This window comes from Lepidochelys olivacea (assembly GCF_965140295.1).
Source record: "Lepidochelys olivacea isolate rLepOli2 genome assembly, chromosome: 4".
Taxonomy (NCBI): domain Eukaryota; kingdom Metazoa; phylum Chordata; order Testudines; family Cheloniidae; genus Lepidochelys; species Lepidochelys olivacea.
This window is the reverse complement of record NC_140414.1, coordinates 148,053,638-148,193,467: the sequence shown is the minus strand read 5'-3', so window position 1 is coordinate 148,193,467 and position 139,830 is coordinate 148,053,638. Positions and strand designations below refer to the sequence as shown.

At 61.9% G+C, this 139,830-nt stretch overlaps 1 protein-coding gene and 1 long non-coding RNA gene across 3 annotated transcripts; both read right to left on the bottom strand.

Moving 5' to 3' along the window:
- Positions 1–35,618: 35,618 nt before the first annotated feature.
- EBF4 (EBF family member 4) lies at positions 35,619–127,505 on the bottom strand. Of its 2 annotated transcripts, none has more exons than XM_084627319.1 (18): positions 127,212–127,505; positions 126,478–126,596; positions 109,214–109,370; positions 108,008–108,071; positions 107,052–107,107; positions 106,622–106,695; positions 104,366–104,434; positions 66,267–66,348; positions 61,825–61,942; positions 58,663–58,796; positions 57,876–58,002; positions 54,311–54,399; positions 42,435–42,500; positions 41,075–41,252; positions 40,477–40,662; positions 39,736–39,939; positions 38,518–38,593; positions 35,619–37,796 (listed from the first exon to the last, which is right to left on the bottom strand). In XM_084627319.1, the coding sequence occupies exons 1-17, from the start codon at positions 127,470–127,472 to the stop codon at positions 38,523–38,525; spliced, it is 2,055 nt and encodes a 684-aa protein (XP_084483445.1). In that variant the 5' UTR covers positions 127,473–127,505; the 3' UTR covers positions 35,619–37,796; positions 38,518–38,522. The 2 variants fall into 2 exon arrangements, with proteins under 2 accessions (XP_084483445.1, XP_084483446.1); XM_084627320.1 differs by having other exon boundaries at positions 38,518–38,588.
- LOC311520071 lies at positions 91,834–96,990 on the bottom strand. The gene is made up of 2 exons (XR_014711471.1): positions 96,637–96,990; positions 91,834–93,810 (listed from the first exon to the last, which is right to left on the bottom strand). It is a non-coding gene; the product is annotated as an uncharacterized lncRNA (long non-coding RNA).
- Positions 127,506–139,830: the final 12,325 nt, after the last annotated feature.

Sequence of the window (139,830 nt, the reverse complement as noted above, 5' to 3'; positions counted from 1 at the left end):
GGAACACCCAGTCAGAAAGGGACCCTGGCAGCTCCGGTCAGCACTAAAAGTCTGGTTGCTAAAAGTCTGGTGAGTGGCGCAGTGGGGCGAAGGCAGGCTCCATGCCCAGCTCCGTGTGGCTCGCAGGAAGTGGTTGGCATGTCTTTCCAGCTCCTAAGCAGAGGGGCAGCCAGGGGGCTCCGCACGCTGCCTGCACCTGCAGGTGCCACCATGAGCACTGGCTCCGCAGCTCCCATTGGCCGGGAACTGCAGCCAATGGGAGCTGCGGAGCCAGCGCTCAGGGTGGGGACATCATGTGGAGCCCCTTGGCTGCCCCTCTGCCTACGAGCCAGAGGGACATGCTGGCTGCTTCACGGGAGCCATGTGGACTTCCTCCATCCCCGCGAAATGCTGGGGCCACCTGAGGTCAGCATCACCCATAGCCCACACCCCGAATCCCCTTCCACACCCTAGCCCCCGTCCCAGCTCAGAACCCCTCCTGCACCCAAACTCCCTCCCAGAGCCCGCACCCTCTCCTGCACCCTAACCCCCCGTCCGAGCCCTAAGCCCTCTGCCACACTCTGAACCCTTCAGCCCCAGCCTGGAGCCCCTCATGCACCCCAAACCCCTCATCCCCAGCCCCACCGCAGAGCCCACACCCCCAGCCAGAGCCCTCACCGCCCCCACACACCCCAACACACTGCCCCAGCCCAAAGCCCCCTCCCACACCCTGAACCCCTCATTTCTGCCCCCACCCTGGAGCCCACACCCCCAGCCCAGAACCCGTACCCTCTCCCACACCCTAACCCCCTGCCCCAGCCCAGAGTCCCCTCCCACACTCCAAACCCCTAGGACCCATCATGGAGCTCCCTCCTGCACCTCAAACCCCTTATCCCTGGCCCGACCCCAGAGCCCACACCCCAGTCAGAGCCCTCACCCCCGCTGCACCCCAACCCCCAGCCCGGTGAAAATGTGTGAGTGAGTGAGGGTGGGGAGAGCGAGTCAGAGGGAGGGGGAAGGGAGTGACTTTGGAGAAGGGGCGGGGCTTCGGGGAAGGGGCGTGGCAGGGGGTGGGGCAAGGGTGTTCGGTTTTCTGCCATTCGAAAGTTGGCAACCTGAGGGCAAGCCACAGGGGAGCGGGGTCGTCACAGCCCCGAACGGCAGAGCCGGGCTCTTGAGGGCAAGCTGCAACGACTCCTGCTTCTAGGCCTGGCGCTCCCCAGTCCGACCCACACGCGGCCCATGGCTGGGCCGCTGCCGAGGAGGGAGCGGGGTGGATGGGGGTGGATCTGTTTCATTTGACTCTGTTGCTGCCGTCGGGGGCAGGGCGGAGGCCCCTTCTCACCCCGCAATCGAATACACCAGGGGGAATTTGCCCCAGGGGTCAGGCGAGGCGCTGGGATGAAGAGAGCCTGGCTCGGAGGGAGGCTGCTGGCTGGCCAGACTGCCCAGGGTGACCGTGCATCCCGTTTTGGCTGGGACGGTCCCTTTTTCAAGCCCTGTCCTGGCTGTCCCGACTTTTTTGGCAAACCTGGGCACTTGGTCCCGTTTACTCATCAGCTGGCGAGAGCAGACGGGACAAATGCCCCAGTTTGGCCCAAAAAGTGAGGTGCGACCCCTAGTGGGGCACCGAGGAATGTGCGGGGAGGGGAGAGCAGCAACACCGGCCCTGCACGGGAGGGAGGGCTTGTTAGAGCGGCTCCGGCTGGGCCAGCCCCACAGGGGCAGGTGGCAAGGGCTAGCGGGCTGGCCCCGTGCACGGGTGGCGGGGGAGGGTCTTGGGCCAGCCCTCCACGTCAGGGTTCGGGGGGGGGGGGGAGATGGAGGGCTCAGGCCAGCCCTGGGGGGTGCAGGGGGCGGATTTTGGAAAATACGGTCACCCTACTTCTGCCCTCTGAGACCGGGGGCTGAGGGGGGAGACTGAGCTGAGACGGACTGGCAGGACTGGAGTGTTCTGGCACCCGTAGTGTGGTCACCCTGGCACGGTGCTGGGCAGTATGTGGGGAAGCCAAGAGGCCATGGATCTCCGGGGATGTCAGAGGCTAAGGGCTGGCACGTTCCCCATCTACCCAGCCCAGGGAATCTCTGGCTCTGGAAACCAGTGGGCCAAGATGCCAATGGAAAGTGTGCATGATGACGCCCCCTCCTGCCTCGGCTCCAGTTCACCCCCGCTCCCCCGTGAGATGCTCGGATGAGCCAGGCTGGGGGACTGGTCGAGCCCCTGCACTCCATCTGGGCACCCCACATGCTGGGAGAGGTGCCGGAGCCAGATGTTTCTCTGCTCTCTCCTGCCCTGTGCAGCCCAGCAATGCTCACTCAGGAACCATTCGGTGTCATTGCAGAGGTCAGGACAAGAAGGAGTTTTTCAAGTCTATTAGGAACAAAATGAATCCTGACAATGGGCTTGGGCCGTTACTAGCCAGAAATAGTAAAACTGTCAGTAATAATGGAGAACAGGCAGCCGTGTTCAGTAAACATTTCTGTTCCTTGTCTGGGGAAAAAACAGATTATGCTATTGTAATCACATCGTATGATAACACTCTTGTCTTTCCTTCCACTGGTATCTCAGGAGGATGGTAAGCAGCAGCAGCTAAAGTTAGACATTTTAAAATCAGCAGGGCTGGATAATTTGCACCCAAGAGTTTTAAAAGAGCTGGCTGAGCAGCTCACTGGACCATTAATGTTGATTTTCAATAAGTCACAGAACCTTGGAGAAGTTCCAGAAGACTGGAAGGAAGCTAATGTAGTGCCAATATTTAAAAAAGGTAAACAGGACGATCCAGTTAATTAGAGGCCTGGTCAAGGTAATGGAGTAGTTGATACGGGACTTGATTAATAAAGAATGAAAGGAGGGTGATGTAGTTATTGCCAATCAACCTGGGCTTATTCCTCTGATTCCTCGCTCAGGTGCCCATTGGGTCCCCAGATCCCTGGACTCTTTACATCACGGCAGAGACACGCAGCTGCAAGGTGCAGGCCCATAAGCTTCATCTGTCCCTCAGCACAGCACCACCTGGAGCCCCAGATGCTTCCCCCACCATGCACTGGGCTCTCCATAAAACCTGGCTGGACTCTCCGGAGGGCCGCAATATTGTTCACAGCACAGAAGCCAACTCGGCCTGGTGCTGGAGGTGGCCTTGGAGAACTCTGGTTCCCAGTCACCTGCTCTATTAGACCTCCGGGTTGAAGTCTATGACTCTCTGCCCAATTACTGTCCCATCCACCTACTTCTGCTCCGGGAGCTTCAGCACTTCGGGGGGGGGGAACGGGACAGGATGTGCAGCAGCTGGCAAACGGACCTGGGACGTGCTTAAGAAACGAGCTGTTGCCTAAGGTGGCAATTGCGTGGCAAATGTCACGGGAGCACGTGTGTGCGGGGACCTGTGTGAGCAGCTGCGTGTGCGTGGAATTCACAGCGGCAATTCTGCGCCATGGCTCCTGGCGCTTCAGCCCCCGCCGAGCCCCCGGGGCCTTGCGGCTGGACCCCCTTTGGTCTGGGATGCCTCCGTGTGGGCGAAACTCTCCAGGAAAACCTAGGAAACAAAACCAGACACGGTGGCCTGACTCTTGGGTGGAACCGGCAGCTCTTCCGACCTGTGAAGCGGGCGGGCGCCGCACAATCGGCTCCGAACTTCCCTGCGCCCACCCTGCCTTCCCTGGGGAGCCCTGCGCAGGCTGCAAACACACGGTGAGCTCAGCTCACGCTGCAGGTGCTCGCTGCGGAGCCAACTCTCCCGCACCCTCGGGGGGGCCAGCGGGAGGGGTGGAGCCCCCGGCGCCCCCTGGAGGCCAGCCATCTTCACCTTGCCCCCGGGCCGCAATCCGTCCCCTGGGCAGAGATTTGGCTGGGGGATGGGCAAAGTGACGCGTGGCCCTGGAGCTGTTCTTGGGGGTCTGTGCCGTGCCCAAGCCCTGGGGGGAGCACCGAGGCACTCCTCCAGGGCGACGAATAGCGGTGTTAGCCGAAAGTCTCCACCGCGGGTGACAGCCTTGCTGTCCTTGTGACACAGCGCAACGCTGCAGACCTCAGCCGGCCCCCCGGGGCTCTGCCCCTTGCGGCAAGAGGGGCAGAAGGCAGAGGGAAGGTCAGAGTGCCACTCCTTCTTGGTGTTCAGCGTTTTAGAGACGTGTGTAATACCCACCAGCCGAGAACCTGCAGACGTGTTTTCGTGGCGGAGTCACCAGGTGGAGAGCACTTTCCCAGTTCTTTTCCCTGGCGGGAGATCAGAGTTCGGTCTGTGAAGAAATGATCTATTGCTCTGCTTCGTGATGCTGGTTCTGTTGGGGGAGCTGTTGCCAACAGCCTGAGGGTTGGGGGGAGCTGTTCCTAACAGCCGGAGGGTTGGGGGGAGCTGTTGCCAACAGTCGGAGGGTTGGGGGGAGCTGTTGTCAACAGCCAGAGGGTTGAGGGGAGCTGTTGCCAACAGTCGGAGGGTTGGGGGAAGCTGTTGTCAACAGCCGGAGGGTTGAGGGGAGCTGTTCCTAACAGCCGGAGGGTTGAGCGGAGCTCTTACTAACAGTCAGGGGGTTGGGGGAGCTGTTGCCAACAGGCGGAGGGTTGGAGGGAAGCTGGTACCACAGCCAGAGAGTTGCTCTTTGCATCAATCTCGAGTCATTCGTGGGGCAGTCGCGGCCAGGGATCCAGGCGTTGGCACCTGATAGCAGGGTTTCCTGTGGCTGTTGGTGACCAGGGCACCTGCCCACTCAAAGCTGCGCTCGGACCTGGGTGCAAGACTGGGTGTTTTCTGAGAAAGAAAAACCCAAAGGGCTGAGTGGGGCTCGCGGGGCTTAGTCTGACTGACTGTAAAATACTATCTGTTCCCCGGCTGCCGGTCACTGCAGTGCTGGCTGGGATGGGAAATGGGTGGGGTGAGCTGGCCCTTTAAGGGAGGTGGGCTCAGTCTCACCTGTGCCAGGTATAGCCTGCCTCCCTGCTGATGGGAATGGTGTAGGGGACATGTGACTGACCCCAGCCTGTAGGGAGATCAGAGGACAGCCCGTGGGCCTTCAGGGGGCAGGCTCAGGAGAGAGGGGCCTTGCTCCGAGAGGGCAGCCCGCAGGCCAGGAAGGGGCCACAGAAGGAGAGATGGGGCAGTGTAGGTTATGGGGCAGCCAGCCCTGTTGTTCATGCTCCCAGGAGCCCATAGCAGAGAGTGGGTCTGGGGTCCCCCCATGTGGCCATCTTGGGAAGGGGGGCAGCCACTCCTGCTGGCCAAGGCTGGATGTTTGCACGGCTGGAAGTGGAGCCCAGGAGAAGGGCTGCCGGCTGCTGTGGAGGGAGGGGGCTGGGCCTGGGCCTGGCCAGAGTGTGGGGGGGAAGGTTCATGATTTGTGTCTTGGACTCTGATTCCCTCTGGACTCTTACGCTGCCTGGCTACATCTCCTCAGTGACCTGCCCATGCTGCAAGCTGGAGGAGAAGCATTGGAGAGGAGGGGAAACTGAGGCAGCAGCAGGCCCTGAAGGCAGCTTGTGTCTGCCCTGTGACAGTGAGGTAAGGACCTGGCTGGGCTGGTGCGGGTGGGTGGGCTGTGGGCATATCCCCAGGCACAAGGCAGTTAACTGCGGTGTACAAATGGCCATTGCTGTTGCGGGGGGCACAGCCCAGGCAGCTGCCAGGGAGGAGAACTGGCTGCCCTCCCCTGCTCTCTGGGCGAGGCACAGCGGGGAGGCAGTGGCTTGGTGCCGCTGCAGAGGGGAGAGGGCGCGCCAGCCCTGTGACTGGGCGGGGAGCCCCGGGGGGTGCCCAGGCTGGCATCGGGGGTTCGAGCAGGGCCCTGTGCAGCCTTGGGCCGGGCTGGTCACCCCACACCTTGTCCTGTTAGGAACCAGGAGGCCCCTCATGTGGCAACTGGTCCGTTTCCTGAATCCCTCCGGTCCCAGCACAGCACAGTGCCACTGGGGCAGGGGCCTTTGCTGCGCTGGGGTCTGGGTGAAGACACCAACCAGGCTCTGCCCTAGGGGCTATTGTGGGGCAGGTCTCTGGCCTGGGCTCCCCAGGGGTCTCGCAATGGTCCAGTCCGGCCTTGGAGTCTAGGCCTCCATCTCTGCTGGCTCTGTCTGCTGCCAGGGCGGGTGCTGCTGTCGGGGGGCGGGGGGCCGGGGTACACGCTGGGCGTGCTGCACAGGACGGGGGGTGCACAGCTGTAAGGGGCCTGCAGCTCCACAGGCTGCTGCTGTGGGAGGGGGCCAGCCAGGATTTGACCCCCTCTGAGTCTATCTCCAGACCCTCGGACCCTGCACATGGCAGGGCTGCAGCGCCCGGGCCTGGCAGGTTCCCGCGGCTGCTTCCAGAGGCATGGCAGGGATCTGTTCTCATGGTCGCCCTGTCCGAGGGCTCGCCCAGGGCATCTGCCCATCGTGCGGTATCTTCCTCCCCGGCTTCATGCCCAGGACCCCTGTGGGGGAAGTGACAGGCTGCGTGCGTGGCAGGACCCTTGGGGTGCAGTCAGCGCTCCCTAATCCGGGCCGAGCTGGGAGGTTCCTGCCTGAGTGGGGCTCCCAGCCGGCTCTGCGATGCGTGATACGAGTCCAGCGATCCCGGGCGGGCTGGGGTGCGGCAGGGGTAGGCAGGATTAGGGTTGCCAAGGGGTCACAGAGTCCCTGGGCGATGCTCCAGAACTGCTCCCCATGAAGCCAGTCAGGACTCTGGGGCAGTCTCCTTTCTGGGAGCAGCCTGTCTGCAGGACACACAGCTCACACAGCTTCCACCTTCCTGGGTCTGACCTCGGAGCACTCAGCATCCTCTGCCCCTCCGTGCACTTCCCACAGCGAGTCCGCCCAGGTGGAGTCCTGGGGAAGCCAGAGGGTCCTGCCCCCCAACTTCGCAGTCAGACGTGACTCTCAGCCAGCCAGTAAAACAGAGGTTTATTAGACGACAGGAACATGGTCTAAAACAGAGCTTGTAGGTGCAGAGAACCGGACCCCTCAGCAGGGTCCATTTTGCAGGGCAGTGAGCCAGACAACCCCGTCTGCCCTTCACTCCATGTCCCCAGCCAGCCCCAAACTGAAACTCCCTCCAGCCCCTCCTCCTCTGGGCTTTGTCCCTTTCCCGGGCCAGGAGGTCACCGGATTCCTTTGTTCTCCAACCCTTTAGCTCTCACCTTGCAGGGGGGAAGTGCCCAGGCCATCAGTGGCCAGGAAACAGGGTGTCGGCCATTCTCTGTGTCCAGACCCCTGCACACACCTGCCCTCTAGGGCTCTGCAATGATCCTACACCCTTACCCCACCACCTAGATACTTAAGAACTGCCTAGGGGAAACTGAGGCACCCCCACACTATTCAGAGGAAACATTAAGAACAGTCCCACTTTGTCACATCTCTCCCCGCTTCGAGATCGAACTGAGTGGGTTCACTTTAGCCGGTGACCTGGGGAAGTTCGAAGCCACCAACGTTTCCATGGATGCCCCAGCATCTCTCCCGTTCCTTGGTAGGAGTTACACCAGGCCCTTCCAGTTTCACGCCCTCCCTTAGGTCGGGGGTGGTCGATAGCACTCGCAGGCTGCATGTGGGAAGGTTTATGCGGCCCGTGCCCTTTGGCCACCCCAAAACCCCAGGGGGTCAAACTGGGATTGGGTTTTCTCCCCAACAAGCTGGCCAAACACAGCCACTTGGTTAGAGGACTGTTTAACTTTCTTAACAGCTTTCACTTCATCTGAGACCTTCTCAAAGCTCTCCACACTGGGTCTTTCAACATGACAGTCAGTGGATCCATTCACAGCAGAAAATTTCTAGCTGTTAGGAACTGAAACTTTCTTGATTAAATCACTTTCACACCCTTCAGTTGCAGTAAACTGCTTGCAAAGACTCCATGAGGATTCCTTTCCCTCGGGGCTTTTCTATGCAACAATTCACCCCCACAGAAATTCTGCTCTTACCCTCTTCACCTAGGGCTTGCTCTAGAGTAACACTTTCCTGAGCAACAACAGACTCTTTCTGGGTCTCCTTTACATCCAGAATTACCTCTGGCCCATGCGGCGGATTCCTACACAATCCCCTTTCAGGCAAACTGACAGACTTCCTAGATAAAAGGTTAGAAGCAGTCTCCTTCCCTTTGCCACACACAAGTTCAGGAATCTTTTCCTTCTTGCTGCAGGTTTCCACACCCTCAGTAGGTAACACAATCACATCACCTTCCTGCTCTCCTTGTGCCCTGGCTAGGAACTCACCCTGATTAGACAGAGTTGCTACACCCTTTCCAACAACACACTAGCAACAGGCAAAATACAAGCACCAGAATTGTCTGGGCTCTGGGATTTTGCATAGACACTAACTGGATGCAACCTAGTTACAGGGCCATTCTCCCGAACAGACACAAACTTAGGACCCTTCCCTTCCTGGGCTTTAGCTGAATCCAGAACCAGCTCTGAGACAACTGCACGACCCTCAACCATCACAGGCTGAAAGGCCCCTTCTGTCTGCTCCACAGACAAAGAAGAGCCGGACACACTTTCTCCTTTCCCAGACACACAGCTTGGGATCTCATTCCCCTGGTCCCAGCACACAAGGCTGGTCATGATGATCACTTTAGATAAGCTATTACCAGCAGGACAGTGGGGTGGGAGGAGGTATTGTTTCATATTCTCTGTGTATATATAAAGTCTGCTGCAGTTTCCACGGTATGCATCCGATGCAGTGAGCTGTAGCTCACGAAAGCTCATGCTCAAATAAATTGGTTAGTCTCTAAGGTGCCACAAGTCCTCCTTTTCTTTTTGCGAATACAGACTAACACAGCTGTTACTCTGAAACCTGCATTTTCACTGACCATTTCCCTCTCCGCCGATTGGTTCCCTGGATTCAAATTCAAACCCTTGGCAGTTACAGGAGCAGGGCCTGGATCCTGTCCCAAAGAGACACAGTTGCCCCGCAACAGGGTCCTCCAGCTGGTGTCCTGGAGAACCCCAATGACCAGCCGGCCCCACCCCTCCTGGGTCTGCACAGGGATCTGGGCCATAGGCAGGACGAGGGGCTTCATCCCTGGGACCCTCACCCAGCCCCTCAGCCTCTGAGGCTGCACCACCCAGGGTCTGACACCAGTTCTCTCTGTCCCAGGATCTCGCCACCCCAGGAATGTCTCCCCATTGACCATCCCCTTTCGTTCCCACTGGGGGTCCGAGGGCTTGGCCCCAGGAGACTCCACGCAGACATATAGGTTGGGGTCAGGAGTGGGAGCCTGTCCACCTCCCCACCCATCTGGCTGACGGAGTCTATGGCCTGGGGACCCAGCAAGGGAGCTAGACACCGGGGCTTTTCCGCAGGGTCCCCCTGGTTCAAATCGCCAGCCTGCTCAAAGGCAGTGAGGTGGCATCCACATCCCCCCCCCTCCTTAACCAGGGGCAGCAATTTAGTCTCGAGGTTCCCTGCGGAACTGGCCCCCCGGGATCTATCCCCACTCACCCCGGGGAGGTCCCCTAGGCCTCTCCACCCCACCACCGCCAGTTCATGCTTCTGCAGCTCTTTCTCGGGCTCTCGCTGTCTCTCACAGTCCTCTGGCTCCCTCGGACTCAGCTCCAATCCCGTCCATCTCTGATCCCCGGATGGGGAACCCGATCGTGAAGACCCCCGTCTGGTCGGGGACAGGAGTCTTGGGGATGCCTGGCTACCACTCCAGCTGCTCCCAGATCCTGCTATAGCCCCATTGGGGGTCAGGAATCTGTTCCTTAGAGCGGTCATCCTCCTCCAGCTGCACGATGAACTGTACTCTGGTGAACTTTCCAATGCTCAACCCTCTCTTTCTGCACAGGGCTACAATGTCCTTCTTCAGGAGACGGTGACAGGCCCTCACTCCGCTCCTCCCAAGTTGTGAACTCACAGGCCCATGTGTTCACAGCTCCCCACGGTTTCCAGGGAGAACCCCTAGTGTGCCAGCCCTTCTTGAGGTCACCACCTCTTTGCCAGGGTCGAGCTGCAGACTTCTCCGCCCCTGGGACCGCTCGCTGCAATCCCCAGGGGGACCCTGTTACTGCAAAAGTCTTTCTCTCTGGTCACACAGTCCCAGGGGTTAACACCCCCTGAAACCGTCTCTCTCTGAATTTTCAGCACGCCTGGTCCCCGTCAATCCCCCTTCGTTTTACTGCTCCCCAGTCACTTACTGCAGGAAGCGCCGTCCACGGGGTGCAGTAGATCCCACCGCCACCCCCAGTTGTCACGGAGTCCCTGGGCGATGCTCTGGAACTGCTCCCCATGAAGCCAGTCAGGACTCTGGGGAAGTCTCCTTTCTGTGAGCAGCCTGTCTGCAGGACACACAGCTGGCCCCCCGCTGCCTGGTGCTGATACAGCTGCTGCGTTGCCCCCCAGAGGTGGCTGCTTTGCAGTGGGGAAATGACTCGTGTACCCTACTTGTAAAGTTGGGGATGTGCTTCACCCTGGGGTGCCCGCCCAGCCCAGCTGCATGCCACCTCCCTCCTGCCTCCGAGGGACCCGCTCAGAACCTCGGCGTCTACAGACTCTACTTCTAGGGCCCCTGGCCCCCGGAGGCCCAAGCCCTCAGCCCAGGTCTGTCCTGCCATAGGAGGGTGCAGCTCCCGGGTGTATGAGGGGGGCGCCCCCCAGCTGCAGGGGGAGCTGTTTCTAGCCTGGCACGGGGGACTGAAGGGAACTGAAGGGAACTAGCCACCCCGGCCTCCTAGCTGGCTTCGGCCTCGCATCCCACTCAGTGATTAGGCAGCTCCGCACCCCGTTAACCCCCCCCCCGCCCCCATCCCCCTGTAGCCAAGTGCCCAGCTCAGCGTGTGCGTGGCTCTAGTTAGCACCTGCCCAGCTCCTAAAACTCACTGAAAGGTGCGTGGTGAGGCTGGCCCCTCGGCCGTGGGCTCCCTTCGCCTGAAAGGGCTCAGGACTGCTAGGTCCAGACCCCCAGCTTCTAGACAGTGGGGTGCTCCCTATGGGCAGGGTTAATGGGCTGGGATTTCCCGGAGCTCCTCAAGGTCCAGGCCACGGGGGGCTGCCTGCCGGCCCTGTCCCAAGGAGGGCTGAGTACCCCAGATGGGCACGGGAGGGATGGCTGGCCCCAGCTCGCAGGTGGCCCAGAGAGAGCCAGCGACTCCCCCAAGGTTACGTGGGGGCTATGCTATGCCCGAGGAGGAACTTCAACTAGATCTTCTGGGGGCCAGCCAGTGCCCGCCCCCAGGGCTGCCCGCCCTCTCCCAGCCGGCCCCTCGCGCTAAGGAGCACATCGTGGCACCCGGTTCCTGCTGGGACGAGCTCTTGGCACCGAACGCCCCCAGCCGCCCCCCGGGAGCTGTATCCTTGTCCACCGAGATCCTGGGAAGCCGCCAGCGGACGCTGGATGCTCCAGCCTCCTTCCACCCCCCGGGCTTAAAAGCGCCCGTGAGAAAACGCTGATTCTAGCATTAGCTGCTTGGCTCCTTGTCGGGCTGTTTCGGCCGGGCCAGGGCCCAGGCCACGTCACGGCGCCCCTCTGGCACGGGTGGGCGCTGTGCTGAGAGGGCAGCGATGACCGGCGCCTGCCAGGTGTGGACGACCCCCGCCCTGAACGGCGGCCAGTCGCAGGCCCTGCCCCAGCGTCCTGGAGCCCGGGGGGTGCTGTGCCGGGGCCCAGGGGCCACCCGCTGCAGCCCGAGGCCTGCCCCGGGCGAGCCCAGTGCCCCGGGCACCGAGAGTTGAATGGGTCCTAGGTGAATGGTTCTTAACGCTGTCGATTCTCTTCAGAGCGCTCTGCCGGGCAGCCCCTGCCCCGGGCAGCCCCGGGGAGCTGACGGGCACCCCCAGCCCTGTGCCAGCAGCTCCCTGGCGGAGGGGAAGTCTCTGCACTCAAACCATGGGGCCGTGCTGCCCAGAAGGAGCTCTCCGGCCGTCGGCTCGGTGCATGCGGGCTGCCTGGCTGCGGAGACCCGGGGCAGGGGGGCGAGTTGTGAGCCGAGGTGGGAGTTAAACACCGTGCTGCAATCAGCGAGCTGGGGCCTGGTCACACCCAGCCCCGCCGGCACGTGCAGGGCAAGAATGGGGGGGGGCTTGTTCCACCCAGAGCCTCTCCTCTGCACCGGCTCGCCCTGCTCGCTGCCGGTGGTTGGATTCGCCACGCCTGCTCCCCGCAGGGCCCGGCTGTCGGGCTGATTTATGGAGCCCAGGTGTGGTCTGGGCGAAATGCAGAAGGCGAGCGGGGGAAGAAGCATCTGGAATCGCTCTGGTGTGTGAGCCAGCGGGAGCAGGCGCCTCCAGACCACCCCACACTTTCCATTGTCAGCGAGGTCAGTAGCCCCAGGCCTGGCGGAGACTCCTGCCCTCCCCCGGCCTCCCCGGCCTCAGCCCCAGACGCAGCAGAGCCCCCTCGGCTGCAGTTACATGGCACGTGTGGATTTGTTACCAGCAAACACCCCGGCCCTGCAGGAGCACACGCGTGCGTGGACAGGCCCACGGCTCCGGGACCCCAGGAGCACACGCGTGCGTGGACAGGCCCACGGCTCCGGGACCCCAGAAGCACACGCGTGCGTGGACAGGCCCACGGCTCCGGGCCCGCAGGAGCGCCCGCAGGAGCGCACGCGTGCGTGGACAGGCCCACGGCTCCGGGCCCCCAGGAGCGCACGCGTGCGTGGACAGGCCCACGGCTCCGGGCCCCCAGGAGCGCACGCGTGCGTGGACAGGCCCACGGCTCCGGGCCCCCAGGAGCGCACGCGTGCGTGGACAGGCCCACGGCTCCGGGCCCCCAGGAGCGCACGCGTGCGTGGACAGGCCCACGGCTCCGGGCCCCCAGGAGCGCACGCGTGCGTGGACAGGCCCACGGCTCCGGGCCCGCAGGAGCGCCCGCAGGAGCGCACGCGTGCGTGGACAGGCCCACGGCTCCGGGCCCGCAGGAGCGCACGCGTGCGTGGACAGGCCCACGGCCCCGGGCCCCCAGGAGCGCACGCGTGCGTGGACAGGCCCATGGCCCCGGGCCCCCAGGAGCGCACGCGTGCGTGGACAGGCCCACGGCCCCGGGCCCCCAGGAGCGCACGCGTGCGTGGACAGGCCCACGGCCCCGGGCCCCCAGGAGCGCACGCGTGCGTGGACAGGCCCACGGCCCCGGGCCCCCAGGAGCGCACGCGTGCGTGGACAGGCCCACGGCCCTGCTCAGACCTGCCTGTGCCCATACACGCCCACAGCTCTGGCACAGCCAGCCGTGAGCGTGTCCACAAGCACACACGTGCCTGGGACGTACACGCGGGCACACGCTCATGGCTGCAGCTCAGGCACGTACCCCTGCCCATCCCCTCCCCCTCCCCCTTGGAGTCTGGACTTTGTCTCCGGGCCGGGGGCTCACTCTGGCCCCGCCCGGCAGCCTGGGGGGCTCTGGGAGGTTCGTTCGTTGCACGGGGGATCCAGACGCTCCCCCCGCAGGTGATCAGCTGCTCCTGCAGAGAGCCGGGTCTGACAGAACCCCCCCCCGGGCGCCTGCCTCCCCCCCCCCCCCGTGCCCCTGCCCCAGCCCCGGGGGGTTCCCCTTGGGGTCTAGGGCCAGGGGCGGCCCACGTGCCTTGGGCCTGGGTCTGGCGCGGCCAGCACAGCTGGTGGTTCCTGCCCACGCTGCTGCTTGCACTGAGCTCAGCCCTGTTTGCACGTTGACTGGGCTGAGGCCTCCCTCCCGCATTCCCCTCCTAGCCTGGCGCTTCCAGCCTTTGGCTTGGGGCTGCTCCTTGCTGGGGGAAGCCACAACCCTCTCCGGTTAAAGCCCTGGCCCTCAGCACCACGCAGGACATCGCTGGCAGCGGGGGAGTGGGGGGAGAGATCTGCTCCACGCAGCCCCCCAGCATGAGTGAATTCAGCCTCCCCGTGGCCAGGTGGGCAGTGACCCTGCTTCCCTCTTTACAGATGGGGAAACTGAGGCACAGAGAGGTCAGGGTCATCCAGTGAGTCAGCTGCACAGCGAGAGCTGGGCCCCAGGATGCCCGGGCCCTGGGGCTGGCCAGGAGGCATAGCTGGACTCTGCAGTGAGCCTCTAGGGAGGGGCCATGGGGCCAGTGGGACATGTGGGGGGCTGGAGGGCGGTGCAGAGGTGGGGGGTGGAGGGACAGGTGCAGGGGTGTGGGGATGGAGGGGTGCAGGGTTGGGGGTGGAGGGACATGTGCGGGGGTGTGTGGGGGATGGAGGGAGGTGCAGGGGTGGGGGGTGGAGATGGAGGGGTGCAGGGGAGGGGGGTGGAGGGACATGTGTGGGGGTGGGGGGTGGAGAGACCTGCAGGGGGTGTGGGGATGGAGGGACATGTGTGGGGGGGTGGAGGGACATGTGCAGGGGTGTGGGGATGGAGGGGTGCAGGGATGGTGGAGGGGTGCAGGGGTGTGGGGTGGAGGGACAGGTGCAGGGATGGAGGGGTGCAGGGGTGTGTGGGGGTGGAGGGGTGCAGGGATGGAGGGACAGGTGCAGGGGTGGGGGGATGGAGGGGTGCAGGGACATGTGCAGGGGTGGGAGGTGCAGGGGTGGAGGGGTGGGGGGTGGAGGGACATGTGTGGGGGTGTGTGGGGGTGGAGGGGTGCAGGGACATGTGGGGGGTGCAGGGGTGGAGGGACATGTGTGGGGGGGTGTGGGGGATGGAGGGGTGCAGGGTGGGGGGTGGAGGGACATGTGCGGGGTTGTGTGGGGGATGGAGGGACATGTGCAGGGGTGTGGGGATGGAGGGGTGCAGGGACATGTGCAGGGGTGGGGGGTGCAGGGGTGTGGGGTTGGAGGGGTGCAGGGGTGCAGGGACATGTGCAGGGGTGTGGGGGTGGAGGGACATGTGTGGGGGGATGGAGGGGTGCAGGGGTGGGGGGTGGAGGGACAGGTGCGGGGGTGTGTGGGGGTGGAGGGACATGTGCAGGGGGTGGGGGGTGCAGGGGTGGAGGGACATGTGTGGGGGGGTGTGGGGGATGGAGGGACAGGTGCAGGGGTGTGGGGATGGAGGGGTGCAGGGGAGGGGGGTGGAGGGACAGGTGCAGGGGTGGGGGGTGGAGAGACCTGCAGGGGTGTGTGGGGGGTGCAGGGACATGTGCAGGGGTGGGGGGTGCAGGGGTGGAGGGACGGGTGTGGGGGTGTGGGGGTGGAGGGACAGGTGCAGGGGTGTGTGGGGGTGCAGGGGTGGGGGGTGGAGGGACAGGTGGGGGGTGGAGGGAGGGATGCTCTGATTTTCCTTTAGAGCAGTTGGTCCTCAGACTTCCTGTACTGGCCCCCGTCCCCCGGCAAGGCCCCCGTATAAATTGAAGCCACGTTTCTCATATTTCGCACGCGTTTAAAGGCTGCATGTGGGGTCCTGTTCTTTCCAACGTCCGGACGCACCCTCTCTCCCCGCTCTCACGGGAAGGCGAACGCTCATTTTTATCAAATTACTGGCTCAAGCAGCAGAGCTGTGTTCTAAGGAGGCACGGGCCGGGGCGGGGGGCACCCAAGGGCCCGGGCACCCGGCGGGGCGGGCGGAGAGCAGCGGCTGCAGGCCCCGTGCCCGGCCCCCAAGGCAGCGCAGACCCGCAGAAGTGCGGGGGGGGGGGGCAACGCCCTCCCCTGCCAGCCTCCCTTCTGCATGACGTTTGACCTTTGCTTTGGGGTGGCTGGGGGGGGTGTTGCCTCCCCAAGCCCCCCCCCCCCGGGCACCGCCCCTGCCTGGGTGCTGCCCGCTGAATTAGAAATTACGGGGGGTTGGGGCTCTCCGTGCTCTGGTCGCTCTGCGTTTTATGCAGCCCTTCAGCTGCTGACCCCTCAACCCCCCCGAACGCCGCCTGGGCCCCCCGAGCGCGCGGCCCTGCGATGGCCGGAGCCCCGCTCCTTAGCGGGGTGCGAGGGCAGCTCCACGCTGTGGGCGGGCGCGGGATCGCGGCGTTGCCCGCCCCCGAGACTCCGGGAAGGGGCCCCGCCGCCTTGCGAAGGAACCGGGGGGGGGGGGGGCCCGTTCCCAAAACGCTGGAGTTAAATGATGGATTTTATAGCGGTTGGTCTCTGCTTCGCGCACGTGCTCGCGACCCCCATGTCGCGCCCGTGTGACCCCCGAGGGGTCGTGACCCCCAGGTTGAGGACCCCCGCCCCGTTAGAGGATCCGGTCCCTTTGCCCAGCATCCCCGGGAGGTGCCTGCTCTGGGAACTGCATCCTCTTACGTCAGAGCCGAATTTGGTCCCAGGCGAGCCGTTGGGCCGTTCTCTGGCACGTCCCTGGCCCTGCACAGGTGGTGGCCCCTGGGCTCTGGGTGCGAACGAGCCGTGACCGGACGGAAAAGGAGCCCTGCCCTCCCCTGCAGCCAGGAGCAGATCCAGCACCATGTGTAAACGCGGATCGCAGCTGAAAGGGGATCGGGCCCCTGCCGCCTGCCCCCCGTGCAGTGCACAGCTGGTTTGGAGCTCCCAGTAAATCACAGTGCCGCAGCCAGCGAGCGCGGGACGGCGCGAGGGCGAAAGGCAGCCCCCAGAGCGGGCAGGAGTTAGGAAAGGAAATGGCTCGGGGGCTTGGGTTCTTTCCCCTACTTGCTTTTCTAAGCAAGGGGGTCACGGCTGCCCCAGTGCCTGGGGGAGGAGGGATTACAGCCAGGGCCTGTGTGACGAAGCGGGACTGTTCTTAATGTTTCCTCTGAATAGTGGGGGGGTGCCTCAGTTTCCCCTATGCAGTTCTTAAGTATCTAGGGGGTGGGATAAGGGTGCATGATCATTGCAGAGCCCTAGAGGGCAGGTGTGTGCAGGGGTCTGGACACAGAGAATGGCCGACACCCTGTTTCCTGGCAACTGATGGCCTGGGCCCTTCCCCCCTGCAAGGTGAGAGCTGAAGGGCTGGAGAACAAAGGAATCCGGTGACCTCCTGGCCCAGGAAAGGGACAAAGCCCAGGGCGGGGGGGGGGGGGGGGGGGGGCTGGCTGGGGACATGGAGTGAAGGGCAGACGTGGTTGTATTTCCCCAAACCTGGGCCATGCCCAGGGAGCGCAGTGAGCTGGCCTGCCCTGGGCTAATGGCTTGTGAATTCAGTGCTGGCAAGTGAGCCGCATCGGCAGCCCTGGACTCCATGGTCTCCCCTGGACCACAGGCCACAGCACGTCAAGCCCAAGCCAGGCCCCCTAGGGAAGGTCCCCCTTGGAGCGAGAAATCTCACAGTCCTGCCCCTATCGTACTGATGCCCAGCAGCGAGGCATGGGAGACTGCGTCACCCAGTGGATAGAGCACTGGACGGGCGCTCAGGAGTCCTGGCACTGGCCTGCTGGGGGGCCTTGGGCAAGTCACTGCACCAATCTGTGCCTCAGTTTCCCCTCTTCAAAATGGGGAGAATGCTGCTTCCGTCCTTGGTGAGGTTCTCTGGCTTGTGCTGGGCAAGTCGGACCAGATGGTTGCACCAGCCCCTTCCAGCTTAAGAGCCATCAGTGGCTTGTCCCCTGTCACCCCGGCCTCAGGGCTACGATGGCTTCAGGCTGCCTGTGACCGCCCGTTATGGTGGCAGGGGAACCAGGCTGAGAGCGCCCCGCTTTCCTGTCATTGCCAGCTCCTCCGAGGGACTGTTCCAAGCTGGGCACGAACACCGATCCTGGAGATCCGGGACATGCGGCTCTGCACCCACTCGCTGGTCCTGCCACATGGGCGCCTGGCCTGCAACTCCCCTCCAGAGCCACCTGCCTGGTGCAGGGTGCAGCTGGGCAGACCAGAGAGGGCACATGGCCCTGGCACAGGGCCCTGGTCACCAGCTCATGCTGCTGGTGACTAAACTATTAACCCTTGACAGCCTCAAGCGGGTTACCTCCGAGGCTGCCTCTTCTCTTGAGGCCCATTGCGGCCATTGCAAAGCCATTGTCATAGCTCCTACAGTCATAACCTGCTGTGTGTCACAGCCCCTACATTGCTAATTGTGCCTGAGGATTCTCCCTTGGCTCAGCTGGCCTGTACTTTTAGAGCAGGAGGATGTGACTTCCAGCCCTGCTGCTGCAGGGAAAGTCAGAGTGGGTCTGCTGCAAGACATCCCCTTTGTGGGTAACAGCCCTGGACGAAGGGGTTCCCCAGATTAGCATCACCTGCCAAGGGGGCACCCTGCAGATCAGCAACTGCCCCCAGCCAAGGGGGACCCCTGGAGACCGGCTCCACCAGACCCCCCATGCCTGTTCCAAGCCCATGCTGGGGGGAGTGGGCATGGAGGAGGAGGTATCTGGGAGCCAGGGTGGGCTCACACGCTTCGTTGGCTCTCAGGACCCCGTTTCGCCACACTCTGCACCCAAGAGTTTAGTCTGCAGAGACCAGACAAAGGATGAGGGGAAACAGAGGGGCTCTCGCTCTGGGGCACCCAGAGGTTCAATGGCACAGACAGGCCTCGAACCCAGGTCCAGCCAGACCCCAGGCAGTTCCCTGCCCACAGGGCCACATTTCTGTAGTGGGCTGGAGGCCTGGCTCAGCACCAGCCAGCAATGCCCTGCCCATACATGGGGGGCAAACCCCAAGGCTTTTTACAGCTCGTTCTGCCTGTCACTCCCATAGCACTTCAGCCTCATTCTGCAGATGGGGAAACTGAGGCTGGAGGGGGGCAATGCCCGGCTCGCGCAGCAGTGGAGTGGAGAGTGGAATCTAGTTCTTGCCTTAGCTATTAGGCCGCGCTGCCTCTCCTCATTTATTGCCAGGCTGAGGGCCGATCCGAGCCGGGGGTGGCACCCTCGCTCCACCTCCTCTGCCTTGGGAAATGCTTTCCCCGCTGCTCCCCTCTGGCCTAAGGTCGGGGCTCGGGGCCCCATTGTGCCAGGTGCTGGACACCGTGTAATGAAACCCCCTCTCCTGGCCCTCAGCCCGGCGCTTCCCCCACTTCGACTCCCTCCGTCATCCACTCTGATTCCTGCCCCAGACTCCTCTCCCCTCGGAGCGATGTGGGACAAGGCGCCTTGATGGTGGCCCAGAGGACTCGCGTTTCCAGTGCCAGCGGCCCCGCGTTCTCGGCTGCAGCTGCTGAGCGCGGTGCAGCTGGGACGGTCCCCAAAGGCTCCTACGAGTCTTTGCTCCAGTCCTGAGCAGCCAAAAGAGCTGAGCTGAGTGGCCAGTGTGCCCTGCGCCCGGCTCCCGTCCCTGGAGTGCTCGTGGGCCAGTGCCGGTCAGCGCGCCCCGCGGAGGATGCTTGCCAAGCCCAGCCAGGAAGCAGCTGCCGTGCCATGGGCATGAGACACACCGGGGGGGCGCTGCCGTCCGGAGAAGGGGGCTGGGGTCTCGTGCTCCTCTCGCCGGACACCTTGCGCCAGGAGTCGCCGGTGAAGCAAGGCACCAGGCAGGGCTAGCAAGCTGATACACGGCTCGGATGACGTGTGGCCCGCAGAGCTTGTGAACAGCGAGGTCTTGGTGTGTTCACATTCCCAAAGGAGGGGCAGGATGCTGGCCTGTCCTCGGGGCGCTGAGCCCCTCCTCTGCAGCCCTGAGCACCCTCTGAAGACCCCCAGCAGGGCCAGACCGCGCCTGGGTGGAGTTTGGACAAGGACGGGTTTGATCATTCGTTTCAGCCTTTACTTACCTGCCCGGCCCCAGTTTGTGGCTCTGACTCCTCGCCCTGCGGAGTAGCTGCTATGAACGCATCAGGGGTGGGCACGTCCCAGAGCTGCCAAGCCTGGGGCTGCGTTGAGAGTGACTTATGCAAATTATGGCATGAGCTGTTTGGCATATTTGGGCTGGGACAGGCAGCGTGAGCGGGACGGGGTGGGAAAGCCGGTGCTGGGGGGTGAGGTGGCTGGGATAAGAATCTGTTCACTGGACAAACTCACATGGGCTCAGGAATATCCCTGCCAACCTCATCCAGCAGCTGCTAATGCTACACGCTGGCCCTAGCCAGACTGGGCCAGCCCCGAGGTCCAGCTAGCCCCAGGGCCTCTCGCCGACGGGCAGGGCCAGGGGCTGCAGAGGCAGGTGTCAAAACCTGGCAGTGGCAGATGGGGGATAATTAGGGCTCCTCTGGGCTCTAATAGTCAGAGGTCGCTTTAAACCCTGAAGTGTGAGGGTTAAATCCCTACCAATGTTTTATCGTCATTAGTTCTGGGGAGTCTTTTTATCCACAGGTATGTCTAGTCCCTATTTGAATTGTACCAAGTTCTTGGCCAACAATGAAATCCTGTGGCAGAGAGTTCCACAGGCTAAATCTCGCTGTGTGAAAAAGTGTTTCCTTGTACCAGTTTTGAATTTCCTACCTTTCAATTCCATTGACTGTCCCCTCGTTCTTGTGTTAGGAGATGGGGGAAGGGAAGCCCCTGATTCCGTTCTCCAGCCAAGACGTAATTTTAAAGATTTTTATCATTTCCCCTCTTCATCGTCTCCTTCCTAAGGTAACAAGCCCAGTCTTGTCAATCTCGCTTCGTAGGAGAGTTTTCCAGGCCCTTGATCATTCTCATCACTCTTCTCCGAACCCCCTCTAGCTCTGCGATATCCTTTCGGAGATGGGGAGCCCACTCTGGTTCCCAGATGGAGACCACCACAGAGTCACACAAGGCTGTTTGAATATTCTCTGTATGATTCATCGCCCCGTTCCTTATTCATTGCAGCTGGACCTGAACCGAGTCAGGCCAGAGTAGTGCTTGAATAAGGAGAACCCAGGGCTGTTGGAGGGTGGAGGTGGCTAACTCAGGGGAGCGCGTTCCCCCATCACAGTCCCCTGTGTCTCACTGCGGTGCAAAGAGGTGCTACCTTTCAGCAGGCTGTAAAAGCTCAACACCTCCTTTAGTGATGCCGTGTTCCCTCTGGCCTCCTCCCCACTCTTCTGGCTCAGTGCTGGTCTGTGTAATGAAAGCAGGCCTCTACTCCCGTGCACATTCTCCAAGACCGGGGTGGCTCTCCTGGTTTTATCTCAAGTCTCAGGGGAGCTGGTGTTTTCCAAAAAGGCCCAGCTCCTGGAGACATGTGATTCAGTAGGAACGTGTTGGCTCCAAACCCAGAAGACATGGGGAAAAACACTGATTGATTGGCTTTGTGATGGGGCATCTGCTCACATTTTGCTCCCCAGAGTCCTTTGGACTTCTACCCCAGAATCCTTTGTGCTGCTTCAACCCAGCAGGCCAGAAATACAGCAACACAGAATGATGTTATTTTGTATTAATTCGTTAGCTGGAAATAACGAGTACTGGCTGTTAGCTCGTGGATTTACCTGGGAGGTAATTTCACATTAAGAAATGAACTGAGAACATGTTCAAGAGCCAGGAACTCCTGGGTTCTGATCCCCTCTCTGACACTGATTTCCTCTGTTACATAACTGATCTGTGCCTCAGTTTCTCTATCTATAAAATGGGGACAGTAAATGTTACTGACCTGCCTTGGGAGTGCTCTGTGCATTAAGGGTTTAATTTTGTAAAAGTGTGGAATGTTCTTATCTTACTGAAACTGCACAATCCTTGATGATGAACCCCTGACAATGTAAAATACACAAGGTTTTTTTTTTTAAAAATTCCATGTTGTTCGTATCCATTCGCTGTTCAAAGCTGGGGCAGTTCTGAGTGAAAGGGAAGGTCAAGAGGTGGTTTGATCACAGTCTCTAGGTGTCTACTTGGGGAAGAGAATTTGCGAATTGGCTCTTCAGTCGAGCAGACAAAGGTCTAACAAGATCCAGTGGCTGGAAGTTGAAGCGAGACCGGTTCAGACTGGAAATAAGGGATGCATTTTTAGCTGTGAAGGTAATTAACCAAAGGAACAGCTTACCACCAGGTCTTACCAAGGGTCATGGTGGATTCTCCATCCCTGGAAACTTTCCAATCAAGACTAGCTCTTTTACTACAAGATCTGTTCTGGAGTTTTTCCCGGGAAGCCCTGTGTTTTTCGAAGGTCGGACTAGGCAATCAGCGTCTTCCTCTCTGGCCTCGGCGCCTATGAATGGCTGCGTGGTGAGCGTGGCCATTTCATAAGTACAAGCAGTGAAAAGAAACAATACGACCCATCAACCAGGTGGTCTTTATAAGTGTGGTTTTTAAAACCAGGAGAACACAAGTGGAAAACAGCTAGAACTATGGTCAGGCGTTAAACTAAGTATAAAATTCTGTACTTAAATGTGCAAAAGGATCGGAGACGAGTGTTTCGAAGGGGGCAGGAGGGGAGGGCGGGTTAAGTTTGACCAAAAATTTGTTATTTTTCCAAGACTTACCCAGTGAAACCCCGACGACGGTGTAGACAGAGGTTTTTCTTTGATGCCCACTGTCAACCGCAGGCTTCCTGCGCGCCCTGGGCCGTGTTAGGTTACAGGAAATTCAATAAGCCGGCTCGCTGCAGTTTGGAAAGTTCCCTTTGGAATCCGCCGGGACGGACAGTTTTGTTTCCAGGGCAAGTTTAGGGGCTGCCGAAAGTCTTGTCTAAATCTCCCGCCCCCACCCCGGAGAGTTCCGCGCTTTGGAGTCGCGAGGCTGAGGCTGGTGCTCCCATGTGGGGGGAAGAGTTTGGGGGGGACGTGGCCCCCATGCAGCGGGTGCACTGTGCTAAGCAGCTGAGGGGACACGTGAAGCCACAGCCCCCACCCCGGCTCCGCAAGCCTAATCCCGGCCCGGTGTGGAGGGGAGGCCATGGGGGTGGGCTGGAGAGTGACCCTGCCTCGCTCACCCCGCAGCGGTGGCTTCTGTCCCACGGAGCGGGACCCGGCTCCCCACTCCAGGCGTTGTGACCTGCTGCACGGGGTCACAGAGCTGTCGGCTGCTCCTCTGTCATGTCCCTTTCCAAGCCCTCCTCCAACTTCTCCCCCTCCCCGGGGCTCCTCTCTGCACCGGGCTGGGAGAAGCAGATGTCGGGTTTTGCACTCTTTGGTTCATGATTTCTGTGGGTGGGGTCGGTCTCACGGTCCCTCTGCCGAGCCCACGGTGCTGACTGAGGTTGGCGTTGGTTTTGTGTGCGTGGCTGGAGCAGTGTGACCCCTCCGGGGCTCTGCCCTCTGCTGCGGAGACCCGCGAGGCGAGGCTGGCTGCCGGGAGTGTCCGGCAGTTCCTGGAGTTCACTTTCTTTTCTAGCTTCTCGCTGGGCTCTTGGCGTGTTGCCATTGACTCACTGGAACTTGGGCAAGTTGCTTCCCCCCGCTGTCAAATGTGGGCCCCACCTTTGGAACGTCTGCTGAGACGTAGGGGGGCGACCTCCTGAGAACGGCCAGACCGGGTCAGACAAATGGTCCATCCAGCTCAGCATCCTGTCTGCCAGCACTGGCCAGGTGCCTCAGAGGGAATGAACAGAACAGACAGTTATCGACTGTCAGCTAGTCCCAGCCTCTGGCCGTCAGGGGTTTAGGGACACCCAGAGCATGGTTTTGTGTCCCTGCCCTTCCTGGCTAAGAGCTGTTGATGGACCATCCTCCAGGAACTCATCTAGCAATTTTTTGAACCCCATTATAGTCTTGGCCTTCACAACATCCTCTGGCAAGGAGTTCCACAGGTTGACTGTGCGGTGTGTGAAGAAATACTTCCTTTTGTTTGTGTTAAACCTGCTGCCTATTCATTTCATTGGTGACCTTGTGTTATGAGAAGGAGTAAATAACACTTCCTTATTTACTTTTTCCACCCCAGTCATGAGTTTATAGATCTCAGCCCTATCCCCCCAAAGTCATCTCTTTTCCAAGCTGAAAAGTCCAAGCCTTATTAATCTTCCTACAGAAGCCATTCCAGACCCCTTATCATTTTTGTTGCCCTTTTCTGAACCTTTTCCAGTTCCAATATTGCTTTTTTGAGATGGGGCGACCACATCCACACGCAGTATTCAAGGTGTGGGTGTACCATGGATTTATATAGCGGCAATATGATATTTTCTGTCTTATTCTCTATCCCTTTCCTGATGATTCCCAACATTCTGTTCGCTTTTCTGACGGCCGCTGCACATTGAGTGGATGTTTTCAGAGAACTCCCCACAATGACTCCGAGATCTCTCTCTCTCGAGTGGGAACAGCCAATTTAGACCCCATCATTGTGTATGGATAGACCCTGGTGTCTGTGCTGAGCCTCAGCAATGATCATTGTTCTTATCTGGCCCCATTGCTGCAGTCTGGGCGGCAGGGTGGTTCTGAGAGGAGCTGCGGCACAGGGAGGCTAAGGGACTGGCCCAAGGTCACACAGGCAGTCAGTGGCAGAGCAGGGACTTGCGTAGGGGACACTGGAATGCGTTACCTAGGGAGGTGGTAGAATCTCCTTCCTTAGAAGTTTTTAAGGTCAGGCTTGACAAAGCCCTGGCTGGGATGATTTAACTGGGAATTGGTCCTGCTTTTGAGCAGGGGGTTGGACTAGATGACCTTCTGGGGTCCCTTCCAACCCTGATATTCTATGATTCTATTCTATGATTCTATGACTTGACTCCAGGTCTCGCAGGTTCCCCACTAGTACCCGTGCCACGGGGCCACCCTTCCCTCCACAGCCTAGGCCAGGCCTACACGGGCTGAGAGGCTGTGGCTGGGCCCCCGGCCCCGTGTGCCATCAGGCAGTGCCCGGGCACCACGGTGCAGGCTGGGAGGGGAAGCCCCAGGGGGAATGTGGTGCTGCTATTCCAGTTCTTGAGGCTGGTAGAGCCATGGAGGCCAGCACCAGGGGAGCAGTTGCCTCCCAGACCCCAGCAGGCTGCCTGCTCTTCCCTGGTTGGGCCGCAGACCACCCCGTGTGAGCCGGGAGCACCGGGCCCCACGCTGCGGTGACAGGGCTGGGAACCAGTGGGTCGCAGCTCCCCCAGACATGGCCGGGGCTAGCGGTCTGAGGGCCCAATCCTGCTCCCCTCCTGGGTCTTTTCCCAGGGGCTCCCAAGGGAGCAGCCTCAGGATCTCCGGCACTTCCCAAGGTGGCTGGGCGTTTCCTTCTGCTGGGAGAGGGCTTCCCCAAAGCCCGGTGCTGCTGGGACTGGGCTCAGCCTCTTCCATCCTCGTTCCCCCCGCCGCAGGCTGTGCCCCCCACAGCGTGAGAGCCCCTGTCCTAGAACAACCACAGGGCCTGTCAGGCGCGGGGGGCGAAGCTGAGCTCCCAGGGTGTGACATTATTGACTTGAACTGGGACCGTATAGATCATTGTTGCAACCAAGGTCCGGTAGTGGCACCAAATCTTATATAAAAGGGGTCAGATAAGGTGTCTCAGACGAGGTGATGGTTTGCTGGTTATGATGATGCTGTCTGTATGCATGTATCATTTTTGTATTTAAAGTTATAAGTATTGGCTCTATACTGTCTGTATTTCAATCTTATGCTCTGCTTCTGGGTGACACCCCAGACGAGTGGGTGTCCGCTCTGCCTAGCCTGCTGGGTGGCCCGTTAAGGACCATCAGCGACACAACTGACCCATTGCGAGAAGGGAGACACGCCTGGGGACTCAGCCAGGTGTGCAGGGACCTGCCTAGGGACAGAACTCTGAGGTGTTTCCAGGCCATGGGATGGGCAGCTTGTCTTTGGGACAAAGAAAGAGAGACCACATGGCAAGAGACTATAAAAAGCTGCGGCAGCTCCTCCATCTGGTCTTCAGTCCTGCTTCCTACCTCTGGAGGGACTTTGCTACATGGAAGCTTTGACCCAAGGACTGAAGGACCCCTCCCAGCTGGGGATGTTCTCCAGAGATGGGATTTGAACCTGCTATTTATTCCATCACTGCTGCAAGCCTGAACCAAGAACTTGGCCATGACTGTGTGTCATTGATTCCATATAACCAATTCTCGCTCTCGTCTTTCTCTTTTTTCTTTTATGAATAAATCTTTAGATTTTAGATTCTAAGGGATTGGCAACAGCGTGATTTGTGGGCAAGATCTGATTTGTATATTGACCCGGGTCTGGGGCTTGGTCCTTTTGGGTCGAGGGAACCTTTTTTCTTTTACTGGGGTATTGGTTTTCATAACCATCTGTCCCCATAACAAGGGGCACTGGTGGGGATGCTGGGAAACTGGGGTGTCTGAGGGAATTGCTTGTGTGACTTGTGGTTAGCCAGTGGGGTGAGACCGAAGTCCTCTCTGTCTGGCTGGTTTGGTTTGACTTGGGGTGCACAGAAACCCCAGCCCTGGGCTGTAACTGCCCTGCTCGAAGTAATTTGTCCTGAATTGGCACCTCTCCGTTGGGTCCCGCCAGAACCAGCCTCCTTACACTGGCGCATCTGGGCCCTGCTGGGGGAGTCCCAGAAGGCTCCGATGCCGGACTCAGGGTAAGAGCCAAGGACCCCCAAGTCTTTGGCATTGCAACACGTGTGTTGCTCACTTGAGCTAAAGGAGTTGCTCTGTTAGCTGCTAGCAGTAGGAGGCTCTTATCCAATCTGAGTTCCGGCTACTGATCCAGCTGCAATGATTCGTTTCCGGGCTAGTGATTTTCTGATTGGTGTTACGGTAGCATCTAGTGCATTGGTACCGAGTGCTCATTGCACATGGGCCACCCCGGGGCCCAGCAGGGGGAGAGATTGTCTCTTCTGCAAGGTTTTCACTGTAGCTTGTGCAAAGAGCTGGGGAGAATCTGACCCCAGAGGCTGGCACCAGGCCATGCACCCTGATTTTGGTTCTGCAACCCGCCCTCTACAGACCGGTCAGCCTCACCTCGGTCCCTGGAAAAATTATGGAGCAGGTCCTCAAAGAATCAATTCTGAAGCACTTAGAGGAGAGGAAAGTGATCAGGAACAGTCAGCATGGATTCACCAAGAGCAAGTCATGCCTGACTAATCTAATCGCCTTCTATGACGAGATAACTGGCTCTGTGAATGAGGGGAAAGCAGTGGACGTGTTGTTCCTTGACTTGAGCAGAGCTTTTGACACGGTCTCCCACAGTATTCTTGCCAGCAAGTAAAAGAAGTATGGGCTGGATGAATGGACAATAAGGTGGATAGAAAGCTGGCTAGATCGTTGGGCTCAGTGGGTAGTGATCAATGGCTCCATGCCTAGTTGGCAACCAGTATCAAGTGGAGTACCCCAGGGGTCAGTCCTCAGGCCGGTTTTGTTCAATATCTTCATAAATGATCTGGAGGATGGTGTGGATTGCACCCTCAGCAAGTTTGCAGATGACACTAAACTGGGAGGAGAGGTAGATATGCTGGAGGGCAGGGATAGGATCCAGAGGGCCCCTAGACAAATGAGAGGATTGGGCCAAAAGAAATCTGAGGAGGTTCAACAAGGACAAGTGCAGAGTCCAGCACTAAGGACGGAAGAATCCCATGCACCGCTACAGACTAGGGACCGAATGGCTTGGCAGCAGTTCTGCAGAAAAGGACCAAGGGGTTACAATGGACGAGAAGCTGGATATGAGTCAGCAGTGTGCCCTTGTTGCCAAGAAGGCCAATGGCATTTTGGGGTGTATAAGTAGGGGCATAGCGAGCAGATCGAGGGACGTGATCGTTCCCCTCTATTCAACATTGGTGAGGCCTCACCTGGAGTACTGTGTCCAGTTTTGGGCCCCACACTTCAAGAAGGATGTGGAAAAATTGGAAAGTGTCCAGCGGAGGGCAATAAAAGTGATTAGGGGACTGGAACACATGACTTATGAGGAGAGGCTGAGGGAACTGGGATTGTTTAGTCTGTGGAAGAGAAGAATGAGGGAGGATTTGATAGCTGCTTTCAACTACCTGAAGGGATGAAGCTCGGCTGTTCTCAGTGGTAGCAGATGACACAACAAGGAGTAATGGTCTCAGGTTGGGGGGGAGGTCTAGGTTGGATATTAGGAAAAACTATTTCACTAGGAGGGTGGTGAAGTACTGCAATGCGTTGCCTAGGGAGGTGGTGGAATCTCCATCCTTAGAAGTTTTTAAGGTCAGGCTTGACGAAGCCCTGGCTGGGATGATTTAGTTGGGGTTGGTCCTGCTTTGAGCCGGGGGTGGGACTAGAACCTCCTGAGGTCCCTTCCCACCCTGAGCTTCTCTGATTCTAGGATTCTGGTTGGGGGTGCTGGGACCCAGCCTCCTCCTTCAGCCATGTCGCTACTTAGCACCGTAACAAACCCACGGCTTGTGAAACTCACCGTCTGTCACTGTGCTGGACCCCAAGGTGGCAGGGGGGACACAGAACTCAGCTCCCCCTTCTCCCAGGACACAGTGACTCTCCACGAACTAAAGGAGAATCTCCATGAGCAGTGTAGGGACTCTGACACACAATAGAGCAGTTGTAATTCCATCCAGCAGAGGGCAGTGGTGCCAAGCTCACGCCAGCCCATTCCTTACAGTACGGGTGCCCTGCGGGGCTCAGACATCAGCCCCTGGCTGCAGGTGCTGGAGGGTGAAGCTGAGGACCTGGGGCAGCAGCAAACACGTCAGACGATGGCATCACGGGGGCGGGTTCTGCGTATCATGGCAATGTAAGCACCCGGAGCAAACCCGGCGCAGCTCTCAGGGTGCTGGAGAGCCGGCTCTGCCGCCCAGGCGGGCGCCCCATTGGCCGGCTGGATCCACCGCCGTGTGCTGGAAGGTGCTGGCCCGGCGCCCCTCCCCTGCCCGCTCAGACGTGGGGCGATGGGAGGGGTGGGCCGGGGGGCCAGGGAATGGCTGGAGATTCTGCTCGCCCGCCACATGGGGCTGGGCTCCGACGTTACGCAGCTCCCCGGGGCAGGGGGCCCCCTCCGCCAGACCCTGCGGGTTCTGCTCACCCTAGAGCCAGGCCCTAGAGAACCCGCTGGGTCTGAAACCCGCTCTGCCCCTTCCCATGAGCACCCTCCTGTCCCTTCCCAGGCGTGGGCCCCCTCCCCTCTCTTTCCGTCCCATGTGCACAGCCCCCTCCTCTGCCATAGGCCGGGGTTGTGCCGGGGGCAGGACGCATGCAGCGGCCCACCCGCAGCGTGGCACCGGGGCTCACGCCCTGGTCACGCACACGGGCAGCCCTGGTGTCGCTGGGACGTGGCTCCGGGCCTGACACCCCAGACCCCCCCCTCCGCCCCTGCCTCCCTGCCCGTCGGGTGCACACTCCCCCTCCGCCCCACCGCCTACCCAAGGTGTTTATAGGCCGAGCCGGGGCTGCTGGTTGAGCGGCTCCCTCCTGGGGAGGATTTAGGGGGCCACGGGGCGACAGCCAGGCCACCCAGCCTCTCCTAGCCCCCCGCCGGCCCTCCCTGCTCGGCTGCATCGGGGCTGCTGGGCAACCTTCCCCCAGCCAAAGCCCCTGCTCCCGGCGCAGCCTGCTCCCCCTCTTCCTTCCCCTCCTGTCTGGCAGCCAGCCCCTGCCCCCGAGCCTGCACCACCTCCTTCTCCTGCAGCCCTCGGGGAAGCCCTGGGGCTGGCCCCATACCCGTAGCTGTCCAGTCCCGGGCTCATGGCAAGGGAGCCAGGCGGAGAACAAAGCCCCTGAGCGGGGTCCGGGTGGTGGGACAAGGAAGCCGGGCTGGGAGGAGGAGCTGGGGTTAGGCCAGAGGGGCCGCGGCGGGGGGAGTCCTGCAGGGGTCTGCCTCAGCGCGGGGAGCCCGGCGGTGGGTGGTCTGCAGGGGACCCTCCCGCTGCCGCACAGCAGGTGTGGGATAGGCCAGCACCTCCCATCCAGGAGCAAGAAGGGCAGAGGTGGCAAAGGAGGGGGACGTCAGCAAGCTGCTGGCATCAAAGGGGGGGTTTCATGTGAGGCCCCCCAACCAGTGTGTCCCCAGCCGGTGGCTTCTGAGAGCTCCCTGCAGTGAGCAAGAGGGAGGCCCAGGGTGGTGGCTGAGCTGGGCAGGGGAAGGGACTGGGGAGGAGGAGGAGGGCAGGGAATGGGGAGGGGAGAGGAGGAACAGGGGCAGACAAGGGGGAAGGTGGAGGGAATGGAAGGGATTGGGATCAGCCCTGGGGGGGCAGAGATCAGCATGGGGGGTTGTCCACGGTGATCCGCTGAGAGCCCCTGGGCTGGAGACCCTGTTCCGAATACTGTGCCATGAGTGACTGGCCAGCGGAACTCACCACCACAGGAAGCAGGAACATCAAGTGTGGATTTTATGCAGGATGGGGTGACTTTAAGGCCATGGATGTGAGCGGAGGGGGGGGTCTCAAGGGACCAGTGCTGAACGGGGATTGCCCAGGCCTTCCCAGAAAGCACCTCAAATTCCAGGAGCTAGTTGGAGGGGGAGGGGCAGACAGCACCCACTTAGCGGTGGCGGGAGCCAGTGGAGAGCTAGGTCTGAGCAGGGGACTGGGAGCCTGGACTCCTGGGCTCTATTTTCAGCTCCTCCACTGACTCACTGTGTGCCCTCGGGCAAGTCACTCCCTCACTCTGTGCCTCAGTTTCCCGCTCTATGAAATGAGCCCACGCTAGAGTTCAAACTGATGTCAGTCACTCTGGGGAGGGGCGAGGGGGAAGGGCAGCAGGGTCTGGGGGGCTGTTGAGGATTGAACCTGTCCGGTGCGGTGCTCAGTCACAAGCCCGGATTCCCAGCCCAGGTGCTGAGATCTGCTGGGGGCAGCCTATTGCTCATGGGGCTCCATCCCAGGGCCAGGGGCCGTGCCCCAGTGGGATTTCGGGGCTGTTGCAAGCTGGACCCTGAACCCGGGTGCTCTCCCTCGGCCGTGTCACTGAGCAGGGACATGCCCAATCGCCGTTAGCTGTGAGCAGTGCAGGGGCTATGATACACAGCTGCTCAGCGCTGATCCCATCTGGTGGCGGGAGCTGGTGACACAGACCAGCCAGGACGGTACCTGCCCTGGCTCTGATGTGGCACCTTTCGTCTGGGGGTGTCGGGGAGCCAGGGACGGCCGCCTCTGCGTCACGGGCCATGGCTCTGGGGGTGACCGCAGCACTTGTGCCATGAAACGAAGGTGCGTGTGTCAAGATGCTCCCCCAAGCAGCCGGGGCCTGGGCTCTGCCTCAGACCCAGGTCAGCTCAGCAAGGGCTGCCGAGCTGCGGCGTGGCCCATCCCACCCAGTCGGAAGTGGGGCAGCCCCTCCAGGCCGGGCACTGCCTGCCAGCTCCACTCCCAGGTGCTTGGGCATCAGAGACCCTCCACTGCCGGGGCCCCGGCTGCCAGCCTGTCGGCCATGGCCCAGCTCCCGCCCCTCACCTGCAGGCACCGGGTTCGGGACTGTGTATGTGCGAGCCCCAGGCCCCTGCAAGTCCAATGCCCCCGTTTGCCCCAAGCCAGCTCCTGGGCCGGCAGCAGGTCGGGGGCCGGGGCTGGCTAGTGTCGAAGGGACGGAGCCCTGGGGGAGAAGGAAACGTCCTTCCCATGGCAGCCCCCTGCTCCCCCAACTGGCTCCCCTCCCCGCACCCCCACCCCGCACCCCCGCGGCAGCCCTGCAGCTCGGAGCATGCTGGACAAAGGTGGGCTGCTCTGGAGTTTGCCGGGGAAAGCTGGAGCCGGGGCCGGGCGTGGAGCCGCCTCACCCCTCTCCAGGCCGGGGCGAGTGCAAGGCTGGCTGGGGAGCAGCAGTTGGGCTCTGGTGGTGCGGGTTGCTCCTTGGCACGGCAGGCGGCGCTCGGGCTGCCCAGTCCCCCTGCCCCGGGCCCCCACTCCCACCACCCGTCCACGGGTCCCAGCTGCAGCTCCCCTGGCAGGCAGCACGTTACCCCCCCCCCCCCGGACCCCCCTCATGCAGCACAAGCCAGGAGGCTGGGAGGGATGGATCTGGCTTCGATTAGCCACCTGGCAAAGGGCCCTGCTCTCCGCGCTGGCCGGCGAAGGGCTCCCCAGGGCCCAGCTCATGCAGCTGGGGCGGGGCTCAGCACCGCTCCTATTCCACTGCTTCCTGCTGGCCCATGCTGGAGGCGGCCCCCTGCCCCGCCTCGGGGGCTACAGCCCCACAACGCTTTCCCCGGGCCAAGGCTTGACTCACATGGGCCCCTGTCCCCGTGGGGACTGGGGTGAGACTGAGCCGTGTCTTGGGGCTCTCACCCTGCCCCCACCCAGAGCTGGCAGGGTAGGGGCCAGGCCCAGCCCTGGCACAGTCGCCACAGACAAAGGAAGGCGGGTTAGCCTTCTTCGCCAGATGGGGAAACTGAGGCACAGAGGTGGGCAGTGACTTGCCCAAGGCCACTCAGGCTGTCAGTGGCAGAGCTGGGGATGGAACCCCCCAGGTATCCTGACCCTCTGTGCTCTGTAACGATGCGAGGGAGGCCCAAAGAGGAACACCAGAGCCCAGCGTCTCCCCCACCTGCCTGGGCTGGGCCCAGCCCCCGTGCGGGGTGAATGGTGGGTAGCCTGAGTCCCCCAGCCTGCCCCGGGCTGGTGCATACCTGTACACGTGCGTCCACATGTGTGCAAGGGTGTGCAGGGACATAGGTATGTGTGCGTGGCCATGCGTGTGAGGGTTGCTGTTACAGCAGTGCCTAGGTGCCCCATGCCTGGAGCGGGGCCCCTCCTGTCCTCCCAGCTCATCCCTGGGCTCTCCATGCAGGGTCGGTTAGGCCAGGCCAGCGCCAGGCTGGGCCATCGCACCCAGCTGCTGGGGCCCTATGGGGAGCTGCCTTTTCCTTGCTTGGTGTCTGGGCCCCGTGTGATGTGGGCGAGCGGCCTGGCCGACTTAGAGACCAGCTGGCCTGTAACGCCCAGCGGCAGCCGCCTGGCCTCGCTCACTTTACCCGCCAGCGGCAGGGGCCCGGGGACGCCCGGCTGTGGTCGCTGTTGGGTGCCTTGGCCGGTGTGCAGGGAACTGGGCGCTGGGGGATGGTCCCGGGACTCCAGCCTCTGCTTCTGCCACGGCCCCCTGCTGCGGCTGCCAGCCGGGGGGCAGCCAGTGCCCATTGCCCTGGGGGTCTGCGCCTGGTTCCTATGTGGGAGGCGCTGGTATCTCCCGCCGTGTGGATTGGGTTTAAAGGCAGGACCAGCCCGTCCAAGGGGCCACAATCCCAGGGAACTGAGCCGGAGCGGGGCGCCCGAAGCCCTTGGCGAGCGGCTGCAGGACTGCGCGGTGGGGGCTGAGCTGGCGTGGGGGGCGAGGGGAGGGCTGATCTGGCCCTGCCGCCCTCACTGGAGGCCGTGGGGCTTGCACCTGCTTCCTCTGGGCCGCACTGCGGTTTGTGGAGGCGGAGACAGGATATTTGCCTTGGCTCGCCCCCCCCTCCCGCCCCCCCCGGCTCTGCTGAGCGCAGGGAAAGCAGCACCACCCACAGGGTTCGAGTGCAGAGCCAGGGGCCCGCCAGCATCCGGGGGGGGGGGCTTCGCCCAGGGCCCCCGGTGTGGTTTGACAGCCACTGAGTGGGGCATGGGCACCAGCCCGTTGATCCAGGGGCTCCCCATGCCCAGGACAGCCCGACCAGGGCGCTCCGGGACAGGGCTTGGCTAAAGGAGCCGGGGATGGGGTGTGTGTGTGTGTGGGGGGGGTAGCCTGAATCCTGCAGGGCACCCCGGGCTCGTGCATGTGTGTGCAAGTGTGTACGAGTGTCTGCAGGTGTGCAGATGTGGGTGCACACGCTTGTGTGTGTGTGCACACCCCCTTCCATGCCAGATCTGCCCCCGGGGCCATACTGCCTGTATCCGCCCCCTTCCACGCTGCCTTGGTGGGCCATGTTGTCTAGTGTCCAGCGCGTCCCACGACTGCCCGTGGTCTCACCACCTCTTTCTTCGTGCTGCCTGGCTCCCAGCTGGTGGGCGGTGGGGGCAGGAAAAGGGCACAAGTGGGCAAGGCTGGTGCCAGCTCACTGCATTTCTGGTCCCACGTGCCCCCCCGCCCTCCCCCGAGCCCCACTGCGCTGCAAAGTCACCCTGCCCTGCCTCCCCAGCTCCTCCGCTCTGACAGAGCACCCCCTTCCCTGCCCCCCAGCCCTCCTGTGCTGACTTGTTCCCCTCCCGCCCTGACCCCCCCCCCCAGCTCTGACAGGCCCTCCCCGCCCTACTGCTCAGCCCCGATAGGCACCTGTGCACACAGCAGGGTTAAAAGCCCCCTGCCCCCATGCCGTGGGGTATAACTGGTTGGGGGGGGGCATGCCACCCAGGCCTGCAGTTGGTACAGCACGCTGATGGGGCCCTGGCCCGTTCCTTGCTGCTCAGCCTGGCTGCGAGGGGGGGGGCAGGAAGGGGGCACTGACCCAGCAACCCGCATGTGGGCAGCAGAGCCTGGCTCAGCTGCAGCAGCCCCACGGGCCCATGGGGGTGACTGGGGCACACCGGTGTCAGGGGTGCCTGCCCCACCCTGCCCCTGCATTTCACCGCCAGCCCCGAGCAGCGGCCTCAGTGGGGCTGGGGGGGGGAATCCAAGGTGCTGGACCTGGCTGGGGAGGGGCTGGAGAAGGAGCCGGGGGGTGAGCTGGCCTGGAGGGGTGTGTGTGTCCCTGGCACTGGGAGGGGGTGCTGCTAAGGGTTGCTCCTGGGGAGCCCTGCAGCCAGTGGGTGTCCCCTTCCCAGGGAGGGGGCAGCCGGGCCAGGCTGGGGGTAAAATTGGGGCTTATTGGCGGGGGCTTTGAAAGGGGCCGTGAGCCAGCGAGGCGGACGCGGTGCTGGGGGGGCTGGGCCATGGTCAGCACCCAATCCCTGCAGCCTGCTAAACCCATCTCCCACCCCCCCCAGCTAGCCTGGCCTCATACCCTGCCCCCATCGCGGCCCACCAGCCTGGCCTCCCGCTAGCCCTGTGCGCCCAGCGTCTCCGTAGGCTGGCATCACCCCCCCCATGCCCCACCCTAGCCCAGGCCCCTCACCCCCAAGCTGGGGTCCTGTACGTGGCACAGGCCCAGCCCCCAAGTCCCCTGGCCTCAAACGCCATCAGACCAGGGCAGGGTGGGGAGTCACCTTGTCCCCCAGCATGGGGCTCAGATTCTGGGGGGGCTGGACTCTCCCCCCGCATGGCTCTGCAGCCCCAGTGAGGCGGGCGGGGGGCAGGGAGAGGGTCTTTCTGGCTCTCTGCCTCCCTCCGGCTTGTGCCGAGCAGGGCCAGGCATATCTGGGCATCGCTCCTCCCAGAACCGGGTGTCGGCTGGGCTAAGGCAGCTGTGCCAGGGCTGCGGGTGCCCGGCTGGGCAGCCAAGGGGCTTTCCCCCAACTGCTGCTTGCCAGCCTGAGCCAACCCCCTCATGGGCTGGATGGAGGCTGTGAAACCCCACCGGGACCGGAGACACCCTCGGCCCGTCTCCTCACCACATGGGTAGCTCCCTGCCCCCCTACAGATGCCTTCAGCCTGGGTCCTGTGGGGAGCCGGGGCCCAGTGCTGCCCTGGGGGCTGGTCTCCCCGGTGGGGCACAAGACCGGAGAGTGAGGGGGCGGGCCGCAGGCTGGGAAACGGTGCCCAGCCTGGGCATGGCCGAGTCTCCGAGGGTAGGGCTGGGACTAGACTGGCCGCAGCACTGGAGCATGGACTCGGGGGGCCCAGCCTGCATGGGCCAGGGCGGGGGAACAGCCTGGCTTGTCCCCCAAGGGGCTTTCCCTGGAGCTCGGCTCTCCCACGCTGACCCTCAGCTGCTGCCGTGGGGAGCCGGTGCGAGTGACGCAGGATGGGGCAGCCAGGTGGTGGCAGGGGGCGCTGGCCCTGGGGCGTGCGTGCCCAGGGGTGCGGGGAGTCTCCCGTGCTTGGTGTCCAGGCTCGAGATGGGACGTCTGGCTACAAAATGCCTCGGGCTCCCCGAGCTGTTCTGGGCGGGCCAGGGGGCCCTGGCCAGGGTCTCTGCCCAGGGCTATGCAGGAGGGCAGCCTGGCTGGGTGACCTTTCTGGCCTTGCATCTCTGACCCTAGGACAAGTGTGGCTGCTGGGAGTCCATGGCCAGAACCCCCTCGCCCCATAGCAGCCCTCCGCCCCACAGCCACACAGGGAGCTACATGGGCACAAATCCACCACCATCCATGGCCTTGCTCTGGATTTTCACCAGCGTAAGCAAGCGCCGGCCCAGCCCTGAGGCTTTGGCGCTGAGAAAGCCTGGCCAAAGCTGGGCCTTTTGGGATTCCCCGGCCCTGGCGTGGCTCGGCGCAGGGCAGAGACGACACACGGAGCACCCGGGGAAGGCAGCGTCGGGCAGTATATTCTAGGCCCCAGCGCCTAGCGGGTGGATAAGGAGGCTAATATTCGCTTTACATGTGCTTACATTTACACAGTGCATGACGGTAGCGCCAGGGCTCCTATACAGGCTTCACAGACGACGACAGACGGAGTAAAAAAGTCAACGTGGGGGAGGCACCCACGTGGCAGCCAGAGAAACACGGAGAAGCCGGGGGCCCAGCCGGCACCAGGGCCTTCCCTTTCCCTTATTGACACAATCTGGGCCCTTCCCTGCCACCTGGGGCGAAGGAGCCCCAAACCCCTCCTGCCCCCTTTCCCGGTACTACATCCCAGGAGTGGGGCTGGGGGGATTTATTACATCTCCAAGCCGGCAGCTCCGGCTCGACATCTGGGCTCAGGGGCCGCGGCTCAGGCCTGGCTCTGCAGGGTTAAAACGGAGCCGAAAGGAAAAGGCCAACGCCGGCTTTACACACAGCGTTTCTCCCAGCGCGGCAGGGCCGTGCGCTCCACCAAGGGCGTTGCCTTTTGCCGGAGCCGGCCTGAGCCTCTCACGCTTTGCTAATTCCTGCCCCGGGCCCGGGGAAGGGCAGAAGCCGGACCCCCAGCCCAGGGGGCCCAGGGACTCCAGGGGGCGTTGGAGGCGGCCCTGGGAGAGCAAACCAGCAGCTGGCCTGGGCTCCGGTTCCTCCTCGGCTCGCAGGGCTGGGCCCAGCCAGACCTGGCCAAGCTCCACACCAAACTACCCCGCCTAGGCTAATGAGGCTGCTCCGATGCCGGCTGCCGCGGTCCCAGCAAGCAGCCTGTGGGGGATCTGTGGGTGGGCAGCTCCACAGCTGGCTGGGAACATCTGGGAACATCCCGGTGCTGAGCGACCAGCCCACGAGCCGAGCTGGGAAGGGAGGCGCGAGGGGCTGGGGCCTGCGCGGCCAACCCCGGCAGCTGCGGTTCTAGGGCCGGGCTCTGACAGCTGCGGGCTCTGGGCTGTGCCGGGGCAGGTTCTGGTGCCGTGAGCCCCTCTTGCGTTGCCCTGGCGTCCCGGCTGGCTGCCCGGCTCCTGCCCCCGGCTCAGGTGACCCTTCCAGAGAGGCAGGAGGGAAACAAAGCGGGCGTGCTGGCAGCAAATCTCCCCAGGGTTTGCCCAGCGCACAGGAGACGGGGCATGCCCGGGGGGGGTTGGAAAAGGCACGAATTGCCCTGAGCCTCTGCCCACAAACTCCAGCCTGGCCCCTGAGCTGGGGTTTGGGGGTTTGACGTTAAAATAATGAAGTTTGGTTAATGTGGGAATGGTCAGTTCCCACCCCCAGGTCTCTGGGCTTCCCCGGACTCTGGGCAGTTAGTTCGGATGCTGTGGGGCGCAGGACACGTCGCCAGCGGCCTGCGGTCGCCCCAGTGCCCCCCCCAGAGCGAGTGAGCTGGGCCAGGCTCTGGTCAGCCCGTGGCCTGGCCCATGGTGGTGCCAGCACTCCAAAGACCAGAATCCAGCCCAGTCACTAAGTCACCCTCGGCCCCCTGCCAGCCCCCTTTCCAGATGGGGCCAAAGAGGGGCAGCCGGTCGCCAAGGCTACGGAGGGAGTCGGGCGGAGCCGGGATCAGAACCCAAGAGTCCTGGCCCCAGAGCCTGTGCTCGGGCAGCTGCCCTCTCTGAGCTCCCTTCTCAAGCCCCAGGGCAGAGCCATGGGGGAGAGCTCCCCAGCAGGGGCCCTTCCCCCCACGGCAGTGCCCCACACCTAGCCTAGCGCTGCTCGGGGGGTGTTACCGGGAGCTCACCACCTGGGGCGGCCAGGAGCGGCATTCTTGTGCCAGGCTGGGGCAGCCCGGGGGAGCTCCCTGAAGGAAGGAGCGGGAGGTGCAGTCAGAGTGAGAGACCCCTGCCCCCAGCCAGCCCCCATCCCTTTGCACTATCCCGTGGAGGGACCCAGCCTGTCCGTGCCGCCAGGCCCTGTCAGGAGCTTGGCAGGAAAACTGCCCCTGGTTAGAGGGCACGGCTTCCCCTCTGGCCGCAGCCTGGCTTCCCACCGAATCACCACTGGAGCGGGGGGGCCTGTGGGCACGAGCCCCCCACAGCCCCTGGGGGGCCCCAGAGTCAATGGTGAGGTTCGGTCCCCGTGCATGGTCTGCTCCCTCCGGGGTCCTGGTCCAGTCCCGGGTCACATGGGCAGCACGATGAGACCCGACGTGCCTGCGAGAGAAGGAGAAGGCGTTGGCCAGCATCCCTGGCATGGGGGCTACGGGGGGCGGGGCGGGGGGAGCGCTTGCATGCCACATGCAGCCGGGGAGAGCGGGAAGCACCAGCCCCACCAGCAGGGCGTCGTGTGGGGGAGCAGAACGGAGCTGGGAGGGGCTGGTGGCAAAGCCAGGCACCTGGGAGCCTCCCCACAACAGCGTCCCGCTGCCTGCTCCCTCCCGGGGGGCTTGTAGCTCAGCGCTGCAGATGCCGGTGCATGGAGAGAGGCGGGTAGGCATGCCAGAATCCCCAGCAGCTGTCCTGAGCCTCTCGACCCTTCAGAGCACTGGGCAGGGCCACGAACCAAGGGCTCGCTGGGGCCCGGCCCCGCTGCCCGGGGACGTCCCGCCACCTTCCCATCCCCGCGGCAGGGACGGCCACAGCCGCGGTGTGTCCAGCCCAGGTCAGGGTATGCTGCAGGGTGGGATGCCAGGCGGTGCAGACCGGTGGCCCCGGGGCAGTCACAGGCTCTCAGAGTCTCCCCAGGCCAATGCCCTAGTCACCGGGCCGGGCCCGCTCCCATCGGCGATGCGGGGAGGCCACTGGGCGAGCCTGGGTCCCACCCAGCCCGGCTTGCAACGCGAAGATTCCCGCAATGGGGAGGAGCCCCGCCCAGAGCCCTGGGGGGCGGCCCCCCTCCTCACACGGGGGCAGCAGAGCCCGTGGACAGACCTACCGTGTCTAGGAATAGGCCAGTCCTTGGAGCGACCGAGCAGGGGGGTGAAACTTGTCGGAGTCCTCGAAAGACTGGTCTGGGCAGCCGAGCAAAGCGCAGCGGGGAGGGAAGAAAAGAGGGAAAGTGTCAACACGGGCGGGAGGGGAGAACTGGAGCCAGCATGGCCACTTTACCCCCCAGCCCACTGGCCAATCCGCGCCCGGCCCCCAGGAATTACAGGCCCCCTGCTGCCTGTGTGAGATCCCACCCGGCCACGGCGGGCCCCGCTCTGCCCAGTCTTTGCAGGGGATTCCCACCCGGCCACGGCGGGGTCCGCTCCGCCCGGTCTCTGCAGGGGATCCCCACCCAGCCACGGCAGGCCCCGCTCTGCCCAGTCTCTGCAGGGGATTCCCACCCGGCCACGGCGGGGTCCGCTCCGCCCGGTCTCTGCAGCGGATTCCCACCCGGCCACGGCGGGGTCCGCTCCGCCCGGTCTCTGCAGGGGATCCCCACCCGGCCACGGCGGGGTCCGCTCCGCCCGGTCTCTGCAGGGGATTCCCACCCGGCCACGGCGGGCCCCGCTCTGCCCGGTCTCTGCAGGGGATCCCCACCCGGCCACGGCGGGGTCCGCTCCGCCCGGTCTCTGCAGGGGATTCCCACCTGGCCATGGTGGGCCCTGCTCCGCCCAGTCTCTGCAGGGGATCCCCACCCGGCCATAGCAGGATCCGCTCTGCCCAGTCTCTGGCCAGAGGTAGGCCTCACATCTTGGTCCAGAGAAGATGCCGGGGTTTGCCAGGAGGTGTCCCAAGGCAGGAGCAGTGGGAACGCCATGTGATCCGAAGGGAACGCATGCTAGAGCAGGCTAGAGCAGGCTAGAGCGGTGCACTGTCAACCTGCGGGACTGGCTGCCGCAGGGCGGGAGAGTGGGAAATGACTTTGACGCTTCCAAAAAGAGCAGAGGCAAAAAGCATGGGAGAGAGATGGACGCGGGCCCGGCCAGGCTCCCTGCTTGGATCCTGGGCTGGGAGCAGAGTGGGAGGGAGAGGAGCTCGGCCCCGTGGCTGGCGGGGCGGCACCCGGGTGAATACCTAGCTGTGCCCGTCCAGCACTGGCAGCGCCCATCAAGGGCATTAGTATCGCAGCCCCCTGTGGGAATCCAGGCCAAGGCTGCCCAGGGATCCAGAGGGGGCGCACGGCGACCCACACGGCCGCCCAGCCCCCAGGGTGCAGCCGACTCACCCTGCAGGCTGTTCCCGTTGGTGCTGGTGCAGGTGGGGGTGGGGGAGGTGGGCGGCCGCACCACGGGGGCGAAGGCGCTCTTCTGCTTGACGGCGGAGATCATGTTGACCGGGGAGAAGGAGAAGACGCCGGCGGGGGTGGAGGAGCTGGTGCCGGACGGGAGGGTGATGGAGGACGCGCCCAGCGGGGGGCTGGAGGGCATGACTGCAGCGGGCAGAGGAGACAGTCAGACAGGCTGGCAGGGGCCCGCGGAGCAGTTGGGTCTCAGGTGTGGTCTGGGGGGGCTTGGCAGGGGACTCCGGGGGGCGCCCCCTGGCCCACCCAGCACAGGTCGTATGGTGGCGGCATGCGAGGAAGACCCTGAGAGCATGTGCAGGACGGGAGCCCATGGCACACCGCAGGGGAGGGCTGAGCAGAGGGCCTGGGCGCCGGGCAGGGGGCAGGGCTGGGGGCTCTGTGATGCCGTGGGGCAGGGCTGTATTGGGCAAGGGGCCCTGGAGACATGGGACACCTCCCCCCCAGAAGGGAGCCATTCCAATGGGGTTACAGAGCAACCTGTGGGCAGCAACCTGGGGGTCCAGTGCCCATCTGCGCTCTCTGTGGGTGGAGCCGGGGGGGTAAGGGGCTCCGGTGGAGTCACCTTTGCCCAGAGAGCCCCCCGTGCAGCCCCCTACGGACGCACGACAGGAGGTGCCCCCTGCGTAGGGTGGCAGCACCCGCCCGTGCCCCTCTGCAACTCACTGGCGTAGGGGGAGTTGGCGGTGGAGCCATTGAGGAAGCTGGGGGAGCCGGGCACCCCGAGGCCGGTCATGGCCGCCCCCCCGTAGCCGTTCATGCTGGACGTGATGGTGTTGTAGCCGGTCTGCTGCGGGGTGGAGCTGGGCACGTAGCCCCGCGGCGAGACGCTGCTCGTGTTGCGGGCATAGCCTGCGGGCGACAAGGGGCAGCGTTGGCGGGATGGCTGGGGGGGGGGGGGGCTGCTCCCACCGCCCGCTGATCCCGCTACCTGGTCGCAGGGGAGGAAGGAACGCCCCCCCGGCCAGGTGCATTATGGGAGTGGGCTCCCTGGGCAGGACACGGCGCCAGACCCCCTGGCCCATCGGAAACCACGCCCAGTCCTCTCCCTTCCCTGACCCGGGCTCACCACAGACCAGCCCCCTGCACAGAGCCCCAGCCCTGTGGGCAGCTGGCAGGGCCGGAGCCGGCCGGGGGCTCGGCAGAGTCCCTAGGGCCCTGCCCCGGCCGGGGGACACAGCGCAGGACCCACCTGCTCCCCAGGGACCAGCTGGTGGCACTGAGGGCTGGGCTGGTCTGACCAGGCTCCCGCCCCTGCACGCACCTTGCTCGGTGCCCGGGGCCGAGTCGCTGATATTGATGGCCAGCTGGCTCCCGAAGGAGTTGACGCCCATCATGCCTGCGTGGGCGTGGTTCCCGGCCAGCGAGGACAGCTGGCTGGGGGTGCGCGGGACGCTGTACAGGGCCTCGGCGATGTCTGCTGCTCGCTTCAGGATGATGTCCTGCAGAGACAGGAGCTGCCCCTTACCCCTGGGGACTTGCTCCGGCCAGGGACCAGCTCGGCAGCTGCCAGGCCGGAGCATCTACCTGGCAAGCCTGGCGCGGCCAGGGCAAGGCAGCCAGGCCAGAGGGTCCCAGCCTGAGGGGCCCACCCCCCACAGCTCATTCAGACCCTTCCTGCTGGCAGGGGGCACGGGTGAGCCCCGCTGCCCGGCCGAGAGGGGTGGGGGCGGAGGCCTCCCAAACTTGTGTCATGCAGGCCTGGGACAGGCTTGGCACCAAAGGGGCTTCACAGAGCCCGAGCCCGGGGCACAGGGAGCCGAGGGGGCTGGGCCCGACCCGCGGGGGCTCCTGGGGCTTTGGTCCACCCAGGGGGCAGGCAGCAGAGGCTGCGCTGGTGGCTCCCGGGGGCGGGGGCCGGGGAAGTGGCAGCCCCTGGACGCGGGCGGAGGCAGCTCCGAGCGCTCCTTACTCAACGGCCCTGGAATTCCTGATGTGAAGCAGATGTGGGGCTGGGCCCAGCCAGCTCCACCGCCCCTGCCTTCCCCAACGGGGCCGGGGTGGGGGGGGGCGGGAACAGAGGTGGCAGGGGGATGGGGGTCACACAGTGGAGGGGGATGGACGGGGCAGTGAGGGGGTGGGAGGACATGGATGGGGTGTGGGGGCAGGGAGGGTGCAGGGAGTGGAGGGGATGGACGAGGCAGTGAAGGGGTGGGGGTGGGGCTGTGCATGGGGTGTTATCTGACCCAATCTCTGTCTCACGGTGTCAGACCGTGCCCACCCCCGGTCCTGGGCTCGGGGAGGCGGGCACTGACGCCAGATGGCCCCTCGGGTCCCAGCTCGTGGTCACAGAGCCAGTCACAGAGTGAGGGTCATGGGGGGCCGGGACAGGTCCCGCTGGGCAGGAGACTGCCACTGCTCACAGTCTCCCCAGGCCCCAGGCTCTGGCTGGGAGGTGGCAGGACCAGACCAGGACCAGATCTGTCCCGACTCCTGCCTGGGTGCCAGAGTGGGGCTGTCGCGCCATCAGAGACTTTGGTCACCAAGCCACGTCAGGCAGCTCCGGCTGGGCCAATGCCCAGGAAGGGGGGTCAGACGCCCTGGTGACGGGCAGGCAGACGGGGCATTCTCCCACCCCCCTCGTCCCAGCCAGAGTCTTCAGCTGGGCGCCAGTTCTGTGGTACCTGGTTATTGTGCGGCATCCCGTACAGGGCCTCCACCAGGTCTGCTGCCCTCTTCAGCAAGACTTCCTGGGGGGACAGAGGGGGCTCAGAGGTGGCCGGCGGGGGCTCCGCCTGGCGTCTCCAGGCTGGTAACACTCAGCAGAAGGAGAGTTCTCCTGTCGCCTCTCAATGGTGCTGCACGCCCCAGCACGCCCGGCGCGCTAATCCCTGGCTTCTCCACAGCGCCACCCACAAAGCCAGATGCTCGGCAGGCCCCTCGCCCGCCCAGTCCCACCTCTGCGGGGCTGCACGGTGCCCATCACCATTGGGACGGGGTGGCCCGGCCATGCCCTGCCTCTGCCCAAATCCACGTGCGTGCCCATTCCCACCTCCACAGCGCCACTTGCCTCTGGGCATCACCCCAATGTGATAGATAGCTTATCTATTACCAGCAGGAGAGTGAGTTTGTGTGGGGGTGGGGGGTGGGGGGGTGAGAAAACCTGGATTTGTGCTGGAAATGGCCCACCTTGATTATCATGCACATTGTAGGGAGAGTGGTCACTTTGGATGAGCTATTACCAGCAGGAGAGTGAGTTTGTGTGTGTGGTTTTTGGAGGGGGGTGAGGGGGTGAGAGAACCTGGATTTGTGCAGGAAATGGCCCAACTTGATTATCATACACATTGTGAAGAGAGTGGTCACTTTGGATGGGCTATTACCAGCAGGAGAGTGAGTTTGTGTGTGTGTGTGTGGGGGGGGGGGGGCGGAGGGTGAGAAAACCTGGATTTGTGCTGGAAATGGCCCAACTTGATGATCACTTTAGATAAGCTATTACCAGCAGGACAGTGGGGTGGGAGGAGGTATTGTTTCATATTCTCTGTATGTATATAAAGTCTGCTGCAGTTTCCACGGTATGCATCCGATGCAGTGAGCCGTAGCTCACGAAAGCTCATGCTCAGATAAATGGGTTAGTCTCTACGGTGCCCAAGTCCTCCTTTGCTTTTTGGTGTTCTAGGGACTGTTTTGAGCTGCCCCCCCACGGATCCCATCGATATCCCACATAGTCCCGTGGGAGGTGCTAATTCCCACCATACTGTGAGCTCCTGTGACCGTGTAACTCACCAGACGGGGGAGGGCCAGGAGGGTGGGAAGTGCTGGTCTCCAGCAGAAGGTGTTATGTCCTGCCCGACACGAGTCGGGCAAGTGGATTCCTCCTGCCAGCTGCGTTCGCCGCTCAGAGCACGTGGGGAGAGGGGGATAAAACCCCTAAGGAGAAGGAACTGTGTCTTGACGCGGCTTGGACTCTGGGGGGCAAGGTTTCCAGGCATAAGCAAGAGAGCCCCAGTGCTTAGCCTGGGTTAGCCCTAAAGGTCATACAGAGCTCTCTTATGATCGAAGCTTCTCTTACCTTTTGAAACTTAAGACTGTAACTCATTTGTGTATCTATGTTTACCTGCTTTAGCCTTGTAAATAAGTCTCACTTCCTGTTCCTATTGATACACCTGTAGACAGTTTATTACAAGATGGGCTACAGGGGTTCTCTGTGGTGTGCAATCGACCGGGGGTCAGTGACTGGTCCTTGGGCACTGGCAGTAACCCGTATGTTACTGAGATTCTTTGGGACCATCTGTCACACAGGCAGGCTCAGCTGGGTGGCGAGACAGACCGCTGCGCCCAAGGGGACGTCTGTGACTCCGTGCTCAGACAGTTATGGGGCCTGAGGAGTTTGCACTCGGTAATTGATTGGTGAAATCTGAGCACAGATCTCCCAGCCAATGTGAGGCTTGTGCCCTGGTTCCTGGCAGCCTGCCCTGAGATTGGGGCTCGTGCTCCTGAGTCCCGGCAGGGCAGCCTGATGCGACCCCCAACATCCAGGTGTCACCGACGCTCCTGACCGCACCTCAGGGTTCTCCTATTCTATGCCGTCTTTCCCCTCCTTACGGGCTATTTCCATGCCCCACTCCTGCCGCAATTTGTCCTGAATAGATACTCTCAGTCCTGTCCCACCAAAGGCAGCATCCTTAAACTTGGTCAAGCTGGTTTCCCCGCTCAGGCAATCTCCTTCGCATAGCCATTGTTCAGACAGAGCCCAGTCCTTCGGGTTAATGACTCGTCCTTGTCCCTGCTCTGGTAGCTGCCAGCTCTAGCAATGGGGATTCCACATCCACCCTGGTAGAGCAATTTCTTAATAACAAGGTCCTAGAATCATAGAACTGGAAGGGACCTCGAGAGGTCTCCTAGTCCAGTCCCCGGCACTCTGGCAGGACTAAGTATTATCTAGCCCATCCCTGACAGGTGTGTGTCTAACCTGCTCCTAAACATCTCCAGTGATGGGGATTCCACCACCTCCCTGGGCAATTTATTCCAGTGCTTCACCACCCTGACAGTTAGGAAGTTTTTCCTAATGTCCAGCCTAAACCTCCCTGGCTGCAATTTAAGTCCATTGCGTCTTGTCCCATCCTCAGAGGTTAACGAGAACAATTTTTCTCCCTCCTTGTAACATTTTATGTACTTGAAAACTGTTCTCATGTCCCCTCTCCGTCTTCTCTTCTCCAAACTAAACAATCCCAATTTTTTCAATCTTCCCTCATAGGTCCTGTTTTCTAGACCTTTGATCGTTTTTGTTGCTCTTCTCTGGACTCTCCAATTTGTCCACATCCCTCCTGAAATGTGGTGCCCAGAACTGGACATGCTACTCCAGCTGAGGCCGTATCAGTGTGGAGTAGAGTGGAAGAATTACTTCTCGTGCCCCGCTAATACATCCCAGAATGATGTTTTTCATGATCACCATCAGCCCCTGCCTTCATTATCCATTGTCTCATACAATGACACATTGTGTGCACATATTCAGTATCAGGGGTAGCCGTATTAGCCTCTAGCCACAAAAACAACAAGGAGTCTGGTGGCACCTAACGTTTATTTGGGCATAAGCTTTTGTGGATAAAAAACCACCCAGGAAAGCTTATGCCCAAATAAATGTGTTAGTCTTTAACCGGACATATTCAGTGTGAGTGACCCTGTCAAACACTCCCATGGTTCTCTAGTCACTCAAGAGGGCTCAGGGGTGAGCTCCAATCTTTCCAACACATTTTCTTTACACATCTTGTCCACCTCAGCATCGCCCTCCACCGGATCATTACAAACTTGCCTGGCTTTCTCAGCTGATCTGGTTAAGAGGACAGGCATCTGCTTGTCCTCTGGGACACTGCACACCCCACAGTCTCTCAAAAGCTCAAAGGCAGACAGGAACTCTTCTCTGCAGTCAGGCAGACTTTCTCCCACTCCGTGGTGCTGGGAGGCGGTGTGTGGGGGGACGGACTAGAAACTCCTTTCGCTGCCCCAGTCCTTTGGGATGCACTGCTGGACCTCCCACCTGCCTCTGGTGGGGTCTGCCAGTGTCTGGGCTGCTTCAGTCTTCCTGACCCACAGTTCCCCCATCAGTCTCTCGTGCTCATGTTCTCCCTGGGCTCTCAGGGGTTGCAGTCGGGCCAGTTCCCCTGCGGTGGGCTCCTCTGTGGCATCTGGGGCTGGAGGGTCCTGGGGCTTCACCACTTCTTCTTCCCCGGGCATCCAAGCTCTCAGCGCCTGATCTGGGGTTTTCCTGTTATGGGATATTCCCCTCTGCAAACGGATCTGTTCCAGGTCTTTCCCCCCATGGGTCACTCGTGTCTATTCTGTGACCTGGGCAATTTTCAATATCAAGTTTACACTTCTAACAGTGCTGGGGTCCTGATCGGTAAACATCACTCATCTGGGGGACGTGATGCCTGCCACGGCTACGCGGGCGTCAGGCTGCCCTGCAGGGCTCCAGAGAGTGAGAACCAACCTCAGGGCAGGCTGTCAGGAGCCAGGGCACAGAGCCCGAACGGGCTGTGAGTTCTGTACTTCCATTTCACCAACCAATCATCAAGTGCAAACTCCTCACACACCATAACAGCCTCAACATGGAGTCACAGACAGTCCCCTTGGGTGCTCTGATCTCTCTTGCCCCCCTTGTGAGCCTGCCTTAGTGACAGCTGGTCCCTTACACCAAGAATCACAGCAATATTCAGCTTACTTCCCATCCCAAAGGACCAGTCACTTACCCCAGGTCAGTTGCACCTTAGATCTCACACCAGAGACACAATAAACTATCTAACGATTAACTACAAAAAGGAAATGAGAATTATTTACAAGTTTAAAGCCGTAAACATACACACACACACGAGTTCCAATCTTAAGCTTCGAAAGGTAACCCAACCTTCTATAATAAACAAGCTCTTTATGTCCTTTAGGGTTAACCTAGGCTAAGCACTGGGGATCTTTTGCTTATGCCAAGAAACCTCACCCTCCAGGGTTTTTATTCCTTTCCCACCACGTGCTCTGAGCTGCAAACTCAGCTGACGGGAGGAATCCACTTGCATGACTCGTCTTCACGGAGGGAGGGCAGAACAGCCAATGTCTTTTGTCCTCTTTAATGTCCCACAATAGTCCGTCTGGTGTTGCTGGGCCTTCCCTGTGGGCCAGGATGTAACACCTTCTGTTGGAGACCAGCACTTCACAACAGTTACTGTCTCTCTCCTGTCTGGTGAGTTACAATGTCAGAGAGGCTCCCAATACAACTGCTTAAATAGCACCTTACAGTACGGGACACAGATGCAGTAAGTGAGATTAATGCTGGCAGCAACCCACAAGAGTTCAGTAAAGTCTAAACACCAAAAACATTCTTATAACCCTAACCCTATTTTACAAGCACTAACGGGGCAGGGGGGGCAGGCAGATCCCAGATACATATTTGTCAGTGTTCAGTTCAGCCATAGAGACCTTGGCATGAGCTGGCAGCAGGTCTGCCAGTGTCGCCCCCACTCTATGCACCTCCTGGACCCGCAGCTCAGTGCTCAGAGCATTAGTGTATCCCCCACAAACGGGCCCATCGACAACCTCACCCCAAAACCCTACACTAGCTGCTTGTCCCCCAACTCCTTCTGGCGTGGGGAGCTCTCCATGGATCCAAGACGTTCTGTTTGCCCCGGGTGTTGGCTTGTGGCTAGGGGTCAGGGATGGGGGTGTGGGCTGGCCGTGGAGTGGGGGCTTGTGGCTCCTGGAGGGGACTCTCGCTCCCTGAGGCTGCATTCACCTGGCGGAGTTGAAGAATGGGCTGTTCCCCCAGGGAGGGGGGGATCCGAGTTACAGCTGGGGCCCCCTGCCCCTTGTTCCCTGCCCGTGCCCGAGTCCACTAGGGAGAATGCGCAGGGGCGAGGGGTGCGGGGCTGTTAGAGCCCCCGCGAGCCGTTGGCATACACTGGATTGCAGCTGGCCCTGTCAGTGCACTGGCTGGGTCCCGTCTCCTGGGCTCTGCTCCTCATCTCGCCCTTGGGGGTGGGCGTGGGGCTGAGGTACTGGCCATGCCCAGGAGGCCTGTGTAAGGGGAGGAGTCCCAGGATGGGGGGGCCCAAGGAGGAGCTCGGGTTGGAGCAATACACACCCCAAGAAGGAGGAGAATCAGCTGGCCCCACTGCAGGATTCCCAGGGAACCTGGCAACCACCAGCCAGAGTCATGGGGCTCCCGGTGCCAGGGGGCCCGTTGGGGCATGGCCAGGCGCCCGGCTGCCCATAGACTGGGAGAGCCCTGTGACAGTTCCCTGCTTGGGCAGCGTGAGAGCAAGCGGGCACAGAGGCGCTCCACACCCTGCAGGGGCCTAGCCAGGCGGGTCAGAGGCAGGGCCATGCCCAGGGTGCCCCCTGCAAGGCAGTGTGGGGGGAGAGCACGACAAACCACGAGTGAGCAGGCTTCCCCTGCTACCTCCAGAGGCACTGGGGCAGAGCCAGCCAGGGGAGAGCGCCCCCCACAGAGTCCCTCCCCGCTCCCGGCAGCACAGCGCCCCCTAGCAGCATGCTGGGGACTGGGGAGAGCGCCCCCCACAGAGCCCCTCCCCGCTCCCGGCAGCACAGCGCCCCCTAGCAGCATGCTGGGGACTGGGGAGAGCGCCCCCCACAGAGCCCCTCCCTGCTCCCGGCAGCACAGCGCCCCCTAGCACCTTGCTGGGGACTGGGGAGAGCGCCCCCTACAGAGCCCCTCCCTGCTCCCGGCAGCACAGCGCCCCCTAGCAGCATGCTGGGGACTGGGGAGAGCGCCCCCTACAGAGCCCCTCCCCGCTCCCGGCAGCACAGCGCCCCCTAGCAGCATGCTGGGGACTGGGGAGAGCGCCCCCTACAGAGCCCCTCCCTGCTCCCGGCAGCACAGCGCCCCCTAGCACCTTGCTGGGGACTGGGGAGAGCGCCCCCTACAGAGCCCCTCCCCGCTCCCGGCAGCACAGCGCCCCCTAGCAGCATGCTGGGGACTGGGGAGAGCGCCCCCCACAGAGCCCCTCCCCGCTCCCGGCAGCACAGCGCCCCCTAGCACCTTGCTGGGGACTGGGGAGAGCGCCCCCCACAGAGCCCCTCCCTGCTCCCGGCAGCACAGCGCCCCCTAGCAGCATGCTGGGGACTGGGGAGAGCGCCCCCCACAGAGCCCCTCCCCGCTCCCGGCAGCACAGCGCCCCCTAGCAGCATGCTGGGGACTGGGGAGAGCGCCCCCCACAGAGCCCCTCCCTGCTCCCGGCAGCACAGCGCCCCCTAGCAGCATGCTGGGGACTGGGGAGAGAGCCCCTCCCCGCTCCCGGCAGCACAGCGCCCCCTAGTGCTGTACTGGGGCATCGGGGCCAGCCCTGGTTGATTCGCCATGGCTGGCCTCAGGACCCCTTGCCCACCTTTGGCCGAGCTCAGGTTTCCACAGAGGACGCTGGCAGAACCCCGAAGCGCCTGCAGACACTGAAGTGACGAAATGCCGGCCAAGGCCCCCGCTCCCGGCACCGGCGCGGATGCACGAACGGCTCCTTCCACCGGGCTGCGCACCCTGTCATCAGCCGGCCATCCCGGGCCTCCCCACGCCAATCACAGGGCCGAACGGTGACTGCCCGCGGCGCGGCTTTCCCCAACGCCCCTGCCACGCTCCCTGGGGCTGATCTGGCGGGAGACCCTGGCTGGCTCCAGGGGCTGGGATCAGGCCCTCGGACTGCCAGCTCCTCGGGCAGGGACCAGCGCTTCGTGTCTGGGCCGTGCCTGGCGCAGGGGGGCCTGTGGCCCAGGGATCCATAGATTCATAAATCCCAGGGCCGGAAGGGACCACTGTGCTCACCTCGTCTGACCCCTGGAGAACAGGCCAGAGACCCGCCCCACAGCAATTCCTTTGGCCCTAGGCCTTACCCTGCCAGGGTGTTGAAAGCTCCCAGGAAATACGGCCCAAGAGGGAGCGATCCCGCTTGCCTGGCTACACCCCCGAGTCACACTGGTTTACTTTAAATCAGGTTCCAAGCAGTTCAGTGAGAGCGCTGCGGAGCCAGTGTGGACACGCCGACCGCCGTCGATTCCTCCCCCGTGCCAGGGAAATGGGTCCAGGCCACGCTCCCTCTGGAGTCCGGGCGTCCACATGGCAAGGGGGCCACTGCACCACTTCCAGCCCAGCCCTGCAGCCCTGTCTGCGCTGAGCCGTAACCCGGCGGGCGGGCGGGCGGGCGGGGCTGGAAGTGCAGCAGCCGGTCCTGAGGAGCGCCAGGCGCGGCCACTCCTATTCGATCCCCGGGGACAAGCCCCGTGTCCGGTGCAGCGCAGAGCCGTGGGCCTCGGGCCCAGAGCGGGCAGCCGGACGCACCCGGGCTCCCCAGTCCCGGGGCCGCAAGGGGGCTGCCGGGAGGGGTGACGCGAGGGACGGGCAGGGCGGGGCGCTCTCTGGAGAGGGCGCATCCGGCGAGATTTTATCCCCAGGGGTCAACCATAAAGCCACAGCTGGAGGTACGGGGGCCCCTTTCTCCTCTCTCCAGTCCCGGCCCCCCCGGCCCGCCCCAGCCTCCCGTCACCCCGGCCCCACAGGCCTCTGCCCACACGGACACCGGACAGCAACCGGACGCTGGGGGGCAGGCAGGGCCGTGCTGTAACGGGGGTCTGCCAATAGAGGGTGCACGGGTGCACCCTTCCCTGGATACACCCCCCGCCCCAGTACACAACACACACACACACGGGTACACAACACATGTGCCCCCGATACACAACACAACACACTCACCCCGATACACAACACACCCACTCACATCCTGATACACAACACACATGCCGTGATACACAACACACTCACCCCGATGCACAACACACCCACTCACATCCTGATACACAACACACATGCCCTGATACACAACACAACACACTCACCCCGATGCACAACACACCCACTCACATCCCCTATACACAACACATGTGCCCCCGATACACAACACAACACACTCACCCCGATACACAACACACCCACTCACATCCTGATACACAATACACATGCCCTGATACACAACACACTCACCCCGATACACAACACAACACACTCACCCCAATGCACAATACACATGCCCTGATACACAACACAACACACTCACCCCGATACACAACACACCCACTCACATCCTGATACACAATACACATGCCCTGATACACAACACAACACACTCACCCCGATACACAACACACCCACTCACATCCTGATACACAATACACATGCCCTGATACACAACACACTCACCCCAATACACAACACACTCACATCCTGATACACAACTCACCCGCCCCATACACACATACATCCCGATATACAACAACCCCCAATACGCAGCACCCCCGATACACCCCCCCACCTCGATACACAACACACTCACCCCAATATGCAGCACCCCGATACACACACCCCCACACCCCCAATACGCAACACCCACTGAGATACAACACCAGACACACCGATACACAACACACCCACCCCAATACACACACACATCCCCAATATGTAACACACATTCATCCACAGATACACAACACCCCTCCCCAATAGGCAGCACCCCCAATACACAACACACACTCACCCACACTGGTACACAACACAACACACACAGCACCCCAGCCCAGGCCCCTCCATGGGAAGCTGGTCTGTGGGGCGACGGGCACAGAGAAGGAGTCTGCCAGGCCTCGGCCCCCCGCCCGGTTCCCAGCTGTTTGCCCAGGGCCCCCTGGCGGGCAGCAACGGCGTGTGTGGGGGCGAGGTGGGCAGCACCCCGTCCGTCCAGCCCCCCGCCCCCAGCCACTGAGATCCGCGGTATTGACTTGCTGTCAAGCTAAGCACGGACAATCGCGGCCACGCGCTCGCTGGCCGTCTGTAATCCCTGTCCGATCAATGCCGCCATGGAGAAGCCCGGCTGCGGCCCGCACCCGCTGACCGCTCGCTCAGGCTGATCGCCAGCGTGGGTGGTACTGACCCTGGGATTGCTGGGGCGCGGGCAGGTGGCGGGGGGGCAGCGACTGCCCTTCTCCAGGCACCCCTGGCCCCCGGCCTGGGCCGGCTATGCCGAGCCAGCCAGCTGGTTACGGCTGGGGCTGAATGCAGCCAATACCCCCGCGCCCACCACGTGTCTCAGCTATGGGCACGGGCTGGGGGCACAAAGCCTCCCAGCCATGGGGGGGGCAGGGGGGCCCCTCATCTGGGCCGCAGCACGGACACAGTGCCCTTCCCCTCCCGGGAACCCGATCAGCAGCCCCAGCCAGTGCTGAGCTGGGAACCAGGGTGGGGTGGGTGGCCCCGGTACAACCCTGGACGCCTGGACACCCCATCAGCACCCTCCCCCAAGCCTCACGTGCCCACGCCTGGGACAGCTGGTGGGAGAAAGGGGAGCACTGCAGGCCTGGGGGAGAAGTCCTGGCTCTCACCCACAGACCCCACTCCCCTCCCAGAGCCAGGAATGGAACCCAGGAGTCCTGAGGCCCACCCCCTGCTCTACCCACCGGCCCCCCGGCTATCTGACAGCCATACGCTGGTGGGCGGCACAGAGAATGCCATGCTGTCCCCCCACTCCCGGCGGAGGGGCCGCTGCCCCATAGGGCCGGAGCACAGGATTCGGGTTCTAATCCTGCGTCTGTCTCCGATGGCCTCTGGGCCCTGGGGCAGGTCGTTCCCCCTTGTGGCCCCCATGTGTACTCTGGGACGGGGGTCCCTGCCCCCCTATCCCCACAGGGGCAGCAGCGAGCGCAGCGTGGGCGGCTGGGCCCTGTCACCGCATGATGAATGGCTCCAATTTGTCAGCAGCTTTGGCCTGTCACTTCTCATCAGGCGGCCCTGGCCCTGCCTGGAGCCATTAGTGTCACCGCGCGGGGGGGGGGGAGGTGGTGCGGGGAAGGACAGGCCCATCTAGGCCCTGCTCCCTGCAGCGCCCCACAGCCCGCTGGCCCCCACCCCTCATGCAGCCCAGCACTGGCTGTGCCCCCATCCCAGCTGCCTGGCACCATCTCCAAAGGGCCCCCCATGCCCCATGGGGGTTGTTTGGGGGGCTGTTTCACACTGCGTTTATGTTTGCCCCAGGCAGCGTCCACCCCTCTCCCCGACCAGCACAGCGATAGCAAACCGCTGTCCCCTGCCGGGGCAAGGGGTGCAAAGGGGGGCACAGGGAGGGAGCAGTTGCCAACAGAGGGAGGAGTGTCAGGGACGGCTGAAGTCTCTGAGGCACCCGGCCTCTCAGGGGTGCGGCGTGCCAGGCCTGGAGTCCCCAGCCAGCCCGACATCCCCTCCCCATGGCCGATGGCCACGTTGCTCCCCCTGGGCCGGTTGGTCGGGTTGTGCTCTCTCGGGCAGCACTGGGGTGTCTGTATGTTGGGAAAGTGCCTCGGGAAACAAAAACCAGATTCCCACTGATGATGGTGGCCTCAATCCTGCGAACAGACCCAGCCGGGCGGCCCTGGCAGCAGGGAGGCCCCAGGGACTTCCCTGCCACTTGCGCCTCAGTTTCCCCCTCGGGAGGTGAGGGCAGGGAGGGGTATAAATTCACTAACGCCAGGGCAGGGTCACAGCAGAATAGGAGGATCTTCGGGGAGCCCCAGGCAGCTGCTTGGCCTTGGCACACCATTTCCCCTCCCCTGCCCCCTCAGCCCGGGTGCCAGCATGCTGTCCGGGCATGGGGAGCATGGGGACAGAGCCATGCAGCCATTCGCTAGCAGTGCTGTGGAGCCTGCCACCACTGTGGGCCTGTGACGAAGCGGGACTGTTCTTAATGTTTCCTCTGAATAGTGTGGGGGTGCCTCAGTTTCCCCTAGGCAGTTCTTAAGTCTGTAGGTGGTGGGGTAAGGGTGTATGATCCTTGCAGAGCCCTGGAGGGCAGGTGTGTGCAGGGGTCTGGACACAGAGAATGGCCGACACCCTGTTTCCTGGCAACTGATGGCCTGGGCCCTTCCCCCCTGCAAGGTGAGAGCTAAAGGGCTGGAGAACAAAGGAATCAGGTGCCCTCCTGGCCCGGGAAAGGGACAAAGCCCAGAGGAGGAGGGGCTGAGGGAGTTTCAGTTGGGGGCTGGCTGGGACATGGAGTGAAGGGCAGACGTGGTTGTCTGGTTCACTGCCCCCCAAAATGGACCCAGCTGAGGGGTCCTGTTCTCTGCACCTGCAAGCTCTGTTTTAGGACATGTTCCTGTCATCTAATAAACCTGTTTTACTGGCTGGCTGAGGGTCCTGTCTGCCTGCGGAGTTGGGGGGCAGGACCCTCTGGCTTCCCCAGGACCCCGCCTGAGCAGACTCGCTGTGGGAAGCACACGGAGGGGCAGAGGATGCTGAATGCTCCGAGGTCAGACCCAGGAAGGTGGAGTCGGGGGAGCTGTGTGTCCTGCAGACAGGCTGCTCCCAGAGAGGAGACTGCCCCAGAGTCCTGCCTGGCTTCGTAGGGAGCCGTTCTGTAGCATCGCCCGGGGGCTCTGTGACAGGGCCACCCGCTAGTCACCCTGCGGGGCTAGTGGCATGGGAACCTGACCGCCATGGGGCTGTCCACCCTGACCCGTGCTGCCTCCGTGCCCCACGGGGGAGCAGCCCTACCTTGGGTAAGCGCTCGGGGTCTCCGGGGTGCCGGGGGATCACCTTCTGCAGCCGCTGGAACCCGTAGTCAATGGTTGGCTCGTTCAGTGCTGGGAAGGGAGGGAAACAGAGAGGGTCAGGTGCCATGGACGGGGCTCCCTCTAAACCCCACCTGCCTGAAGGGAAGGGCTGGCGCTGTCCCCGTGGGGAAAACTGAGGCATGGTGCAGGGGGCTGACCTACCCATGGGCACAGAGCCAGGCCACAGAACCCAGGAGTCCTGGGGTGACAAAGTGGGAAAGTTTTGTATTAATACTATGCCCCCGGTGTGTGCCTCAGTTTCCCTCCAGCCTTGCCTGGCTCCCAGGGGGAAGAAAGGACAACATTCGCTCTCAGGGCAGGCCAGCAGACGCAGGCATGCGTGTTGCTGAGCTGTCAGGCTAAAGAGTGGCTGAGTCTGACCCAAAGCCATGGAGAACCCGAGATGACAATGGGCAATCCCTGAGGCCAGAACACTGACCGCGGTGACCCTGCGACTGCCTGGCCTGCAGGCTTGGGCACAGCGGGCTGGGAGGGGACCGGCAGTGATAAGGGGCCGGCTCCTGGCACAGGCTGTCTGCCCTCTCCAGGGGCTGAGGCAGGCCAGAGAGAGCCAGAGCCAGGGATGAACCCGCCACCCCCGACTGGTGCTTTGTGGGGGCAGGATAGACAGACGGTGCTTTCACCTGTACGTCTCGGGGCTGCCCCAGGGCTGCGCCCTGGTGCCCAACAAACCTGGCTTGGTCTGCAAATTCAGCCGGGCGTTACCGCATAACCTGTGGGTGCACTGCTCCATGTAGGGGGGCGAGGCTCTCCGGGGGGCTGGCCCCATGCGACCCGCTGGGCAGAGCTTCAGGCATGAAGCAGGGGGCTGGAGCCCAGAGGCTCCATCTAGGAAGTGGGGCCCACACAAGGAAAAGTGGGACCCAGTGGGGGCCTGGCATACTGAGGGGGGCCTCCCAGGGACTGTTTAAAAGATGGGGCGTCGCCCCGATCCCATGGATCCTTGACCCCTGGGCCCAGCCACCTACTCTGCTCCCGTTAGAGATGGACGTCGCCTCCTTGTGCGAGTGACATGGAGTCTACCCAGGGGCCGGGACGTCCCTGCCTCTCCCCGAACCCCCGCAGCTGCATGGCCAGGGTCCAAGCCCAGGGTTCAGCACCACGGCCTGGGCTGGCACCAGGCCAGAGGGGCAGAGACTGGACGGCCAGACAGGGCACGTGGAGGCTAGGACTGGACGGACAGGGGTGCGCCCGGGCGCTAGGGCTGGACAGACAGACAGACAGAGGGGTGCTGGGTGTGGGGAGAGAAGAGGCTCTGCAGGCTGGCAGCAGGAGCCCCCGGCCGCAACGTGGGTGGGCCGGGCTGGCTCCCGGGGAAGGCCTGGGGACAGGCAGGCTTGCCCCAGCCCTTCGACAATGGCCGACGGGCCGTCTCCCCACCCGTCGCCCCACGCTCCGGGCAGGAGCCACCCGGCGCTGCGTGCTGGGACCCCCGTCAGCGGCTCGACCCCGTGGAGGGGAGCACGGGCATCGGGCCGGGGAGGTGCCCAAACCGCCTGGCAGGGGGAGCTGCCATTCAGCAGCCGGGGCTCACCTGGAGCACGTGCCAGCCGGGGGGGCAGATGGGGATGGAGGGAGAATCACTGTGACACACACACACTGAGTGACATACACACACAGCACCACACACGGGGTCTCAGACACATGGTGTTACACACACAGGGTCTCACACACGCACACACGATATTACACACGCGGTGTCATGTCGGGCGGCCAGACAGCAAGTGTGAAAAACCGGGACAGGGGGTGGGGGGTTATAGAAGCCTATAGAAGACAAAGCCCCAACTATCGGGACTGTCCCCATAAAATGGGGACGTCTGGTCACCCTAGTGTCATGTCCCACACACAGAGTCTTAGACACACACAGGGTGTCACACACAGAGGAAAGCCCCGCCCAGGAACACACACCCTATTGATCCCCCCCACCCCTTAATCTTCCACGGCTGGGCAAAGCCAGAGAAGCTGGAAACTGGGATCTAGCCGGCGGAGCGGGGGCCAAATCAATCACTGCCCCCGGCCCCCTCAGCCGGGTCGATACGCACAGAGCAGCCCTGGTCTGGAAAGGGAGGCTGAGTGCCGGGAACCCCCCCGGGCCCCTTCGGGCCCCCACACAGCAGGGAGAGCAGCAGCAGTGGGAGTGGGGGACCTGGACGAGTGCCCTACGAAAGGCAGCATCGGGTCTCTGCCCTCTGTCCCCCCTGCATGAATCTACCCCCCAGTGACCCACCTCCGGCTGCCCCCCTGCCTCCATCTCCGCCCCTCCCATCCCCCCCACCCATCCTCCATGCATCTACCCCCCAGCAACCCACCTCTGGCCGCCCCCCTGGTTCCATCCCTGCCCCTCCCATCCCCCCCACCTACCTACCCATCCCCCGCATGCATCTACCCCACAGCGACCCACCTCTGGCCATCCCCCTCCCTCCGTCCCCGCCCCTCCCATCTTCCCCACCCACCTATCCATCCCCCGCATGGATCTACCTCTCACTGACCCACCTCAGCCACCCCGTCCCTCCATCCCTGCCCCTCCCATCCCCCCACCTACCCATCCTCCATGCATCTACCACCTACCTACCCATCCATCCATCATGTCCCCCACATCCATCCCCACACCCACCTACCCACCTCCATCCACCTCCCTCCCTCCCACCCCCCCCACTTACTTACCCATCCATCCATCCTATCACCAAACGAACCCTCTATAATCTACCCCATGTACCCCTAACTACCTCCATTTACCCCTCCGCCCCTCCCCCCTACACACACATCTATCACCAAACCAGCCCTATAGAGACATCTGCCCCCTCACTGTCCTCCCGCCCGCCCCCACAGGCCCTCTGTGCCTAGCCTGGGCTGGGGGGTGATTCAGAGCTCACCAGGGCCCAGACGGAGGCCCCGCTCCCACTCCTGCATTTCCACGGGGTCAGGAGAGGCAGGTCCTTGCTGCCCTGCCCCTCCGGCGTGGCTCCACCATGCCCAGGCTGGGGGCGCCCCCAGAGCAGGGAGCCGGTCTCTGCTGGGCCGGTGGCGGGGAGACGTCTGGGCGGCCGTGCAGAGGGGCTGCCTGCTGCTCCCATCACGCCCGCGAGCGGCCATGTGACGGCTCCCTCCCGGAGCCCAGGACACAGCACCCCACCCAGACGCCCCTCGCCCTGGGACAGGAGGAAACGGCATCCCAAGGGCAGACCAAGGAGGCGCTGGCCACCAAGAATGCGTTTTCCTGGCCATCCAATGGGCTGGAGGCCTCGGGGGCGACAGATCACCCACCAGTCCCTGGCCACCCAGACCCCCAGTGACTCCCAGAGTCCCCCGGGGCGGGGCCTGGCAGTTACACCAGAGGGGGCAGGACTCTGGGGTGCCACTCCCACCTCTGCCACCCACTCGCTCTCTGGCCCTAGGCACGTCACTCGTCCCGCCGTGGCCGAGCGGTGTGGAGCAGGGTGGTGAGCCCCGAGGGCAGAGCTGCCCGGCCCGCCCGCGCCCCTCACCTGTGTAGACGAAGCGGCCGGGCGCTCCCTTGCAGAACTGCTTCGACTTGTAGGAGAGGGTCACCTCCACCACGCCGGGGATGTGGCGGGGCGGCGTCTGCACCCGGATGGCGTGAGGGGTGATCAGCTGCAAGGGGCAGGAGAGAGGGGGGCTGAGCCCATGTGCAGTGCGGGGGGGGGATGGAGGAGGGGAGATGATGACCGGAGGGGCAATGGGGCGGGGAGGAGATTAGGGCCCCGATTCAGGTGCAGATTCACTCTCCACCCCCGGGGCTGAGCCCAGCCGGCTCCCCCGGCCTCTCAAGCTCACAGACTAGCCCCAGTCCAAGGACCCTTCGCTGGCCAGCCAGGGGCACGAGGAGCCTCCATCACAGCCCCCCCTCGTGGGAAGCCCCCAGGGTGCCGCTGTGCCTCGGAGCCCGTCCCCCGCGCCCTCTGCCCTTGCCCCGTTCCCCAGGCCAGGCTGGGCCGGGGCTCCCTCGGGGGAAGTGGCCTGGCACCGGGAGGCGGGCGGGGGGGATCTGGCACGGTGCCCACTGAGACAGGATCTGGTGGGGCCGGAGCTCTGAAGGGAGCCTGGGCTCCGCACCTCCGGGGGCTGCACCCCACAGGGCAGGGCCCCTTCGCCTTGACCCAGAGCTCCCCCCGGCCCAGCCCGAAGGGGCCCTGCCCGGCGCGTCGGGACGGGGCTGCGTGGCGCCGGGAGGCCTCAGGATGGACAGAGGCCTGGGGGGCGGGTGTGGGGAGGCGGAGAGGCACTGGGGGAAGGGGGCTCAGGCTCGCCCACCTCGCTCCACACCAGCATGGTGCCGAAGACGACCTGCAGCCCGTCAAAGAAGTTGTCGCCGATGACGATGACGGTGGCCCCGCCCGTCGTCCACCCTTCGCTGGGGCTGATGGCTTTGATGCAGGGGGTGGCTGCTGCAGGCGGGGAGGGAGAGACAGGGCGTGGTCAGGGGGTGAGAGAGAGCGGGGAGCACGGGGAGAGCCGGGACGGGGAGGAGGAGAAAGCAGGCGAGGAGAGGAGAGAGCAGGGCTGGGATGGGAGACAGACAGATAGAGAGGAGGGGTGTGAATGGGGACAGATGGATGGAGGGACAGACAGAGGGGTGTGTAGGGAGAGGGATGGATGCAGAGGCGTGATGGGGGTGGAAGGAAGGGCGGAGGGGTGTGTATGGGGGCAGACGGATGGAGGGGTGTGATGGAGGGCTGAGAATGGGAAGAAATGGATGGAGGGAGAGGTGTGTACAGGGAGGGATGGATGGAGGAATAGAGGGAGGGGTGTGATGGGGTGGAAGGATGGAGGGTGTGTAGGGGGAGGGATGGAAGGATGGATGGAGGGGTGTGTATGGGGAGGGATGGATGGAGGAAGGGGTGTGTAGGGGGATGGAGGGACAGAAGGATGGAAGGAGGGGTGTGAATGGGAAGGGATGGGTGGAGGAAGGGGTGTGTAGGGGGAAGGATGGATGGAGGGATGGAAGGATGGACAGAGGGGTGTGTATGGGGAGGGATGGATGGAAGGAAGGATGGGCGGAAGGGTGTGTAGGGGGAGGGATGGATGGAGGGAGGAGTGTGAATAGGGAGGGATGGAGGGAGGGGTGGATGGAAGGAAGGGTGGAGGGGTGTGTAGGGGAGGGATGGATGGAAGGATGGAGGGAGGGGTGTGAATGGGGAAGGATGGATGGAGGGATGGAAGGATAGGCAGAGGGGTGTGTATGGGGGCGGATGCATGGAGGGGTGTGATGGAGGGGTGAGAATGGGGAGAGATGGATGGAGGGGTGTGTACAGGGATGGATGGATGAATGGAGGGGTGTGTACAGGGAGGGAGGGAGGGATGGAGGGAGGAGTGTGAATAGGGAGGGATGGAGGGAGGGGTGTGAATAGGGAGGGATGGAAGGGCGGATGGACGGAGGGAGGGGGGCAGATGGACTTACTGCAGGGGAGTAGGGCTGGGACACCCGTTCCCCGTGGGAATGGCAAAGCTTCCCTCGGCCGGGGAGGGGGCTGGGGGGAGCTCTAGAGCGGGGCACTGCAGGGCCGCTGGGCACTGCCGGCTCCAGAGAGGGTCTAGCCTGCCAGGCCGGGGGGGTCAGCGCTGGGGGAGACATAGACGCCGAGCCGGGGGTTTGCCAGCGGGGACTGGCAGTTCCACAGAGGCCGTAACATAGCGTGGCTGGGGGCCTGGCCCCTGAATGCCAGAGGGGGTGGGGTGGGGAGCGGAGGGAACAGAGGGTGGACTTGTGCGGTGTTGCAGCAGCTGCAGCGGGGAGAGACCCCAGGGCACGGCGGGCGAGTGGAGGTTCGCGGGGGGCACACACTTCTCCCGGGGACCTGCTGCAAAGGCCCGCGTCGGAGAGCTCCCAGTCCCAGCCCTGGCAGGCCCGGGGGGAAGGCGGGAGGACCCAAACCCCTGTGAGATCCTTGGGAAGCCTCCGGCTGCCATCAGTGGACCTTGAGTCACTGGGGCCAGGGGCTTTGAGGATGGCCAGTGGCAGCCCTGGCAGAACCATGCCAGGAGCCAGACCCCAGGCCAGTGCCAGCCTGGCCGGGTCCGCGTCGGTGTGCCACAGATCCCATCCCGCTGGGTGCAGGTCCCGGGGCCGTGATGTGTGGGTCTGGCTGCACCTGTGCCCTGCCGATGGCATTGCACCACGGCAGGCCCCAGAGCCAAGTGCCAGGCCCTGCCCCTCGCCACCCCCACCCCCCAAGCTGTATTCGACAGCAGGAGGGGCGAAGCAGGAGCTAGTGGAGTTGCTTGCCCGGGGGAGCCCTGATGGTGGAGATCGGGGGTCTGGGGGCTGCTGGGGCAGGGGTGGGGGGTGACCGGCGTCTCAGCCAGGCTTCGCCACGCACATGATGCAGGAACGGGCCAGGAGCGTGGGCGCCGGGCCCTGGCAGCAGCAACCGATCAGAACACACTGGGCCCCTGCGGGGGGGGGGGGCGTCTAGCTTCTGTGCACCCGCCACCTGAGACGGCAGCGCCCCCCGAAGGGCTCAGCCCCCCATTTACTGTGGGGCAGCGAGGGAACGATCATCCACCTGCCGGCTTAGAAAGGGGGCCCGGGGCTGGGGGGTCCCGGGTGTCCCGGGCTTGGGGTGTCCTGGGGGCACTCAGCGTTCCCGGCTGCCCAGAGCACCCACTGCGGGGCGCTGACAGCGAGTGCTATGCAGGGAGCGGTGTGTTTGGGGTGACGTACAGGTCCCCCCATCCCTCCCAGAACAGCCTGTGCTGGGCAACTGCCATCAACAGGGCACATCATCCTGCTCCTACGGAGCCCGCAGTGGGATGTGCTGGCCGCTAGCCAAGAACTTGGGGCTGCCCCGTTTGAAGCATCAAGCCCGTGGGCAGCTGGGCCGCGGCAGGTTTGGGGCGGGGGCCAGCAAGCTCTTAAGGGGCTGACAGGGTCATTCACAGGGCAGCACTGTGGGATTTGGTGCCAGGCCATTTCTAGGGCAGATGGCGTGTGTCGGGATCCTCTGCAATGCCGGGCATCGTGCCAGCAGAGCCGGCTGGCTGCCTCCAGGGGACGGGCCTTGGCCAGGGCCCAGCCACCCACGGGGAGAGCGTGGGGGCCAGGTCTTGGGGAGGGTTCGCGTTGCTTTTATTTTGGGGTGGGGTGCTGGTTTCTGGCTCAGGATTTGAAAGTGGACCTGGGTGGGTGGGGTGGGTCGGGGCCTGGTGCGATCGCACGGGGAAATGGAGATCATGGCGGTGCAATGGTGATCGGTGCTGGGGAGGCCCGTGCGAGGGGAGTGCTCACAGGGCTGCGCTCGGGGCCGCTCTCTGTGGCTGTTTCCCGGCACTCCATGCCTGGAGACCCCCGGCACGCTTAGCTGGGGCCCGCCCCCTGCAATTTCCCAAAGCGGCTGCTCATTCTGAGCCCCCCGCTCCCGCCGACCTGCGTGCAGCAGGGGGCTGGATGCTCCGGCAGAGCCGGGGGGTGCTCACCTTCGGAGGGGTCCAGCCGTCGCGCCCGGCGCCCGTGCTTCGAGTTGTTGTGGACGAACATGTTATCGGACACCGCCAGGACGTGCCCGTCCACGTTCACCGTCGTTGACACCACCACCTGGGGGCCAAGAGCATCTCAGCGTTACGGCAGCCGTGCGGCAGGAGAGCCGGTCCGGCGAGACCCCGGCAGCCGGTGCACTGCGCGGCTCGGGCCCCCGCGGCAGCTCTCAGCGACCCCGCCCCAGTTTGGGACATTGCCTATACCCCGAGAGTGCAGGTCAGGGGTAGAGTCCCCCCCAGACGGGACAGCCCATCCCACCGCAGAGTCCTTAGCACCCCCCCCAAACGGGACAGCCCGTCACACCACAGTCCTTAGCACCACCCCTCAATGGGGCAGCCCATTGCAATGCAGAGTCCTTAGCACCCCTGTCCCCCCCAAACGGGACAGCCCATCACACCATAGAGTCCTTAGCACCACCCCTCAATGGGGCAGCCATTGCAGAGTCCTTAGCACCCCCGCCCCTAAAACAGGACAGCCCATCACACCGCAGAGTCCTTAGAAACCCCCTCCCAAACGGGACAGCCCATCACACCACAGTCCTTAGCACCATCCCTCAGTGGGGCAGCCCATTGCAATGCAGAGTCCTTAGCACCCCCGCCCCCGAAACGGGACAGCCCATCACACCATAGAGTCCTTAGCACCACCCCTCAATGGGGAAGCCCCATTGCAATGCAGAGTCCTTGGAACCCCCCCGAAACAGGACAGCCCATTGCACCATAGTGTCCTTGGAGGCCCCCTCAATGGGGCAGCCCATCGCACGGCAGTGTCTGTTGAACCCTACCCCCAATGGGGCAGCCCAAGGCACTGCAAGGCCCCTGAATGCCAGCCGTGGCCCAGCCCTCTCCGGCGGGGGTGGGGGGTGGGGGATGCCATTACTAGGGGCTAAGTACCAGGGTCTGACGCTGCTTAGGCGATGGCCCACGCCACCCACTGGTGCATTGTGGGAAAGCTGGGAGGGGAGGTTCTGGGGCAGGACAGCTGTTCAGTCCTGAACCCTGAGCCGCGGCAACTCCCTGCTGCCATGTGCCCTGCAGAGCCAGGTGTGACGTTACTGACGTGAACTGGGACCGCTCTGACGTTACTAGTATGAACGGGGACCGCACGGATCAGTGTTGCCACCACTGTTCTGTATTTGCAGCAAATATTGTACAAAGGGGGTCGTGGGAGGTGTCTATGGAAAGGCTATGATTTGCTCGGTATGATTATCCTATCTGTGTGGGTGTGTCATGTTTGTAGTTAAAGTTATGGATACTGGCTACGTACTCGCATCTCAATGTGTTTGGATTCTAGGTAGCCTCAGGGAAGCATTAGGTCAGCTTCTTGAGAAAAGACTATTCTCAGTAAGTGCCCAATCAAGAAACACTTAACTGACAATGGACCTTGGGAGACTCCAGTCCACATATGAAAAGTCTTCCTGGGAACATTCAAGGTAGCATGTGAGCAATGGCTGCTCTGCCTGTAAAGACCTGAGTCATGCATTGACATGTGACTTGCCCAGGTGACTCCAAATTCCACCTTGCTGCTGTGATTTTCCAGAGTAAGAACAAAGGGGTGTCCTTCCACATGGCAGAGGATATAAAAGGCCCTGGAAACGGCTCCATTTTGTCTTCAATCCTGCTTCTTACCTCTGGAGGAACCTTGCTACAAATTGAAGCTCTGAACAAAGGACTGAAGGACCCATCCCAGCTGGGGATGTTCTCCAGAGACGGGATTTGAACCTGCAGTTCATTCCATCGCGGCTGAAAGCCTGAACCAAGAACTTTGCCGTTACTGTATGTCATTGATTCCATTTCACCAATTCTAGCTCTCATCTATATTTCTTTCTTTTTATGAATAAACCTTTAGATTTTAGATTCTAAAGGATTGGCCACAGCGTGATTTGTGGGTAAGAACTGATTTGTATATTGACCTGGGTCTGAGGCTTGGTCCTTTGGGATCGAGAGAACCTTTTTACTTTTACTGGGGTATTTGGTTTTCATAACCATTCGTCCCCATAAGGAGCGGTGCTGGTGGGGATACTGGGAAACTGGGGTGTCTAAGGGAATTGCTTGTGTGACTTGTGGTTAGCCAGTGGGGTAAGACCGAAGTCCTCTCTGTCTGGCTGGTTTGGTTTGCCTTGGGGTGCACAGAAACCCCAGTCTGGGGCTGTGACTGCCCCGCTCGAAGCAGTTTTTCCTGAATTGATACTTTCAGTAGTGTGCTGCCAAAGGCCGTTTTGTTACATGAGGGTCAGCGTTCCAGGGGGCGAGGGGGCCAGGCCAGCCCCAGCCCCCAGCCTGGCTGCCAGGTCTGCTCCCTGCCCCCACCCGCTTGCTGGCTCGTCGGGGTGGCGGGCTTGGCTGCTCTCCCAGGAACTGCGGCGCTATGCAAATTGGATGGGTTGTTAATCATGTAAAAATGTCACAATTATCATATCTTTCCGAGAGGCCCTAATGAAGGCGCCGCACTGGGGGTGAGCTGGGGAGCCGGGCCAGAGCCGCCACCTCCGCCTGCCGAGCTGCACCCGCCAGGCACCACGGGGGAGCTGGGCATGGCAGGCCAGAGGAGGCACACGATGCAGGGGGCGGGCAGGGGCAGGGCTGGCCTACCTGGGAGAGATGCAGGGCTGTACTGCTGCTAATGAGCCCTCGCCCTGTGATACAACGGGGGTCGCTGTGACGAGGGTATGTACCCCTCTGGCTGGGAGAGCCAGCGGGGAACGGTGACCCTACGCACAGTGGGCCCTGGCTCTGCCACTGCACCGCGGGCGACTGTAAGTCACTGAACTGTTCATGCCTCGGTTTCCCCATCTGTGAAATGTGAGAAGTGCAGAAGAATGGAGGACGAGAGATACCAGCGAACACTTTGGGGTTACAGATCCCTGGCTGCCTGACACAGTGCGGGAGGTAGAATGGGAACAGCTGCCCCAGGGTGTCCAATACAATTGCCCGCCCCCGTCCTACAGAATGAACCACAGTACGCCTTGGCCAAAGCCCTGGTCCCTCAAGAACCCAGCTTCCTGGATGCCCCGTTCCTGCAGGCTCGGCCACAGCCACCCGGCACAACGCGGCTCAGTCCGGTGAGCTTGGTAGTGCAGCTGAGGCCTTGGACACAGGGCTCCCAACACCCTGAGGTGGCCCTGGGCTGGCAGGCCCGCCGAGGCCCCCAGGAGCTGGCGATGGTGCCAGGCTGGTTATTCACACAGTCCCCAGTGTCACAATCACTCTGGCACTCCTCAGACGGGACAGGCAGACAGACAGACCCCCCTTCCCCCTGGAGAACGGCCCGCCGGGCACAGCTGCGACTGCCTCTGCCTTCCACGCCACAATGCAGCCCTCCGACCCCACGTAATGCCACGAGCCGCAGAGACAGAGACGTCCCCAAACCACCCCTCCCCCAGACATCTAGGCAGCCCCCAGCTGCTGCACTGAGCCAGCGAGGGGCTAATGGAAGGGGGAAGGTGCCACTTTTCGGCTCCTTCCGTCTGGGCTGGGGTGAGGGGGCAGGTAAGCAGCTCCAAGGAGAGCAACGGTGCCAGAATCCAGCAAGATCAGACCGTGGAGTCACTCTGGGGGGGATTGCTCCTAACTCCCCTAGGCCCCTCAGAAACGCCTACAGCTCTCAGGCGCACAAATGTCAGGGTGCAGGCCCGGGAGCCGTTGCTGTGTGGATCTATTGGTGGGTTTCGTGCTGGCGAGGGGAGCCGACTCCACAGCCCGGAGAGCAGAGGACCCATCTTTCCTAGCCCCACACGTGCCGGCCCTCCAGGGGTCCCCAGAGCAGGCCTGGCTGCAGTCTCTGCAATGAGCGAGGACACAGGCTGCCCGCGCCCCGTGGCCTGGCCACGTCAGACCGCGGGAATCCCCTGGGGGAGTGGGGTTCTCCCCTCGCTGCGGGCAGAGAGGAGGCTGAGATGTGCCCCCCCACACCACCGGTTACTGCCCAGAGACTGGACTGGTCACCCTCAGGGGCCCGGGCTGAGCCAGCCCGTCAGCCGCCCCCCAGGCAACCGGCCGCGGGGAGCAGCCAGGCCACCTGCCCCTGTGAGCCAGGCCTGGCCCAAGTCACGGACCCCCCCCCAGCCCTCCCAGGGGAGCCGTCTCCACACCCCCAGACCTCCGTGTCAGGAACACCCCGGGGTTGTGCCCTTCCCCGCGAGGCCCGTCCCAGGCTGCTCTCGGAGCTACCTGCTGGGGGGCCCATGGGGCCCATCCCCAGCCCGACGCCCCCTTTCTCCCCACCCAGGGGGTGGCGCAGCGGGACAGCACCAGAGCGGGCAGCGGGGGCCTGGCTGGAGGCCATGACCGAGCCCCCGCTGTTCGTCCCCAGCCCCGGCGCTTGGGGGGTGCTGCAGTCCCGACCTGCCGGGTGGGGGCCCCTGTCCCGGGGGGCGGGGGTTCACCTGGAAGCGGCGCATGTCCCGGGGGTTCCCCGCGTTCTTCAGGCAGTTCTGGTTGCACTTGAGGAAGAACTTGAGGAAAAACCTGAGAGAAAAGGGGAGAAATCCGGATATTTAATGCGTGTGTTGGGGGGGTCCTGTCCTACTGGTCCCGCAGCCTATGGCTTCACCTCCCAATCCCACCCCCCATACATCTCCTATCCCACCACACCTGCCCCATCCCACACGCCCCCAGGGAGATCCGTACCCACTGAGCAGGGGCAGAGCCCATGCCCCCCCGCCCCGAGCCTTGGGTGTCTCCCCACCCGGGCTGTGGGGTGGGGATGTCCCGGGGAGAGTCCCCACGCCGCTGTGAAATGACGGGGACCAGGCCAGTGCCCTTGGGGTGACATGGGGAACCAGCCCCATTCCCAGGGCTCTGGCTTCCTGGTGGGGGCCGGGCAGGCCAGGCGGGATGCCATGCCAGGTCTCTCCTCTGCCCCCCGGGGGGGCAGCAAGCTCGGGTGGCTGGTCCGATGGCGGCGGGTGGGGTGGCGAGGGCTGGCAGACCCGTGGCAGGCTGCACGAACCCCCACATGCCCCCCCAACCCCAATGCCAGTCACAGCCATGCCCCCCTGCAGCACCCCCAGCGCCCGGCTAGAGCACCCCCACCCCGACTCCCGCGTGCAGACGCCCCCGCCCACCCGCGGCCCATCGGTCCCCACAGACACACATCCAGCTATCTCTGCCGGCGAGCGCCGGGCTGGCCCTTCCAGCGGCTTCTCCCCGGCCGCTCTGGGTATTGACCACCACCTGAGCCCTCCCTGGCGGCAGGCAGCTAATGGGTTTTATTGCTGCAGAGCCGATCAATCAGAGAGCCCAAGCCGCGGGACCCAGGAGTCCTGGGGGGAGGGGAGAGCGGGGATTGATGCCGAGGGCTGTGGGTAGGACGCCCCCCGGAGGAGCAGCCTGGAGAGCAGGGGGTGAGAGCCCCAGGCATGAGAGGGGCTGGGGAGGGTGCAGAGCAGGCTGGGCCAGAGAAGGGGAGAGGAGTTCAGGAGTGTGGGGCAGCCCAGCCCGGCCCCACAGGGAGAAGCTGAGGCAGCAGCAGGGAAGAGCCCCCTGCGGAGGATGGATGAGGAGGGAGCCCCATCCATTCCCAGCAGCAGCAGGGCCCGAGGAAATATTCAGGACGCTTGTACAGGCCCCGTAATCGCCATCATGCCGTCAATTATTAATGGGCCGCAGCAGCACTCGTGCAGGGCTGGCCTAGGAGGAGAAGACCCCGATCCCCACTCACACGCACAGCCGGGCACCCCGATCCCCGCTCACACGCACAGCCGGGAACCCCGATCCCCGCTCACACGCACAGCCGGGAACCCCGATCCCTGCTCACACGCACAGCCGGGCACCCCGATCCCTGCTCACACACACAGCTGGGCACCCCGGGACCGACCCACACGCACAGCCGGGCACCCCGGGACCAACCCACACGCACAGCCGGGCACCCCGATCCCCACTCACACGCACAGCCGGGCACCCCGATCCCCGCTCACACACACAGCCGGGCACCCCGATCCCCGCTCACACACACAGCCGGGAACCCCGATCCCCACCCACACGTACAGCCGGGCACCCCGATCCCTACCCACACGCACAGCCGGGCACCCCGATCCCCGCTCACACGCACAGCCGGGCACCCCGATCCCCACTCTCACGCACAGCTGGGAACCCCGATCCCTACCCACACGCACAGCCGAGCACCCCGATCCCTACCCACATGCACAGCCGGGCACCCCGATCCCCACTCACAAGCACAGCCGGGCACCCCGATCCCTACCCACACGCACAGCTGGGCACCCCGATCCCCACTCACACGCACAGCTGGGCACCCCGATCCCCACTCACACGCACAGCTGGGAACCCCGATCCCTACCCACACACACAGCCGAGCACCCCGATCCCTACTCACTCGCACAGCCGGGCACCCCGGGACCAACCCACACACACAGCTGGGCACCCCAGGACCGACCCACACGCACAGCCAGGCACCCTGGGACCAACCCACACGCATTGGGGCACCCCGATCCCTACCCACACGCACAGCCAGGCACCCCGGGACCGACCCACACACACAGCCAGGCACCCCGATCCCTACCCACTCGCACAGCCGGGCACCCCGGGACCTACCAACAACCAGACACCCCGGAACCTACTGACACCTGGACACCCCAGGACCTACCAATACCCGGACACACCTGGATCTAGCAACAGACCTATACACGCATGCGCGCCCACCTACCAGCCCACACACATCCCGACACACCCCCCTGGCCACCCCAAGGGGCCTAGCAGCACACACCTATACGCAGAGACACCTAGACACACCTGGCCACACGGGGATCTACAAACCCGCACCTACCTGGACAGACCCAAAGATCCACCAACACATGCCGTGTCCAGTCTAGCCGGGGCCCCCCACCCAGCACCGAGCGCCCCCTGAGTTGTCCCCATCGCGAGACCCCTCATCTCCTGGGTGAACGCACCTGCCCTTGGCCAGATCTCCAGCATACGGCCCATTCCCGGGGAAAGCCAGCAGCTGCTGCCCCTCAGCCCCTACCCATGAAAAGCCCCCCTGCCCCGAACATTATTCAGCCCAAGCTCTCTCCCCCCATCAATAGCCCTTAACACGCCCCTCTCCCCCAGGGGCAGGGCACGGAGATGGGCCTTGCAGAATGCCAGGGCGGTCACCAGACAGGGGTGGGGGGCTCAGTTCCCATCTCTACCACAGGGATAATTCTTCCTCCCGCTTCCCCTCTCACTTACCCCGCGGGGGGCTGGGGACACTGGGGTATTCCTAGTGCCTCGTTAGCAGGTGACCCCTCATTAGTGGCTCCAGGGGGCCAGGTTTGTAAGTGACACGTGGAGGGGATCCTTCATCATCCCTGCTCCCTGCTATCACAGCTGGCACCCTCCGGCCCCCCACCATAGTCCCCCCTCCCCAGGGGCACCCCTGCGCCCCAGGGGAGGGGAAAGCTGGGGGGAACCCGCCTAGCTGGCTGCAGGAACCAGGAAAGAGGTGGAAGGATCCTGCAGGAGTAATATACCCTATGTGGGGGGCCCCTTGCTGCACCCCATGGAACTTCACAGCCATGGGGGGGAAGGGGGCTAGAATTTGAATCCCTTGATCAAACTGCCCAGGCCCCTGCCAGGACCGCTCAAGGAGAATCTCCTCTGCTAGCAGCACAGGGCCTATGAGACGTGGTGGGGCACTTCTGATTCCACCCAGCAGAGGGCAGTGGTGACACATGTACGCTTGCCCATTTACAGGACTCTCACCCCCATTTTGCAGATGGGGACACTGAGGCAGAGAGTGGGGGAGGGACACACGGCCGAACAAGTCAGGCTTAGAATTTAGGACACTCCTGTCAGCCAGTGCCCCCAAAACCAAACGTACAAGTATCCGGCTGGAGCCTTCCACATCCCACTTACGGGGTGTGTGCCAAGGGGCACGTGCCCTAAATCACGCGCTTGCGACCTCCAGCCCAGGCACACTGAGCCACTGCATGGTCTGACCTGCCTGCCCCGCCTCGGCTGCCCCCACGCCCAGAGCTCTGGCCAGACCCGCACTGTTTTTCTCTCCGGTAAAACAGTTCAGTGCAATTTCCAGGGCTTCCCCCAGAGCCAGGATCTTCCGTTGAGGCCTCTCTAGTCCCTACGGCTTGCTCCAGGAGCCCACCCACTCCCTGGATCCACCCCTCCAGGTTCAGGGGCTTCCTGCCAATCTCCCTGCTCCTGGCAGCTCCCCCCTGGCTTTTACACTGGCTTGGTTTGCTGATCAGTCACAGGTGAGTCTGGGCACCTTAAAGAGCCAGCCACCCTGTGACCTAGATCACCCCCTCACAGCCAGCTACACAAACGCACAGTCCCACACAGCCCTGCTCTGTGCCTCGGTTTCCCCTCCCACCCTTTGCCTGCTCTGTTTAGCCTGTGAGCTCTTTGGGGCAGGGTCTGTCTCTCACCATGTGTCTGAGCAGCGCCTGGCCCACCAGGCCCTGATCTCAGTCGAGGCCTCTGAGTGCTTCTGTGGTACAAACCCTGCTCCCCCAATAAATCAATCCACACCCTCCCCTCCACGCCAGGGCACTGCACCCCCACTGCAGACAGCCCCCGGTCACAGCCACTGCTCCGTGGCCACCCCGCTGAGCCAGACACAAGCAGGGAGCAGCCCCTGCACCCGGGGAAGCACGAGGACCCTGGAGCCCCCTGCACACACACGAGGACCAGCCACAGGGCTGGGGCCCAGGACCCCAGCAGCGATTCCTTCCAGACCCTCTCCACTCCCAATGGGTGCGACACTGGGCGCTCGCTCCCGCCTTGGCCCCAGGATACGGGCCTGGGAGGTCTGCTCCGTCTCCAGCCTTTACGGTCGGCTGCAGGGAGTCTGCCCCTACCAGTGCCCGGGGCTGGCGTTAGGAGCCGCTCTGCCGGCACCCGCAGCTGGGAGCGGGAGGGGACGTAAGGCCAGGGCTGGGAGCAGAAGCTTTGCCTGGCTACTCGGGCCGGCTGGAGCGGGGCCAGCTCCCCTCTCGCCTCAGCCGTGACACCATGCAGGTATTAATACAGGGAGTGGACCGAGGGGAGCCCTGTGCGTGTGGGGGGGGGGGCGTGTGCGTGTGTGGGGGGGGGAGGTGTGCGCACATGGGGGTGTGTGCACGAGTTGTGGATCGGGGCTCTGCTCTCGGCCCCCGGGGGTTATCCGTGGCCGGGGCCATGCAAGGCGGGGAGCGCGGCTCCCCCTTTGCAGCGCGGGGGCTGGGAACTCACCGACCAGGACGTGTCTCTGGTGGGCACGTGCACAAGCCTAGCAGCTTCCACGGAGGGAAGGGCCAGGTCTGGGACCCCAGGCCGCTCCCTGCTTCCCCCACTCCACACCAGCAGCCCCAGTGCTTCCGCCTTGGACTCCCCTGCCTCACTGCTGTGCCCCCCATCCCAGCCCGCAGCCCCCGCTAGCCCAGCCCTGGGCTCCACCGAGCCCCGCCGGTGCCCCTCACTCCCGACCCGCAGCCCCCGCTAGCCCGGCCCTGGGCTCCACCGAGCCCTGCCGGTGCCCCTCGCTCCCGACCCACAGCCCCTGCTAGCCCGGCCCTGGGCTCCCCCCCAGCCCTGCCGGTGCTCCTCACTCCCGACCCACAGCCCCTGCTAGCCCGGCCCTGGGCTCCCCGCCAGCCCTGCCGGTGCCCCTCACTCCCGACCCACAGCCCCTGCTAGCCCGGCCCTGGGCTCCCCCCCAGCCCTGCCGGTGCCCCTCGCTCCCGACCCACAGCCCCTGCTAGCCCAGCCCGTCTGCCTGCCCCCCCCCCCGCTCTGCTAATGCACTTCAATCCCACCTTGCACCAACCCCAGCTGTTCCCCCACCCCCATCCCATCCCTCCTCCTGCTCCTGCCCCATTGCCGGGAAGGGGGCAGAGCCAGGGCAGAGTTGGGGCCAGGGGCAGAGCAGACTGGGCAGACTGTGGGGACAGGAGGTGAGGAGAGCAAGGGGGATGCGGCCAGGGGACAGTGAGGGATGGTGCATGAAGGGGGGGCTGGCGGAGGGGCAGATGGGGGAAGGGGGGTTAGGAGAAGGCAGCTGATGGGGGGGTGGAGGGGGAGCTGACTCAGCCGAGAGGAGCCGCAGCGGGAAGGAGCCCACTTAGCAGCAGCCCCATTAGCCGCTGATTGAGCAGCAAGTCTGGAGTGCAGGGGAGGGGCAGAGAGGAGCTGGGGTCACTGCGGCTAGCTGGAGAATCGGGGCGTCTCTGGGCCCGGAGGGAACCAAGCGGCGTCAGAGGGGGCAGCAGAGGCCAGGTCACAGCCGTTCCCTGGCCCGGTGCCAGCCCTGTACCCACCCCCACACCCCCCCAGGTACAGGGACCCCTGGGCCTAGTGAGCACCCCAAGCTGGCTGCAGGCTCACATTTGCAGAGGTTGGGGGAACTGGATGGCTCAGGGGATAGGGCCTCTGACCTGAGGGGAATCCAGTCCAGCCCTGGAGGGGACGAGCGTGGGCGGGTGGTCTCAGTTTGGCTCCCAATGGGATGGGCGGCTGCACCTCAAAAACCACTGGTACCTCGTACCGGGGCCCATTGTCAGGGCACATGGAGGGAGCCGGCCCCACCACTGTCCTGGCAGCCCAGTGCCTTTCCCCAGGGCTGGACACAGGGAGAGGGTCTCAGTAAAGTAACCCCCCCACAGGTAACTGACCCCAGCACGATCCCACTCTTGCTGCGGGCGCCTGCCCCAGGAGCCCTCCCTGGCAGGCTGCTCCCCGGGTGCCCAATCCTCTCTGTCCAGTGTCCGGCCCACCCACCTCGCCGTAGCCATTCCTGCCAGGCCTGGGCTCCATGTCTAGTTGGAGGCTGGTATCTAGCGGAGTGCCCCAAGGGTCGGTCCTGGGGCTGGTTTTGTTCAATATCTTCATTAATGATCTGGAGGATGGTGTGGATTGCGCCCTCAGCAAGTTTGCGGACGACACTAAACTGGGAGGAGTGGTAGATACAGTCGAGGGCAGGGATAGGATACAGAGGGACCTAGACAAATTGGAGGATTGGGCCAAAAGAAATCTGATGAGATTCAACAAGGACAAGTGCAGAGTCCTGCACTTAGGATGGAAGAATCCCATGCACCGCTACGGACTAGGGACCGAGTGGCTAGGCAGCAGTTCTGCAGAGAAGGACCTAGGGGTGACAGTGGACGAGAAGATGGATATGAGTCAGCAGTGTGCCCTTGTTGCCAAGAAGGCCAATGGCATTTTGGGGTGTATAAGTAGGGGCATTGCCAGCAGATTGAGGGACATGATCGTCCCCATCTATTCGACATTGGTGCGGCCTCATCTGGAGTACTGTGTCCAGTTTTGGGCCCCACACTACAAGAAGGATGTGGATAAATTGGAGAGAGTCCAGCGAAAGGCAACAAAAATGATTAGGGGACTGGAACACACGACTTATGAGGAGAGGCTGAGGGAATTGGGATAGTTTAGTCTGTGGAAGAGAAGAATGAGGGGGGATTTGATAGCTGATTTAACTACCTGAAAGGTGGATCCAGAGAGGATGGATGTAGACTGTTCTCAGTGATAGAAGATGACAGGACAAGGAGTAACGGTCTCAAGTTGCAGTGGGGGAGGTTTAGGTTGGATACTAGGAAAAACTTTTTCACTAGGAGGGTGGTGAAGCACTGGAATGCGTTACCTAGGGAGGTGGTGGAATCCCCTTCCTTAGAAGTTTTTAAGGTCAGGCTTGACAAAGCTCTGGCTGGGATGATTTAGTTGGAGATTGATCCTGCTCTGTCTGGGCAGGGGGTTGGACTAGATGACCTCCAGAGGTCCCTTCCAACTCTGATATTCTATGATTCTATGGGTGCGCGGTGAGGAGCCCGGCGCCGGGAGCCATTAGCTCAGGGCTCCAGCAGGCCGGGGTGCTCTGGGCAGGGAAAGGGAGAGCCGGCCGGCGGCCACAGGAGTGGGGTCTGTCGGGCTGTGAATGGAGGATGGCACCTGGGACATGGCAGAGTAGACAGGACACAGTCAGGAAGGATGAACCCACCTGCAGTGGCCCCAGGAGCTGAAGGAGAAGGGACCACACAGGTCTTTCCCAGCCCTATTCCCTGTCATTCTGCCAGCTCCTTCCCCGAGATCTCACCAGCTGCCCCTCTGCCCCCAAAGCAAACGCAGTCAGTTCTCCAAGGCCTCGCTACCCCCAGCATTCTCCCCACGTCTGTGCCAAAGCCCCGCAGCCCCCTGGGATGGCTACGCTCCCACGAAGGATCACTGGGGGGCTGGGGGCGAGGGACACTCCAGGGTATCACCACTAATGTGGACGATGACGGGAAAGGAAGGAACCTGCCCCAAGGGAACGACTCCAGGTCATCAGCCGGCCTCCAGCTCTCCCCAACTCTCCTCTCGGGGAAGCAAGATCCAAAGAGGGGCTGGACTTTCCCATGGATAACAAGAACATCCCAAGTGATTCCCAACTAACCCCCCAAGTTCCAGAAGGGATATTACACCTCCTGCTTCAGGGCCTCGGCCAACCTTAGCTACTCGAGCTCTGCATGTACTCAAGTGCGATGGATTCACGTCGGCAGGGCCTGCGGAAATCCACCCGAGGGTGCTTCAGGAACTAGGTGAAGCAATCTCAGAGCCGTTGGAGATGGTCTTCGAGCACTCAGGCTGGACGGGTGAGGTCCCAGAGAACTGGAGAAGGGCAAACATTGAACCAGTCTCTACAAAGGGGGACAAAGAGAACTGGGGCGTTACAGACTAACTTTGATACATGGAAAGATACTGGAACAAATTATTGAACAATCAGGAATAGCCAGTATGGATTTGTCAAGAACAAATCATGCCAAACCAGCCAAATTTCCTTCTTTGGCAGGGTTACTGGGTTAGTGGATCGGGGGGACCAGAAGACATGATAGAACTTGATTTTAGTCCTTTTGACACAGTCCCACGGTACAGTCTCCTAGAAAATTAGGGAAATGTGGTCTCGATTGGATGACTGTAAAGTGGGTGCCCAGCTGGATGAACGAGGAGCTATCAATGGTTTGCTGTCAGACTGGGAGGTCACAGCTAGTGGGGTCCTCAGGGCTCAGCTCTGCGCGTGCCACTAATCAGTGTATTCATTAATGACTTGGGCAATGGAGTAGAGAGTCTGTGCATAAGCTCTGTGGCCGACGCCAAGCTGGGAGGGTTACAAGCACTTTGGAGGACAGGATGAGGATTTAAAAGGACCCTGACAAATTAGAGAACTGGTCTGAAATCAACAAGGTGAAATACTATTAAGACGAGCACACAGGTACTTCAGTGTGGAAGGGAAAAGCAAACTGGGGGCTCGCTGGCGAGGCGGCAGACGGCTGACAAGCCTCTGGGGGCTGTCGTGGATCACAAATTGACTAAGAGCCACCAATGGGATGCAGTCCCCCAAAAGGGCCAATATTCCGGGCTGTATGCACAGGAGCGCCGTATGTAAGACACGGAAGATGATTGTCCGGCCCTACTCAGCACTGGTGAAGCCCCAGCTGGAGCACTGTGGCCAGTTCTGGGTGCCACACTTAGGAAAGAGGAGGATGAATTGGAGACTCCAGAGAAAAGCAACAAAACCGAGAAAAGGTTCCGAAAACCTGACCTGAGAGGGAAGGTTAAAAACACGGGGCATGTTTAGTCTGGAGGAAAGACGCCTAAAGGGGACCTGATAACAGCTGTGCAGGGCTGTTATAAAGGGGACGGGGATCCACTGTTCTCTGTGTCCACTGGAGGCAGGACGAGAAGTAACTGGCTTAACCTGCAGCCAGGGAGATTTAGGTCAGATATTGGGAAAAGCTGTCGAACTCTCAGGGGAGTGAAGCTCTGGACCAGGCTTCCCTGGGGGTTGTGGGATCCCTGTCACCGGAGGTGTTTAGGAACAGGTTGGACAAACCCCTGTCAGGGCTGGTCTAGGTGTACCTGGCCCTGCCTCTGCACGGGGGGCTGGGCTAGATAACCTCTCGAGGTCCCTTCCAGCCTGTCCTGTCTACGAGTCTATGAATGCAGGGGGCAGATTATCCCACATCTGCTACTGTGAGGCTCCTGCACCTTCCCCTGCAACGTCTGCTGCTGCCCCCAGCCCCAGCCAGGACCCCAGACACAGGGGTGTGGTTACAGGCCCAGAGCCACCCTCCCTGCCCTGTGCTCCATGGCTCAGAGCTCGCTGGGGATGGACGGAGCCCCTGCGGCAGAGCGGACAGGAGGGGACAGGAAACAGCAGGCAGCCAGGAGCAGGACTCCATCACCAGCACTTTAATACAGTCCCCCTCTCTACACACTGCACCCTACGGCCCCCGCCCTCCCCGCACACCGACACCCTGCCCTCCCACGCCCCACCTACATCGCTCCCCACAAACCCAGCACTCCCGTACCCCCATCGCATGCACACCATCCCTGCCAGACCCCACGTCTGGGCCGTGGGCACGTCCCCGACCCCGGGGCCTGCCGGATTCCCCGTGGGCGCGCTATGCAGATGACGGCGCTTGCAGACACCTGCAGTTGTTACTATTTGTCGAGTGTGCTCAGTGCTGGACGGAGCACGGAGAGAGGCAGTCTCTGCCGTGAGCAGCGTCCCACCAACACCCTGCGTGCCCCCACAACGGAGCATGGCAGCTTTCTATGGGGCCATCCCAGCGGGGGCTGGCAGAGACGCTCGTGTCTCATCACTGGGGCCTCCGCATACCTGGCTTCAGGTCTGCAGCAGGTTCCAGGCAGCCATGCCTCACCCCGACTCCATTCAACACGCTCCAGTCATCTTGCTGGCCCATGGCTCCTACCATATCACTCCCCTCTACTCCTCTACACTGATCCCAAAGCCCAGGGCGTCACCCTTTCCCCCACTGCGACCCCCCCGGTTAGCCACGATCGAGCCCTCCCATTTAGCCAGCTGGGAAGGGCAGGGTGGCAAGGACCCCAACACCTGTTCTCAACCTCCCTCAGTGTGGGGAGCCCTGGGCTGAGACCCCCAGCTGCTGTGATAATGGCAGGGCAGCATAGCCACAGGGATCCTGGCACGCGGGGGCTGCCAGTCCCTATCTAGTATGTTTAAAACCCCCACACCCCCACTCTGAAATGCCTTGGAACCACCAAGCCGTGCACACGGTATCCAACATGAGCTCCTCGCTCCCTTGTATCCCCCCATCCACCTGGATCCTCCTGTGGGTTCTTGGTCTGTGGGCAGGGACTCTCTCTTTGCCCTGTCTGTCCAGCGCCTGGCGCAGTGGGGCCCTGCTCTGGGACTGGGGCTCCTAGGTGCTACCACTGTACAAAGAATAATTAATCAGCAGCAGATAGACCTGCAGGCTCATTACCATGACCCCACCTACCCTCCCTTCCCCATCGCTTTATGGTTTGTAACACCGCCTCCCCACCCCGCACTGAGTGTTGCTGGGGGGGAACAGCCCTGGTGAGGATGGAGGAAAGGCCCCTTAGGCTACGCAGCAGGTGTTGGGGCGGGAAGGGACCCCTAAGGGCAGTTTCCTTTGCTGTTAGGCCTTCCTAGAGGTCCGAGGAGATCCACCAGCAAGTGATGCTTCACCGAGGTCAGCCAAGCCACACCCATCAACACCAGCTAAGAGTCTGGCCCACTGGGTCCGGTTTTAATTAGACCATGAGAGCTGCGTGGCGCGGACCACGTCTCCGCATAGCTCTGGGCCTTGCTCAGCACAATGGGACTCAGCACAACACAAAGAACACCAGCCCCGAGCCTCTTAGCTGCACCCGACTGACCCCGGGCTCTCCCCCAGGGTCACTGCCCATCAGGCACTGGCAGACAACTCTCAAGTCCCTCCTTCGTCATTGCTTATCCCTCCAGCGCCCCCAAACCCAGGCTTGCTCGTGGCTCTTCTCGGAGCTCCCCAGCATTTCTCAATACCTCCCTGGTCACGTGGTGTCCTGACCCGGAGGCTCTAATCCAGACCCAGCCACAGCAGAGCTGCCCCGCGAGGGACTGCCCCATCCCCTGCTCCAGGGCACTGTGCCCACGAACCCTCCCTCGCAGATGGAGCTCAGACAAACCAGTGCAAAGAGCAGGTGTCCTACACCTCCAGCCCCAGAGAACGGAAACCCGCCTCGTGGAGAGAATGGCGTGGGGGTGGCGGTCTAGAACCCCGAGCACAAGTGGCCGATCTAGAACCTCCTCCAGAACCCTTAGCGTGCGCCACCATTCTAGAACCCTGACCTAGAACCCTCGGTGCACACCGCCGCTTTAGAACCGCCATCTAGAGTCCTTAACACACGCTGCTGCTCTCGAACCCCGTCGGAAATGCTCCAGAACCTGTAGCACCCACACGAAGACATGTGCTGGAGCCCCTCCGTGCCCACCCTAGAACGGCTCAGCTCTGCCCCCGGCCTGGACAGCACCTCTAAGGCCGTCTCAACCTTATGCACATGGCAACCCCCCTCCCGCATTCAATCAGGACTGTCTCGCCCTGCTTGCATGGCTCTCCCCCATGCCAGCTGGAGGCAGGGTCCAGGCAAGGGGGCGATTCCTCCCCCGGAAAAGTCAATCAGTCCAACTAAACGCACTGAAAATACAAAACTGTCTCGGGGAATCCAAAGAAGGAAAGAGAGAAAATCTCTCTCGTCATGTCTCCCATTCAAATAAAGAAATAAAGAAATAACTCAGCCTTTGAGGCTAATCGAGTCCAGGAGACAACCTCCAAGAGCGCGAGAACGTAGAAGACAGAGCGACAGAAAGCGAGAAGGGCACCTAGGTAAGGATCCCGTTTCTAGGAGGCCCAGCCACCGTCCCAGGTGGAAATCAAAGAAAGGAAGGAACGTGGAAGTGCAGTGGGGGGGGACACTATTCCCCCTCCCTATCCCGGGAAGGATCCAAGATTGACAGCAAGCAAGTGAGCTCTGATCCCCCAATGAACCCCCACATGGCTGCTCCCACACCCCTCTGGCACCGCCGACTTTGACTAAGAGGAGGGGGGAAAAATAATAATAAACCCACGTTGGACTTCTTCACCTCCTTAAGCGGCAGCCGCGCATATGGGCCCGGGAGTTAAAAATAAAGACAATGTGCATACATTAGCATCTATAATGCACAACGCTCCCCATTTAATATGCAAATTCCCAGCAACGCTGCCGAACACCTTCTGTTCCGAGTGCATAAATTTGAATTTGCAATTAGAATAATCTTGTATAATTAATGAAAAGCATCAATTTTAGCTCCTAAGTAATTTGATTAACATGTTGATAGGGCACTTATCGGGCTCCCTAAACCAGTGGGGCTGGGCATCAGGGAACGCGGGAGCAGGGCGGCGAGGGGAAAGGAAGGCTGGAGGAAGGGGGTGGGCTGGGGAGATCCTTGCCCCCCAGCTGACCTGAGCAAGGCCAGGGTTGCTCTCGGAGTGGGAGGGATGGACGGAGAGGGGTGGGAAGAGAGAGGAGGCTGGAAGGAGAGATGGTGGCCACCGATGCTGGATGGCACGAAGGGAAACCCGCAGGAAAAATGAGGGCCAGGCTTTACCTGAAGGGACCTTCTAGGGAAATGCCCTTTCGCTCAGCATCTCGCCCTTCCGCTGCCCCAAGTGTACAGCACCATGCTCACAAGCTCCAGGTTAGCGGGTTACATGGTCCTTCCCCGCAGCGCTACCATGTTTCGAACAAGGGGCAGGGGGTCCGCCCAGCAGGAGGGGCCCGACAGGGATCCCTTGAGCACTGGTGGGGGGCGCAGGGGGGATGAAAGAGGGAGGCATGTGGCGGGGAGAGGAGGAAGGAACAGAGACGCCCCAGCCTCCCAAGGGGCAGCGAGTCAGACACCCCGGAAGGGCCGGGGCCGGAGGCGTCCCGGAGCCCTGCCCTGCTGGGGATCGCCGCAGCCTCCTGGGGAAGGCTTCGTGGTGCGAGGCTCAGGGCTGTGCCGGCCCTTTGGCCATGGAGCGTCCTTCCCCCCGGGCCAAGAGGGGAGGGGGATACATGTGGGCACAGGCAGAGCCATGAGACCTTCTTGCAGCCTGAACATTTCCCCATCTGGTTCGCATGGGAATCACTGCTGGGCCCAGGCCCCTCGACCTCCAGGGGATTCACCACTGGGCCCCTCGACCTACGGGGGATTTGCTGCCGGGCCGGGCCCCATAGCCAACGGGGGAATCGCTGCCAAGCCGGGCCCATCACTTAGGCGGGAATCACCGCTGGGCTGGTCCCCTTGCCTAGGCAGGGATTCAGGGCCGAGCCAGGCCCCTCCCCTATGGGAGATTCACCGCTGGGCCCCTCGACCTATGGGGAAATCACTGCTGGGCCCCTCGCCTGGGGGGATTCACCGCTGGGCCAGGCCCCTCCCCTACGGGGGATTCACCACCGGGCCCCTTGCCTATGGGGAATCACCACCAGGCCTGGCCCCTGACCTACGGGGGAATCACCGCCAGGCCTGGCCCCTGACCTACGGGGGAATCACCACCGGGCCGGGCCCCTTGCCTATGGGGAATCACCACCAGGCCTGGCCCCTGACCTACGGGGGAATCACCGCCAGGCCTGGCCCCTGACCTACGGGGGAATCACCACCGGGCCGGGCCCCTTGCCTATGGGGAATCACCACCAGGCCTGGCCCCTGACCTACGGGGGAATCACCGCCAGGCCTGGCCCCTGACCTACGGGGGAATCACCACCGGGCCGGGCCCCTTGCCTATGGGGAATCACCACCAGGCCTGGCCCCTGACCTACGGGGGAATCACCGCCAGGCCTGGCCCCTGACCTACGGGGGAATCACCACCGGGCCGGGCCCCTTGCCTATGGGGAATCACCACCAGGCCTGGCCCCTGACCTACGGGGGAATCACCGCCAGGCCTGGCCCCTGACCTACGGGGGAATCACCACTGGGCCGGGCCCCTTGCCTATGGGGAATCACCACCAGGCCTGGCCCCTGACCTACGGGGGAATCACCGCCAGGCCTGGCCCCTGACCTACGGGGGAATCACCACCGGGCCGGGCCCCTTGCCTATGGGGAATCACCACCAGGCCTGGCCCCTGACCTACGGGGGAATCACCGCCAGGCCTGGCCCCTGACCTACGGGGGAATCACCACCGGGCCGGGCCCCTTGCCTATGGGGAATCACCACCAGGCCTGGCCCCTGACCTACGGGGGAATCACCGCCAGGCCTGGCCCCTGACCTACGGGGGAATCACCACCGGGCCGGGCCCCTTGCCTATGGGGAATCACCACCAGGCCTGGCCCCTGACCTACGGGGGAATCACCGCCAGGCCTGGCCCCTGACCTACGGGGGAATCACCACCGGGCCGGGCCCCTTGCCTATGGGGAATCACCACCAGGCCTGGCCCCTGACCTACGGGGGAATCACCGCCAGGCCTGGCCCCTGACCTACGGGGGAATCACCACCGGGCCGGGCCCCTTGCCTACAGGGGAATTATTCTGGGGCTGGGCCCCTCCACTATGGGCCCCTGGGCAGCCGGAGTTGGGCACGCAGAGCAGAAATGAACGCCGGCCATCGCACTGGGAGTTCACCCGCCCTGGGAACAGGAACCAAACCAGACCTGGCCCTTCCCGGCTCTCGCCCTGGAACCCAGGGCTTGGCCTTGGCTGCTGTCAGAGCCCCTGCCATGGCTAGCCCAGCGGCTCTTGGCCTTGGCTCCTCCAGGGGGTCAGAGAGGAGCCCAAGCCTCAGCCTGCACAGCTGCCCCCACCTCTGCCCCCCACAAGCAGGGCTCTGGGCACAGCGGTCTGGGGACAGGGAGTGTTGCTGGGGGGGAACAGCCCTGGTGAGGATGGAGGAAAGGCCCCTTAGGCTACGCAGCAGGTGTTGGGGGGGAGGGACCCCTAAGGGCAATTTGCTTTGCTGTTAGGCCTTCCTAGAGGTCTGAGGAGACCCTGACCCCTACAGATCTGCCGGAGGCTCCAGTCTCCCCCAGGAAACCCCAGCCCCATGCACTGAGCCTCTCTCGCCCCAGAGCCAACAGTCATTCGTCTGGAGCGACTCGGCGCCATCTCTGCCGGGAGAGGGGAGGTGCAGGGGGAAAGAGGAGAAGGATGGGGCTGAGCTGACTTCTCCCCCTTCCCCACCAGCTAGATGAAGAAGCTGGTGGGGAAGGGGGAGAAGCCAGAACAGCCAGATGGAGATGGGGGGCAGGGGGGAGGAACTGTAATGATGCAGTGACATTGCAGAGGATTCTGGACCCAGGAAGAGAGAGCCTGATGGGTCAGGCAGCTCCCCCTGCCCTGGCCTGCCCCAAAGGGAACCCGGCACCTTCAACGCAGGAGACAATACGGAGTCTCTTTTCTGTCAGGAGAGACCAAAATGTCCCCAGCCAACAATGCCTTGGTAGCACTGTCCGGAGGGAGAGGGCGAGGTGGTGATGGCAGAGTGAGGGGCGGGAAGATGGCGAGTGGGGGGAAGATGGGATGGCATCCCCCGAGGAGAGCAGAGGGTTTTATCTCTGCTCCGGTGGGAAGGAGAAAGGTCAAGAGAACACGTCAGGGATCCCAGAGCCTCTCCCATGGGACCACCAGTGGCATACAGCCACAGTGACTCCCCTAAGGCCGGAAGGGGTTTGGTGGATATTGTGCTGGAAATGACCACCCCACCAAACACTTTGTGCCTTGACAGAGCCCAAGAGCAGGGATATCAACCCATGCCTTGGCCAAAACCCAGCTCCTGTCTCCTTGGGATTCTTCCTTTCCTGTTTGAGGCGGTTTCGTAGCGTGTTCCAGCCCAGCAGTGGCTGCATTTCACTGGTGGTTGTGTGGTGTGATCCCTGAGGATCCTGTGGTCCTGTTATGCCTACGGGCAAGGTGCAATTCCCTCTCATTGATTCTCATCAGACACATCTTTTCGAATTGTTTTATTCACTCCAAGGATTCTCGTGGGCACTTCTAGCCTTCCAGATCTGAGTTGCACCGGTTCTTTGTGACTGGCCAAACAACCATATGGGCTTGTCTCTGCTCCCGGATTGGTTACAGCGTGCAAGCCCGGCCAGTGGGAGCAGGCTCTCACGTAACTCTTGTCCCAGAAACACCAGTGAGGTTCAGATCCCATCACCCCAGGGCTCACGGGCCGAGAACACAAAGCTTGGCTGTCGGTGTGGCCATTCCTGGAGAAGGTTTATGGATGTGGCTCATCCACCACCAGTGTCCTTCCTTTGGGATGAAGGTGCAGATTTGTCTATCCCGCGCTTCGACGCCTCCCATAGCCACGCCCTGGGCGGCCAGGGCCCCGCTGGATGCCGGGAACTGCAGCATGGCGTTTAGGGTCCTGGGACTCCAACGCTGAACTCCCCTTTGCAGAAGATGCTGCTGCTGTTACTGTGTGTCGTGGTGTCCAGAGACCTGCCAGCATCCACTCAGAACAGAGGGAACAGGGGGTGGGGGTCAGAAATCCGGTTCCAGTCAGCTGGGAGCTTCTTCCCGTGGAGGCTGTGGTGGGCAGGAGCTCGACCCCATCTCCTCCCCCAGCTGGCCCACGACTCGTTCGCACGTGTCCACGTCGGGAAAGCAATGGCTCGCCAGGTCCTCAGATCACCCGGCAGCCACCGGCAATGACAGCACCATGAGGCTGCTCCCCTGGGCCGCCAGGGGGGATCACCTGGATGAAGCTAGCAGGCGCACAGAGGGTCTCCCTTGCAGCCTGCCCCCGAGGCTGGGCTGATGGGAGGTTTAGGATGGACAGTCCTGGAGGCTGGAGACCAGCACGGTGAGGGGGACGGGGAGATGCATGCTCAGCCATACCCAGAGCCACCCATCAGCCCTGCCCTGCAGGGGCGAGAGCAGCTCAGTCTCCATGGGCCATTCAGTCCTTGGCCTCAGGGCCGCAGCTGCTGACAAGGGGGCCTGTCAGTGCCAGACCTGGTGCTTTCTGTCCTGTGCACATGGGGCCTCACTGGGACTCAGGCTGAGGTCCTGGGCACCAGAAGGCCGTACACCAGACCGGGCAGGGAGCCCTGGACACCCAAGGGCCATACACCAGATGGGGCAGGGAGCCTTGGGCACCTGAAGGCCATACACCAGATGGGGCAGGGAGCCCTGGGCACCCGAAGGCCGTACACCAGACGGGGCTGGGAGCCCTGGGCACGCGAGGGCCATACACCAGACGGGGCCGGGAGCCCTGGGCACCTGGGGGCTATACACCAGACGGGGCAGGGAGCCCTGGGCACCCGAAGGCCATACACCAGACGGGGCTGGGAGCCCTGGGCACCCGAAGGCCGTACACCAGACGGGGCCGGGAGCCCTGGGCACCCGAGGGCCGTACACTAGACGGGGCTGGGAGCCCTGGGCACCCAAGGGCCGTACACCAGACGGGGCTGGGAGCCCTGGGCACCCGAAGGCCGTACACCAGACGGGGCCGGGAGCCCTGGGCACCCGAGGGCCGTACACCAGACGGGGCCGGGAGCCCTGGGCACCCGAGGGCCGTACACCAGACGGGGCAGGGAGCCCTGGACATAGAATCATAGAACACCAGGGTTGGTAGGGACCTCAGGAGGTCATCTAGTCCAACCCCCTGCTCAAAGCAGGACTAATCCCCAACTAAATCATCCCAGCCAGGGTTTTGTCAAGCCTGACCTTAAAAACTTCTAAGGAAGGAGATTCCACCACCTCCCTAGGTAACCCATTCCAGTGCTTCACCACCCTCCTAGTGAAAAAGTTTTTCCTAATATCCAACCTAAACCTCCCCCACTGCAACTTGAGACTATTACTCCTTGTTCTGTCATCTGCTACCACTGTCATCTGCTACCTAGATCAATCCTCTTTGGAACCCCCTTTCAGGTAGTTGAAAGCAGCTATCAAATCCCCCCTCATTCTTCTCTTCCACAGACTAAACAATCCCAGTTCCCTCAGCCTCTCCGCATAAGTCATGTGTTCCAGACCCCTAATCATTTTTGTTGCCCTCCGCTGGACTCTTTCCAATTTTTCCACATCCTTCTTGTAGTGTGGGGCCCAAAACTGGACACAGTACTCCGGGTGAGGCCTCACCAATGTCGAATAGAGGGGAACGATCACATCCCTCGATCTGCTGGCAATGCCCTTACTTATACATCCCAAAATGCCATTGGCCTTCTTGGCAACACGGGCACACTGCTGACTCATATCCAGCTTCTCATCCACTGTCACCCCTAGGTCCTTTTCTGCAGAACTGCTGCCGAGCCATTCAGTCCCTAGTCTGTAGCGGTGCATGGGATTCTCCCGTCCTTAGTGCAGGACCCTGCACTTGTCCTTGTTGAACCTCCTCAGATTTCTTTTGGCCCAATCCTCTAATTTGTCTAGGGCCCTCTGTGTCCTATCCCGAGGGCCGTACACCAGATGGGGCAGGGAGCCCTTGGCACCAGAGGGCTGTACACCAGACGGGGCAGGGAGGTCTGGGCACCCGAGGGCCGTACACCAGACGGGGCAGGGAGGTCTGGGCACCCGAGGGCCGTACACCAGACGGGGCAGGGAGGTCTGGGCACCCGAGGGCCGTACACCAGACGGGGCAGGGAGCCCTTGGCACCAGAGGGCCGTACACCAGACAGGGCAGGGAGGTCTGGGCACCCGAGGGCCGTACACCAGACGGGGCAGGGAGCGCGACATTCTGATCTTCCAGCCTGGGAAAGGCCGTAGGAGCCACTGTTCTAGGAGCCGAGGGCAAGTCATCCCTCCCACCGCCACCACTCCGGAGTGTCCGACGCTTCGCCCCTAACCACAGCATCAGCACCGCGTCCCGTGTCCAGTCCGCGGGCATCTGGGGGTGCGTCAGATCTTCCCCAACTCCCCTCCCTAGTGCCAGCCCACGGGACTCAGTGGTCTGGCGGCTCCCTGCATGTCTGGCATCCCACTGCCTGATAGGCCCACGTCCCTCCCTGGGACAAGTCAGGAAAGGAGGAACCCAGCAGAGGATACGCCAGTGGGAGCCTGGACAGATCACTCCAAAGAGACATCCGGCCTGGGCCAGCAGCAGCCAGCTGCCTCCCATGGGCGGAGCCCAGCCGCACCCCGGGGTGAAAGCCGGGCTCCACTGACGTCAGAGGCAAAGCTCCCTGGGACCCTCCGAGCCCGAGTGCCCAGTGGCTTCGGGGCACTCTCTGCCCCCAACACACGGCTGTCATGGCCGCTGTGCAAAGGGTGCCGTGCGCTCTGCCAGGAGCGCTAAGGACAGGCCGGGTCTGAACATCGCTGTGCAAGGCGGGTGTTCATGGTGACGTGTTGCCACTACAACCCTCAGGGCAGGCAGCCGGGCCTCGGGACAGGGCTGCCTAGCCAAAGGAATCTGGCTTTACCCCGGTTTCCACGTTAGCCGTAAACAAGCCAGGGAGCTAACCCAGCAGGGGCTGTCCCGGGCGGGCCTGAACTCGGGAGGCAGAGACGTGCCATGGCATCTGCACCCAGGGAGACGAAGGAGATGGAGCCCCCAGGAGGCCTCCCTGACTGAGACAAAACCATCCCGTTGGGGATACGAGGGACAGAGAGACTGCCTTTACCCTCCACCTTGGCCGACACGGGAACTAAGCGACTTGTTCTCTGGGATGGGGCCTGGCCAGGCCGGTGAAAGCTGGAAAAGAGCCTGGGGGTGAGAGAAACCGTTGAGGACAAAGACTGGGTCTGCTAGGTTACGTTTTCGATGTGTGTAACCACCACTGGCTTTCTCCTCGTTACCTGGGATCACTTCACCCCGTGGCCAGGCCGGGGTGTTTTCCTGTCTCTGTGCAGGTGGCTCTGGGAGGGCCCAGCATGGGGCCGGTCCCTGCAGGACAGCGACTGGGGGTGAATTTGGGGCTGGAGGAATCAGAGGCTGGCCTGCCAGGAGTACCCAGGCTGGGCAGAGCCAGGGTGAGGCTGCCGGCTGCCAGGCTCAGAGCTTGAAATGTAAGCGGCCATAAGGGCAGAGGGACTATTAGATCATCCGCTCTGACCCCCTGCATAGCCAGGGCCATTACACCGCACCCCGCTGCCCCTGTTGGAGCCCAGTCACTTTGGCTAGCACGTCTCCCAGGAATGCAGCCAGCCTTGATTCCCCCACTGCCCTCGGCCCAATGGTGAATCAGCCTCAATGTGAAAAATGTCTGTCTCTTTCTGACTGGAGTGTGTCTGGCTTCAGCTTCCAGCCCTCGGGTCTTGTTCTGCCTCTCTCTGCTAGATTACAGAGCCCGCTAGAGCAACGAAGCCAACAAGGGAATGCTCAGCAGCGCAGAAGACGGAATTTACACAGGAGCTGGGCCTAGACTGTGGAACTCCCTGCCACTAGAAAGAAGAGGCCACAGCCTGTGAAGACCCAAATGGCTCATTCCTTTCTTCAATAAATTCTTCACACCCAGACACACCCATTCCTCCCTCAGACACACCCAGCCCCCCTTCCCACAGCCCCACCCAGATGAACCGGAGAAGCCTCTCTGAACTAAGTAAGTTGTTTCACTTGCGAACTCGGGAGGGAGGGAGAGATGGTTATTTCGGCTATTTCGAAGGCTAGGGGCTGTTCAGACCCTGCTGTGACAGGGCCAGAGAGTTATCTATGGCACGAATGGAGGAAGTCACAAGCTACTGCTTACTGGCGTTACTCAAATGGCAGGAGCCCTGACAACGCATGGGGTGATTTCCCAGCCCAGCGGACGACGCAGGTTCTGCCCCAGCGGGCGCCTGATACAAAGTACCCCTAGAACAACGCCATCCACGACCAGCCGCCCAGAGACGGCTTTTCAGCTCCCATAGCAAGTCACAGCGAGCGTCGCACATGGAGACGACAGGGCCTGCTGGCCTCTCGCCCCCTCCGGCCCCTGCAGCGTTACTCGGCTTGGCCCGGCTCCCGGGACTCTCGCCCACGCCCTTGGGTTCCTGGTCTCCATTACCCTTCCTTCGGCCCATCCCCTCGCTCTGAGCTGGGCCCACTTCATCATGCCCAGCGCCCTCCCGGGCCGGTGCCCGCGCAAGTCGTCAGCTGAGCCCTCTGCCACGTGGGCTGGAGCCGCCCGGAGAGGACAGGAGCCAGCTCTCTTGTCCCTGGCTAAGGCTGGGTCTCGCCCACGCCCCCGGGGCAGCAGTGTTGGAGCAGACAGCGGGCCACAGGCCGGCCCTGCGCTCCTCTGCCCTGCCGCCTGCCAGACAGCCCAGGAATGGACGCAGTGTCCCGGGTGCGGGCACCACCCATCGCACACCGAGGGTCTCTCACCTGCCAGCTCCGTGGGGCGAGAGCCCCACACAAGCCACTGCTGCAGCTGCCATATCCCGCTGCAGACTCAGACCTAGCCGCTTGTCTCCCCCGAGCACGCTCCCCGTCCACTCCCTCTAATGGGCCCTCCAGCCTCCTGTTTCCCCAGACAGCCCAGCCCGGCTCCCCTCCGTTCGAGGGCACTGAGCCACTGGGCTCCTTTGTGCAGGGGATGAAATGCGGTGGCAGGGAAGGCAGGTTCTGTTTGCACAGGCTGGGAAAAGCCAGTTTGTCTCCTGGCACTCTCAGCACAATGCTCCCTGCAGGAACAATAGCTCCCAACCGGCCCCGGCGCCTTTGGCTTAAAGGTGCCCTGTCACCTCGCTCTCCGCTAAAGGGGTGGGCAGGCACGACAGCGGAGGGGCCGGATCTGCTCCTGCCCTTGCCCTGGTTAAGTGCTCTGACCGCACAGAGCCCCGTCTGCCACAGCCCATTCCCCCGTCTCTGGGAGCCCTGCCCCGGCACTGACCCCTCCGGCCACGCTGGCCCAAAGAGGCAGCCTGCCCGGGGCTCCGTGGCCAGCGCAGGGGAGGCTCGCTGGTGCCTGGGCAGCTCTTTTGGCTTTGGCTACGTGCTACAAACCTGCGCTGACGGGGGCAATGTAAACCCAGGGCTCAGACCCAATCTCTGTTCCCCCTGGGTGCTTCCACAGAGCTCCCCTGGATTCATGCCAGGGCAACAGAGGGCAGGGGTTGAGCGGATGGAAGGGGAGGATCAGGTAGATAGACAGACAGACGTGCATAGGGACAGCCAGCCAGCCAGAGTGCCCTCCCCAGGACGACCCACAACCTCCCTGTCCAAACCACCCTCCCCAGCCCCCCGAGGGGGCTGCATTTGCTCCCCACACTGGGGCTCCAGGGGTTAAGGCGGGTGGGGGAGGGGAGTATGAAAGGCCGGAGCACACAATGGGTGTGTGGACTGGCTGTAATGGGTTTGATTCTTCTCCTTCTAATCTTGTCTGCTGCCCTGTCAGCCCCTTTTCTCTCCTCCCAGCTGCTGGCTCCCTGGCTGCTGGTGGAGTGACAGGCAGTGTCCCCGCTGCTCCAGCCTCAACAGGACACATCAGATGCTATCGAGGCAGACAAAACCCGGAGAAATGTCACCGCGCTATCAGCGCTCCCCCATCACCGCTGGGAAGGGCCTTTCTTCCCAGCCCATTCTCCAGCCCTCGGAGGGGGACGGGGGGAAGGAGGTAGACAGGTGATTGTTATTGCACACAGACGTGACAGCACACACTCACTAACACGCATGCACACAAGGACCCAGCCACACAACAGGCTCACACACCATGGAAATTGATCTGAAATCAACAGGCTGAAAGTCAAAGAAAGACAAGGGCAAAGTACTTCACGTGGGGAGGGGAAACGAAACGCCCAGCTCCCAAACGGGGACGAAGTGCCAAGCCGGCTGTTTCGCTGGAGAGGAGCAGGGGATTCTAGTGGATCACAGACGGAGCATGAGCCAACAGGGTGATGCTGTTCCACAAAAGGCCAATATATGCTGAGGTGTATTAACAGGAGTGCCGTACGGCAGACCCAGGGGGTCATTGTCCTGCTCCGCTCAGCATGGGGAGGCCTCAGCTGGAGTCCAGTGTCCAGGTCTGAGTGCCACTCTTTAGGAAAAACAACAAGGAGTCCGGTGGCACCTTAAAGACTAACAGATTTATTTGAGCATAAGCTTTCGTGGGTAAAAACCCCACTTCTTCAGATGCCCTTTTCAGGACAGATGTAGACAAAGTGGAGAGAGTCCAGAGGACAGCAACGAAAGGGAGAAAGGTTTCAAAAAGCTGCCCTCTGACTGCCCGAGCTGGGACTGGGTGACGGGACGGATCACTCGCTAATTGCCCTGTTCTGTCCATTCCCTCTGGGGCACCTGGCATCGGCCACTGTCAGAAGACAGGACACTGGGCTAGACGGACCTTTGGTCTGACCCAGTCTGGCCATTCTAAGGTTAAAAAAACTAGATGTTTAGTCTTGAGGAAAGACAGAGGGGGACCTGATCCCAGTCTCAGGTATATTAAGGGCTGTTATAAAGGGGACGGAGATCATTTGTTCTCTATGTCCACTGCAGGCAGGACAGGAAGCAATGGGCTTAATCTGTAGCCAGGGAGATTTGGGTCAGATACTGGGAAAAACTCGTTAAGCTCTAGCCCAGGCGTGTGTCTAAGGGAGGCTGAGGAATCCCGGCCTTGGAGGTTTGCAAGAACAGCTGGACAGGCGCCTGCCAGGGCTGGGCTAGGCGCATTCGGTCCTGCCCCAGGACTTGAGCATCTCCCAGGGTCCCACATGTCTATGATTCCAGGTGCGCGCTCGCTCACACCCGCTAACATCACACCCCAGACACACGTATACACCGACTCCTGAAGCCACACCGAGACCCCCCCCCGACAACGCCCCCCCGCTGACAGTCCGAACCCCGACAGTGGCGACTGCCGGCCTCACCATGGCCACCCGCAGAAAGGCCGCGGCATTTGCTCCGGCACTGTCCCTGGCTGCAGCCCCCAGGTCGCAGTGAGCCCAGCGGGTGCCCCCCCGGACCGCCTGTGACGGACCAGCCTGGGGAGAGCTACTGGGAACAGTGCCGGGCGGGAGGGTGTGTGTGCACAGGCCCAGACGTGGGGTCACAGCTCACCCCCTGGGCCCACCTCTTGGCCCTTCTGTTTCCTACCGCAGGGCGGATGCAGTGCATGCAGGGCTGGGGGGCCTAGTGCACTCGAACAGACTCCATCCCCGGCCCGCCGGGGTGACCATGAAGTGACCCACCAAGGTGCCCACCAGTGCCTTTACCAGAGTGGGCAAGCAGGGGATTTCTGCACCCACTGGCCACGGCGCACCAACCCCGGCACACAGCGGGAGGGGTCCACCTTCCCCTGACGTATCCACTGCTGGCCAGGTCGGGGTTACCAGATAATATGGGCACTGCTCTGTCCTGATTGGCCAGGAAGGGGGAATCCCACTGTAGATGGGCCAATGGTCAGTCCTGATTTGCCAGGGATCCCGCCGGAGCTGGGCCAATGGTTTGTTCTGATTTGGCCAGGGAGAGGGGATCCCGCTGGCGCAGTGTTTTCTCCAGGAATTGAAATTGGGGGGGGGATTCGAATTTATGGGGGGAGGTGGTCAGGGCCGATGAGGGGTGAGACCGTGAGGGTGAAGGTGGCCCTATGGCACTGTGACGAAGTGGGACAGTTCTTAATGTTTCCTCTGAATACTGTAGGGGTGCCTCAGTTTCCCCTATACATTTCTTAAGTCACTAGGGGGTGGGATAAGGGGGTGTAATTGTTGCAGAGCAAAGGGCCAGGGTACATAAATGGCCAACACTCTGCCTCCTGCCAACTGATGGCCTGGGCCCTTCCCCCCTGCAAGGTGAGAGCTAAAGGGCTGGAGAACAAAGGCATCAGGTGGCCTCCTGGCCCCGGAACGGGGAAAGCCCAGAGGAGGAGGGGGTGGAGGGTGAGTCAGTTGGGGGCTGGCTGAGGATGTGGAGTGAAGTGGAGTGAAGTGCAGACGTGGTTGTCTGGCTCACTGCCCCCCAAAATGGACCCGGCTGAGGGGTCCTGTTCTCCGCACCTACAAGCTCTGGTTTAGACCATGTTCCGGTCGTCTAATAAACCTCTGTTTTACTGGCTGGCTGAGAGTCATGTCTGACTGCGCAGTTAGGGGGCTTCCTCTGGCTTCCCCAGGAGCCCCACCTGAGCGGACTCACTGTGGGAAGCGCAGGGAGGTCAGAGGATGCTGAATGCTCCGAGGTCAGACCCAGGAAGGTGGGAGCTGTGTGAGCTGTGTGTCCTGCAGACAGACTGCTCACAGGAAGGAGACTTCCCCAGAGTCCTGACTGGCTTCATGGGGAGCAGTTCCAGAGCATCACCCTGGTGACTCCGTGACAGGCACCATAGTAAAAACTGAAAAATGTTTCATGACCATTTAATTAGATTTAACTCATGTTTTAAAATCATCGCACAAATTAAAGTTGGCTATTCAAGCCTTCTATGAAGCATGACATCTACATCCTTCTTGGTTTCTTGTTATAATTTTGCACAACTCTGTTAATGAACTTCTCGAATGCAATGTGTTCATCTTTGGTGGCTTCTCGTGTGTCCGGTACTTCCATTCCTTCAGTTGCTAGGCTCATTAGATCATTCACAGGATCAGGCAGAAGGTGACGTCTTTCAGAGCACAAAATTCTATTCAATGCGGCAAAAGAACGGTCGACTGTCGCTGTTGTGACTGGGAGCCGCAAGAGATGAATTCCTGCTTCTTCCAGCCCAGGAAACAGAGCACAAAGATCCGTCCGAGCCACTAGCGATGATGAAAAAGAAGTTGAAGTCAAATCTTTATCCATTCGTCGTATGATATTCCACTCTGTGTTCAAATTCTCTGTTCTGTCCTGAGCACACGGCAGCCCCGTTGCTGGCAGTGCCTCACTCCACTCAGCTGTCGGTGTTTTATAGGACAGGGATCTGTAAAAGCTACATAGAGGGTGAGTAGAATCTAGAAGTCGCTGTTGTTGATTTTTAAGAATCAAGTCTGTGGACTTTTCCAGTTGTCTTAACAAACACTTCTTGTCCTCTCCACTTAAGGATTCAATATAAATGCCTTCATTCGTCAACTTCTGGACTGAAGTCTTTGCTTCTTCCAGTACGTTTTCAGTGGATAGCTCTCTGATTGATCCAAATGTAGCTTCTCTTGCTGGACAAAGATCTGCTACTGTTGTAGCAGATGCCTGGACGGCATTGTTTAATGACCCAAGTGGTTTCAAGAATAGACTTGCAAGAGAGAGAATGGCAATAGTCTTCTCTGAACGTAGTAGCAAAAGCAATCCACCAGCCTCACTACTTAGATCCATCCCATCTTGGTAGATACTTTCCAAAGCCAGTAATAATGGCTGGAGTAATTTTAAGACAACAGCAAAGAATCACTCATGAGAAAGCCAGAGGGTTTTCCCAGGTTGGACTAATTTGAACTTCAGTCCCAGTGTATCTTCTATATTTTCCAAGATATTCAGTCTTTTTGGACTCTTGCTGAAAAAAGAATAGAAGGAAGACATTCCATTTATAGCTTTTGTAATGTCTTTTGAAGAGTCTGCAGCTCGTACTAGCGCTAGGTGGAGTAGATGGCCTCTGCAGGGTGGATAGGAGAGACCAGGGTTACACTTTTCTCTGAGCAAAGCTTGTGCTCCACCACGTCTTCCAGAGAAGTTTGCAGCTCCATCCAATGCACAAGCAGCCATCTCTTTGGGATCCAGTTGACAAGCATTTAACTCTTCTAAGATGTGGGTTGTCACAGATGCAGCCGATGTGTCTTCTATAACTTGAACATCTAGAAATGCATCTACTGGCCTTCCCCTGACATCAAGATAACGTACACAATGACTTAATTCTTGATGACCATTTGCAATGGTGCATTCATCAGCCAGGTATGCACACTTTTCAAATGTGGTGACAGAGGTCTTCACTTTTTCAGCTGTTGAGTTTTTCACTGTTGCACCACATACGTCTAGCCAGTCAGCTGAGTTTTTTGCAGAAAGACAGTGAGCATTTGCTGGTCGTGTTCGGAACCAGTGTTCAACTTCAGGATGAACAAGTGACCATGCACTTAGCATTGGCCTCCAGTTTGCAGTGTGTGGTGTCTCTTGCTTAAATAGAAAGGACAATGCCACAGCCACGTTTGTTCGCATGAATGGTGTTGTGTCTCCAGCATTCTTAACAGCCTCATTAGCACACACCGGTGTTGTCCTGGGTCAGTGGAGACTCAGAGTTCAGAGGTGCTTTCACATGAGTTCACCTCCCAGGTGGGCAGCAAGAAGGCCCCTCGCTCATTCCTCCAGCTGCTCACTGTTCACTCTGGCCACTGCTGTTCATTGTGCCACCGTTCACTCCTTCGCTCTGTTGGAGTAATGGTCTCAAGTTGCAGTGGGGGAGGTCTAGGTTGGATATTTGGAAAAACTTTTTCACTAGGAGGGTGGTGAAGCACTGGAATGCGTTACCTAGGGAGGTGGTGGAATCTCCTTCCTTAGAGGTTTTTAAGGTCAGGCTTGACAAAGCCCTGGCTGGGATGATTTAGTTGGGGATGGGTCCTGCTTTGAGCAGGGGGTTGGACTAGATGACCTCCCGAGGTCCCTTCCAACCCTGATAGTCTATATTCTATGACTCTGTGGCCCACGGCCCTGCGCCGTCACCTTCGGCTGCCACCTGCCCCTGTGACCTCTGCCAGTGGGTCTCTGGAGGTTCCACCGGCTCCCAGTGGTTTCAGCCGAGCTCGCAGTGGGGGAACCTCGCTGCTGGTGCAGGCTGGGCCGTCTCTGCCACAGAAACACGGTCCCACCGCCGGTCTGAGCTCTTAGACCTGATTTCAGCTATAGCAGGGGTCACTTAGCAGAACAAAAGACTCTCTATGGAGCCTGATCAGCTCTGTCTTTAAACAGTGGAGAGGGGCAGGTCAAATCGTACTTGTGACTCAGGCAGACCATCAAGCAAAACACCTGTCCCCACCCTCCCTCCCGCTCGATGCCCTCAGTCAGCAGAGGCTACGTCCAGTTCTACTGCCCTTTACTCCTGCAATAAGAACAACCCCATTTCATCCCCCCTCACACCCCGCATCCAAGTGATGTGTAACCCCACCCCAGCCCAAATCTATCACTTGGGCAACGCAGCTCTGTTTGCTGGTTACCTGGGTAGATTAGGTGCGAATGTAAATACAATCTGGTCCTGGAGCCTTTCCCCCCAGGCCCAGCTCATCACTAGCTGTCAGGGAGAGCTCCTTTCGACTTTGCTTACAAATCATCATCTGAAATTGTGAGGTTGGCCAACATCACCGAAATGAAGGCAGTGACGTGGTCATAAAAACAACAGCTGTGTAAGGAAGCTGGTCTCTGTTCATACTTTTCAAATCTATTACACCTCTTCAGATACACGTATTTTATCATACACTGTGTATGCTTTTAAAGTGTGTATTAATGTTTCCATTTCAATTCAGATGTCCAAACAATCACTAAATTGGCAACACTGCATGTAACGAGTTCCCAAAATTGGGGTGGGGGGAGGTGTTGGGGAAATTCGGGGGGGGGTGTGGGGAAATCCCTGCGCTGGAGCTGGGCCAATGGTCCATCCTGATTGGCCAGGGAGGGCGGATCCCACTGGAGATGGGCCAATGGTCTGTCCTGATTGGCCAGGGCGGGGAGATCCCGCTGGAGCTGGGCTGATGTCTGGCCCAGCATGGCACTGCCGTGTTCCTGAATTGCTAGGGATGGGAAGAAAAGGAGGGTTCTCCCTGGATTCCCCTGTTCTGATGTAAAGGGCAGAAAAAGCCCTGGTGCCCCCCACTGGCGGGGACGGGGCTCCCCAGAGAAGGAGCTCAGTGTCTGACCCAGCGACCAGCCCGAATGGCTCAGAGCCAGCATCCCCTGACCTCAACTGGCTGTTCCGGGTCCCTACATCCCACCCGTCCCCACAGAGGAAGGCTGTCCCCCGCTGCCCCACAGGAGGGGTACGGTCTCTCCCAGGAGCAGGACGCTCGCGGCCCAGCCCAAGCAGCGTTTGGGGTGCACAGGCATGGGGGGGTGCACTCTCCCCTTCACCTGGCCGCCATGGTCCCAGCTGCACGGACCAGTCCTGGTGCCAAGGGACAGAGAACGGTGATTTGCATGTGCAATTAGCTAACGAGCTCTCTTCCCTTCGTCGGCACATCTGGCTCCCGGCATCACACCTCATTTCTCAAACTGACAGCTGGGCTCCTATCGCTCTCCCACAATGCACCCTGGCACCCACAAAATTAATTGTAAGCCTTCCCTTTTCTGCTCTGCACGTCCTCCCCCTGCCCCCCCCCCGGCTCTCCCCCTCACCTTGAGCCCTTCCCTGCAGGGAGCCAGAGGTAGCGTGGCCCTGACCACCGGGGGCCATCGGGGGTCCCCAGGCACGTTCCTTCCAGAGCTGAAGTGTTAACCCTGGTGTCCAGCCCACCACAGCCGGCTGCCCTCAGACAGCCCCTACTGTCTCACTGGACACAGGATTCCACCTCGCTACCTCTCCTACACCGCTGAGTGGCACCTCTGGGCAGCGGTTGCCACCCCCCAGAGCTAGCCGCATTGCCGAGGCCGGTGAAGATACCTGTGTATAACTCCTGCTCAGGTCCGTTCACTGGGCCCTGCAGGGTGACAGGTCCGATGCTGATAGAATGGAATTGTTTTAGGGAATTACAGGCTACGGGCCAGCAGGACCAGCTCTCCCCCCACCGGCCCCGTCGCAGGAGCATCCCTGGTCAGAGACACTGAATATTTTTTATAGTGGGGCTGCTGAAAGCCAGTGAAACTGGCCCCAAACTTTTTACCCTCAGACAGGGGTAAGGGGGCCGGGGTTGGGGCCACAGCTGGGACCCTGGGCGCAGAGCCGGAAGCCAAGGCCTGGAACAGAACCTTGGGCATGGGGCTGGCAGCTGTGACCCCAGGTATGAGGCCAGGAGCAGAGCCCCCAGTGCATGCCAGAGGTGCTGCGGCTCCCCCCTGCACCCCCAGTTCCCGCGCCTATATCCCGGGTCCCAGCACACATTCCCTGGCTACTGCAGCACTGCGGAACCGGAGAGTCAGGGTGCTGCAAAGACACCCCGGACTCTGGTGGGGGGTGGGCCCCTCTACCCTTCCCAAAGCGCGTTCCCCAGCTTGCAGGGATGGAACTGTCCCCCCCTCCACAACAGGAGCTGAAGCACATGGCTGTTACCTGCAGGGATCGCCACCTCCTCGCCTCCCGTGCGGCGCCTGGGGAAGCGGGGATGCAATGCCGAGCCCGTCTGGGACAGCTGTGGGGATCGAACCCAAGAGCTCTGGGAGCAAATGCACAAGGCTTTCCTGCCTGCATGGAAGGACCGGGTGTGTTAGCCAGCAGGAGGGTCAGAAACCTCTTACAGACTGGGAAAGGTCCCTCAGAGGTCCGTTCCACATATGGACCATCACTTGTAACGACTGGGTGAGCGGCTTGCGGGGATCTACAAGCATGAGGCTTCCCCACCTGAACGCCAGGGCCAGCCCTCCTGGGCAAACCTCTCTGCACGCTCTACCACTAGACAGGGCAGAGAGCCCCACCCTGTTAGCCTGGGCTGGCAGGGGTCAGAGCAGTGGCCCATCCAGTCTCCTGCCTCCACCAGAGGCCAGTGACCAATGAGTCAGCGGAAGAAATGCCACTGGTGACCATTACAGAACCACCTGCCCACAGAACATCAGAACGTCCAGACTGGGTCGGACCAAAGGTCCATCCAGCCCAATCTCCTGTCCTCTGATGGTGGCCAGTGCCGGGTGCCCCAGAGGGAATGAACAGAACAGGGAATCATCAAATGACCCATCCCCTTGCTAATGGCAAACAGGCTAGGGGGACACAGAGCCCGGGGCTGCCTCCCTGACCGTCTTGGCTAAAGCCCTGATCATCTCGGAGAAATTCTCTGCTCATACCTGGGTGGCAGGGCTGCCTCGTGGGCTGGAGGAGGCAGATTTCGAGCACCTACCACTGGGGATGTTCTCGTTCTCCAGGCAATGCCACGTCTCTCGACAAAGCTGACGGAGCTCTTGGCTGCGGCGCTCTCTCCTGGCAGCTCAGGCTCACCGGGGAGAAGAGCAGGTCCCTGCAGCTATTTGAGAGTTACGGATTTTCGGCTCCATTGACGGCACTTGTATTCAGAGTGCCCCCGTCTCCCCCCTCGTTCTGCGCGCCAGGATCATGGCAGCATGTCTTCACAGAGCAGTAGCACCAGGCAGTGCCGCACCCGCAGGGAGAGACCGTCCCTGCCCCGAGCAGTGTCCTACCGGCATTGACAGGCCAGAGAAGCAATGGGCGGGGTGTCAGCCAGCAGAGCCAGGAACCGACCCCAGCTCTTCCGAGCACCAGCCTGCTGCCCTGCCCATTGGGCCCTGCTGCCTATCAGGTCCCCTCCGAGTTTTCTCCTCCCTGGACTGCACAGGGAAACCTGCTACTGCCTGAAAAGAAACCGCATCATGCCAGGCTCTGGGAGAACGCTGCAGATACAAGCCTCGGAGAAACCGCCGCACGGGAAAAACACAAAGCAAAAGACAGGTCAGAGCACTGCGAAAAGGGAAATCGAGGAAGGAGACAAGGACGGGGGAAACGCTGCACGTGATGATCGGCAATTCCCCCAGCAGGGGGTTACATTGTACTGTCTGCTAGACTGCTGTATAACGCAGGAGGGAGGGGTAACTTTCGAGCACCCTTCCCCATGCTCAGTAGCACCGTACTCCACAAGCAGGGGAACTAGGGTGCTCAGAACAAGGTGTTATTTTAGTCCAGGAAGAACCCAGCCCATCGCCTTGGCTTTTTCCTGCCCTTTGATTGTTTACCCTTAAAATTCCCTTAACAAAGTTTTTGTCTGGGTGGAATTGCCTCGGTTGTTTAAAAGGAACACTCCAGAACGGGTCACTAGTGGCTAGACCCTCCTGGAACAGTGACACAGCTTAGGACATCAGCAGGGACAACGGCTTTCCCACGGCTCGCTTCGGAGCCGGTCAGATTTTGTCTTCCAGCATACACAGGTTCCTGTCCCAGGCACTGCACACCCACACCACACCAGCTGAACGAGCCAGGCACGTATGCCCAACACAGCCCCCTTTCGCCGTGCACGTCACTGCATGGGTCCTAATTCCGTCAAATCCAAACCTGTTAGCACCCAGACATTCACAGACGCTCCTCCCCAGGGAGCCAATTTTTAACTTTCGCCCTTTGGCTTTAAAGGTGGCCAAAAAAAAAAAAAAAAAAGGGTTGCAGGAGGGTTTTTTGGCAAGGGGGAAAGTGTGCGTGTGTTTTGGGTTTGTTTGTTGTGTGGCTTTTTGGTCATTTTATTCTTACTCAAAAACAGCTAAACTGTTTGTACCCAAATTTTCCAGAAATATACACCCGTGAGCAGAATCCAAACAAGGGAAATTTCAGCCTGCAAGTTCAGCTCTTCAGAAAGCTATGTGGGACTGCAAACAGGCGAGTCTGAGGGACACAGTTGGGCACCCTCAGTAATTCCCTGGGCGGTTGGACCAGGGCTACCCAGGTACGGTCGTCTCCTCTGAGGGTTCCGTATTTGAGTCTCTTTGATCACATTAAGTCATTTGACAGGGGTCACCTGGGATTATACAAAAGAAACTAAATATTCCAAGGACCCCACCTTCAGTGCCGCTGGGGGGTTCAGGGCCAGAGACCATCTAGGTCCCAAAAGTCTGAGTCAGAGTGCTGGGTGCCTCAGGGAACTGGAGTTGGCTACAAAGCCGTTAACCCAACCCATCCCACGGCGGCTGGGGCTGAAAGTCATTGCCTTCTCACAAGTGGTGAGGCAGCTCACGTGCAATGAGTCTGGGGGGCCTCAGCCAAGTTCCTAGTGGACAAGTCTCTGCTTTGCAAAACCTGCCACTACAACTGGCCCCTTGACAGAAAAACACGGCCTGGCCTGTGCGTCTCAGCATGCCTGCGTGTTCCCGGCATCTTCCATGAGTGGGTCCTGGCGCACGGCACGTCTGCACCTCTGTAAGGGGTGCTCTGGGCACATCGCAGGGGCATGGCAGGGTTGTGTGTGGGCATCTCGTCTTCGTGGCATGAACAAATGTGTGTTGGTGCAGCTGAGCGGGGAGTCTGCATGGCCGGGCGGTACAGGAACAGGTGTGCATGTATGATCTGCACAGGCTGCGTGTGCAAATGGCCTGTGCCAGGCATCTCTGCAGCTGCGTGGGCGCGGCGGGTTCCTGAGCCGGCGGCGTCTGGGTCCCTACGGGGCGGGGGCGGGGCGGGTTCCGAGCCGGCGACGTCTGGGTCCCTACGGGGCAGGGCGGGTTCCGAGCCAGCGGCGTCTGGGTCCCTACGGGGCAGGGCGGGTTCCGAGCCGGCGGCGTCTGGTTCCCTACGGGGCGGGGGCGCAGCGGGTTCCTGAGCCGGCGGCGTCTGGGTCCCTACGGGGCGGGGGCGGGGCGGGTTCCGAGCCGGCGGCGTCTGGGTCCCTACGGGGCGGGGGCGGGGCAGGTTCCGAGCCGGCGGCGTCTGGGTCCCTTCGGGGCGGGGGCGGGGCGGGTTCCGAGCCGGCGGCGTCTGGGTCCCTATGGGGCGGGGGCGGGGCAGGTTCCGAGCCGGCGGCGTCTGGGTCCCTACGGGGCGGGGGCGGGGCAGGTTCCGAGCCGGCGGCGTCTGGGTCCCTACGGGGCAGGGGCGGGGCGGGTTCCAAGCCGGTGGCGTCTGGGTCCCTACGGGGCAGGGGCGGGTTCCGAGCCGGCGGCGTCTGGGTCCCTACGGGGCGGGGGCGGGGCGGGTTCCGAGCCGGTGGCGTCTGGGTCCCTACGGGGCAGGGGCGGGTTCCGAGCCGGCGGCGTCTGGGTCCCTACGGGGCAGGGGCGGGGCGGGTTCCGAGCCGGCCGTGTCTGGGTCCCTACGGGGCGGGGGCGGGGCGGGTTCCGAGCCGGCGGCGTCGGGGTCCCTACGGGGCGAGGGCGGGGCGGGTTCCGAGCCGGCGGCGTCTGGGTTCCTACGGGGCGAGGGCGGGGCGAGGGCGGGGCGGGTTCCCGAGCCGGCGGCGTCTGGGTCCCTACGGGGCGGGGGCGGGGCGGGTTCCGAGCCGGCGGCGTCTGGGTTCCTACGGGGCGAGGGCGGGGCGGGTTCCCGAGCCGGCGGCGTCTGGGTCCCTACGGGGCGGGGGCGGGGCGGGTTCCGAGCCGGCGGCGTCTGGGTCCCTACGGGGCGGGGGCGGGGCGGGTTCCGAGCCGGCAGCGTCTGGGTCCATACGGGGCGGGGCGGGTTCCGAGCCGGCGGCGTCTGGGTCCCTACGGGGCGGGGGCGGGGCGGGGCGGGTTCCGAGCCGGCATTGTCTGGGTCCCTACGGGGTGGGGGCGGGGCGGGTTCCGAGCCGGCGGCGTCTGGGTCCCTACGGGGCGAGGGCGGGGCGGGTTCCTGAGCCGGCGGCGTCTGGGTCCCTACGGGGCGGGGGCGGGGCGGGTTCCGAGCCGGCGGCGTCTGGGTCCCTACGGGGCGGGGGCGGGGCGGGTTCCGAGCCGGCGGCGTCTGGGTCCCTACGGGGCGGGGGCGGGGCGGGTTCCGAGCCGGCCGTGTCTGGGTCCCTACGGGGCGGGGGCGGGGCGGGTTCCGAGCCGGCCGTGTCTGGGTCCCTACGGGGCGGGGCGCGGCGGGTTGTGTGACGTTTGTGTGGGCAAGGCTTAGCTATGTCTGGACGGGGGGGGCCGGGGGTGTCTGGTCGGTGTCTCTGTGTGTGTCGCGTGGATGCCGTGTCTGTGTCCGGGCGTGTCTTAGCCCCGCGTGGCGCATGTCCCACGCTCGGGGGTGAGGCTGTCGCGTCCCGGGGCAGCAGGACGGCGGTGACTCACCGTCCCCATTTGGCTAATTCAAGCAGCTCCTTGTTGTTTGTGTTATTTATTTGTTTTATTTGCAGTGAAAGTGCGGCGCTGACGGCAAATGTCACTTCCACCATCTGCCGCGTCTGGCTGCCTGGCTGCCGCGAGCAGGAGGGAGGGAGCCGGGAGGGAACCTGGTTTCGAGTACGCGGCTTGTGTCCCTGCGGAAGGGGCTCCAAGCAGGCGACAAGACTGACGTCTCATCAGGCAACCCTCCCCGGGGAAACCCCCCTTGGGGGAGACACAGGCAGGGTCAGCGCCCCGAACCTCGGCTCCGGGGACTAATCCGCGCAGGGTCTGAGGGCCCTGGCTCCACCCCGCAACCGATCCAATGCAGGCCCTGACGGCCCTGGCTCCACCCCGCATCCGATCCAATGCAGGGCCTGCGGGACCTGGCTCCACCCCGCATCCGATCCAATGCAGGGCCTGAGGGCCCTGGCTCCAACCCGCATCCGATCCAATGCAGGGCCTGAGGGCCCTGGCTCCAACCCACATCCGATCCAATGCAGGGCCTGAGGGCCCTGGCTCCACCTGGATCCGATCCAATGCAGGGCCTGAGGGCCCTGGCTCCAACCCGCATCCGATCCAATGCAGGCCCTGAGGGCCCTGGCTCCAACCCGCATCCGATCCAATGCAGGGCCTGAGGGCCCTGGCTCCACCCCGCATCCGATCCAATGCAGGGCCTGAGGGCCCTGGCTCCAACCCGCATCCGATCCAATGCAGGGCCTGAGGGACCTCCCCTGACCCAAACACCCAGAACCGGGAGCTGATCTAATGCATGAACTGAGCAAGCTCACCTGGCCCAAACGCCCTTGCCGCCTCTGATTCCTAGGGTCCCGAGCACCCCTCGACAGGCTCCTGCCACAATCCCTAGCCCACGGGCCCCTCGACCGGCCAGCCAGCCCCATGCAGGCTCTGACACAGAGCCGTTGCCTTGCGTGTGGGGCAGCGAGAGGCCAGGGCGATTTACAAAGCACCACCTAATTTGCGACCAGCCGTGGCTGGGACGACACCATGAATTCAGCCCATTAGCCACTATGGAGGCAGCTGATGCTAATAGTTTGTGGTGGGGACAGGGGCTTCCTTGTCTGCCCGATTTATGGACCAGCTTCGGGCCCCAAGCCGGGGCGGGCGCAGACCCAGCCCTGCATAAAGAACCCAGGCCAAGCCTCGAAACCAGGGCTGACGCTGGCAATGCAGAGCCCCAGAGCCCCGAGGTTCCCCCGGCCCGCTCTCCGCCTCCTCTCGGGCTTCCAGGGTCCCCGGGGAGCCTGAGGCTTGGAGGTCTTTGGGGTGAGACTGTTTTAATGGGGGAATTTACAGCCCTGCTTATTCCCGGGAGGCAGGGAGCCGAGTGGGACAGATGGCAAGTGCCCCCCCCACTGCCCCTCAACCCTTCCTGCTGACCCAGGTTGGCGAGCTCCTGAGCCGTCTGGGGTCTGAATGCAGGAAGGGGCTCTGTGACCCAGGTCTCTTCCCCCGAGTCACCACCTCTCCCCGCCCCCCCGCCCCATTCACAGTAGGGGCGCACAGGTATCTGGGTGCTGCCGGGAGGCACCAGCCCCATGGCACGTCGCCTGGACGGGCCAGTTTGTTCAGAGGGAAATGGCCGCTATGCAGCATCACTGCAGCGTGGCTCTGGGCACTGCAGCCGTCCACGCAGGAAACCGGAGCTGGCAGGGGACGGTTCTGCTCCAGGGGAACACGCTGGGGACGAGATGCGGTGCACGGGGGAGTGGGGGCACCGGGAAGGGGGAGCACAGATCTGGCTCGGGCTCCCAGGCCAGCTCTCCCCTGCTGTCTGCGCTGGCCGTCAGGGAATGTCCTTGCCAAATGTCACACATGCTGGCGCCCCGTCCCCAGCACACAGCAAAGCCATGGGCCCCGAGGACGCAGCCCAGAGCTGGCGGCACTGAACAGCAACAGCGGGGACGGAACCCCGCTTCTCCTGCTGCTGCAGATAACAGAGAATCGCTGCTATTGGCAGTATAGGGCCTATGACACAGAGCAGAACAGTTCCAACAGCGTGCAGTCACACACAGAGTCTGGCTAGTCCAGTCCAGTGTCCTGTCTGATAGCAGCCTGCATCGGACACCCCAAGAAATCCCACAATGGCCAATTATGGAATAACCTGCCCCAGGGGGGTTGCATCCCAGGCCCGGAGGCGGGAGGGTGGCTGGTGTCCAGTAGCAGCAGGAGTTACATCCCCATCCCTTGCCCCCTCAATGTAACTGGGCATTCTCCTTGTCGATGCCAAGGCCTGCTCCCCTAGGATCCTGCAAAGCTCTTGGCCTCGGGGCTCTCTTGTGGCAGTGAGTTCCACAGGCCAAACGTGCTGGGTGAGAACAGACGTCCCAGCCTCTCCTGCCCAAGGGCCACTGGCCAGCTGTAACGCATTTCACTGCACAGTCCCAGGAGCGTAGGACTACATCAGCACACCCAATTTACAGCTGGGGGGACCGCGGCATGGAGCAGGGCAGTAGCCAGGCTGGACCCAGGAACTCCCAATTTCCCCATCCTGCAGTCACCCTTTCTGCACCCGGGCAGCCACGACGCCAGCGGGCAGGAGCAGACGAGGGGTTGAACGGAGCCAGACAGCGCGGGGCCCAGTCCAGGGAGGAGACAGCCACACAGCCCGGGGACCGGGGAGACGCAGCTGAGGGCATCCCGAGGCAGCGGGGGAGGGAGAGGACGGGGCTCCAGGCACCACCCCCCAGCTCAGCCAAGCCAGGTGCCCGTCAGTCTTTCGGGGCCCAAGCCTGTGCCCAGCTCCCCCCAATGGCCGTGCTGAGGGTGCTCAGCCGCTGGCGGGGTCAGGCCCCAGCACTGAGCCCCGCCTGACGGGATCCAGCCCACAGGGCCAGGACGGTCGTGGGGGAGGGAGTGCCATGGCCTGGTGGGGTGCTGGGGATGGCGTGTGGGGCCAGGACCCTGGGACAGTCTGGGGGGGTCCCATGGCCTGTCGGCGCGCTGGGGATGGTGCATGGGGACAGGACCCCAGGAGTCCCATGGCGGGGCCCGCTCACCCCACCCCACCGCTCAGCCGCTCACCCCACGTGGGGCCCGCTCACCTGTCGATGATGACGGGGTCGGAGGGCGTCTCGTTGCGGTTCCCGCAGCTCTTCTTGTCACAGCAGCGGCTGGGCCGGGGCGAGGGGGAGAGAAGTCGGGGTGAGTGGGGGAGGAGAACCTGCACCCCCAGGGCCTGGCGCCCCTCCCACCCCCAGGGACGGCTGATGGGGGCAGGGGGACAGGGTGGCCCAGGCTAGGAGCCCCCCATCCCCTTGCCTGTCCCATCTCCGTACCTCTCCCCCTCCCCCCATTCTTCCCCCTGCCCTTCCCCGCCATTCTGCCCCCCGCTTCTCCAATCCCCTTCCCCCTGACACCCCTCACGAATGCCCCCCCCCCCACCAGAGCCAGGCCCGCAGCACACAGGCTCAGGCTCTGCCCCGTGGAGGGAGCATAGCCAGGACTGTGGGGAGCCTGTATGGGGCAGCACCCAGACGCCAAGACCCCTGTGGGAGGCTCCAGAGAGCTGGGGGGTGCCCTGGGGGCCAGGAGCACTGTTCCTAGGGTGGCAGCAGGTGTCTTGGTCTCCGCACAGCTCTGGGGGTGCTCTGGGGCCCTGCGGTGAGCCTGGGTGACCCACGCCCCTTCCCAGCTTGGGGGCAAAGCACCAATCGAGAGGCTCGTCTGCTGGGGGCGCTCAGACCCCCGGGTCCCCCTGCGCCCCTCTAGCTACACACCCCGAGCGCTGGGTAAGTGGCGGGGGGCGTTGGTTCCCGCTCGCTGCCAGCCAGGTGGGTTTGAACCGCTGGCCCTGCAGGGAGAGGTTTTGCCCCCCACCCCCAGCCCGGCCCCCAGTCGCAGCTGCAGCCGTGGTCAGGGCTGGCTGAGGCCGGGAGCTGCGGCCTGGCCCTTGGGTCTCCAGGCACCGAAAACAGGGCTGGGATGGAGACGAGGGATAAACAACCCAGCGGGAGGCTGCCCCTATTCCCTGAGCCCCGAGATCATTAGTGAGGTTCCCGGAGATCAATTAGCTGGGAAAGCCGGTGCTGACACAGCCGCTAATTCCCACAAACACCGAGCACGAGCGCCATAAACAAGGCAGCTCTAATGGGGCACCAGGGACCACGCGGAGACGCAGCTGGGGGAGAGACGCTCCCGGCCCCGCGGGCTCACTGCCCCCCCCACCCCGCCCGCGTGCAGCCGGCCGGGAGACACGGGCCTCCAGTGCTCCAGGGCGGTGCTCCGGGCAGGGCAGCTCGGCTCTGTCGGCCTGCCAGGCACGGACGCCCCCCAGTTGCCCCCTGCCTCCCACCAACGCGCCTGTGACGAAGCGGGACTGTTCTTAATGTTTCCTCTGAATAGTGTAGGGGTGCCTCAGTTTCCCCTAGGCAGTTCTTAAGTCTCTAGGTGGTGGGATAAGGGTGTATGATCATTGCAGAGCCCTAGAGGGCAGGTGTGTGCAGGGATCTGGACGCAGAGAATGGCCGACACCCTGTTTCCTGGCAACTTGTGGCCTGGGCCCTTCCCCCCTGCAAGGTGAGAGCTAAAGGGTTGGAGAACAAAGGAATCCGGTGACCTCCTGGCTGGGGACAGGGACAAAGCCCAGAGGAGGAGGGGCTGGAGGGTGAGTCAGTTTGGGGCTGGCTGGGACATGAAGTGAAGGGCAGACGGGGTTGTCTGGCTCACTGCCCCCCAAAATGGACCCAGCTGAGGGGTCCTGTTCTCTGCACCTACAAGCTCTGGTTTAGACCATGTTCCTGTCGTCTAATAAACCTCTGTTTTCCTGGCTGGCTGAGAGTCACGTCTGCCTGCGGAGTTGGGGGGCAGGACCCTCTGCCCCCCCCAGGACCCCGCCTGGGCGGACTGGCTGTGGGAAGTGCACGGAGGGGCAGAGGATGCTGAATGCTCCGGGGTCAGACCCAGGAAGGTGGAGCCGGGGGAGCTGTGTGTCCTGCAGACAGGCTGCTCCCCGAGAGGAGACTGCCCCAGAGTCCGGCCTGGCTCGGTAGGGAGCCGTTCCGGGGCATCGCCCGAGGACTCCGTGACAACGCCCAACAACCCAGCCCCGGCTCTGCCTCCACCGCCCTCGGCAGGTGCCCTGCGTTCCCGCCCCGCCTGGGGGGCCCCCGGGGGCACGGCGGTGGGAACGCTGAGCCGGAGAGAGGAGGGCGGCTGAGGCCAGTGCGCTGGGCCCCGGCAGCATGGGCTGGCAGTGCCCCCCACCGGCGGCCTGCGCAGAGCGTGCTGGGCCCGCAGGCCGGCTCCTGCAGCCGCGCGAGTGGCTGGACGGGGGCCCCGCGGCAGAGCCCGGCACCTACCTGCACATGATCTCGTGGGTCAGCAGCACGCGGCACATCTCGGGGTTTTTGTCCTGCCCCTCGTAGATGATGGCCTGGCGGGAGAGAGCGCCGGGTGAAGGGCTCTGCCAGCACGCAGCCCGTGGGGTCTCTGATCGCAATGGGCACCGCCCGGGGGGCGGCTCTGACCCGGCACCAAGCGTCTCAGAGCCCCCGCGGGAACAGAGCAAACCGGGAGCCGCCCGGCCAGCGGGCCGCGGGGAAGGACACGGGTGCTGCGGGGGAAGCCCTGGGGGCAGAAGAGGGCCCGAGATGCAGGCCCGGCGGGGGCTGGGTGGCACCTCAGAGGCACAGGAGTTACTGGGAGGGGTGGGGGGTGACCCGGTCTGAACCCCCAGCCCCCAGCCCGGACCAAGCCTCCCCCTGCACTGTCCCCAGCTGGCAGCGTTACCTGCTTGGACATGGAGTCGATGAGCCGCACGTAGAGATCCTGCTCCGTCCGCAGCCCTGCGCGGGGGAGAGGAGACATTCTCACCTGGCCACTGATCCCCTCACTCCCGACCCGCAGGCCCCCGTTACCCCAGACCTGGGCTCCCCCCAACCCGCAGCTCTGCCGGTGCCCCTCACTCCAGACCCGCAGCCCCCGCATACTCCAGGACCCCCCCAGGCGATGCTATTTCCCCTGTAGTTCTAGGCCACTGTCCGGGGAGTTCAGCAGCTGAGAACGTGCAGCTCGGCACGTCGATGGGGAGGCAGGAGACCCATCCGGCCCCTCTGGAGGCAGGACAGACAGGAGAGGGGGACGGGACCGCAGGTGCTGGGCTGCGGCAGGGAGTCAGTCCTGGGTGCCATACATGATGCTGAGGCCCCGGCCCCAAAACCTCCTGATCCCACAGCCTCCTGCCCTCCAGCCCCCTAGCCCCCTAGCCCCGGCTCCCAAGCCCCCTTACCCCCAGCCCCTGGCCCCACAGCCCCCCTGCTCTGTAGCCCCCATCCTCCCATCCCCCATAGTCCCCTGGCCCCATAACCCCTGCCCCCCACCCCGCTGCTCCCTGGCCTCCTGCCCCCCAGCCCCATAACCCCTGCCACCGGCCCCCTGCCCCTGGCCCCGCAGCCCCCCTGCTCTGTAACCCCCATCCCCCCATCCCCCATAGTCCCCTGGCCCCATAACCCCTGCCCCCCACAATGCAGCCCCTGTCTCCCAGGCCCCCGGGCCCACAGCCCCCCTGCCCCGTAGCCCCCGGCCCCACAGCCCCTCGGCCCCACAGCCCCCCTTCCCCATAGCCCCCGGCCCTGCAGACCCCCTGCTCTGTAGCCCCCATCCCCCATAGTCCCCTGGCCCCATAATCCCTGCCCCCGCAGCCCCTGTCTCCCAGGCCCCCCGCCGCGCAGCCCCCCGGCCCCTACCATTGCTGTACAGCAGTTGCAGGCGGTAGTGGATGCCGTTGTTGGTTTTCTCACCGTTCTGCTCCTGGGGAGGGAGACAGCAGGTCGGACGTTGGCCGTTCGCAGGGAGCCGAGCCCTTGGCCCTCCCCCTCCTCCAGGGTACCTGGGACACGGCTATCTGCCCCCCCCTCCAGCCCCCGCCCCCGCCCGAGCTGGCGTGGCCTCCACCTCGCAGGCGGACGGGGTGGGATGGGTTGAGGATCTGCCGGCTGCACAGGGTCCCCCGCCCATGACGTGAGTTTGGGGGGGTCTTGGCCCCCTTGGGGGATGGGTCTGAGCGGGAGGCTGGGGCTGGACTCCCCACTCATTCTATCCCCCCCCACTTGCTCACTCTCCCCACCCTCATGCGTTCGCTCATTTTCACTGGGCTGACTCAGGGGGTTGGGGTGTGTGGGGGGGTGAAGGCTCCGGCTGGGGCTCTGGGGTGGGGCTGGAGATGAGGGGTTTGGAGTGCAGGAGGGGGCTCCGGGCTGAGGCTAGGAGGTGGGGTGTGGGGGCATACAGGCTCTGGGCTGGGGGTGCAGGCTCTGGTGTGGGGCGAGGGATGAGCAATTTGAGGTGCAAGAGGGGGCTCCAGGCTGGGACCGAGGGATTTGGAAGGTGGGAGGTGGATCAGGGCTGGGTCAGGGGGCTGGGGTGTGAGGGGATGGGGGGAGGGTAAGGGCTTCGGGCAGCGCTTACCTCAAGCCGCTCCCGAAAGCAGCGGCATGTCCCCCCTCCGGCACCTATGCAGAAGCACGGCCAGGCGGCTCTGCACGCTGCCCTGTTCGCAGGCGCCACCCCCACAGCTCCCATTGGCCACGGTTCCTGGCCAATGGGCGCTGCAGAGCCGGCGCTTGGGGCAGGGGCAGTTCATGGAGCCCCCTGGCCGCCCCTAGGCCTAGGAGCCGGAGGGGGACATGCCGCTGCTTCCAGGAGCCGCGCAGAGGCAGGGCAGGCAGGGAGCTGCCTTAGCCTCACTGCACCACCAGCCTGGTCAGCAGCGCGGACCGGAGCCGCTGGGGTCCCGTTTCGACCAGGCTTTCAGGTCGAAAACCAGACACCTGGCAACCCTAATGGGGGTGGGGTAGGCCATGGGGAGGGGGTGAGGCACAGGGCGGGGCTGACCATGGGACAGGAGCGGGGCCAGGGCTGGCCCTGGGGAGGGGGCAGGGGCGGGCTCTCACCCTGTCCTTCTCCACGAAGTCGACGAAGGAGGTGCGCTCGATCTCCACGGGCTGCCCCTGCCGGTCGTACATGGCCAGCACGAAGTGGAAGAAGTTGGATTTCCGCAGGTTGGAGGGCGGCTGCTTCTCGAAATGGGCGCGGGCCAGGCCCACCCCGCTGCAAGGGAGAGCGCAGGGTGCTGAGTGCCAGATGCCCACCGGGCCCCCCCAGCCGTGCCCACCCCTCACTCCCAGGGCCCGGTGTCCCTGCCGCGGGCTCCGCCAGCCTCCCCCGCCCAGCTCCCCCCGGGACCCCTGGGCTCCCCCTCACAGGCCCTGCCTGCCCAGACCCCCTCCCTCTCGCTGCCCCCCAGCTCCCTGCACTGCCCCTCATAGGCCCCACCTGGTCAAACCCTGTCCCCCTGGCTGCCCCACAGCTCCCTGCTCTGCCTTGGCCCAACACCGGCTGCAGAGAAACACCCTGGCCGGCCCCCTCCCCAGGCAGGTCCAGGCACCTCGCTGCCGGCGATGGATACGTTACAGCTGGCACGACACTACTCCCAGACACCCACAGTCCTAGCGAGTGGGTCTCCCCGTCCGCTGGGCCCACCCTTCCTCTCCCGAGCACAGCCTGGGCTCTGTCGTCCGCCTCACCCCCCCCCCACCAGTGCCCGTCAGGGCTACACAGACCCTGGCCACAAGGCGGGAGGTGCATGGGCTGGGTCTGCCCCATGCAGCACCTAGCGCGGCCGAGGCCTGACTTAACCAATGCGTGGCTGGTGAGTATGATGCAGCGGGGCGGAGGCTCTGGTAGTGATAGAGGCTTCTCCCCCCACACCCACCACAGCTGCCCTGTGTGAACGGGCCCCCAGAGACCACCACAGCCCCCTGCCACAAGCCTGCATCCAGAACCAGGGTGGGAGAGAGCCCAGGAGAGCCCAGTGGCCATTGCTGAGGCATGTCGAAGAAGCCAGAACACATGGCTGAGCTCCCCCTGCCTGGCTAGACACGGTACATCCTGCCCCATGGCCTGGCAGGCCTGGCTTTCCCAGCAGAGCACCAGCCACCAGAGCTGTGACACCCTGGCACCCCAATATTCACCACTGGCATGTAATTAGGACATGTTTTGTACAAAGTCTGCCTTGTGAGGTGTCACTGTAAAAGTCTTGGTCTGCTAGACAGTCGTATCTCGTTGGACGGTATGCGCTACCGTCGTGTGTGAAGTTATGGAGTTTGGCTCTGTATGTGTTACTGGAATGTGTTGTGAGGCTGAAAACACCCACAAGCAGCCTTTCAGGCACAACCATAAAAAGGCCAAACAACGTTAATGGCTCACTCAGGAAAGACACACAAGCACCAGAATTACCCCAGGAACTGTGTACAACAGAAACCTCTCAGAGACAGTGCTACACAACGGGAACTGCTTGACCCAGGTCCCAGCAAAAGAGCTTCCAGCAAGTGGGGAGAAGATATAAAAAGGGGACAATGACATCACGAGGGTACCTCACTCTCCCTACAACAACGCGCCTGAAAACACCTGAGGGGCAAGGACTGAACAGGGAGAATTGATGGTCCCAGGCTCGAGGGATGTGTAGCCTGAGTATGAAAACCTGAGAAAGCCAAGCTGCAGAGCCAAGGCAGCTTGTGCGTTAGGAATCTGCCAGCCTTTTTATCGCTCAGGGTGAGAATTTGCTAATTCATCTCCTACCGATCGAGTGTGTTACGCTCAGTTTGCGGTTTTGTTTATTTGCTAGGTAACCTGCTTTGATTTGTTTGCTATCACTTATAATCACCTAAAACCTATCCTTCTGTAGTTAATAAACTTTTTTTAAGTTTTAATCCAAACCAGTGAGCTTTGACTGGAGTGCTTGGGGAAAATCCCAGTGTGGTTACCACAAGTGTACGTTGTTCTCTTCACACTGAGGGAGAGGCGGACCGGGTGTTAAACCCATATACTGGCCAGATCCGACCAGGGCAGGACGGTACTGCTCTGGGTCCTAGGCTGGGAAGCTGGTAGTTAGAGGGCCTGTGTGTAACTGCAGCTGGGTGTGTCCCTACCTGTGTGAAGGCTGGAGGGGTTCGGACATCCTCACAGCAGCCCAGGGTGAGAGGGAGCCCAGGCTGGTGGGTCAGAGGGCTCAGTGGTACCCCAGTTCCAGGTGGTACCCCAGGAACCCGTCACGGGAGCACCGATGACGGGGCTGGGAGGGCACCGGAGTGGCTCTGTGGTAGCTGGTGCAGGGCATGTGGTCACCTGGTCATGGCACGGATGCCTTGGGCCAGGCAGACGTGGGTGCAGCTGGCAGCTGCTACAGCCCCTTGTCTCCTGCGTTCGGCCCCACGCAGCATCAGTGTGAAGACGGGGGTTTGGTCACAGCTCCCAACGGGAGGAACCACCAGAGCCCGGTCAGACCTGCCAGGTATGTGGGGCGGGTACGCGGGGGCTGTAGCCCGGGGCCGGGCGAGGGGTGGGAGAGATGCAGGATTCCACCCCCAGAGGATAAATGTCCAAGGCTCCCACCTGGCGAGGGACCCGAGAGAGCCTCGGGGCCAGTGGGGCAGCCAGCCTGGGCACAGTGACCGGCCAACAGATCCGCCAGGAAGCCTGCAGACGTGACCAACCCCGGGGAGCTCCCTTAGGGTTTGGAAACCTGGAGCAGTGAGCTCCAAAGTCCCCATGGCCCAGACGCTGCCCAGCCAGCCAAAGGCCCTGGGGCAGGGCTGGAAGAGGGGGCTGCCCACGGCCCGGGGAAAGGGCCCCGTGGCACCAGAGCCGGTGGCATCCTGCGTCTCTCATTAACTGCTTTTGAAAATGCCAATCCTTTCCTCGTCATCACGGGACTGGGTCGTGGGGAGCTAAGTACGGTTCACAGGTACCCCCATCCCCCCGGCTAGTCTAGGCCTGGCCACCCCCAGCTCTGCCAGAGCCCCCCCATCGGGCCTGTTTTATCCCCTGCGTGCTGTTCTCTGGCCACGGGCACATGATCAAGGAGCATGACGTATTGGTAGGCTATTACCTTTTCTATTCAGTCCTGCCAGAGGCTCCCACCGAGCCCCCCTGAGACCAGGGCCCCCGTCGTGCCAGGCACTGCACAGACACCGCCCCCTCGCCCCCGAGATCGGGGGCCCTGTCACACGGGGCACTGCACAGACCCCTCCCCTGAGATTGCAGCTCTGCCAGTGCCCCCCCTCGAAATCACCAGCGACCGGCACAAAGGGGTTGGTTTGTGCCTAGATGCAGAGCAGCCCCCCCCTTCCGCGGCATGGCTTGAGTAGAACATGGATCACGCCAGTGGGCACTGGGAGGAGACGCCCCGTATTGCTTTGCTCCTGGGAGGGGCTTGGGTCCCTTGGTGTGAACTGCAGCCCCGGCCTTCCAGTCAGCCAGAACGTGGGGTACCAGAAGCTACGGAAACAACTGACTAATTTCACGCCGTTTACCAAGCCCCTGCCGGCACCAGGACACTTTCAGAAGCTGTTTAGCCACAACCACGTCTGCCCGTCAGACAACGCCTCACACCCCGGCAGATCCCAGAAGGCTTTCCAGCCTTTACACACACACGAATCACTTCACCTACCACCAAAATGCAGCCACCTCTGAAACAGGGCGTGGCAGCTGTTTAACAGCACCCAGCACTGCTACACAACAGCTTAGGGCAGGGAGTGGAGATTTGTCTAGCCAACAGATTGCAGAGGGGCCTCTGCTCCAGTCCCTCCTGTCGGCGTGCACAGGGGTCGGCGTGGTCTACCTGCATGAATGGGGGGAAACCCACAGTGCTGACAAGCCCGAGTGTTCAAAAATCACCAGCCGGGCACCAAAACTCCCTGCCAGTTTTTTCTGCCTTCCGGTTTCGGAGGCTGGAGGTCGTGCTGGGGTCACACAGCCAGGGCTTTTCTCTGCCCCGCTGAGAGCTAGGAAAACAGAAGCTGGGTTCCCTTGTAACCCTGCCGCCGAGAGCAGGAGCTTCGAGCAAACCCCCAAACAGTGCCAGATCCACGACAAACCCGTCCGCTGCATTCGCCCCTTGCCAGGGGTACCCATGTGGGCTGCATCTGAGCCGGCTCTGCCAGGGGGTGCCAACCCGCCAGGACTGGCCAGGAGTCTCCAGGGATGAAAGATCTGTCTTGACTTAAAGATGATGTCACGTGAGGAAACCCCCAGGGATATGTCCAACCACAACTGCCCCCCCGCACCAGGCTGCCCCACTACGGCGATCCCGCAGGCCCACGTCATACGCAGCGGGGCAGACGCTGCCCTCAGGTACCCGGGCGAGGGCTGGAGCCATGTGGGACAGTGCTCTCGATTCTCTGGGTGTGCCTGAGAGCAGGATCTGGCCCTGGATCTAGGCCTGCGGCACACACAGCCGGTCGGGGGGACGATGCCGAGGGAAATATAGATCAGGAATAATTCCTCACGTCCCGTGATCAAAGAGCGGGCGCCCGCCGGCTGTGACCGAGTCCAGCTGCCCCAGGAGTTACTCCGTGTGCTTTCTTGGCCCCGTCTCCCATTCAGGGATGGGGACAGGGCCGTGAGGCAGGGCGGTTTCACGTCCTGCTTTGCCCACGTCTCCCAGCGCCGGAGCCGGCTCCGAGTCCGAGTGACGGAGCCGTAACTGTCCCGTATGGTGCATGGGCCGGGGGGGGGGGTTGGGGGGTTGTTTGTTTAAAGGCGCAGCCTGAGGAGACCCCTGTGCAGCTGGCTCTGGAGAGACCCCCCCCAACCTGTCTCTACCCCAAAGAGCAGCCCCGCCCCAGATAACTTAGCACACAAAGGTCCAGAGCCCCCCCCCGGCCCCTCCGGGCGGCTGCCTGCTGGGCCCTGCCCTCCTGAACCCACCTCTCCGCTGCAATCCGTGCAGCCCCCGGCAGGGTGGGCGCTGGGCAAACTCCCCCTGCCCCACACAGCTGGGACAGGCCTGTTGGAGAGCCCTGGCCCCCACTCCAGCCCCCTGGCCGCCCCGCAGGGAGCCGGCAATTCAGCCTCGCTGGGCCCGTGTGTGCAGAGACCCGGGATGCCCTGGCCCAGGCCCGGGGACCCCGGCCTGGCCCCTCTGCTGACAGCAGGGAGCTCCCTGGGCGTCTCCGGGGCAGTGGTGCTTGCTCTCCCTGGGGGCCGTGTCCTGCTGCCCCGTCCGGTGCCGGGTTTGCTGGTTCGAGTCCGGGAGCCGCTCCTGGCTAACGGCTGCTGGGCAACCCCACGTGCCATGAGTTCGGGGGTCTCAGCCTCGCTCCGCGCAGGGCCAGCGTCCATCACGCCAGCATCGGACCCTGCCTTGGCAGCCTGGACGGGGCGGCTACCAGAACTCCCCTCACCCCCAGAGCGGGGCCGGGGGGCAGGCTGGGGGGGGGGGACGAGGGGGCGCCAGGCTCGTCTGCCCAGCGCCTGGTGCCAGCCCCCCGCACCCACAGCACAGACGATAAACCACTGCCCCCGGTTGGCCCTTCTGTGAAGTGCACCGGGAAGTCTCCCCTGCCTTGACCCTTCAGTGCTTGCCCGAGGCCGGATCCCGGCTGACACCCCGGCAAGCCCCCCGGGACAGGGGCCTGCCAGGCTGTACCCGGGTGAGGGTATCGCTCCTCCAGGGCAGAGCGCACTGTCCACAGAGCCTAGATGCCCCGGTGACTGGACAGACAGACAGACAGGGTGCGGGGAGCCTTCAGGGCCCTGGGTGTGAGGGTGCCCAGCTCTCTGCAGGATGGGGCAGTGCCCCCCGTGACCCGTCTCTCCATAGCCGAGGGGCTGAGCCTATCCCTTGGACACCAGTGAGAGTTTGCCATTGATGTCAATGGGGCAGCCCCAGGGCTCCCCCTCTGCAGCCAGCCCCAGCTCCCCAGAGAGAATGCACCCCACCCCACCTGCTGACATCTCTGGGTCAGGTCACCACATGGAACCGAATCAGGTGGCTTAGACCTATCAGAAAATCACCGCACACTTTGCAGAAATCCAGGGGGGGCTGAGGGTCGGGAGTGAGGGGCGCTGGCAGAGCTGGGAGGGGATCCCAGCACTAGGCTAGCAGGGGGCTGTGGGTGAGGGGCACCAGTAGAGCTGGTGGGGGGCAGGGCCGGGCTAGCAGGGGGCTGTGGGTCGGGAGTGAGGGGCACGGGTAGAGCTGGGGGAGGGCAGGACCGGGCTAGCAGGGGCTGCGGGTTGGGAGTGAGGGGCACCGGTAGAGCTGGGGGGGGCAGGGCCGGGCTAGCAGGGGGCTGTGGGTCGGGAGTGAGGGGCACGGGTAGAGCTGGGGGAGGGCAGGACCGGGCTAGCAGGGGCTGCGGGTTGGGAGTGAGGGGCACCGGTAGAGCTGGGGGGGCAGGGTCGGGCTAGCAGGGGGCTGTGGGTCGGGAGTGAGGGGCACCGGTAGAGATCAGGGGGGGCAGAGCCGGGCTAGCAGGGGGCTGTGGATCAGGAGTGAGGGGCACGGGTAGAGCTGGGGGGGGCAGGGCCGGGCTAGCAGGGGGCTGCGGGTCGGGAGTGAGGGGCACCGGTAGAGCTGGGGGGGGCAGGGCCGGGCTAGCAGGGGCTGCGGGTCGGGAGTGAGGGGCACGGGTAGAGCTGGGGGAGGGCAGGGCCGGGCTAGCAGGGGGCTGTGGATCAGGAGTGAGGGGCACGGGTAGAGCTGGGGGGGGCAGGGCCGGGCTAGCAGGGGGCTGCGGGTCGGGAGTGAGGGGCACCGGTAGAGCTGGGGGGGGCAGGGCCGGGCTAGCAGGGGACTGTGGATCAGGAGTGAGGGGCACTGGCAGAGCCGGGGGGGGGGGATCCCAGGACTAGGCTAGCAGGGGGCTATAGGTCGGGAGTGAGGGGCACTGGCTGGGCTGCGGGTGGGGAGTTTGCACAACTCACCCCTGACTCTAGCCAGCATTAACCAACCCCTCACTTTCACAACATTCAATTCCCGGCTCCCCAGCCCCGATGGATCCCGGCTCTGCCCCCGCGCGCACAGGCAGGGGAGGAACCAGCCCATAGCCCTTTGCAGCAGGACTGCGGCTGTCCTAGCCCCCCTGCAGGTGGGGAAGCTAGAGAACCAGTGAGTGTACCCCTAAACATCCGTGTTGGGGTTCTCATGCAGCATAGCCAGCCCCAGCCGAGAACCCCCAGCCTAGGGACCCCTCTGACTCCCCACCCATCAACCCCCAATTCATCTGGAGGAGCCCCATCTCCAGACAGTCCATCAGGTCACAGCTCCCCGTCCCGCACCTTGGCTGGGTCCCTGTCCTCCGTCTGGGCACTTCCTGAAACATCCACACCACCACCTGACGCTGCCACGATGCACATGGCTGTTGTGTGCCCACCTGCCTCCACCGGAGGGGATCAGAGTGGCTGGCTGCGTGTCATGGATCCTATACTGTTAACGGAGATTCTCCGGCAGCTCAGGTGCCTCTGAAAGCTGGAGGAGCCCAGTCCTACTCCAGCTGCTGCCATCTGGTTCCAGGCAGCCTTGGCGAGCAGAGAAGTCAGAGCTGCGCGGCTACAGGTTGTCACAAGGGCCTTGCCCCTAAGGGCAGAGCCCCCCGCACAGCTGAACCCCATCCTCAGACTGGCTGCCTGTAACGAGGAGGTTACACCCAACTCTCTCAGGGAGGGGCACAGTCACGCTGTGGGCACTTTCCCACAGTGTCCCCAGAGCCCTCAACCAGGGAGCTCCCTCGGGGGGCAGGGGGAGCCGCTCCCCAAGTCTAGGCAGTTCTCACCCCCCTGCTGCAGAGCTGCTGCCTCTAGGAGCTGGGCAGAGCCCTCCCAAACTCAGCTCACCCATGACCACCGAGCAGCGTTTCCAGGCGGGGCCAGCGGGGAGCTCCACCGTCTCCTGCAGCTCCCGGAGGACACTGGGCACCTGGAGGGGCATGACGCCACCTAGCTCCCTGCCCGGCTCTCTCGGCACGTCTACACAGCCCTTTGCCAGGTCAGGTCCTCCGCGAGCCCCTTGGACGCCCACGGGCAGCGCATGTCTCCAGCCTCCGGGCTGCTGTACGTCTCTTGTGAACAGCACCATCATTGAATCCTAGAAGATCAGGGTTGGAAGAGACGTCAGGAGGTCATCTAGTCCAACCCCCTGCTCAAAGCAGGACCAATCCCCAACTAAATCATCCCAGCCAGGGCTTTGTCAAGCCTGACCTTGAAAATCTCTAAGGAAGGAGATTCCACCACCTCCCTAGGTAACCCATTCCAGAGCTTCACTACCCTCCTGGTGACATAGTGTTTCCTAATATCCAACCTAAACCTCCCCCACTGCAACTTGAGACCATTACTCCTTGTTCTGTCATTTGCCACCACTGAGACCAGTCTAGATCCATCCTCTTTGGAACCCCCTTTCAGGTAGTTGAAAGCAGCTATCAAATCCCCCCTCATTCTTCTCTTCCGCAGACTAAACAATCCCAGTTCCCTCAGCCTCTCCTCATAACTCATGTGCTCCAGACCCCTAATCATTTTTGTTGCCCTTCGCTGGACGCTTTCCAATTTTTCCACATCCTTCTTGTAGTGTGGGGCCCAAAACTGGACACAGTACTCCGGGTGAGGCCTCACCAATGTCGAATAGAGGGGAACAATCACATCCCGCGATCTGCTGGCAATGCCCCTACTTATACATCCCAAAATGCCATTGGACTTCTTGGCAACAAGGGCACACTGCTGACTCATATCCAGCTTCTCGTCCACTGTCACCCCTGGGTCCTTTTCTGCAGAACTGCTGCCAAGCCATTCGGTCCCTAGTCTGTAGCGGTACATGGGATTCTCCCGTCCTTAGTGCAGGACCCTGCACTTATCCTTATTGAACCTCCTCAGATTTCTTTTGGCCCAATCCTCTAATTTGTCTAGGGCCCTCTGGATCCTATCCCTACCCTCCAGCCTATCTACCTCTCCTCCCAGTTTAGTGTCATCTGCAAACTTGCTGAGGGTGCAATCCACACCATCCTCCAAATCATTAATGAAGATATTGAACAAAACCGGCCATTCATCCAGCCCAGACTTCTTTAAGGGCACGGGGCTCCCTGGAGCCCTGTCTGCTGCCACAGGGCTCAGCCAAAGGTCCCCTCTGTGCCCCCCCCCCCACTGGCAGAGTGGCCCCAAGACCCTTGCAGACATGTCGGCAGAGGCTCAGCCAAGGCCAGGTGCCGGTCTGTAACCCTCGTCCCCTGGCGGGCCGGGGAGGCCAGAGCTGGGGGCAGGCCAGGATGTCGCCAGGTTAGAACTCAAGGGGACGTGGCGAGACGAGCCCCCGGGCAGCAAAGTGGCCAAGCGGGTGGGTGGATCCATGAACAGAGCCGCTCCCTCCCTCCCTTCCAAGCTGCAGCCAAGAGGAAAACCCACTGGAGCTGAAAGACCAGATCCTGCTCCCATTCAAACCAACGACAAAACTCCTCTGGAGTTCTTCAGTGCCCGTTCGGCCCTCATGCCCATGGGCCCGCTTCCATTGACTGGAAGGGACCTACGCCGGCTTCATCATAAGAACATGAGAGCGGCCATACTGGGTCAGACCAAAGGTCCAGCTCGCCCAGTATCCTGTCTGCCGGCAGTGGCCAGTGCCAGGTGCCCCAGAGGGAATGAACAGCCATTGTTCTCTGGCTCACCTTCCAATAGCCAGAGCTGGGCCAAGCACTCCCCACCCCTGGGCTCATTAGTGACTGTCCCTGGCCATGCAGAGAGCAGCCGGCCCCCTGCCTGCTCGCGCATCCTCCGCAGCAGATTCTCGACCAGCTGTTGGCCAACTATCGTCCCCCTTTGCCCAAAGTTAGGCCTGCGGGTCACATGACAGCCCCCTGACGACACAGGACAAAGCGCAAGAGCTCCCAAGCGAGTGCTTCATGGTTGGGAACATGCTCCTGGCAAACATCCATGTGAGCGTGTCCTGCATGCATGCTCCAGGAAGGGGGAGGAGGGCAGCCACGAGGCAATGGCCGTGGATGGGGACTTGGGAGACCTGCGTTCAATTCCCTGCTCCACCACAGAGTCCTTGTAACGTGGGCCAGTCACTCTGTGCCTCAGTTTCCCCTCGGTACGATGGGGAGGCTGGCTCTGTCCCAGCTCCCAGGGGTGCGTGAGGATGAAGCCAGGAAAGAGTGATGCTACTATGGAGATGGGGCAGACAGTACCCTAGCTAGAGCACCGCAGGGTTCAGACATCCAGCGAGTGGGAACACAAACTGTCCCAGGAAAAGCCATTCCAGTACTCGCTCAGTACCTACGGCAAACCCTGCTCTGAAAACCCGCCAGCCTTCGCTGCGTGAGGCCCCCCTGGGAAAGCCTTCCACCTCCACTCCCCCTGGACCAGCTCCACTCCCCCTGGGTGCAGACGGGCAGCCAGCCCTGGGGATGCTCAAAGCCAGGCTGGGGGCATCCCGGGTGTTCCCTTCAGAGTCTTCCGACCAGAATCCTGATTAGCCCAATATTCATATGGGGTCCCTCGAAACCTCTGGCTTGTCAGAGAACTGCTGGGTCGCTTGGGTTATCACCTGGGTGGGGGAGGGGGGTATGGTTAAAAAGATCCCGTTGGGAAGAAGAAAATAAATGAAGGATGCACTGGGCTGGCAGAAGCGGGCGAGCTGACTTGCCGGTCGGCTGTGGAAGCCGATTCGCCTGACGGCTAAGGAGAGCTGGCGAATGCGCCGAGGCCCCTGGGGCCGACCCAGACTCAGGCTCAAGGCCGTTTGCACGAGGGATTGAAAGGCTCCAGCGTTGCCCTGGGGAGCTGCGGCTCCCCGCAGGAGTGAGAGAGGCCGGGGGGGAGCAGAGCGAGCGGAGAGGAAAGCGCGACAGGCCCCATGGCTCTGTCCTCCGGCCCCGCGCCGGTACCGTGTGCGGAGAGCACGGGTGCTCCAGAGTCGCCCCCGTCGCCGGACGGCTGCCTCCCCTTTGCTTTTGGGTTCCTTGTACAATCCCTGCTGGGAAGCCAGCGAGCCCGGCTCTTCCCGGCCAGGGGCTGAGGAGAACAGAGCTGACAGCTGGATCGCTTCCCCCCACCCCCCGCCACAGGTAGAAAGCCTGTTTAGCTGCAGGGTCTCTCCTGAATAAAGCGCAGGGAACACAGGTGGGCTGCTCCCCACCCCCAGCCACGCACCCCCTCTGCTGAGCGCCAGGCTCCCTCCGCTCGCTGCGATTCCCTTCCTCCCCCGGCTTCTCTCCGTCCTCTTCGCGTTGGTAAGTTTCCGGCACAGTGATCACCCTGCTGCTGCTGTTTGGGTTGGGGGGATTTTAATCCAACCTTGCCTTTCGTTTTTCACCTGAAATAAGGCAGCCGCGACTAGAGGGGACGGGATTGGGGGGCCCCAGCACTGACCCTGCACACGCTCTCATCCACGGGTGACACGATCCCTGGAGCTGCCTTGTAAGCTCCATAGGGCTCCGTGTACATCTTGCCTCGCAAGAGTCAGTCTGCCGGGCCGGGGCCTTCCCTGCCCCTGCTGCCCACACATGAGCAGGCAGCCAGGCGAGCGTCGGCGCTAATCCATCGAGGGCCCTGTCCGAAAGCTGGCCCGAGCAGCCGGGTGGGACCGATTTGGCCGAGGGCTGCGTGCAGCTGCCAGGGCCACGGGAGCCGGAGCGCGCTGGGGCCGAGCACGGAAAGGCTGCCTGAGCCAGACCCTTCCGCGGGGCCCGGGAGCGCGCAGCGGGCAAGGGCACAGCAGAGAGCCCAGACAACGAACGAGAGAGAGCGCTCGATTGCCCCGCCGGGCTCCGAGCTGCCCCGAGCCACCTCGCTGCCCCGCTCCCCACGCTAACCAAGGAGAGCCTGGAATTAAACGTAGCTAAACCGCCCCGATGGGGCTTTGCTCGGGCAGAGGCGTCTGGAGAGACCCAAACGCCCACGCACACGCTAGCAAGGCAGAGGAGCCCTCCATGGCGAAGGCTGGGCTACAACTTCCCTCCCGAGTGGGCGCAGGAGGCAGGAAAGGGAGGCATGACGACAACGCCCGCCCCGCCCAGCGTGCCGCAGTGCCGTGTATGGCCCAGCGACGGCTCGGGACGCCCACCCCGTGTTCTAGAGCCTATTTGGTGACCCGCTGGCCCATTCCCCCTGCTCTCCCCTCTATCTGGCTCCCCCCGGGAGGTGTCCTGGCACTCTGTCCAGTCTGACGCGAAGTGTCACGACCCCCTGGCAGAGGCATCTCTGTCGCCAGCTCCCGGGAGTTGGCACCCAGGCCAGCGATCTTTCCCTGTCCATTGGGGAGACCGCAAGCCCGCCTTTAATTCCACGCCACTTCCCCACAGCCGGGGAGGAGAGAAATAAACAAACAGGCAAACTCTGAGCGACCGAGGCAGCCGTCACGCGGTTAATGGCTGCTTCTCTTCTCAGCGCTGCGGAGACCCCGGTGCGCTGAGTGCCGGGCCCGGCTGCCATTAATTATTAAAGGAAATCAGAGCATTTCCTAGCAAACAAGACCAGCGAATGTCTGTTACAGGAAAGCACCAGCTTCCACTCCCGGATCCTCCAGGAACAAGGGGCGCGAGGCAATTACACTGCGGAGATTCCTCCTTCGTTAACTCCAGAGAGGGGCAGGGGAGAGAGGGGCCAGAGCCCAGACAGCGCAAATCAGCAGAAGTTGATGGAGCCACTGATTTACACCAGCTGGGCCCTGGCCTTTCGGATCTGCAAATGGCCACACCGGGTCACCGGGTCTCCACTGACTTTATCCTCCTGCTGGGAGCCCGTGGGAGGGAACGATCCTGCATTGGCTGGAGTGGGGGGGGGGGGGAAATGGGATCTAACGGGTCTTTGCAGGTGGCGACTTGCGGGATTTTACTTTTAATAAGCGGCCCGCGAGCGGAGCAGCCCTGGGAGCAACTTCCATAAAGAGCCTGGCAATGTGCCAGGGCAAACCCAAACTGCAGCACCCCACCAGCTGCCTAATGGCAGAGAGTGAGCGTGTGCGTGCAGCCCACGTCCACGCCTGGGTCTGCCAGTGTGCCACGCCTGCGTGGCGGGCGCTGGCTGGATCTGGTCAGGACAGACATTGGGAGACACGAGGGTGGGAATGGGGGACCGCAGGGAAAGCCGGCGGCCTCCAGGCCATCTCCCGGGCCAGCGGGCCCCCAGGTGCCCTGGCTCTCGTGTGGCGGTCTGGGATAGGCACTGCCCAGCCAGAGGTACATACGCTCCCAGGCTGCTGCCTGACTAGTTCCTTGGCTGGCCTGGGTCGGCCCCCTGGAAATCAGGCCCGGTTTCTCCCCGGCGCTGGGGCTCTCCTCGCTTTCAGCATGCACAGCATTCAACGGTCACCCCGGGGGCCAGGCCGGGTTAACCAGCTCAGCAAGAGCGTTAGACGGGGACCCTGGCAACGGCAGGCCAGACCTCATTCAGTGCTCAAGGGGTTAATTCAACCCACAGCACCCCAGACTTGTGCCGGGGGGCGTTTTGCTCCTGCACCCAGGGCTTGAGCGGGAAGCCTTTGGCCCCTCTCCAGAGGGCCGATCCTGGGTCCCAGCACACAGGGAAGACAGGATCAGGCCCCTGGTGTACAGCTCGGAATAGAGGCGGCTGCGGGGCTAGACCCCAGCTCTATGATGCTTTGCTCGGGGAGCTGCTCCCTGCCACCCGGAGACATAACACTTCCCACAGGGCCAGATCCTCGCCGGGCGTAAATCAGTAGAGGGCCTAAATCTGCTTGAATATGGGAGCGATGTTGTTCTTTTCCACTGCAACAAATTCAGGTGTCTCACCCTCCCGTGCACAGCCCGGCACTGCTCTGCCCCTCCCTCCCGTCTCCTCTCAAGGCACGCTCCCTGCCCGGGGTGCCAGCCTCCGCTTTGCCCACTCCCCCATCCCGCAGTGCCCCGCTCCACCGGCCCCACTCCCTGCACAGCTCTGTGACATCCCTGCCCTCCTCATCCCAGTGCCCTGCTTCTCCAAGGACACCTGTCCAAGAGTCCCAGCTAGAGAACACACCCCTGGGAATTGATCCAGACCAGCTCCACTGAAGTCAAGAGACCCCTGCTGATTTACGCTCGCAGAGGGTTTGGCCTGGTGCATTTCGTCTCTGCCCCCCAACCCTCCATGCATCGCTTATTGTCTTGCACTCGGATCCCAATGGTGCATTTGGAAAGGCCAAGCGTGATCCTCCAAACCCTAAGGATTAATTAGTGCCTCTACCCAAACCCTGGACTGAAAATCCCACTCTGGGGAACCATGGTTTTGCCCTGGTAAAATTTCTCTTCAGTCAGGGAGAGGGAATCACCCAGCCCTTGGAGTTGGCGGGGTGGGGGGGGAGAGGGGGAAGCAACTTGGGAAAGGATGTTGAAAGATTTAAAAGGAAAAAAAATCCCCATCAAGTGCAATTAGCCAGGAGCTCAAATTGTTCCTGCCTTTGATCAATTCCCTCAGCTGACATTGACAGAAGGGAGATCTGGGCCAGGGTGCCTGGGGATCAGGAGAAGGCAGCGAAGTTAAGGACAGCCTCACACTCCCAGGAAGGGGTTTGGTGCCTTTCTAACAGCGCCAGTTTGAAGAACTCCTGCGTGTTTCTGGACCCATTGTCCCACCCCCCACCCCCAAGCAGAGCCCGCCAGCATTATTAGCCAGGGGCATTAATTTGGACAGCGGAGTTAATACCTGGAACAAAATCCAACACAACATTCTGTACTGCAGGAAACCTGTCTAAGTGCAAACCTTCTCCCCCCTCTGACCTCAGAAATCAACCTGACCTCTCCAGGACAGCGGGAAGGTTCGGTTACAAGGCCAGGCTGGAAATCTTTTACTAAGCATAATTTTTGTTGGGTTAGGCAATATGGGAGCCCCGAAAAGCGGGGAGGAATCTTGGAATTTGTCAGTTTCCCTGTGAACGTCTGGTTCTGCCTGTTATTGCAACCAGTGTGAGGGGGAAAATAAATCTCCCCTTTCATCCTACGCCATTCTGCCCTGCCTTACGTATTTATTTTTCAATCTGAGTTTCGCCCCTCCCCTCCCTGGCAGGGGGCTGGGAGGGTTAATTGCTCAGTGTTTGCAAAGTGCTGTAGGAGTGCTAACAGGGGCAGAACCCAGCCTCGGACACACAGAGGCCCCTCTCCGCTGATCAGAGCTGGGCGTGCGGCTCCAAGGGCAGAATTTAGCTAAGCGCAGCCGCTGTGTCTGACGTTGCAGGTGGTTATTCCCTCAGCCATCAAGGCTGCCTGGCCTAAAAGATGCTTCTGTGGACTGGCCCCACCAAGCCCAGGAGTGGAAGAAGGGGCTGCTGATCCCTACGGCGAGCATTAGCAATAGCACTGAGGAAAGGCAGGGCACGGTGCAGGTCCAGAAACCTAGCCCAGGTCAGCTGTGAAAGTCCAGCTCCACCCTCCTCGGTGCCCCGCACATAGCCCTCCTGGCTGGGTTCGAAGGATTTTCTGCTTTTCCCCCGTGTCAGGCACAATCTGGGAGGGTGCTTCAGAGAGATGGGGCAGAATTCCTGCTAATCTACCCTGCTTTGTCTGGTGCCATCTGGTCCACAGAAAGTACCTCAGTGTAACCTTTGGGGATAGATAGATAGATAGATCTTTTGTATGGTTATGATCACAGGGTTTTAAAATAAGCCTTTACAATTTCTCCAGGGATCGCCACACAAACACCACCCCAAAATACATTTAATAGATAAAGTCCTGCTCAGCCTGCTTGCTTCTGATGCTTAAAACTAGCCTAGACTCAGAATTAGGAAACAGAGAAAACAGAACAGCCTGCTTGGGGATAGACCAGACAGGAACTAAGAGGTCTTTACCATCTCCTCCACAATTCTACCCTGGATATTTCAGTTTTGTTTGACAGTTTGAGGTGAGTGTCCAAGTCCAGAACAGCAGGAGGGAAATGATACATTACACCCAAGGAGCTGCTGTGTCACAGGCTGCAGGGAAGGAGGCTACATTAAGATCAGGGCTTAGACCAAGGTTTGGCCAAGTTCACTGCCTCTTGTTTCATAGAGAAGGTTAGGAAAATACCCAGCTAGGGGAATTTTGCCTAAAGTCAAGCACTCCAGCACCTTTCCTTCTTCTGTGAAAAGCCAGCTGGACAATGAGTTGGAAAGACAACAGAGATGCTAAATCATATTATATATCTATCTACACACACACACACTTTACATATTATCTAATGCACGTTATTTTCATAATCTCAATTTCCTCTCTGCATAACTGAACTAAAATAAATGCTCAAGGAGAGCAGAAATCAAAGCTTTGGCAACATTCAAGATCAATACAAAAACCAATTTAAATCAAAGGAAGCACAAATCTATGTCCTCCAAGCACAGAGACATGGGATTCACATATTCCTGTTTAGCAGTATACTGAAACAATCTAATGGGGATGAAGTCAGGTCCACTGTAGACAGACGTAGCCATCCCACACAACAAAGAGAGGTGTCTATCTGTGCATTAGAAACCTGAAAAGGAAGCCTGCCACGCTTCTAAATTTCCACATTGAAATCCATCAGCCTGGTATGGAGCATCAATAAAGCAACCGATTAAAAAACCAAATCCAACCCAACCCCACACATCTACCAGTACTGAGAACTTTCCCGGCCACTTAGAGTCATGGATCCGAAGTTTCAACCCTCTGGGTGTTAGGCAAGGGAGGAGAGGGGGGGAAAGGAACAATTTTCCCTGCATCTTGGAGACCCTCAGCTGTCTTGGCAACAGAGTTTTGCGTTTCAGCCAGAAGTGTTAATTTCAAAACACTTTCCAGCGGCCTGGGGAAAGGAAACGCAACGCCGGTTTTTTAAAGTCATGTCAACTGAGCTCCCTCGTCCCTTCCAATCTAAATCGTTTCGACGCTGTGGAGAGATACATCTGAAAGCATTTATATTTCTGCAAGTTCTGACGGTTTGCACAGCTCTAAGAACAACCCCCAAAAGCACGTTTCTCTCTCTCTGGTCTCCTTGGTACCAGAACAGGTCTAAATGGTTTATCATCGCTCGACGCGTCGACCAAACGATGGTAATATTAACCCTCCCGAACTTGAGGGGGAGGGAAAAGGGAAGGATAACATTTACTAAGAACAAAAAAACCTGGGGTCAGAAATTCCTTCGTTAATTCTCCTTCCAGGAAGCCTCAGTTTACTTCTTTGGCCGTTTCCTCACCAACCAGCTCAAACAATAGAGGCCAATTAGAATAAAACTAACAACTGCCCTCCATAAACCCGCTCCCCCTCGAGCATAAAGCTGTGGGTCAGGTGTGTACTGGTCTGGCAAGTACCATGCCCCCACACAGAAGCAAGCACTCAGCAGGACTGGCTTTCAGGGCTCTGGCTCTGGGAGGACGTGTGTGCCTGCACAGAGCGGTGGCATGACAGATTGCTCAGCTGTGAAGTGTCAGGGCTGGGGCCGGCTGGTCCCTTACCTCTGGGCTGCGGTGTTGGCATCCAGGATCCCAGTGCTTTGCATCCAGGACCTTACGGATGTCAGTCCACTGGTCAAGGGTTCTTCTTTCATGGTCAGCCCTCCTCTGGGGAGACCCTCCTGGATGGAGAACATCAAAACCGCCTTTGAAAGGGGAAGGGGGGGGATCAGCTCGCCCCTCAGCGCCCCCAGGCCACCTCCCGGGGGGAGACAGGAATCCAGGCTCCACTGAAGCAATGGACACCAAAAGTTTGTTTGGCCAAACTTCTAGAAAATGCTATTTAAAAAGGGGGGGGGTCCGAATCCCCAAAGCCCCAGGCAGCCCCCAGCTCTGCAGCTGATCCCAGATCCCAGCTCAGAGCAACACAGGGCTCTGGATCCGGCGCAGGCTCAGGCCAGTGTCCTCCTGGCCACCTCCCGCCCAGCAACAGCTCAGGCGACCCCCAGGTGCCAGGGGCGACTGTCCCAGCAGCCAGGGAAGCCGCATCTGGGGTTGTTTGTTTCCAAGTGCGGCGAAGGGGTGGTGCTCGGGGGGGTGGGAGGTCCAGGGAAGTTGGAGAGAGGAGCAGGAGCCAAGTGGAAATCAGCAGCGGGGAGGGGCAGCTTCGCGCGGGGAGGGGAAGCAGAGCAGGGCAGGAAATCCCAGCGGCGGGGCCGGGGAGGAGGCGGAGGGATGGGGCCGGCGGAGGGATGCGGGGAGCCGGGATGCAGGCGCGGGGCCGGGGCGCTGGTTACCATCCAGGCGGGGGCAGCGGGCAGCAGCCGCCGCCGCCGCCGCGGGCGCTCCCGGGGGAGCCGCGGGGCCGGGGCGCCGGGCCGGCCGCCTCCCCGCCGCCTCCTGCCGCTGCGGCTCCTCCGCCCCTCGCCGGGCAGCAGCACCATGAGCAGCAGCAGCCGCCCGGCCGCCGCCGCCGCCGCCGGCCCGGCCCCCGGGGAGCCGCCGCTCTGCGCCCGCGGGCGGCCCGGTCCCCTGCCGGCCTGGCCGACCCGGGCCATGCCGCCGCCGCCGCCTCCTCCCCGGGGAGGGCGGGCGAGCGGGCGGGCGGCGGGGCCGGAGCCGGAGCCGGGCAGGCTGACATCATTCCGGGGAGGAGCGGCCCCTCCCCGAGCCGGCGGCGGGGGGCGAGGGGCAGCGCCGGGGCAGGGAGCGGCTCCCCCGGCGGCCGCCCCTGAGCCCGCCCGCTGAGCGGGACCCCCAAGGCGGCCCCCCCAAATCCACCGGGATTAAAGGGCCCCCCCAAATCCACCGGGGTTAAAGGGACCGCCAGCGCGGCCCCCCACATCCACCAGGTTAAAGGGACCCCCAACGCAGCTCCCCCGGGTTAAAGGCCCCCCCAACGCGGCCCCCCAAAATCCACTGGGTTAAAGGGACCCCCAACGCGGCCCCCCACATCCACCAGGTTAAAGGGACCCCCAACCCGGCCTCCACCAGGTTAAAGGGCCCCCCAAATTCCACTGGGTTAAAGGGCCCCCCAACGCAGCCCCCCCAAAATCCTCTGGGTTAAAGGGCCCCCCAATGCAGCCCTCCAAATCTACCAGGTTAAAGGGCCCCCCAACGCAGCCCCCACCGGGTTAAAGGGCCCCCCAACGTGGCCCCCCCAAAGTCCACTGGGTTAAAGGGCCCCCCAACGTGGCCCCCCAAAATCCACTAGCTTAAAGAGACCACTAAGGCGGCCCCCCACATCCACCGGGTTAAAGGGACACCCAACACAGCCCTCCAAATCTACCAGGTTAAAGGGACCCCCAACGCAACTCCCCCGGGTTAAAGGCCCCCCCAACGTGGCCCCCCAAAATCCACTGGGTTAAAGGGCCCCCCAACGTGGCCCCCCAAAATCCACTGGGTTAAAGGGACCACTAAGGTGGTCCCCCACATCCACCAGGTTAAAGAGACCCCCAACACAGCCCTCCAAATCTACCAGGTTAAAGGAACCCCCAACGCAGCCCCCACCAGGTTAAAGGGCCCCTCAACGTGGCCCCCCACATCCACCAGGTTAAACGGAACCCCAAGGCAGCCTCCCCCACCCGCCAGGTTAAAGGGATCCCCAATGCAGCCCCTCAAACCCACCAGGTTAAAGGGACCCCCAACATGCCCTCCAAACCCACCAGGTTAAAGGGACCCCAACACGTCCCCCCAAATCCTCCTAGTTAAAGGGACCCCAATGCAACCCTCCCAAATTCACCAGGTTAAAAGGACCTCCAACACAGCCTCACCAAATGCACCAGGCTAAAGGCCTAATACAGCCCCCAAAATCTACCCAGCCAAAGGGACCTCCCAATATGGGTCCCCCCAATCCACCAGGTGAAAGGGACCCCAATACTACCCCCAACTTCACACAGCTCAAGGACACACTAATGCACCCAAATTAATAGACTTCCCAATACTGCCCCCAAAAGGGCCCCCAATGCTGCCCCCAAAAGGGCCCCCAAGTCCACCCATCCAAGGGGAGCTCCAATATTGCCTCCCCAAATCCACCTGGTTAAATGGGCTCCCATGTTGCCCCCCAAATCCATTCAGCTAAAGGGACCACCCAATATGCCCTCATTCTCCCCAACGCTGCCCCCCCATCCATCCATGTAAATGGTACCTCAATACTGGCTCCCCAATTCACCCATGAAAGGAATCCCCCATACCAAATTACTGCTGCCCACTGTCTAGAGACACCCGCAATCCTGCTAATCTAAACCACCCAAACTAACAGCTCCCCCATAATCCACTTGATCCAAAAGGACCCCATTACAGTCCCCCCCAAACCCTCCCATCTAGAGACCCCCAAAATGCTCCCCCTTGGCAACCCCTAGTTCTGTACCCTTCAATGGATCTTTGTAAGAAGCCCCCAATTCTGCACCCCGAGCTGCATCTAGCAAAAGGGATTCCTCAAATTTTGCATCCTAAAGGCTTCCGGTGAAAGGGGCTCCCCTGTAGTGCCCCCCCCACATCCACCCCAGCTCAAGCAAATCCTCAGTGTCACCCCTCAACATCTTGTCAGGGAGATCAGGGCCACACCATTTGCTCAGCCAAGCTCAGCAAGCCTCACCCACTGCACTCCAACAAGTGGGATCTCCCCATCTGCACCCCAACCTCCAGCCCCGCTAAGGACACCTGGAGATTAGCTGAAAACCCTGGCCAAGGAGAAGGACAAACAGTGGACTGGGGAGGTGGGATGCAATCACTAATGGGGGCAGCGCTGCAAGGATGGGAAATAACGGCGGGGGCCAGGAGACGTGGGTAGAAAATAAAATAGGGTCCCCTGGGAACCCTGCAGCTGACACATCTGGGGGGAAAGAACCTGGATGCTCAGTAGGAGGGTGGGTGAGGAATGGCTGAGACACATAGCGGGCTGGGCAGGCAGCCAGTTTGACACGGGTTCCGTCTACACTAGAGCGGTGACAGCAGAGCCGCGGTTTTTCCAGCGCTGGAGCTGCTCTTCCTCTCCGAGAGGCAGCAGCTCGGTCGGTGGAGGAACCCTTCCGTCCCCGAGCGGCGTCCGGAGCGCGCCGTCCCCCCAGCCCGCTCAGGGCGTTAAGCTGCCCTGTTTGCCGTGCAGAGTAGCCCGTGGGTTAGTACCGAGCTGTGGCTCCCAGAAAGGGCCAGGGGCGTTCTGGGCTGCAAGTGGCAGAGAGAAGCAAGGCGCGACTTGTCCCTGCAGCCCAGAACCTAGCAGGCTTCCCAGGGCTGCTCTGCGCTGCAAAACCAGGTCAGCTTGGCGGCATCACCCCGGGCTGGGGAGCATGGCTCGGCCGGCGTGCCATAGTTCAGCCAGCTGAAGCCCCAGCGCGGCCGGAAGAATTCTCCCCGCGGCCTAGCTGCTGCCTCGCAGAGAGGTGGATTTCCTACAGCGATGGAGGTCGCTGTCCGAAGTGTCTGCACTGCAGCGCTCCAGCGTTTCTGGTGTAGACACAGCCTACGGGGGACTGGGCATTGATATGGACAAGACTAATCAGGGCTGCCCCAGGGAATGACCCAGCTGGAAGGGAGAGGCTGCCTCATGCACCAGAGTTTAAACAACTCTCAGGGTGAGACCTTCCTGGGGGCAGGCTAGCCCACACCTGCTGCTGCAGGGTTCTCGCACCTTCTGCAGCAGCCGGTGCTGGCCCACCAGAGACGGGACACCAGCTCTCGGGGCTGAGCCAGTCCGGCCATTCCTCTGTCCCTGTCCGGGGAGAGGCTGATTAGTGCCTTGGTGCCAGGGCAGGGCGTTCCCCAGGGGATCATGATGCGGTGGCAGGGGGTTCAGGGAGGGGATGCTGGTGGGACCGGTTTGGGAGGAAAGCTGAAAAAAGCGAATCGGTCTGGATTAGCTGAGCAAGAGCCACGATCCCAGTCTAGGGGCGTGTGAGGGGCCCGCACCCCCAGGAGGGAGAGGAGTTAAGAGTGGGACGTGGGGTTCTGGCCAGCAAGTAACGGGATGAGATTAAGACGGGAACATTTTGGCTGGACATCAGGACGTTTCCTGGCAGGAGAAGTCTCTGGCTTTGGGTTGTTTCCGTACAGAAGGGGTGGGAGCTCTGTTGCTTGGCGTCTGTAGCGCTAGACGGGGCAAAGCCCTGGGGAATGTCGCACAAGGATCAGTTCTGGAGAGGGCTGTTTGTTGACACTATCGATACCCAAGGACACTCTACCAGTTCTTTTCCATTGTGAGCTGCTTGTCAGCACCCAGCCCTGACGAAAGGAGCTCACTGCTGCACCCCACGCCTGGCCCACTGCACCCGGCCGGAGGGCTCGGAGATCCCGGGTGCAGACAGCCGAGCTCTCCAAAGGGATCCGTATTTCTGTGCCCCAGCCCAGGTGGAAGGGGCTGCAGTCCTGACCCCACCAGCCAGCCAGGCCGGAAGGAGAGATTCTCAGCCCTTCGCTCTGTTCCCCTTCCCAGTGCTCAGGTCCCCCTGCGGGGAGAGCCATGTCATTTGAAAAATACAATTGCAACTGCAAGGAATGGGCTGCTCCGGCACACACGGGTGAGCTCCCGGGACCTGTTGCTGCTGGGCAAAGGGGGCTGGAGAAGGAGGAAGATCTGTGGCTAAGGCACGGGCCTGGGGTGCAAAGGACCTGGGTGAAGTTTCTGGCTCTGCTGCAGGCCCATGGGGCTGGGCCTGGCTCCCCTGCCAGGCGGTGAGACCTGGCACACTGGGTTGCAGCGCCATGCAGGTGTGGCTCCACGACGGGGCAGGCAGGCAGGCCAAACTTCAGCGAGTGGCGCTGGGCCGTGCCCTGGCATCATGACAGAAGGGTGGGCCAAGCCTGAGTGGCACCGTGAACCCATATGCCAGGGCACGCTGGGAATGGGGCACCTGGCCCAGCTCCCAGTGGACAGGAGCGTCCGTTGTGGGGTGAGCTCGGGACATCAGGCCCAGCCCCAGGGGACAGGAGCCGCTGCTGCCTGGAGCAGCAACTCCCCCAGCTTCTGTGCCACACTGGTGGGATGAGGGGCTGGCGGTGCCTGGGCGCAGGGGCCTGCAGCGGGTGGTCAGTGCCCCCCAGGGCGGGCGAGGAGGTGGGCATTATTTAATCAAACTCCATAGAGCAGTCAAGGGAGATTTAGCGACCGGGGACTCTGCTGTCTTTTCCTGGGGCTGCTCCCCAAAAAAAACCAGGGCCCGGCTGCAGCCCGAGGCCGAAGCAGCGAGAGGTTAGGGGCCCATGGAGGGAGGCGTTCCTTCCTGACCCTGGCAGTTGAGGGGTGGCTTGTGCCCTGGAGGGCTCATCGCCCAATCAAGTGATTTCCCTGCCTGAGGCAAGGGAGGGTCAGCACCCCAGCCAGCGAGGGGCAGCCCCAGGCAGGCCCCAGTGAACACGTGGGCCGAGAGGCGAGATCACCTTCTCTAGGGCCTTGTGGAGAACTTGGAGCCTGGCACCCAGCTGCTATGGGGCAGGGAAGGGAGAGCCGCGGGGTTTTCTGCCCCGCTCCTCCTTACCAGGAGCCGGCAGAGACGGCATGAGCAGTGGAGGAATGGCCCTGAAGAAGGGGGAGTCAGATGGGGAGAGCGCTGGTACCCTCAGCGCAGGGCAGACCAGATGCTGGAGACGGGGGGATGGAGATGCCCTGGGAGCTCGGGGGAGAGATGGCAGAGCTGCCAGCCAGCGAGGCGGGTAGGTGAGTGCAGGCCTGGGGAAGGAGGCAGGTAGGTGAGTGCAGGGAGAGTCTCCCAGACTGGCACGGCATCAGGAGACAGACCAAGTGACTGCAGAAGGGTTCACTCCTCAATACCCAGAATGGGGCAGCCGGCCAAACGCTGCCCCAAAAGCTTCCCCCGAGGCCCAGCACCCAGGTGCCAGCTGGCAGCCTCGGCCGAGGGCGGCACGACACGGCTCTGCCATCTGCCCGTGAGGAACAGCGTCCCTGCTGCGGGGCAAACAGCTTGGCTACCGAGCCCTCCGCCAGCCGGCGAGGAGCTGCGAGCCGGTACCACAGATCTAGGCTCGCCAACCCCAGCAGGTCCCACTGGGCGAGACGCGCACCCCCTGCCACGCAGGAGGCTGGCCCAGACCATTCCCTGGTGCCTTTGGGCTGCCTCCTGATTGGTGAACCCCCAGCCCTGCCCCCAACGGGTGTGTCAAGGACACAGTGGCCAACTGGGAAATGTCTAGGGAAGCAGAGATCTGAGCCCCACCGTGCCTGGCGCTGTACAAACACAGCCCCTGAAGAGCTCACGCTCAAGTGCAACCCATGATGGGGGGTCGGTGCCCTGGGGGCTGGGACCTCACAAACTCACCTCATAGAGGGGCTGCCGAGCTTCCATTGCAAGGGAACAGCTTCCATCCGCTGTGGAGCTGAGTTCAGCTGGGTCACCTGCTGGTGAATGGCTCTGAGTTCATTAGCAACACCTGGCGCAGCCAGTCCCCAGACATGCTAGTGTCATGCCTTGGAGCCGGTGGCTGCTGTCTGCAGAGACCAGTCGATTAAATCCAGGGCCGACCTTTCCAGAGCTCTGGCGGGCTGAGTCTCCCACACACTGCCCTCTCCCTCGAACACGCTCAAGCTGCCCCACCCGGTTCTTAAAGGCACAGCTCCACACAACCACACACAGACCATGATAACACAACCGCGGTGCAGCTATCAGCACAACAACCAGCTAAGAGGTTTTGCAACCTCAGATCCGAGATCCGACCGACAGCTATTCTGTGGGTCCTACACTCGCATTTAGGCAGCCATGTGTTTTTTCACACACACATGCAGGGTTTGAACCCTCAAATCTACCCCACACAGCTCTCAGCCACCTCTACTACAGGATTATGGGTTATGTGTGTTACCATATGTCACGGAGTCCCCGGGCGATGCTCTGGGACTGCTCCCCATGAAGCCAGGCAGGACTCTGGGGAAGTCTCCTCTCTGGCAGCAGCCTGTCGCCAGGGCACACAGCTCACACGGCTTCCACCTTCCTGGGCCTGACCTCGGAGCATTCAGCATCCTCTGCCCCTCCGTGCACTTCCCACAGCGAGTCCGCCCAGGCGGGGTCCTGGGGAAGCCAGCGGGTCATGCACCCCAACTCCGCAGTGAGATGCGACTCTCAGCCAGCCAGTAAAACAGAGGTTTATTAGACGACAGGAACATGGTCTAAACCAGAGCTTGTAGGTGCAGAGAACCCAACCCCTCAGCTGCCATTCTGGGGGGCAGTGAGCCAGACAACCACATCTGCACTTCACTCCATATCCCAGCCAGCCCCAAACTGAAACTCCCTCCAGCCCCTCCTCCTCTGGGCTTTGTCCCTGTCCCGGGCCAGGAGGGCACCTGATTCCTTTGTTCTCCAGCCCTTTAGCTCTCACCTTGCAGGGGGGAAGGGCCCAGGCCATCAGTTGCCAGGAAACAGGGTGTCGGCCATTCTCTGTGTCCAGACCCCTGCACACACCTGCCCTCTAGGGCTCTGCAATGATCATACATGCTTACCCCACCACCTAGAGACTTAAGAACTGCATAGGGGAAACCGAGGCACTCCCACACAATTCAGAGGAACCATTAAGAACAGTCCCACTTCGTTACATCTCTCCCCCCTTCGAGATCGAACTGAGTGGGGTAACTTTAGCCAGTGACCTGGGGAAGTTCGAAGCCACCAACGTTCCCATGGATGCCCCAGCATCTCTCCCATTCCTTGGTGGGAGTTACACCAGGCCCTTCCAGTTTCACGCCCTCCCTTAGGTCGGGGGTGGTCAATAGCACTCGCAAGCCGCATGTGGGAAGGTTTATGCGGCTCGTGCCCTTTGGCCACCCCAAAACCCCAGGGGGTCAAACTGGGATTGGGTCTTCTCCCCAACAAGCTGGCCAAACACAGCCACTTGGTTAGAGGACTATTTAACTTTCTTAACAGCTTTCACTTCATCTGAGACCTTCTCAAAGCTCTCCACACTGGGTCTTTCAACAGGAAAGTCAGTGGATCCATTCACAACAGAAAATTTCTGGCTGTTAGGAACTGAAACTTTCTTGATTAAATCAGGTTTCAGAGTAACAGCCGTGTTAGTCTGTATTCGCAAAAAGAAAAGGAGGACTTGTGGCACCTTAGAGACTAACCAATTTATTAGAGCATAAGCTTTCGTGAGCTACAGCTCACTTCATCAGATGCATATCGTGGAAACTGCAGCAGACTTTATATATACACAGAGAATATGAACCAATACCTCCTCCCACCCCACTGTCCTGCTGGTAATAGCTTATCTAAAGTGATCATCAGGTGGGCCATTTCCAGCACAAATCCAGGTTTTCTCACCCTCCACCCCACCCCCCCCAAACTCACTCTCCTGCTGGTAATAGCCCATCCAAAGTGACCACTCTCTTCACAATATGTATGACAATCAAGGTGGGCCATTTCCAGCACAAATCCAGGTTTTCTCACCCCACCCCCACCCCCATACACACACAAACTCACTCTCCTGCTGGTTATAGCTCGTCCAAAGTAACCACTCTCCCTACAGCAGGAGAGTGAGTTTGGTGGGGGGGGGGGGGGCGGAGGGTGAGAAAACCTGGATTTGTGCTGGAAACGGCCCAACTTGATGATCACTTTAGATAAGCTATTACCAGCAGGACAGTGGGGTGGGAGGAGGTTTTGTTTCATGATCTCTGTGTGTATATAATGTCTTCTGCAGTTTCCACGGTATGCATCCGATGAAGTGAGCTGTAGCTCACGAAAGCTCATGCTCAAATAAATTGGTTAGTCTCTAAGGTGCCACAAGTCCTCCTTTGCTTTTTGATTAAATCACTTTCACACCCTTCAGTTGCAGTAAACTGCTTGCAAAGACTCCATGAGGATTCCTTTCCCTCGGGGCTTTTCTATGCAAGAATTCACCCTTCACAGAAATTCTGCCCTTACCCTCTTTACCTAGGGCTTGCTCTAGAGGAACACTTTCCTGAGCAACAACAGACTCTTTCTGGGTCTCACTTACACCCAGAATTACCTCTGGCCCATCCAGCGGATTCCTACACAATCCCCCTTTCAGGCAAACTGACAGACTTCCTAGATAAAACGTCAGAAGCATTCTCCTTCCCTTTGCCACACACAAGTTCAGGAATCTTTTCCTTCTTGCTACAGGTTTCCACACCCTCAGTAGGTAGCACAATCACACACCTTCATGCTCTCCTTGTGCCCTGGCTAGGATCTCACCCTGATTAGACAGAGTTGCTACACCCTTTCCAACAACACACTAGCAACAGGCAAAATACAAGCATCAAAATTGTCTGGGCTCTGGGATTTTACATAGACACTAACTGGATGCGACCTAGTTACAGGGCCATTCTCCCGAGCAGACACAAACTTAGGACCCTTCCCTTCCTGGGCGTTAGCTGAATCCAGAACCAGCTCTGAGACAACTGCACGACCCTCAACCATCACAGGCTGAAAGGCCCCTTCTGTCTGCTCCACAGACCAAGAAGAGCCGGACACACTTTCTCCTTTCCCAGACACACAGCTTGGGATCTCATTCCCCTGGTCCCAGCACACAAGGCTGGTCACAGACAGCTGCTTGGAGACCAGGGTAGCTCCCTCCACAGGCAAGTCAATACCCCTGGCAGACACAGGCACGTTTCCTTCCCTGTCACAATTCTCCACCCAGGTAACAGGCAAGGTCCAGGGACACTCATCTGCCACTCTCCTCGCCTTCCCACCCTGCTGACTAGACACAGCCATCAGCTCACAAGGCTGCCTAGGCTCATCCAGACTTTCTTTACCAAGCACCTTGCCCCTCCCAACAGATCCCCTGCCCTGCCCTGCCTGTGTCTCCCCCCACTCAGCTGGGGTCTTATCTCCCCCCTGTGCTCAGCGCTGCCCTTGCTGTCCCAGTGGGGGTAGGCAGCAAGCTCGCTGCTTTCCTCACTGCATCAGAGCCAGCATCCTCCGCCCCTGAGCCCCCCTCTCCGGTGTGCAAAGGGGCGGGGAGCATCTCTCTGTCCCACCCAGCCCCAGGGGTCTGGTCACAGGCAGGCAGGTACCCTGAGCCTAACAGCTCCTCCCTGCTGCCAGCCAGGTCGTCTGCATTTTCAGTGACCATTTCCCCCTCCACCGATTGGTTCCCTGGCTTCAAATTCAAACCCTTGGCAGTTACAGGAGCAGGGCCTGGATCCTGTCCCAAAGAGACACAGTCACCCCACAACAGGGTCTCGCAGCTGGTGTCCTGGAGCACCCCACTCCTCCTGGGTCTGCACAGGGATCTGGGCCATAGGCAGGGCAAGGGGCTTCATCCCTGGGACCCTCACCCCGCTCACACAGCCCCTCAGCCTCTGAGGCTGCACCACCCAGGGCCTGACAACAGTTCTCTCAGTCCCAGGATCTCGCCACCCCAGGCATGTCTCCCCGTTGACCATCCCCTTCCGCTCCCACTGGGGGTCCGCGGGGCCTGGCCCCAGGAAACTCCACACAGACATATAGGTTGGGGTCAGGAGTGGGAGCCTGTCCACCTCCCCACCCATCTGGCTGACGGAGTTTATGGCCTGGGGACCCAGCAAGGGAGCTAGACACCGGGGCTTTTCCGCAGGGTCCCCCTGGTTCAAATCTCCAGCCTGCTCAAAGGCAGTGAGGTGGCATCCACATCCCCCTCCTTAACTAGGGGCAGCAATTTAGTCTCGAGGTTCCCTGCAGAACTGGCCCCCCGGGGTCTATCCCCACTCACCCCTGGGGGGTCCCCTAGGCCTCTCCGCTCCCCCACCGCCAGTTCATGCCGCTTCTGCAGCTCTTTCTCGGGCTCTCGCTGTCTCCCACAGTCCTCTTGCTCCCTCGGACTCAGCTCCAATCCCGTCCGTCTCCGATCCCCGGATGGGGAACCCGATCGTGAAGACCCCCGTCTGGTCGGGGACAGGAGTCTTGGGGATGCCTGGCTCCCACTCCAGCTGCTCCCAGATCCTGCTATAGCCCCATTGGGGGTCAGGAATCTGTTCCTTAGAGCGGTCATCCTCCTCCAGCTGCACGATGAACTGTGCTTTGGTGAACTTTCCAATGCTCAACCCTCTCTTTCTGCACAGGGTTACAATGTCCTTCTTAAGGAGACGGTGACAGGCCATCACTCCACTCCTCCCAAGTTGTTGTAGACTCATAGGCCTGTGTGCTCTCAGCTCCCCACGGTTTCCAGGGAGAACCCCTAGTGTGCCAGCCCTTCTCGAGGTCACCCCCTCTTTGCCAGGGTCGACCTGCAGACTCCTCCGCCCCTGGGACCGCTCACTGCAATCCCCAGGGGAACCCTGTTACTGCAAAAGTCCTTCTCTCTCCCTGGGCCAAGCTGCAGGCTCCTCCGCCCCTGAGACTGCTCACCGCAGTCCCCAGGGGGACCCCATTACTGCACAGTCCTTCTCGCTGGTCACACACTCCCAGGGGTTAACCGCCCCCTGAAACCGCTCCTCTCTGAGCCTTCGGCACGCCTGGTCCTTGTCAATCCCCCTTCGTTTTACTGCTCCCCAGTCACTTACTGCAGGAAGCGCCATCCATGGGGTGCAGTACATCCCACCGCTGCCACCAGTTGTCACGGAGTCCCGGGGCGATGCTCTGGAACTGCTCCCCATGAAGCCAGGCAGGACTCTGGTGACATCTGCTCTCTGGGAGCAGCCTGTCTTCAGGACACACAGCTCACCCGGCTTCCACCTTCCTGGGTCTGACCTCAGAGCATTCAGCATCCTCCGCCCCTCCGTGCGCTTCCCACAGTGAGTCTGCCCGGGCGGGGTCCTGGGGAAGCCAGAGGGTCCTGCCCCCCAACTTCGCAGTCAGACGTGACTCTCAGCCAGCCAGTAAAACAGAAGGTTTATTATACGACAGGAACATGGTCTAATACAGAGCTTGTAGGTGCAGAGAACAGGACCCCTCAGCTGGGTCCATTTTGGGGGGCAGTGAGCCAGACAACCCCGTCTCCACTTCACTCCATGTCCCCAGCCAGCCCCAAAACTGACTCCCCCTCCAGCCCCTCCTCCTCTGGGCTTTGTCCCTTTCCCCGGCCAGGAGGGCACCTGATTTCTTTGTTCTCCAGCCCTTTAGCTCTCACCTTGCAGGGGGGAAGGGCCCAGGCCATCAGTTGCCAGGAAACAGGGTGTCGGCCATTCTCTGTGTCCAGACCCCTGCACACACCTGCCCTCTAGGGCTCTGCAACGACCATACACCCTTACCCCATCCCCTAGAGACTTAAGAACTGGATAGGGGAAACCAAGGCACCCCCACACTATTCAGAGGAAACATTAAGAACAGTCCCACTTCGTCACACCCTAGCACCCAGCATGACCAATGCTCCGATTGTGCGAGGTGCGGTACAGACAGGCTCCTGCCCCAAAGTGCTCACAAGATGGGAGACAACAGATGGAGCCAGATCGCGGGGGAGCCAAGGGAACAAGCAGAGAGCACTGATCCGCACGACAGGCGGCAGAGGTGTAGGGGAGGCATGCTGCTCTCCTCCGGGTGAAGCAGACCTCATGGGGGAGCGTTACTGGCTATCACGCAGCAGGGTGACACAAGGCAGCAGGATTCCAGCTTTCTGGGCCTGGCTCTGGGAGCAGAGTGCGGTCTACTGGTTGCACATAGCAAATGTAACAATGCCCGTGTTTGGGCCAGAAACCTGTCACCAGCTCCATGACACGGCAGAGGCCCGGCTGCGCATCGGGGTGCGTTAGACACCGGGATGCCTCTGAGGGTCTGGGCTGCAGTCACTCATAAGCCTGTACCCGCCGTCTGCTTTGCAGAGCGTGACCCAGTCAGACTACGTCAGTGTGGGTCACATAAGCGCTTAGACTGGCCCATTCCCGGGGAAGCCTGGGCTGGGCTGGGCGAAATCCGGGCTCTGTGCCCAACTCTGCCCGGAGAGGCCTTGCGTAAGCTGTCGATAGGTTTATCGTGGGAGTAGGGGAACAAGTGAGACCGTGGCACCTAACAAGGGCTATGAAATGCACAGAAACATTATTAG

What these genes read in the sequence shown, in the direction of transcription:
- EBF4 (XM_084627320.1), bottom strand. Translation starts at nt 127,472, where the DNA reads ATGGCCCGGGTCGGCCAGGCCGGCAGGGGACCGGGCCGCCCGCGGGCG. An exon ending in ACCCACGAGATCATGTGCAG is followed by an intron (nt 104,435 to 106,621) that starts GTAGGTGCCGGG and finishes GCCCCGGCCCAG; the next exon opens with CCGCTGCTGTGACAAGAAGA. An exon ending in ACCCCGAGCGCTTACCCAAG is followed by an intron (nt 42,501 to 54,310) that starts GTAGGGCTGCTC and finishes CTGTCCCCCCAG; the next exon opens with GAAGTCTTGCTGAAGAGGGC.